The sequence below is a fragment of the Melozone crissalis genome, unplaced genomic scaffold (assembly GCF_028551555.1).
Source record: "Melozone crissalis strain CALT ecotype California unplaced genomic scaffold, PUWL_Pcris_2 ptg000068l_1, whole genome shotgun sequence".
Lineage (NCBI taxonomy): Eukaryota > Metazoa > Chordata > Aves > Passeriformes > Passerellidae > Melozone > Melozone crissalis.
Window position 1 is genome coordinate 11,694,784 of NW_026535846.1, and position 125,712 is coordinate 11,820,495.

General features: G+C 41.7%; 4 protein-coding genes across 5 annotated transcripts; 2 read left to right on the forward strand and 2 right to left on the reverse strand.

Moving 5' to 3' along the window:
* The first annotated feature begins 4,082 nt into the window (after nucleotides 1-4,082).
* On the forward strand, nucleotides 4,083-73,757 carry COL4A6 (collagen type IV alpha 6 chain). Its single transcript, XM_054289548.1, has 43 exons — nucleotides 4,083-4,152; nucleotides 34,552-34,686; nucleotides 35,847-35,891; nucleotides 41,452-41,568; nucleotides 42,327-42,395; nucleotides 43,262-43,297; nucleotides 43,714-43,776; nucleotides 44,408-44,443; nucleotides 44,580-44,621; nucleotides 45,477-45,569; nucleotides 46,596-46,649; nucleotides 48,021-48,080; nucleotides 48,549-48,593; nucleotides 49,175-49,228; nucleotides 50,529-50,598; nucleotides 51,322-51,432; nucleotides 52,237-52,386; nucleotides 53,723-53,827; nucleotides 54,676-54,836; nucleotides 55,764-55,943; nucleotides 56,525-56,708; nucleotides 58,700-58,771; nucleotides 59,158-59,265; nucleotides 60,012-60,233; nucleotides 60,471-60,632; nucleotides 62,589-62,759; nucleotides 63,439-63,582; nucleotides 63,804-63,929; nucleotides 64,244-64,425; nucleotides 64,697-64,760; nucleotides 65,244-65,318; nucleotides 65,671-65,778; nucleotides 66,505-66,612; nucleotides 66,942-67,013; nucleotides 68,286-68,411; nucleotides 68,761-68,877; nucleotides 69,054-69,215; nucleotides 70,078-70,176; nucleotides 70,446-70,592; nucleotides 70,956-71,072; nucleotides 71,725-71,916; nucleotides 72,141-72,427; nucleotides 73,017-73,757. The coding sequence occupies exons 3-43, from the start codon at nucleotides 35,853-35,855 to the stop codon at nucleotides 73,275-73,277; spliced, it is 4,791 nt and encodes a 1,596-aa protein (XP_054145523.1). The 5' UTR covers nucleotides 4,083-4,152; nucleotides 34,552-34,686; nucleotides 35,847-35,852; the 3' UTR covers nucleotides 73,278-73,757.
* A 3,166-nt stretch (nucleotides 73,758-76,923) lies between these two features.
* Nucleotides 76,924-87,364, reverse strand: ATG4A (autophagy related 4A cysteine peptidase). Its single transcript, XM_054289682.1, has 13 exons — nucleotides 87,320-87,364; nucleotides 85,827-85,937; nucleotides 84,606-84,677; nucleotides 83,984-84,082; nucleotides 82,695-82,796; nucleotides 82,142-82,214; nucleotides 81,211-81,290; nucleotides 80,064-80,251; nucleotides 79,883-79,961; nucleotides 78,868-79,013; nucleotides 78,229-78,285; nucleotides 77,310-77,421; nucleotides 76,924-77,006 (listed from the first exon to the last, which is right to left on the reverse strand). The coding sequence occupies exons 1-13, from the start codon at nucleotides 87,327-87,329 to the stop codon at nucleotides 76,942-76,944; spliced, it is 1,194 nt and encodes a 397-aa protein (XP_054145657.1). The 5' UTR covers nucleotides 87,330-87,364; the 3' UTR covers nucleotides 76,924-76,941.
* A 221-nt stretch (nucleotides 87,365-87,585) lies between these two features.
* On the forward strand, nucleotides 87,586-90,507 carry PSMD10 (proteasome 26S subunit, non-ATPase 10). 2 transcript variants are annotated; one of them, XM_054289680.1, is made up of 5 exons: nucleotides 87,586-87,716; nucleotides 87,805-87,903; nucleotides 88,827-88,973; nucleotides 89,081-89,247; nucleotides 90,258-90,507. In XM_054289680.1, the coding sequence occupies exons 1-5, from the start codon at nucleotides 87,603-87,605 to the stop codon at nucleotides 90,409-90,411; spliced, it is 681 nt and encodes a 226-aa protein (XP_054145655.1). In that variant the 5' UTR covers nucleotides 87,586-87,602; the 3' UTR covers nucleotides 90,412-90,507. The 2 variants fall into 2 exon arrangements, with proteins under 2 accessions (XP_054145655.1, XP_054145656.1); XM_054289681.1 differs by lacking the exon at nucleotides 90,258-90,507 and adding an exon at nucleotides 89,982-90,244.
* Nucleotides 90,508-94,746: 4,239 nt separating this feature from the next.
* On the reverse strand, nucleotides 94,747-115,731 carry VSIG1 (V-set and immunoglobulin domain containing 1). The gene is made up of 8 exons (XM_054289719.1): nucleotides 115,683-115,731; nucleotides 112,159-112,319; nucleotides 105,962-106,069; nucleotides 99,780-99,978; nucleotides 98,184-98,339; nucleotides 97,413-97,532; nucleotides 96,557-96,683; nucleotides 94,747-95,135 (listed from the first exon to the last, which is right to left on the reverse strand). Exons 1-8 carry the CDS (start codon nucleotides 115,729-115,731, stop codon nucleotides 94,952-94,954), a joined length of 1,104 nt encoding a protein of 367 aa, XP_054145694.1. The 3' UTR covers nucleotides 94,747-94,951.
* Between the last annotated feature and the right edge of the window lie 9,981 nt (nucleotides 115,732-125,712).

Consider the following 125,712-nt stretch of genomic DNA (forward strand, 5'->3'; position numbering starts at 1 on the left):
ACTTAATAAAAAAATTAATAGTAATATGGATATGTGTGCCATATGTGCCCAAACAGAGCAGACCTGGGGGGATTTTGGTTATTTTTTTTGACACAAGTTGTTTTACTTTGGAGAGAATTTAATGGAAGAAGCTGGCATAAAAATAATTGAAACCAATGGTATTCCTTTGAGCAGGATTGGTGATGGCTTCAGTGACCTTGGTGGTTCCACAAGTTCTTTTACAATACCTTGAAGGATGCAATCAGAATAGCAAAGGATTAGACTCAAGTGCAGTGAGGGTTGACTGGCTGGAACTCCCAGTTTGCAGCTCCCATCTGTGTTTTGGGCAGTGTTTAATGCTGAGTCAGCTGAGCCTGCAGACCACGTTTTCCATGTGAAGAAATGGCTCAAAAGCCCCTTGGCTCAGAGGCTCTGCTCATGAGCAGTTCCTTGTGCTCATCCTGCTGTCACTGTTACTCCCCAGCAGAAAGATCAAGTCCTTTATTAGATGGTTTACCTGCTCCTACCTACAATTTTTGTATTTGCAGGCAGGTGCTTCCAGGTCACGTACTTTTATTCTGTTGCCTTGTATGTTGCTCTAGAGAAGTTGGAATGAACATTCTGGGACACCTCTTTTGGCATCACAGCTGTGAGGTCTCTTTACTCTTTGGCTCCAGTCCAGAACAAGCTGAAGTCAATGGAAAGATTTGAATGCCACTGCTTCTTCATGAATCAACTGTACATAAATGCTTGATAGAGGTACACCAGGAGCATGAGAGGAAAATTGTCCTTATAATGACTCTTAGCTTTGAATGTCTTTTAATAATAGTTTGTCACTTGTATCAATACTTCTCAAATAGAGTGTTTTGGTTTTTTTCTACATTGAAATCATGGTAGCGATTCTTATGTAAGCCTGAAATAACTCAGTTAAAATCAGGATGTATGTTACTCAGTTGATATTATGGCTGGTTAAATCTCAGAGTATGTGTTTTTGTAACAGTGCTGCTATTTTGTTTTTTCTTTCCAAGATCTTGGTCTGCTTCCATGCAATGAAATGAAAATGGTTTCATTAATTTCTCTTATAGTGCTGGAGCTTACCAGTAAAACTAATAACCTTTTTTTAAGTCTTTATTTTTTTCAAGAGCATATTCATCAATCTGAAAGGTAGAGTAGTAGGAAAAAAATCCCTTACCTGAACATGCACAGAACAAGTGTGACAGGCTCATGTTTATGTGGGTCAGGTTACAATCTGTAAATGTTTGAGTGACCTTACATTCATATATTTGAATGGGAAAATGTATTAACCTTTTCAGAAGAGAACACTGTTGTCTAGAATCTTACATGCAACCTTTAGAGTTGTGTTCACAAATATTATGCACATGGCTGTTTAGGATTTAAATAGCCATGGAGTGTCTGATGTCAGCTACTTCCCCTAAATGAAATACTCAGGACATGTACACCTGGTTTGGAGCCAACTGGCTTTGATTTGCTTCCTTTCCAAATGCCTTCATTCATAAGTGAGCAAAGCGATCCTCATGCTGTGACAAAGAAACCGAGAAGTACATGGTGAACACAATTTTGCACAAAATAGGGACATATCTTCAGTTTTTCACAAAGCTCAGTGAGAGTTTTATCCAGCTTCCTATAAATTAAAGAGAAGCTTCCTATAACTTAAAGAGAAATATTTCTTCTGACTTCAGTGGGATTTTGACTAAAGCCTTATTTACTACACTGCATCAATGATGGGAGCAGCAGGAGCCTGAGGGGTAGAAAAAATCATGGATATTTATCCAGTCCTCGCCTCTGGGAAAGACCTGACTGCCACCAGAGCAGGGGATTAGTGCTTGGAGACAGTGACTGCTGCAAGGCAGTGAGCTCAGAGGGATGCAGAGCTATGGTGAATGGGAACTTCTTTGCCACTGCTCACTCCTGGGAGCCATCAAATGGACAGAAACATGGGCCCCCAGGGCTTGTGAAAGTGACTGCTGGAACAAGGAATAAGCTGGAGAAAAAGTTGATTGGAAGTTTAAATCTCTGAAGAATTCAAGGTTGAATAAGTGTCTGGGGAAGCATAATCTGACTACCTGGAGGCATAAAGCTGTGTGTGAAGAGTTTAAATGTAAGGTTAAGTGTCAGTAATAGAGATATGCATTGCTTAGCAATGGTCCAAATCTCCATTGTGAAATGTGCATATAAGCATGGGAAAATATGTATCTCAGTGCTCTTCACTCTAAAAACAGGTTGACAAAGAAATGACCTCTCAGCAGGGTGTCCATTAAGATAAGGACCAGTTTTTCTGTACTGAGCCCTTGCTGTTGCACATTGCAGACTCAAGTTCATGGTGACCATTCCTTGTCTAAGGAGAAAGCTTGGAGATGCTCTTACAGTCTATTCTATAACCTCTAGATACAGTTTGTCTGCTTCTTTGCTTTTGGGTAGTTTATAGGATGGCTGGTAATTTTTGTTTTCTTAACTGTTTGGTTTTCTTTTTTACCTCTACTTCATTCTTGATTTTCTGCTGCTGGCAGAATTGTCTGTGGTACGTTTCCCATTATGGTGCCTCTCTTTTGGTGCCTTTCTTCAGTTCCAATTTGGTATTAGATCCTACCATAGGATTTTAAGGAGTAGTCCAAAAGCCCCATATCTAATGGGGCTTCATCTGAACAAAACTGCCAAAATGTCTGCACAGTGTTTCATAGGATTTTTTAAAACTTGATACCTCTTAGATTTGCTTGAAGGTTGTTATGACTATTTTACAGCAAGAGATAACACTTCTTTCTGGATAGGGAAGTATGGGAGATTGGATTTAAGGCTTTTTGTTAATATCTGTTAATTGTAAGTCCAAAGGTGTTTAATTTAGCAAAACAGTATAAATATCAGCATGTGTAGAGGTTTTTATTTATCTTCAGCAGAACACTGATCAAGTGGTACCAGACTAGTTACTTTCTTTGAGAAAGCTGATTCAAAGAAGCTCAAAAGTTGAGAAGCTTGCATGAATTGTCTTTCATTTTTCACGTTCCTCACTGTCAGAAAATTTTAGAGGCTTTAAAAATATTTCCTGTGAATGCTTTTAGTAAAGAAATTTTTGGCTCCAGTCTGAACTTGTTTTGGCATTTAGTTTGATCACCTTCCTATAAGTAGCTTAAATGTTTATTCCTTTCAGAATTTCAAACCCAGGCACTGTACCTGAACATGCTGGACAGTGAAAGTTTCCTTTAAGAGGGGTGTTCATAGTGTGTGACAAAACTACATTACTAAAAGGGACCTTTTTTCCAGGACTTACAGTATTGTCAGTAGCATTGCAGGGCTTTGGGAAGCCCAGTCCTTCAAACCTGTTTAGTGTGGAAGCAGGTCAAACTCTATAAACTAAATTCATGTTGTTAACTTTCATGCACTCTATTGGCTGGGAATTAAGCTTGTGATATAGGGACTTCTGATTGACATAAATATTGTAATTATTCTTCAAACAACTAATGCCAGTGCAGAAATTTGGGAATATATTTTCAGTTTAAATCCACATCCACGGTGGTTTCCTACACACTTCCTTGTACATGTGTTCTTAGTTAAAAATGCCATTTTCTCTCATCCAGTAGCTTTTGTTCTTGTGCTTTAGGGATGCAGCTTCTTGTTCTTAGAAACATGGAAGGGTCCCAAAATTAAATTTGTCTTGATAGTTCCTATTGATGTAAAGATACTTGTTTATGCAGGATGGTTGAGGCACAAGTTGCTGTTACCAATTATGATCCTATAATAGTGTATTGAGAATCTCAAAACACCATCTAGTTTCATGGGTTGAGAGCCCTGGGAAGCACTCTGCACCTTGCAGAAGAGCACCAACTTGTGTAAATTCACTTGTCCTCAAAGAATTTCTAGCCCAACTTTTTCTGTTTACTTGGTGATTCTGAAAAGGGCTCAACTGTGGAAAAGTTAAAATGTAACTTTGCCCAATTACTTCCCAGCAAATTCACACAACAAAGGTAATGTAGGTGAAAAGTGTTGACAGAGCAAGTGTTTTAATTAAAGAAGATCTTCTTCAGCTAACAAACAGTTATGAAATTCGATTTTTTCAAAATTTGTCTTTCTTTTTAGGGTGGAAAGAAGTCCTACATTGGGCCATGTGGGGGCCGCAATTGCAGTGCTGGATGCAAATGTTTTCCAGAGAAGGGTGCACGGGTAAGTTTGTTTACACTAATATAACTTGTCCTTGCCTCTTACCAATCTTTTTAGAAATAAATGAATAAATAAACACCATGTTAATATGTGTAATTCTCAATCTAATGACCTCATGAAATGACAAATGATGAAGACCAGCTGCATTTCAAATGTCCCTGGCCAAGATTTCAAAAGCTGTTCTAAAGATTTACAAATGGCTCACTTTGTAATGAGTCTTCAATAGAATCCTATTTCTTTATGGGATCTGAGCCCTAGTTCAAAAGAAGTCAGATGGTTTTTAAGTAGATTACAACAATTAAAATTAGGAAAATCAAAGTAGTGTGGGCTTCTAGTACAGATTTTGCCCAGGCCTTACTGGAATAGCTTCTGTTTATTTGTGGAAGTGTTTTTGATTTGTGTATTTGGTTGTGGAGGAGTAATAACTCAGAATGGATCTAAGCAATTCCCTTTGAGGAAGTTGGTTGTGTAGCTAAAGTCTTTCTCTCCAAAGTCTTCATTTGAAGAAGCCAAATGTTTAAGCAAGATTTCTGTAAAAATCTTTATTTCTTTTGCTTTTATGAGCAGACTACAACTTATCTTAATGCAGCTGCTTATCTCCTCTCTTAGGGGAATGCAGTAATTGATTTCATTCTGCCTTCAATTGCAATGTTAATTTTTGTCCAGACACCATCTACTTAATGTTTTATCTTAAGCTCTAGAGCATTTTAACATGTATGAAAATGAATCTTACAGATTTTGCTTTTGGAGATGAAAGGAGGAAAGAGCACACAGTAGGTACTTGAGGAATTTGAAAGGCTTAAAGAGAAGGGAAATAATACAAGTTGTCTTGTTTAATTAATCAGCTGTACTTCCTGAAATCATATTGAAAACTCATCCTCTGAGCAAAACCAAAAGAAATTAAGTATTATTTAAACACCAGCAATCCTGATTTTTTTCCAGTCTATTTTAGTGACACAGTATGTGTATATGCAAGGCATTACTTTTTGGGTTGAATTTAGGAAAATGTTGCCATTTAAAAATGATTGTTTTAAAAATTATGTTTTTTCTAATTAGAGACAGAGTGTGAATGCTTAATTGATAACTGGTGATGTGTTTGCTCTGGAAATATAAAAATTCTTTTAGTACATCTTGTGGCGGAGGGGAAAGCATGTCTAAACAGATAAGCAGAAAAACTTTGCAAGGAAGTTCTCAATATACCCTAGAATATGAACTAAAGTGAATTGCTCGATACCTTTGTGATTAGATACAGTAAGGGACAGACCTAGTTTGGTTCTGGAACACAATATCCTGTAAATGCTTTGACCTTTAGACAGCAATGAGCATCATTCTTCTGTCTCTCTACATTCCTGGGTCCAACTTGATTGTTTGAAGTGGCCAAAATGCTGTTGACCTTGCAGTTTGAGCTCTTGGCATCTCTTTTGTTAAGATGTCACAAAGATTTTAGGCTGTTTTCATTGCTGACCTGAGAACTCATTTGGCTTTTAGCTTATTTCTTATGTGACCTGTATGGGTTGAGCATTTTCAGTCCTCCAAACACATATTCCATCCTGCTGAGACCTGTCCATGGAGTGGAGCGTCTGCTACAAGTGGTATTCTTTCCCTTTTACAACACTACTTCCATCAAGTGTGCTGAGCCCTCCTGACACCTTCTTGGACATCTGCAGGCAGCTACTGGAGGCCTGCCATGCCTGAGGATATGGAGGTGACTGGCTGAACTGGGAAGGGATGGTGTGATTATGTATCCTGCAGCACAGCTTGTTTCTTGCACTGTACAGCCTGAGGCTAATTCCTTGGCTTCCTGCCTAGCTGCTTCCCCACTGCTGCAAAGCCTTTAAGTTCAGAAGCAGAGACAGGGCTTTGTCAATGCCCTGAATCCTTATTTTGTTCAAAAAATGTTTCAGCTGTCAATTTTCCACAATTAACCAGATCAGAATAAAGCTAAGCTTTCTTTTTGAAAGAAGAAAATAGCTAAAAAGCACAAAAATGACAATAAGCTGACAGCTTAATGAAAATAATATAGACAATGTCCTTAAATGTCCTCCTTGAATGCACTTTTGATCGGATCAAGCTTTAAATTTTTTATTTAGGCAATAAAAATGTCAAAACTGCCCCAGACTACTTGATTAGTAAGAGATGTTTCTAGAAACGGGATGCAGATGTGTGTAATCCACAGGTGCCCACATTCTTGTTTTTGCTATAGACTGCTGCTGTATGTGCAGGATATATTAAAAAACACCACAAACCACAAGGAAACACCAACCAACCAAGAAATCCCACCTCAAAACTCAACAAACCAGTATAATCTCACTATCTGTAAGACTGACCTTGTTAGAAGACTAACCTCTATGCAGTGAGTCAGCAATTTGTGGAATAATTGAGATTCTTTTCTGAAGGAAGGGTGGTAGAGTGCTTCTCCAGCACCCCTTAGGGAGCTCTCCTTGCAGTGTGGTAAGGCACATCTCCTAAAAGCACAAAATTTCCCTTCTGTTGTCTGAATGCTTGCCTTACATTTGAAAAGCAGTAATGTTACCTTGCACCAATTTTAGGCTGTGCATTGAATCTTGATATGATCCAATTTACTGTGAGGCCTCCACAAGGAGAAATCTGTTGTGGAAACATTCTTCATCTTAGCCAGTGATTCAGAATTGGTTCTTTTATCTAATGATGAGTTAATGAAAAGCCTGTCTCTGTGTAATTCAGTGGTCAAACTCCTGGCCATTGCAGCCATTCTCCCCTCCTTATCAGTTTTTATCTTGTAAAGATGTGTGAGTAGCAATCCAGTGATTTGTGCAGAAGTCCAGTTCTTCATGGAGAAGTGTTGTCTTCACTGAAGGGTCCCAGCTAGGACCTTGTCTGGAGGTTTTTACTACTGAAGTGCACAAGAGGATATCTACTCATGGTATGATAGGATAATAGTAAATGTGATAGCAAGTGAAGCTCAGGAAACTGATTTTAAACCTAGAAGTTTTGGATCTGCTTGTTCTGTTCCACTGAACTGCTTTGTTAGAACTTGTACTGATTTTGATATGAAAGCTCATGTAATGCTCTGCAAAGAGCTTCCCAGAGGCTACGTAAGCCCTGCCTAGCTGGAGTCTCTAGGTGAATGTGTGGATCTTCTAAATCTCTGTGTCACTCTTCTCATTTTTTCAGCCAGCTGAGATACCAGTTATCCAGCTAAGGCAATTTGAAAGGGAATTCTGATGTGATGGTACCCAAATGAACCCTGGTACATACAATTTTTTGGGACAGGAGACAGTCTGAACACAAACTTACACTGAACCCACTTTTGCATACAAGACTTACATACAGTCATCTTTAGGAACAACAACTGATGGGCAGAACAAGTGCTTTATATTAAATTATGAAGCACAAGAGGAAAGGTGAAAGAAAATCAACCATATTAAATAAAAAGTTAAATGAGGAGGTGAATGTAAATTCTTATCCTAGTTCCTATCCTAGTGCAAAGATATGTTCAGTTTCAGTGCAGGTGAGTGATCTCCAGCTAGAAGATTTTTGGGACTGTCAGAAGAATTTACTGTGTTTTAAAAAGTGTTTTTCATTCCACTTGCTCACTGTTTGTCCACAGTTTATGGGCAGGGATAATGCTGCTGAGAGTTTCATGCTGTATTGGTGGCTGTCTTGCTAAGAAATGCTCTGCAGATAAGTCAGCAGGGAACAGGAGGCATTTTTCATACTTTCAGAGTATCAAGAAGCACTAAATAGTTGCCTGCCTGCACCATTTCATTTTGCAGCTCATTTTGCATTTGTTTATAATAATGTTGGCTTTTTTGTTTTTATAATGTCATCAACTTTCAAACACTCACGAAGATAAAGTAGCAGTCCCAGTCTTTGTTGCAAGTATACCTTCTACTGATGCCTGTTCACTTATCTTGGAATTTATAACAATACTAGGGTTTGTTTTAAACTTTGCTCAACATGTGCTGGAGCTAATCTTTTGGGTTTTTTCATTCTCCCCCACCAAAAAAGAAATTAAGGAACAAAAATTTTAAAATTGTTTCCAAGGCTTCACAAACTACTCAGGAGAGGCTGTGTCCCAGGCTGCTTTTACAGCTTACAGGTGCTGTAAATTGGGAAAAATTGGTAATGTTAATTATATATTTTTTCCCTGTAATATGTAATCATGTCTATATATATATAATATGTTCTTTAAAACCCATTCAAATTTTATTATATTATCAATTAGAAAATTATTAATGGCACTATAGAACCGCTTTTCTGTCTCAAAAAATATCTCCTCAGAGACTGTTTCTAGCAGCTGGTGTGGCTGGAAGGGGTGTATCTGTAGAATGAGGCAATTGGTTCTGGGGACATGGTGGGCACTTTACACTGGTCCATTAAAGTAAAAGACTTCTGGAGTGCATCAGATGTGCCAGGGAACCCATCCCCTGACCTGGTCCCACTCCAACAAAATCCTCTCTGTCTACTCCTTGACTACACCACAGGCTGCAGCAAAGCACTGTGAATAGGAGGAATTGACTAAGATTGAGAGATTTGCTGAAAAATGTGGTTGCTATCTGAATGAAAGGTTGATGTGCCCAGAGACACATGCAGTTCCCCATGGTTTTTCTGAAGTTAAAATGATGACAGTAAATGTAGTGTAAATTATCTCTGGGCAATCAGTTTTTGATAGAATAACTGTGGCATTCAAAGAAGCAAGAAAAGCTAGACAGATCCTCAACATCCATGCAATGAACAGTGTAACCTGAGGTCAGAACTTTGGATGATTAATCTAATTGTTATCTAACATAAACTAATGTCGCACTGGCAAGAGATCTTAGATTAACTTTTGTCTGGAACTAATCCCCTCAACTTAATGCTGGGTGTACGAAGTGTCTCTCTTGTGATAATTACTTGAAGATTGTTTGACCTTTCTTTGTTATGAGATTGTAATAATTATAAATTGTAGTGTTAATAATGTTTGCTGATTTCTGCTTTGGCTGGTTAATCACTCTCTTTGGAGCAGTCAGAGGTTTCCTGATGAAACACAATTTCTTTGAAAGTGTCGACTCAACAAAATGATTCTTTTTTGCAGAAGAGCTTTACACAAACATATTCGCTGGTGACAAAATTCTTTAATGCTGTTGGTTCAAACTTCTCTGTGTTTCAATTTGGCTTCCTACTCCCTGGCTTGACAAGCACTGTGGGACATAGTGCTGCCATTTGGATACCCATGGCCTGCAGGTTGACCAGTTAAATTCAAAACAGACTGTGGGATGCTGCCATTTCTTTCAAACTGACAATGCCAAGGTGTGAGCAGTGCTAAATGCACTCACCATGGATTCAGGTACACGTAATACCGGGATTGTTATCTGGTTATTTTTGTGAAGATAGACTATATGTAAATAATGTCTAACTCTTGTTCCAGTTCCCTTCTGTTTAAACATATAAAATGCCATCATTTGGTTTGAGAAGAGGATTATCTATAACATTGAAAAATGTTGACCATCTGTTTGCTGTCATTAAGAAGTTCTGGAAATATTTTGGAAGAAAATGAGGTAATAGTTAAGTCAAACAAATTACGTGCCAGCTGCTTTTTTTAACAACTGCCAAGGTTTGTTTTTTTTTAAAGTAATAAAACAAACTTTGCCAAACGTAGCATTAAACAATTATTGTACATGTTGTCCTGACTGAACCTAAATACCCTGAGCTTAGCTTTCTAATGAGAACCATGCCAAATACTAAAGCAGCAGAAATAAAACCAAACTCATTGCATTTGAAAGGGTTCCTTATGCAATGGGTATCAAGACCAAACCTGTTCCTATGTGCTGTCTTGCATCATCTTTTTGGGAAGACTTTTCTAGGAGACAGGCCCCCATCTTTTTGTAGAATTCAGTATTAGTAACAACTGTGTTGAAGCAGGGTGACCATGGAGGCTCTGGCAGCAAACTCTTCTCTGTGATTTGGTTTGCAGTTTTGTCTGAGAGGACATGTGTATTAAGGGAGGCTAAGTATATTCTAGGAAATATATCTTGTTAAGAAGATTTCCACGGCTTTCAAAACTAACCAGGATCCATGGCATTTCTGTGTCACCAGGGTGGGTGAGGTAACTCTGTGACCTGAAACTGTTTTTCACTCTCCCTGAAAGGGCAGCAGATTTTGTAATTGCAGTGGGGACCTTTGAAATCAACCAGAACACAGGTCTTCAAGCTGTGCTCCACAGAGCACTTCCAGATGGCTTAGAAAAACCCAGTGAAGATGTGTCACTGTTCAAGTAATTGTGCTCCATGTGAGCTTTAACCCAGGATTTTTAAGTCTTTACACTGTTTGGGAAGCAAATCGGGCGTTTAAAAAGCTCCTTTTTTCATCCTCCAATACTGTGAGTTGTCTTAGTTTAAGAAGTTGTGTAGTTTCACTCTATCAAGTGAATGTCCTTTTTGTTTGTGTTTTTTAGTCTGAAAGTTTCTCGTTTTCCCAAACTGAGCTTCTCAGAGGTGAGGTGTTACTGATATGGATGGAAGCTGAGATGACTCCTAGAAGTTGTGCTCAGCTGGCACAGAATTGGGCTCCTCTGCTTATCTGATAAATCCTCCCCATCCAAAGATACTCGGTGATTCTCTGCTCTGCTGCTGGCACAGCTGAGGGTGCAGGCGCGTTGCCCTGGGAATGGGAACTGTATCATCCCTTGTTTGTCCCAGCTGCCATGGCTACCCCGGTAACCTGCAGGAGGAACGTGCTGTTCCCCTTGAAGGCAGCGCCATCACTCCCACTGATTTCAATTTAGGTGTGCAGACAGATGGGAAGGCAGAGCCAGACTAGCCTTGTCTCTCCCTCTTTGGAGCCTTGCCACGGCTGGCCTTCTGTTCTAACTTTGTATCTGTGGCACTTTCTCCAAGACCAAAAGTGATAAGCTGTGCTGAGGATTTGCTCCTTATGGACAAAACAGAGAGTTCAGCAAGTGTTTCCTAGTACTGACCTCCTCAGCTTCCTAAGTACTGGAGAATAAAAGGATGTATCCAAATTCTTTCTTTGTAAAAATTGTTGTTGCCTTTCTTGGCTATAGAATGGAGACTTTGAGTCTGTGATGTTTCACTTGCCATGTAACTCCCCAGAACAGGACTAGCATCAACCTTTCAATTTCTCTTGTGTGTTTATTTATTCAATCTATGAGAAGAATTGTAAATTTTCTTAAAATTGTTTTCTGTCAGCCACTTCACCTTGAAACCAGAAAGAAAACTAAGAATTTCTGCAGGAAGATAAACTCTCTAGTGTCCTGCCCAGGACAAGAAAAACAAATGTTATCGTGAGTCTTAGAAACATATAATTGCCTGGTTGGGCTTTTGCCTAACAAAAGCTGTAGAATTTTGTGCAATTAGTCCTGCAATGCTGTTTCAGTTGAAGAGAGATTTTTGGTACCCTCTTACATCTGAGAAATGGCACAAGACTTTCCTCTCTAAGCATTTTATAGACAAGAAGGGGTAACCTATGTCCTGCCTTGAAATTACCAAATTGGCATTTTCTTCCAGCGCATTCTATATTACTTGTGTGCAGTACTCACCACCTAGAGTATATCTTTTTGTCCAGGTTAAATTTTTTGAAATACCTCATGCCTCTTTCCTCTCACCTCACTCCAAAACTTGCTCATCTTCTACGTGTGATTGGCTCAGAGTATTCCTGGTACTAATTATTTTTTAAGCTTCTTAAAATGAGAAGAGGTGCCCTTTGCAGAAACAAGAGTCTTTTTTAAAGAGTTTCCGCTGGCAGCAAGTGAAAGGTGTGACAGCAATTTCCAGTGTGATTCCTTGAGCAAGTCAGCCTTGGAAACAGAAGGATCACAGAACCAATCTGTGAGCAAGGCCCAGTTTGAGGAGATTTGGCTGACAGTCGGGTTAGCCAGTTCATGAGCCAGGAAAACAGCCAACAGCAGGGATTACTACAAAGCAAACTTAATTAGGCAACAGATAGGCAGGAAGTACGCCAGTCATGGAGCCTGCAGCCAGGGAGAGCACACAATGGAGGGGCTAAGCAGGCAAAACTCTGTTTGCAGTGGTAGGAGAGGCTGCAGTGCCAATTAGTTGGAAGTAAAGCTGAATGCATAGGTGTCTCAGGCTACCTGTTTTCTGGGAAATATGTGCAGTATTTTTGGTGTGTGTCGTAGCTTTTCCTGGTAGGAGATGGGAGATTTTAGGAGAGAGGAGAACAGATTATACATTGTCCATCAGTGACAGGCAAGGACAATGGGGAGATGCTGTCTCCTTGTGAATGAAGAGCATGTGAACATGTGTGTTTGCTGGTGTCCAGCAAAGTGCTAGGGCTGACTTTCTGAGCACTTGATGGTGAAGAAAATGAAGAACAGGAATAAAAGGGAATGATGACACTTTAAAAAAAATTTTTTAAACAAATAAAGCAACATCCAAATAACAGAACATAGTGGGAATAAGAGAAGAATTTATAAAATGTAGGATACAGAGTGATCTGGCTGAGAATCTGGGTATAAGTGTAAATTGTATAACTTTTCCCTTGACTTTACTTAGTCAACAAAAATAGGAGGAATGTCCAGGTATTTGCCAGTCTCCTCCTTTAAAGCTATTGATTAGAGAAATTTTAGCTCTTTCTCTCTAATCTGTCATAAATCCATTGATAGAATAAACATTTTTTTGTGGCTGTCCTGATTTGATGATTTGATGGGTGACATGTTAGGGTTACTCTTTGACCTTCTGTGGAATTGCCAAAATAGAAGACAAATTTGGAGGAAAGATGCAACATTAGTAAGAATAGGATACTGTGAATTGTATCAGGTATTGCATCCAGCTACTTGTTTTGGAAATAAAAACAATTTAGTAGTCTGAAAAGTAGCGTAGATGCAAATGTCCTTGTTTGTAATGAGTGATTTTTGGAAAGGTTGTTTTGTGGGTCTTTTTTTAAAAAGCAGTAGAGTGTTGCCAAAACTAATAAGCAGAAAGTTAAAATAATTGCAGAATTTCTGGGTTTGATCCATAATAAAAACAGTACAAATAGTGCACAAGTTTTGAAGGACTATTAAGAAACATCTGGTTGTCAATACTTCTTTTAAATGATCAAAGAAAGCTGTCTGTATAAAATGACTCAGCATGTGCTGAATTCTCAGTATATGGTAAAGGAAGAATTTTTTAGTACCTGGTGTTTAGCTCTAAGGGTGGTGCAATTCTGCACTAAATTCTGTTTTTCAAAGTTCTATAAAGCTGCTATCTCTTTAGACAGATCTCTCAGATTTATGTTCTCATCCATGATATTCTGCTGGAACAGTACAGGAGAGCTTGTTCTGCTTTATACCTGAGCTGTGCTCTGTTCACCTGCTCCTGAAGCTGGGATATATGTTAACAGTGGCAAATCCCTCTGAACACCAAATTTCTTTTGCTTCTATCTCTATTGCCAGACTGGCACCATCTGTCTACTTGTGTGTCTCTATTTCCTATCTGATTCTACAGAGTAAAAATTTCTAAATGAAGAGGGATTAAAAAACAGAACTGCATCAGCCAGAGTATTCTTGCCATAGCTGTTTGCTGCAACTGCTACACTTAGGAATAGATTTTGGTGTAGAGAACTCTAAGCTCCTGGAGTGTGCACATGCAGAGCCTGTGCTCTGGAAGGCAAAATCACTACATACAGCAATTTCAGACTTTACCTCTGTGCTAGTCAGTGTAGGTCATGGAACTAAAGGATTGTTTTGAGTGTGGACATCCTGTCCCCCAGTAGTTGCAAGATACATGAATGATCCCAGCAAAGTGGGATGGTTTTTTTTTGTTTATAGTGATTTTATTGTTTATGACTGGAACTCCTAACTGCACTGCTGGTGGTTTGGATTGGTCAACACTGATGCCACTCTCAAAAGTGCAGAAACTGTAGCCTGAGCTCCTGGACAGAGGCTCTGGGACCTGCCCAGCACAGTGGCTCCCTCTGGTTTGGAGTGGTGCAGGAGAGCTTCACCTCAGCCCTTCCTGGGCTCTCCATGCAGGTTTACCAGCAACCTCACTGGGAACACTGGGTGGTGGTGCTCCCCAAATGTGTGGAGAACTGCTGACCCTGGCATCTCTGATTATCTAGGAACAGCTGGAATCTAAGTCAGGATGTTTTGATATGAGAAATATAGGTGATATGTATTTTCTAGAAAAATTTTAAACAAGTTTTGTTTCTTCTTTGTGTAGCTTCATTTCCCTTGATGCTCAGTGTTGTGTGTTCTGAATACCTACATGATGTTGTTGTCTCATTTCCTTTATTGTGATGACTAATGGCTGAGGATCCAGCTGAGATGGGGAAGTCCTGCAGTGCAGGGCAGTTACAGACATACAGTAGGAGAAAACTCATGCTCCAAAGTGCTTTCAATTATCTGAGAATTACATTTGTTTTATGTTTCTTCAAGTTTTAGTTAAGAAATCTGTTGCTTACTCAACTATATTTTCAGGAAAGTGACTTCACAGAAAATATTTTGATATAAAACTCTAAAAAGTTAGCTTTCTGTACTCCTTAATAAGAGACCTCTGAAAACAGTTAATCACTTCTTCTGGAATACATCTTCTCTCCAATCTTAGAGACATTTCAAAGAGAACAGAGCAGAAGAGGTTTTCTTGTCTCATTTTAATTAGGGCATATCTTCCTAAGAGGACAAAATGTTTTTGGAAGATATCAACCTTTGGAATATCCTTAGCTATGGAAATATAACCCAGCTTGTCTCACAGCAAATTTAAACTGAAGAAGTAAAGTCTGCATGCAAAATCAGGGCAGCAGGTGGTCATTCCCTGTATAACTCCAGCTGTACTTGAGTTGTAAATCCAGAAGCATTACAAAACTAGCAGTGGGACACCCAGTGATTCCTTGCAGGCTTGGACCTGTGTTTCTGGGACCTTAAAGGAAATTTTCCTGAGATGTAATGTTTTCTCTTGAAACACTAAGTGACATAAGTGTTATCTCCAGCGTTTTTTTCCAGAGCTGTGAAATAATTAAACTTCACTTGTTTTTCTAACATCAGGACTAAAACCTGAACTAATCTAGTTTAATCATTCCCTTTTCTTTTATCAGCTGGAATGTGCATTAACTCCTGAGAACATTTGGGTGAATAGAAGTTCTGCTTGCAGTGGCTGGACTGTATACACTGGATAACAAAAAGCAGTCAGGGTTTTCTTCACAGAGTTGATGTAGATGCTGTATTCTGCATTATTTTTTCTTGCAGAATCACATGGCAGATGTTCCACATTTAGATGTCTTAAGGTTTATTTCATCAGTGTCTGCTGTAAGCAGGACTTGGGCTCTGACACACTTTTATTGTGTATCAGTATTATCAGCTCTCCAGTCTGGACTGAAGAGGAAAGCTGGGTTCCATTGGTGTTATTGAGGGGTTTCCCAACATCTGTGAGAAAGACATGATGTTAATTTTTAAACCTTTAAAGCAAATTGCTTTCAGGCTTCTAAGAATGACTGTTCAAATAAGCATTTATGTGAATTTTATGTGAAATTTGTGTTAAGGGAAGCAATTTCAAGGGAAGTACCTCCTGATCTATTTTTCTTTACATTTGTTTAGAAGAGTTGTGTGAGTGCTCCATATAGGGTTGGCAGGATGTTATAGCTGGAGGAAGTGCATTACTTTAAACTGTATCTCCTCTGCAAAATTGAGACTTTATTCTGCAAATGATACTCAGCTGGGACCATGCTGAATCAATGTCACATCTCAGAACTTCATCTTGCTTCACTCAGTTCCATTGCAGAGTTTTACCCTGGGAGGAGGTGTCAGCTCTTTGATCTGGCTGCTAGAAACACACACAAGTTCCTAAGGCTGAGTTTTTGATGAGATCAATTACTCTTAAGAGGTGAAGATTTTCTCTTCAGTACATGGACAAACAGGAATGGGCAGGAAGAAGGGAGGAACACTGGCATTTTTCATGTTTTACAGTATCACAGTTCACTTTGCCATGGAGAAAAAAAACAAGCTGTGTGTCCCTCAAGGATGTGGAAATTGAATGATCCTTCCATCTTTTGCAGCAGTTTTCTTTGGAACCTCCAGATATGCGATCTTTTTCCAGACCTCCTCTTCAAGCAGCACAATTCTGCCATTTTCCAGACTGTCACTTGCAGTGCCTCATGAGAACTGTTTAACTGTTTAACAGGGGTTTGAGATTTTTATTGTTATTTCATAAAATGTCTTATCAACTTGTGAGCAACTTTGATGCTGGTTGTACCCATTTTAATGATGTTTGAATTTTTAGAAACATCATTCTGTTCTTCCATCTTCCACTTTTTCAGTGAATACGTCTCTTGGCATAAGGGAAATTGAAGTGGGAGTGTGTTTCATTAAAAAAATAACATCCCTGTCAAATAAATCTGTACTTAATTAAATTTCCTCTGTTTTAACTGCAAATAGGAACAGATAACTGTGACAAACAAAAATAAAGAATCTTTAGGAATACTGACTTACCTCTGATAAGAACCATCTGGCCTATGCTTATTCTTTTTTTTAGCTTATGCTTTACTAACAAGTCAGCATTTGGTTCACATTTCTTCCTTCTACTTTGGGCTTGCCTAATAGATTAAAGATATGTGACTTGAAGACTAAAGCCCTATTTTAGGATTTTTTCAATTACTTTTTTCTTATATAGTGAAAAGCAGAAGGTACAACTAGCTTTTGCCTAGTAATTACACGAGCACAAACAAATATTTGATTTTTGTAATTTTTAATTTTGTAATTAAAACTAATTTGATAATTTCCCTATTTGATGATTGTTAAGAAACTAAAAAGAAAGGGATAACTCGTTTTCACATTGTTAATAGTACAGCTGTGGTTATTATCTTGATAGCCAGCTATGTTAATTGGGATTGCTTTGAGTGCTTCAGACTGTGGCCATAAAAATCTTAGATGACCTGGCAAAAGGACCTTGGAAAAACAGTTTCATGTTCCTGTGGCTGTTTCCACTTGCATGTACTGCTGGTCTCAGCTGTTTGTCCCAGGGCTGTGTGGATGTCTGCAGAGCACAGGTCAGAGGCTGCCCAAGGCAGGAGTGTGTGACCTGCACATCCCTGCCCAGGTCACCCAGCTCCCTTCACTTTGCATTTCCTGTCTTTAGGAGAGGGCCAGCTGCCTCTTTTCCCACACTGCTCGTGCTGAGGGACTGCAGGGGATGTTGGGTGCTGTGGTTCAGATTGGGAATGTGGAGCTGTCCTTTCCAAGCTGCATGGGAGTGAGTGTGGAGTTCTTCTTTAATGTCTACCCAAACTTTTCCAACTCCTCCAGCTGCACAGACACTGTACCTGCCTGCCAGGTGCCAGCAAAGCACAAGCTTCAACTTGGAGTCTGGTCAATATACAATGTTAATCTGTGTTATAAGTTTGCTGCTCAAAATGGCAGAGCACATGGATGGAGTTTAGCTCAGAGAAGAGCCTGGCACCCTGTTTGAGGATAGAAATTCTCTTAGTAAAAAAGGCAACTTCAGGTCCTGATTACTCTGTAATTTCTGTTTCTGGCCACATTAGAATATTAGTTGAGTCATAGGCACAGGCAATGAAAAATTGGCTTTTTGAATGGCAAGTGATCATATTAAATGTAAGTTGATTCACTTCAACAAAGAGTTTAAATAATTTCTCTTATACTTCTCATTATTTTATGTGTGGAAATTTTGGTCTGAAAATAGATGTGAAGTAAACTGTGAACAGAAGAGTTATGAGGCTTTTGTTTTCATGGGATTTGTAGCTACTTTTCCATTCCCTCAACACATCAGCCATAGAAATATCCCCTGTGAAGAAGCTGCCTCTCTTCAGTCTTTGATTAATTAGGGAGCACTAGGGCCAGTATGGTTTTAATATATTACTGGTTTGGGCATTTGAAAACTTGTATGCAAAAAAGCTCTGACAGAACAACTGTCTTTTGGTCCCATCTCATCACAAGGCCACACAAAAATGGTCTGATTTTACTGCAGAGGAATAGAATTGATACAAGAGATGGGAGAGGAAATGTATTGCCACTCACCTTTTGAGGTCCTTTTCTGAAGGAGAGTAACACAGAAATTAAAGATTAAATAGTACATTTTTAATATCTCAAAAATTTTGGCTGCTCTTGGTCCCATCTGAATTGTCTTTAGCAAATATTTGTGATTCCAGATTTTTCTGTGGGGATATATGAAGCAGAACAGCATCTTCTGTTGGTGGCTGCCATTGATTTTTAACTGGGTGATGTTCCTCTTTGCCAGTAGAAAGGAGAATGATGCACAGGGAGCTTCTCAAGGTACTTCAGGAAAAGGCATCACCAGGTGAGAGGAGCTTGTGAGGTTGGACCTTTTCCACAGCTCTTTGCAGAATAAACCCTTCCTCTGTTCCTATACATTACATTATTGGTGAAATGCATCAGGAAATGTTTATAGTCAAGGGAAGTTTGTACTAACACTGTGTCATGCAGCTAATCTGTTTGCATTCTAAAGAGAGAACATTAAGTTAGCTGCATTTTGCTCCAGACTCAAGTGTCTTATTAAATATTTATACATGGATTAGACTGTTTACTTTCCATCTCATACTATAGTTGTATTGGGAAGATCCAGAACACCTGGGATTTAGTGAAGTCTTAAGGAAAGTTTGCTTCAACTTTCCAAATAAAAGATTAGGAACTCAGTGAATTACTGAGTATATGCAGGAGAGTTTTAAATCAAGAAATATCTGTTCTAGAAACATATTTCTAAAATTGTGTATAACAAAATCTTTGTGAATACCAGATCTTGATTTCACTCTATTCTGCTGCATTTCTACACTTCTCAGAGCAGTGTCAGAAATACCAAAGAAATACCAGTTTCTCCTGGTTTAGCTTTGCTGGAGGTCTGTTCTTTGCATTGGTGAAAACCAGTTGCTAGGATTAAGAAGTCACTTGGCCAACTTTGGTGATGCTACTTTAGCTTTGTGCAAAAAAAAGGTAAATGAATGGGATCCTGGATCACAGTATTTCCAGTATGCTGGCTATGTAAAATATCCTTTTTTTAAGAGTATATCTACTCTTAGTTTTCATATTAAGATGTAACTACATGAGTGTAATTGATATCCAGAGGTAGAGATGAGGTGAGAAGAGTTTGTCTAAACAGAAAGCAGAAAGAATAGCCCAAATTTATTTTGCAGAGGATAATCCAGGCTCTTGGTGTGGAAACACTGATTCCCTGAGTATTTAACAGTTGTATCTCCTGGAAGAAACATTAAAAACTTTAATGTTCTTTAAACTACAGAAGTGCGAGTGAAAAGCTTCACTTGTAGAATGAAAGCTACAGCTAAACAAAATTGAAAGCTGGTTATTGCTGTGTAAGTCATCCTAGGCTGTGCATTTTATTAGAGAAACTGGGGAGCACTACTTTTAAGCCATGGTTTTTGGTGTTCTTTCTCATCTTGCCCAACACTGGGAATGTTGGTGCTGTCCAACCATTTCAAAAATCAGCAAGAACTTTTCTGATCAGCACTCACCTCCAGCAAGTATCTGCTCACTTCACTATGAGATGTGAACATAGAAGACCTTTAGTGTATTGGTGTATTGGGTGTATTGGCCTGGGGTCTTGGGCAGCTTGGAATGCAAATGGCTTCTGAACAAATTTACACATTTGTAGGATCTAGTGCCCTTTGCCTGCTCCTAAATGTCACTGCATATCAGAAACTCCCTCCTAAACACAACTAGCTAGTCAAGTTACACACTTTGGAGAGCTTCCAAAAACCATAGCAAGGACTGCTTGTCAGAACTGGTAGATTTTGCTAATTTTTGCTAAATATATAGGATTTGGTCTCATTTCAGCTTTACAGGAACTAATATTTTAACCACTGTCTTACAAGAGTGAAGGAGCCTTATTCTGGCAAGATGAAGTAGTAATGAAATGTGGCTATGACTAATAATGCACTTTACTTTCTTTCTGCTGATTCTGAGCTAATGCTTCCTATGTTTAAATTATTTTCCAAATATTTTGCGCAAGTTTTGGAAATAAATAAAACCTAAATTTCTAGGTATGTACTCTTATAATCTACTTTGCCCCTGAGTTTGTTTGGATAGGATTTAAGAGTTGTATGTGCTGTGTAAAATTTGTGTTCCAGACTAAACTAAAAATATATTTACAAATTGTCTGCTTAGTTTGATTTTTAATGTTCTTTCCACAGAAGGTACTGTTTGAGATATTATTTTGTTGATATATCAATGAAAAAATATTGAAATATTTTCACATAACTTTTGTTGAAACCTAACAAGTAAAATTAATTGTGGAAGAGATTTTGTTTCAATCAATTAATTTTTCTTTATTTATTACTTGATTACTTTTTCCTTGCATTGGACTTACATGCTACTAGAAGTACTACACAGATTTATTTCACCCTCTTTGTAGAAGAATCAATTTATTCCTGTAAATTAGAAATATTTCTGTCCTGTAACAGCTCTGGTAATGTGGGAGGTAAAAAGCTATTTCCAGTAGAATTGGAAGGCACCATTTGTGCAAAGACTCTAGTTGCTTTGGTCTGGTGATTGTTTTCAATATTTACAGTACAGCAGGGCCTGGGGCCTCAGTTACACATCAGGATCAGTTGTACTTTGTATAAACAATAAAAAAGCCCTGCACCAAATAACTTTTCTTCTAAGCATTAAATGTCCTGATTTTTTAAGGAAAACACACAGCTGGGACCAAACCATGGAATGATCCCAAACCAGCTGGACATAAGGGCAGATCTGGATTTCCTTCCATCTGTGTTCAACTGTGGAGCATTTGGATTTAGTACTCACTGGAGACATAATAGATTAATAGACATTTAAAGATTCATTTAATGCATCCTCAATTTAATTAAAATAAAATATTCCCAATATACACCCAGGCAAAGCTGAAGGATAAGACACTCAATGAAGAAGAGCCTGAGAATATTTTGGTAGAATCTGATTGAAGCAAGCAGGGGAGTTGAGGAGGGCTCTGCCGTGGAGCTGGGGGTGGAGTGGGGCAGCAGCCAGCTGGCCATACCTGACTGGGTGAGGGTGTGCTCAGGTCATGCAGCCTCTCAACAGAGTTAAGGAGCCATAAAAGCATCACATGACTATGTGGAATGTCCTGTTTCTAATCATCACAGTGTGGATCAAGTTTTAGCATTCTTTTATATAATTTACAGAAAGATAGGTCACTAATTTAACCCTTATTGGATGGCTGAGTGTATGTACACCACATAATTTAGATTGACTTACAGTCAGGGGTACAAAGTATCTTCAAGATAGTGTTGTCTTTCTGAGTGCTGGCCTGCTAAATACCAGGGGGGATCTGATTTGTCCTGCTTTCATGGAAGGTTGCTAGATTTGGAGATACTTACAAAAAAAAAGCCTTTGAAGCTGCTGGAAAAGGATGTGCACTTCACTATTTGGAAAAGAGTGTGTACTTCACATATTGCCATAGTGGAGAGTAAAATGAAATAGCTGGTACTGATAGTCAATTATTTGTTTGATAAATACAGTATGAACTCTTAGCACTAGAAAGATGTAGTGATAGAAAAAAATCTATTTGCTGTTTCAGCCAAGCAAAGATGGGCTGTGCTGGCAGGAGCAGTGGCAGTGGAGGAGTGATGCCTGTCCCTGACACAGGGTTGTGCTTCACTGCAGCCATCCTCATGTGTCTGTAGGGATGTCACTGAGAAGATACCACAGTCTTTATGTGATCCAAAGTTCTGTAGAAGTCAATGTGTGTTCATTGAACCAGCTCACTGTTCTGCTGTTCTTGCTGGCTAAAAGGCTGTTATAAATGCCTGTGGGGATTATCAAGAGCTTAGCCTGGTGTGAGAAGGGTGGTATGTATGTGTGGGCTCAGGGCAGTCTGTTGTATGCTAGGCAGCATGGTTTGAAGCTTTAAAAAATATCCTATGGAAAAGCATTGCTGCAGCTAGCTGTGGTTTAACTGAAGTTGGAGTGAGTGCAGGAACAAGGGAAGTACAAAGCCAGTTTACAGCAGTGATCAAGAGAGGATTCTTTTTTTCTCTATTCTTTTAAGTATGCTTTGCTTTTTTTTCTCAAATGGCAGCTGGATAGTTGGTCCTGGCTGATGGCTCCAGGGAAAGGGCTTAGAGTAGTTTGTGTAGCTCTACAGTGGCTGTTCTGGCTGCAAAAGGAGCACTGGCAGCAACTTCCAAAGAGTCCTGCTGAGTCTGTGCAGACCAGATCCACTTCCAGTGCTTGTCATCCCAGGGTTTCTGGGGGGGTGCATTTTTTTATGAGCTGTGGGAAGGCTATTTGCAGATCTGAGACAGTTTTGGTTTCTCTGAAATGACATGTCATCGTGTTGGCATCTAGTGACACTACTCTTTGATGTAATAGGACGATGTTGAACTAAAACATCACTTTATTGTGGTGTACTGGTCCCCATTTGTTATTTTTTAGCAGAGTGCTGTCTGAAACAAATCTGTAGAAGTGGCTGTGCTGTGAACTTTGTATCTTTCAAACCTTAGATAATGCCTGTCATTCACTGTGCTCCAAGTGAGTTCAAAATACATGAGAAATATGATATCAACTTTCAGAGCAATATGGTTACATCAACATAACAAAACCTGTGAGATCTCAGTATTTGCTGTTAGAATAATATGTATGCAAAGAGGAGAAAAGCAAAAAAAAATTTAATATCTACTATTTCTTAAAAAGATAAAAAGGGAAATACCTTGTTTTTGTAAAATGTGGTGTCTCTCTACAGACTTTTCCTGATTTCCATCATTATACTGTCCTGGTAACTTCTGAACTACTAGACAGTCTTAACCAAAGCTTGGAGTTGCCAGTCTGTAAGCTACATTGGGGTAAAGACTGCTTTAATCTCCTCAGTCTCTTCTAGATATCAAGATTAAGGCCTACTAAAAGCTTCTGTTTTTTCAAGTGAAAAGCAGTGGATAAAAGGCATTCAATATCCTTAAGGTTTTTAAATTTATACTGGTACTTCAGGTCTTTTTTCCTTGGTTTTATTTTTAATTCTTTCAGATATGTAACCTTAAAGCATTCTGAAAACAATCAGAAACAGTTGCAGCTTTGATTAGGAGCTAAATTAAAACAACTGATGAGCTACCCTACCTCTCCCTTTGTCTTGTTGGCGTGTTTGCTTAACTGCAGGATGCATTTCTAGCCCTTAGGCTTTTCTGTTCTGCTGGGTGCAGTGAAGGCCATTTTCTGGCTTGCCATCCATCAGAACTGGGAACACTTTCACCTTTTATTTTGAGGAGGAAGAAGCTTCTGAGCTGATATGGAAATAGCAGGCTGGTTATTGTCTGTGAAAAGCTGCTGAGACCTGTGTGCAGGACAGCCCCAGTCAGGCTATCCTGTCATCAAACACAGATCGCTGATTATCACACACCAGTGTTTGTGATCTTCTGCAGTGCTGCTTCCTTCTGTCTCCCATCAAGGCCCAGTGAGCACAGACCGTGACATGTAAAATCTTCTTCCAGACCTCAGATGCTCCCATACAAAGAGCCATGCTTAATCCCTGGCCTAGTGTGTAATTTAGTAATCTGCATGGTCATGAATTCCAGGGATATATGGGCAGGAAGCGCAGAGCAGTGTGGGTAGCAGAGCAGGCCTACAGAGTCATTTAAGTCTTTGTTGTATTGTGTAGTGAGGGATTTTGGGGACAATGAGACCTGTCTGTCAAAGATTAAGCAGACTGGAAGTGTGGTTTATACCAACAAATGAATGAAGCTTTTTGGAGTGTTAATACAGCCACACAGTAAATGTCCAAGGACTTAAACATACAATTTATGTGATGACAAGCAACATTGGAATAGATCATTTATTCTATATACCTTAGCCAGTGGGAATTCAAGTAGGTGAAAAGTTCATTTCCGTCCTTACCTCGATCAGTTTGCAACACTCGTATAGGACAAGTGAAAAATCCTCTATTTTTCTCTCCCAGACTTTGGTTTGAAGTTATTTTGACTAATTGCAGTTTATTCTCTGGCACTGCCCAGTAAACCAGCTGCTGACTGACTGGCACTTATGTTATCAGGTCCTGCAGTGAAATTTTGCTTGGACCTGCTTTGCTTAAGCCCCTAGAGATAACTGGAATCTTGCCAGATGTTATGTTAGTAGATATGCAGACCTCTGCTAGTCTCCACTCCTGCTTTGGCCTGTGTATTTCCAAGCAATGTATGGATGAGAATTCACAGACTCCATTTTTTCCTTTAAAGTGAATTGTTTATGTGTTTGCAAAGCTCCCCTCGGCTCTGCTGTGTAACAGATCTCTGGGAAGAGGTTTTGTTCTAAATCTGCTATCTTGAATAAGCATGAGATGGTTCCCATCTGAGTTTTAAATCTTGACTAATATTATCTATTCCAACAGATACTGTTGGTTTTAGCAGAACCCCGTGCAAGGAAAGCTGCTCAGACCTTTCTGAAGTGCCAGGAACATGCTGGGAAGGCTATGGGAGGCAAAATGTAGGGGAAACTGCTTGCAGAGAATCTATTGTTTGCTGCTGACCCTGTGCTGGCCAGATCTGTGCATGGCCTACTTTCCCTGCCTGCCTTTCTAACTAGAAGCATCCTTTGGGGCTGAATGACCTTAGTGGATAATGAGAAGTTTTGCTGTGTTTCTCCCTTGTAAACAGAATGTTTAGCATGTGGAGCATGGTCTAGTGACTAAGATGGATACTTTTTCTGAAAAATGTGTGGAGGGTCTTTTTTGTTGTTGTTGTTTGTTTTGTATTTTTTTTTCTTTTCTAAAAAAGAGGCTACTTTGTTCACTAGACTGTTAATGTTGTACATGATATGGTAGTTAAGTCTTAGAGGCAGTCATGCTGCATATATCACATGCCAGGCTCAGACTTGCTTTCAGAATTACATTGTACTCAGCACTAATTTGGATGTAATAGCACAAACACTGAGTATCAGACAGGGGAAGGGACATGGTAGTGCATCAGTAAGAACAAAGGGAAAAAGATAAGATTGTTTTTCTGGAACATTGCTTAACTTACAGCAATTTACAGATACACATTTTCTGTGCAACAGTGAAATGCCATAGAATAATTAGATTAGAAAAATAATAGGACAATCCAGTATGATAAAATTGAGCCAAAAAAGCAGTTGTAAGATTGTTGTCCAGAATAGGCTGACTGGGATTTCTAGCTAAAATAGAGGGAAGGTTCAGGTTTTAGATTTAGTTATCTCAGCATTTTACACACTTTCAGGAATTTGAGACAAATAGAGAGAAACTCCTAGAAGCATAAATGGATGCAGACATTTAAATCTGCTTTTAGAATAGCAATGTTGCACTTGGGATCCAAATCTCTATTGTTCATCTTCTAATGATACACTTTGCATTCTGCAGAAACAAAGAACACAATGACAATAATTGAAAAGTTTTATTTAATGATGATATTATTACCAACTGAAAAACCACAGCTGTTTTATTCCAAATATGAAAAGAAATCTGTATGATTTTAGCTAATTCTAAGTAATCTCTGCAAAAAATTCATCTTGATATTTAATTTATTGCAAAAGGCAGTAAGACAAATGTCATTGATATGAGCAGCCACATTACTGACTAGAATATCTGCAGATAGACAAAGAGTAGAAAGCAAAGATTGAGCACCTTTTATGAAGATTCAAAGACAAGCTGTTAAATATAAAGATTGTTATATTAGTTGTTAATTTTGCAGCATTTAAACCAAGATAAGTTGTTCTGGTTTAGCTAGAATACCATGAGATGGTTGACAGCACCACAGGAAACTTCTGTAAGAAGTGTGAAAAATAGGGAATTCCTTCCTCCCTCCCTCCCATACAGAGTGCAGCTCTCATTCTCTCCAGGTGCAGCCAGGGTTCCCCTGGACAGTGCCTGTGTGGGGTGTGTGACACTCAGCAGCTCTGCCCCTCAGTGCTCCAGGGAATCTCAAACCACCATTTTGCTAAGGAATAGCTGTACTTGGAAAACCTGGTACAGGCACTCTCTTCCTGCTACATCTACTCTTAGCCCACATCCCTGTTTGGCCTCTGAGGAAACACTAACTTTTCATAGCCTTTGCTTGCAAAGGGGAATTAGACATTTTTTTAAAAAGTGATTGTTGTAAAGGAAAGAACTGGAGAGGAGCCCAAAGCAAATTAACAGATCTGGACACAGCAGACCCTGAGGAGGTTTGGAGTCTGCTCGGCTTCAGCATGTGGCTGAACCCTCCCTGCCTTTCTAGATACAATGTCCTTTTAATAGTCTTAACAGGCCTGACACTAGCAGGATTTCACTTGCTCAGTACACTACTTAATACAGCTAATTTTCTACTGACAACATTTTTTTGCAACAATGAATCTTCTGTCACTCCAGTCCATGGGGAAGGCAGCTTGGAAATGCCAGCCAGAGTCAGGGGGAGCAAGTTCATTGTAACTGCTCACTTAAACAGTTCTTTAGAAACACACTGAGACTTCTTTTGGTTTGTTCTTTGGGGTGCTCGGGATAAATGGAAGGGAAAATAACACAACACTGTGTGTTCTTCTTTCCTCATGAGCCCACAGCAGATCCCTGAACATTGTAGGGGGTATCTTAAGGAGAGGCAGAAGCTGTGGGTTTGTGGGCAGCAGTCCTGATGTGGCTGCCCACGAACTTACCATGATTCAACATCTGTTTTCCCCAGGAGACTTGTCTAATATCTGTGATTAATGTTGTGTCTTCCTCTGTAATGAGTTAAGTAAAATCCCTTTAAATTGTTTGTGGAAAATAACTTGCTTGATCTTACCAAATGTATGGGAGAGATGATAAATATACACATTCATGTACTGATGGCCATGAGAGCCAGGGGACAGAGGTCTGTGACCCTCATTTGTCATTTTACCATCCCCCTGTGGGGACTGTCTGCAAGGAGCTGCCCCTTGGTCATTGCCATGCTCTCACCAGAGATGAGCTGTGTGCATCCTGGGGAGGAAAACACTTTGCATATGCTACCTTGTCTGCTTTCCTGTACAGCCACCAGGAGAATGGAAAGAAGTTCTACTAGGGAAACCCTGTGTTTTCTTCTGAAATAACTAATTCTTTTGTATTAAAATTCAGCTCAGGACTTACTCTGCTGTCAAGAGATGTACACAATACTCAAATTCTCTTCCTTCAATTAAGGGCAGGAAAATGTTATGACAGCTGCTGTCCTATGTGAACAGGTCGGGGAACTGTAAAGGCTTCTAAAACATTTTTCAGAGATTAGGCACTGAAGGCTTGAGGGAGAGAATATGAACTGAGGTTGCAAAAGACCATAAAATCTCATAAACCATTCAAACCTTTGGCTGTACTGTGTTCTTTTGTTCCTTGAAGTCAGGAATGAAAAATTGAAGTCAGTTAGACCTCACTTGCTTCAGCATTTTTGTTAAGTTTTCATAATTGAATATTTCAATATAAGCCCTATTTTTTTGAATGTTGATGAGTGTAATGTAGTGCCAGAGGTCCATGAGGTGCAGCAGCAGTTCCTGCTTATGCTGCCTCCTCCTTCATGTCTCATTTCCTCAGCTGCCTCCAATTCAGGCTTAAACATCTGCATGATTTTAGAGGAGTGCCTGTTGTCAGTCTCATGTGCTGTCTGCACAAATTGTCTTCATTGACAGTGAATATGTATGAAGCTTGTACTGCTCTGCCAACTGAAAGCACGAAAAGGCCCTAAAGATATCAGTCAAGGTAGCAAAAAGAGCTTTTGCTGCGGCAAATAGCAAAAATTGAATCTCAGATGACCAAATATCACCTGGGGCTCACGGCCAATTGGCTTAAACAAACAGTGGGTAAGCTGAGGATTTGGGGGTGATCACCTCTGCTCTGGTGACACTCTGGGATGCAATTCATTGGGATCTAGTCTCTGCAAATCTTTTCTTTTGCTCAAAAAATGGTATAATTTTGACTGATCATGAAAAAGGCAAGTAAATGTAATTTAAACACATAATACAGCTCCTTAAAAATAAGCTTTAACTCATCATTTTCATACATTGGTTATTTGTTTAATTGAATACAATGTAAGTTATCACTCTGCTTTGTACATCCTGCTGCTTGTTCTTTATTTAAAAAGTCCCCATAACTCAAATCTCTCTGTTGCTGCAGTGCCCATCATTGTGGGTGTTTCCTGTGGCTCCCCTCCTGTCTGGAGCTCAGCAGAGGGGGGCTGTGGCCTCAGTGGTGCTGCTCTCACACAGATGTTACAGCCCACAAGGGCTCTCACAGCCTTTCATGTTATCTGTGCTCTCTGTGGCCTGGAACCCTTCCACAGGAACTTATTTCTTATCTAACTTGGACATTTCACAACATCAAAGCAAAAAAAGCAACCAAAGCTGAAGTAATGCTTTTTCACTTTCGTACATTTTTCATAGTTGCTTCAGAAAGTTGTGAAGTATAAAATGGAATAATTACTCTCAGTTCATATTGAGTCACTCCTGGCATTGTCCATGGTGGGGAAAAAGATGACAGTATGTGGTCTCTTTGTGTGTTTTAAATAGAAATAGCAAATATGTGGAATTGATTGGATCAGGATGTTTCATGAAAGTTTTTAACTGGAAATCAAGCATTCTAAGGAACAAGCTTTTCATGGATTTAAATACCTAATTAAAAATACAGATATTCTTAAAAATTGTCTGGAGTTCATCTATAGTTCTGTATTTGTAATGTGGTAAGCCATCCTTTGCAACTTTGTTACTGAAGTATGGGACTCATCAAATGATTTGTGGAATCAAATTCCAATAATTTTTTAAGCAGTTAAAAAATAGGGTGTAAACCCATATATATAAATATACACACATACATACATATACACACACATTTTTTGTCACCTAGATTTTCTACTTGCAGTCATGTCTAGTCAGGCTTAGTGGAAATAAGAGAAATATTTTTGAAAATGGATTTTATCATATGAATTAAAATTTAAAATTGTTATAAGAACCCAGCCTGCAGTTGCCCATTACTACATTACCAATTTTACTACATTAAAAATTGGTCCTGACATGACCAGAGCAGCCTTGACAGTCAGCAGTATGAGCATGCCAAAGGCTGCTTTGCATAAACAGAAGACTTCTGAAAGGCATTGTGATACTAAAGAATTTCATATGGTACATGAAAAAATTGTCTCTTGTGTTAAAATTAAATGAAAAAAAAAATTCCTTAAACAGAGAAAAAACAGAAAAAAACCCCCAAACAATGGCATTTTTGGGAGGATGCTGAATGAAGCAGGATTGTTGCACAGGATTGATTTCCTGGTCCATTATTTCTGTGTGCACATACAGTTTTTTGTATTCTTCTTGTGCTGTGTAGATAAAAAGCTGTGTAGAGGATTAATGAATCATATGACAGAAATAAAGGAGCCATTTTTGACTTAGGACTTGCCCTAAGTTTTTAGAGGAAAAACTGAAGAGTAATTTTCTTCAAAAGTACAAAGCGTTTTTCAGTAGAGAGAATAATTACTTACTCTGGAATGTCAGCAGGGCACTGGATACCTGACCTGTAATTTAGGAAAATGGTGAAGGGGTTTTCATCAGTAATTATTATTATTACAGTAGAACTGTGGGGCCCCAGCTGAGAGCAGGACTCTGTTGTGCTACTCCCCGTCTGTCTAGCAGGAGAGAACCACTGCTGTAGGAAGCTTGCTGTGGAGGCAGAGCAGACCAGAGAGGAGAAGGGAGGAAGTGGAGGTGGGAAGCTGAAGGGTGGCCCAGGGCTGTGCTGCTCCCAGTGGACACGGCTGCCTTGCACTGGTAAGTCACTGGCAGAGCCCTCATCTGAGTTCAGGGCGATCCCTGGGTCAGCTTTTGTAACATGGTGGCTCTCATCAGGGAAAATGTCCCTGGTTTAAATGGGAAATGCAATCTGTGTGTGTCAAAGAGCATCTTGAGGGACCAGTCCCTTGGACAGGCTGTCCTGTCCGACAGGAATTGGGAACACAGATCTTCCTTAAAAGTTTCAGCCTTAGAGTATGCAGTGTCTGAGAACATGCATTTTTAGGGCCAGAATGTAATGAGTTAATGGTTGGCTGTTTGGTTCACCTTTATGTCATCAAACAAGCATAAGATGCTTCAAACAACAAAGCATTTGCTCATGAAGTAAATGTTTCACTAACAATATTTTGTGTCAATAAAACATGTTTTATGGGGCAAATAATGGTGAAGGAATAGAGAATGTGAATAAGAACCTTTTAAAATTTTTAGTCACTGAATTCTCTTAGAGAAGGAACCACATGTTAGTTTCAGAAGACATGATCATATTTAAATTCAGTTGCTCTTTTCATACACAAAACCTTAATTTTGCTTAGAAAATGAATAGTGCTTTGCTGCTTGAAATATGGCAGTCTACAAATTTACTAACGAAAGTAGGAATCAGTTCTGCCCTTCCTAATCAGTAGTGTTTTCTGCTCAGTTACCAGAGCTGCTAGATTTATCTTAGTGGGTTCCAGTGTTTTTTATGGTGATGAATCACTGAGTTGGCATTTGACAGTGACTTAGGCCAGTTGAATTGTTCCCCAAGTAAGTATGTACTTGTTTTTTTTGTCCCAGAAATAAGGGGCCTATCCAGTGGTTCCATACCACTTCCATGTGTGTTCCTTTACACAGTGACAAATCAAATAGATTCATGCTTCATTCTCCAAGCTCACAGAGGCAATGGGAAATAAAAGAATGTTTGGAATTTGCAGTGCTATGTGTAGCAGCTCTGCTTCAGTGGGCGAAAATTTACGTGGGGTTTTAGAGTTGGAAAAGGGGTAGGGACAATAGAGAAACTGTGATGGGTTGGGTTGGGCAGCAGCAGAGGCCCCATCATTACCCATTGTTCAAGCCTTTCCTCATGACACCCTGGGACACAGGTGAATTTAAAAGGGTGTAAGGAAAAAGGTAAATGTTGCAGAACCTTTTCTGTCTTGAAAGACACTGCCATCTGCCAAAATTACACTTTCAGGCTGTTTGGTTTTACTGCCTTCTGCAATGTGGTGACTCAGAAGCAATGGGAGGTTCCCTTTCCAGGCATTTTTTGCCTTTGCTTACCACACATTGAGAATGAAAAGCTGAATGTCTGAGCCAGCTGTGTATTTGTAACGGTTTGCAATGGATATGTGCAGAACAGAGATGCACATGATTCATGCTGATCTTATGACAACAAACTTGGTCAGAATCCAAAATTATCTATGAAAATGCCCAGGTATATAAAAAAATGATGCTATTTTTACCAGCATCATATTCATTACAGACAGGCATCTTCTCATTTAGAGTGCTGCTACATTGTAAAAGCCTGGTGCACAAATATGTTTGAGAATGCAGGTCATAAATTTCAAATATGAAATTCTAGTGGACATTTGAGAGAACATTCACAAGTATTTTCATTGGCTTTGTTATTGCTTGGTGTTATTAGCATTCTATAATTTTCCACTCTTGAAAAATAATTATCATACATCTGGGAAACCAAAACACTTGCATTAATTGCTAATGGCTTTTCTGTAGGCTACTATGTAATATATGTTGAACATTGAAGATTAAAAATAGGGACCTCTGTTGATTCGTTGTAGTTTTTGTTTGATGTAGTCCACATTTTATATTTCAGCTTGTCCTCACTGCTAGGAGTTGTTTTATCCTTTTTATCCTTTGGATAAAAAGTAAGAGCAATCCTGGTGCTAAAGCACAGTAAAGACTAGGTAAGCACATTGAGGTCAGACAGAAGTTCCACCTGGCGTTGAGCTCTCTAAGTTTACCTTGTGGTAAAACCTGAGCCTTCATTGTGCTGTTATTCCCGAATTGCTCCTGCATGCCACTGTGCCTGCTCTTTATAATGCTCTAATCTTGGAACAGTTCATGGGAGTGCTGCTGAGTGACGAAAAATACTGCTTTTTTAGCAGTGAAGGCAAGTCCTTTGTTTCAGCATAGAAAACATGATTTCCATCCACACGGACTTCAAAAGAAACAGTGGGAATTCTTGAGAGCCTGATTATCATGGCATAATCACATTATCAGAGAGATTAGAAGCACTTTACTGTGTCCTTATGCTTTAGTGACACTCCAAGGCACTGGACAAAATCTTCAAGTGCTGTTAAAATCTTTCTTGTAGGGCACTAAATGGAGAGAGCCCTGAATGGGGCTGTGGGCCCTGAAATCACAGAGAACATACTTAATTCTTCTGTCAGAGACCTGCTCATCCAAACACAAGCAGAAGGTGTAGTTGCTTGTCTTTACTCTCCAGTCTAGGTATATTTCTCAGAGCCACCTGCAGCAGAGCAAAACAAAAGCCTCCTAAAATGTTAATTCCCATCAGTTCCAGTCATTGTGAAACACTGTCATTAACCAGGCAATCAAGCTAATGGAATACAGAAGTATTAGCAATTCAAACAAATGAGGAATTCACAGTGTGTTTTCTCTGCAAACTTGGTGGGCTCTTGGATGCCATTTCTTTTGTGAGAGGTAAGTAAGACTGTGAGTGAAACTGTGCCCATTTTCAGGTTATGCCTCAGCACTGCTGTGATGTCTTGAGGTAAACAGTCCACAATCCAAGCTTTGTAATTGAATTGTTGCCTAAAAGCCTCTGAATTGCTTGTGGTTATGGGAAATTCAGTCTCAGCTTTAACTTTTTTCAGTGAGAGCAAAGCATGTGATTTTTAACGTTTCTTATTGTGTATGGTTGCCAAGGACAGCTGAAGATTTGGGGATTCGTGTTTTGATTATATAGTTTCCAATAGAAAGGATTCCATTGATAATTAGCCCAGAGTGAAGAAAGCTAAAAATAATCAACATAAAAGCCTTTTCAGATGTGAGTCTGTGCCTCTGGAAGCGCACACTATGGACAGTGTCTAGACAGAAAAGGTATGAAATATCAAACATGCACTTGACCTCCGTTAAAAGGCCAGGATGAAACAATCACAACAGAAAGCGCGATATGGGAGAATTGTTGCAGTTAAAAGAAAACCGCAACAACAGTGAAGAAGGACACATGGAATATGGGAAAAAATATTTTAGCCTAAACAGGTACTAAAAGTGATCCTGGAAAAAGAATTTTTAAAATCTTGTACACTTTGTTTCACTTTGCTTGATTTTAAACATGTAACAATGCGTTTTTAAATTAACAGTAAAAGTCTTGTACCTGCCAAGCCATGAGTCAGGGCTTTGTATGTCTCCAGCTGAGACTACTAAAACACTTACAGCAGGGAGCTGCATTCCTTCTGCTGTTTTACGGAGTTAGGGAACAGGGAAACACACTTCCATGGACATGAGAATTAAAGGGAGGGGGGATTATGTGGTGGAATTATTAAGGTGTGGGGATTTTTTAACTTCCTCCTTTATTTTATTTTAGGCAAGTCATGATCTTTTACGCGGGTAACTTTGTGTGATCCACTGATTATCTTGCCGGTGGAAAGCATTGTGATAAACTGCATTTTCTGCTGATAGTGTGGGAGCTTGGCGTGGTGTCTGTGCTGCTCTGGGCACGGCCCCGCAGGGCGCTGTGGGCGCGGTAACGCCGGGCCGGGCCGGGCGCTGAGGGCGCGGTAACGCCGAGCTGAGCCGGGCCGGGCCGGGCGCTGAGGGCGCGGTAACGCCGGCTCCGACCGGGTGCTCCGAGCGCGGTAACGCCGGGCCGGGCGCTGAGGGCGCGGTAACGCCGGCTCCGACCGGGTGCTCCGAGCGCGGTAACGCCGGGCCGGGCCGGGCCGGGCTCTCCCCGGCACCTCCGAGCCGGGCAGCGCCAACCCGCGGGGGCCGCGCCCTCTGCCGGCAGCGCCCGGCACTGCACCCGCGGAGCGCTCCGCTCCCTCCTGCCCTCGGGCTCCTCCGGGCAAGGGGATTCCTGTCAGCAACCCCGCACTCTGAGCGCTGCGGCGAGTCCGGGGAAGGGGCAGCAAAGCCCTTCCTTCCCGTCACACCTGTGCTCCAGATCCAGCTGAAGCGTCTGCAGCACAGGTGTGAGGGGAAGCGCCTGGTGGAGCTGGGCTTATTTAGCTTGGAGCAAAGGAGGCTCAGTAGGGACCCTGTGGCTTTCTGAAAGGAGGCTGTGGTGAGGTGGGCATCGGCCTCTTCTGAGCAACCATAGATCGAGCAAGGGGAAATAGCCTCAAGTGCCAGGCGAGACTCAGGCTGGATAATAGGAGAAGATTATTCACTGCAAAGAGTGGTTAAGAAGTGGAATGTAGTGGAGTCACCATGCCTGGAATTGTTAAGGAAATGAACAAATGTGGCACTTGGCAATATGGTTTAGTGTGTATGGTGGTATTCAGTCAAAGGCTGAACTTGCTCTTGGAGGTTCTTCCCACCTGAATGATTCAGCACATCATTACCGTACAGTTTAGGGAGGTGGTTGTCATTCTCTACTCTGTGTTGGTGAGGCCCCATCTTGAGTCCTGTGTGCAGTTTTGGGCAGTCTTTGTCTGAAAATGGACAGGGAAGACTTTAGGATGTCGTAACTACTCAGAGAGGTATCAAATTGCATTAAAAGTCGAGCTGGAAAGAGTAATTACAAAGGAATTTGTGGACATGATGCATTGACTTGTTTTTGATGATATTAGGGTCGACCAGGACCAATTGGGCTTCAAGGACCAATAGGAGCACCTGGATTTACTGGCCCAGAAGGTTTGCCTGGAGCCAAAGGTGAGAGAGGAGCAGTGGGCCCTCCTGGACCAGCTGGACAGAAAGGTGACAAGGTAGGCTCAGCAGTGACTCTTCTGTCCCTCCAATAGTTCTATAGCCTTGTGTATATTTTTGAATGAATAACAATAGTCTTGGGGTATATATCCAGGGATAAAAACTACAGTGGCATTTCAACAGTATCTTTAGAGAATTGTCTGCATTTATTTTTGAATGAGAATACACATGCTAACGCTACTCAACAGTGTAGCCATCCTGGTAGGTGAGCTACAGCCAAATGAGTATTGCTGTTGCAAGTAGTCTGTCACTTCACATGCCCAGGGGTAGATGGTTGTTATTCACACTCTGTTCCGGGAGACATGGAGACGGTTCCTGTGTAGAAGATCCTGAGCTGGCGTCTAGAAAAGCAAAAAGAATGGGTACTAAACAAAATTTGCAATTCGGTTTTGCAGGTGCAAAGTTATTTCTAACTTTGTGTTCTAAAAAGAATACAATAAGCTACATCATAATAAATATAGTAGCCCATGAGGTATAGGTGTCAATGAATGCAGTGTGCAAGATTGGAAACAATTTCTTTGCACTGAAAAAAATCCATTTACTCCAGAACTGTTTCTATCCCTTGAAATGATACATATGCAATACCAGCATGCCATAAGATTCTCTCTCTTCATCCCGTGAGGGAGAAATACATTTTACCTTTCCAAAGCAGGAACATTTTAGGGAATTCTGCTTGCACAGTCTGTTTTGCTACTATTCAGAGCAGAGCAACAAGTTGTGGCAATTACTTGCAGCTTGGGCAGTCTGTAGTTAATGCAGTGGTCTGCTTATCTCTGAGGGTCCTATCCAACTGTAGACAGAAAATTATGTAAATTTTGTTGAAACTCTTGGAAAGCCAAGGGTTAAATTTATAGCAGATTGTTTATTTTCCTGGCATCTTGTTTTCTCCAGATGTGCAGTAGGAGATTATATTTTTACTTTTAATTGCCTGATTAAAACATTCCTGAAGCACTCATGAGGTATCCAGTCAAGCTCAGATGCTCATTTCCTGTCTTCACTGACCCCTGTGTTCAGAGGGAATCTTCCTGAGATAGTTTGCTACTTTTGGTTTTGAAAGCAGAAATCCAAGACGGAGAGTGTTGGAGTGAAAAATATCTCAGAGGTGACTGAAATCTACAGACCAATGAAGTGAAATATAATGTGTACTCTTTTTCTTCAGGGTCCAATGGGAGTTCCAGGATTCCAGGGCATCAACGGGATCCCAGTAAGTTTGCATATGTAAATAGAAATCACCAGAATGGTAATCACAAAGAAAAGCACCTGAATGTGATTAGATTGTCCCAGCACATGCATGGTGTACCTTGCAATTGCTTGCCTCTATCTGGGTGTTAATCCACCTGGTGATTCTGTGCTGGTTTGTAAGACAATAGGAAGCTGATACATATCAGAAAGTGACCCTGAGTTACATGGGGATCATTTGCATGATTAATTAGCTTTTCTTTCAGCACCACTGCCTAAAAACCCCTGTATCATAAAATCATAGACTTTCAGAGTTGAAAGGGACCTCAGGGAGTCAAACAGGCATGGTCAGCTGTGCTTCAGGCCATTTTTAGCATGTGTTTCCTAACCAGTTCTTAAAACCTTGTGATGATGGAGACTAAGTTCTCTATTAGAAAAGCTTTGCTAACTTCAGTCTTTCTTTTTGCAGTTTAAAGCTCTTAGTTCTCATGTTACTGGTCAGGGACACAAAGAGAAGTTTGTTCACTTTTGCTTTGTAGTAGCCTTCTTGTATGTGATAGCTGTTACCAGGTCTCCCTCAATTTTTGCTATGACATGAATGAAAATGGTGATGAGAGCTGAGGCCCTCCAGATTACCCTTAATTCTCTTCTAGGTTCTAGTCCTGGTTCAGATCAGGTGACAGGTAGGTAACCACTTTCCCTGACCATCAGGAGCATTTTGTTTCCTTCATTCTTTAGAACTTTACATTATAGAGACAGTTTATAAAAAATTATGTGGTTAGAGTGTTTTTGCCAGCTTTCTTTTGCTTGGTCTCTCCAGTGATTTTTGCAGAGGTATCTTGCTGTATCTCAGGGGAACTTTAATTGGATCAGCTTTAGAAGTTGCCCCAATTTTCCTTACTCTTTCTACTCTTTTTGGTTCATCCTGCTTTCTCCTTCTGATATTAGAATGATTTTTATTTTCTTGATGGCATTTTTCCATCCTGTGTGTCATTGTGCCTTCAGACTCTGCTCATACTCTTTCTCATCTTTCCTGCTTTCTCAGATGGCCAGGAGTTCCAACAATTGAGCTGTGTTTTCTTACTTCATATCAAAAACAGAATAGTTGTGATAGATTGGCTGAAAAGGCACAGTTGGCCTTGTAAATGAACTTGTTTGATTTCAGTTCCTTCCTGGCCCTTGTCCTTTAGTCCCCCTCTGCTCATCCTTGCCTGTTTTTTCTCCTGCTCTACTCCCTTGCTGCTATTTTTTTTCTTTTACCACCAGCCAACTGTCTAGGTCTGAAGAGAACAAGCTGTTCCCATAATACTTAATTTAATTGAACACACTGTGGGAACATGCTGTTCTCAGGGTGTTTTTTCAGATGAGGCTCTGGAGAAAGGGGATTCCCAACAGTGAGGGGAGGCAGAGATAGAGCAGCAGCCATTGCCAGGTAGTTGGCAGGGACAGGCATTCCAAGGAGAGAGCAGGGAGGCAGATGAGAGGATTCAAAGCCTCCAGCATATGCAGATCTACTCTGCTTTGCAACATTCTGCAGGTGACTGAATGGGAAAGAGGCAGATTTTGCTGGTCAGGAGTAGCAAAGTGCTCAGCACTGTGGCTCTTCTGTGCCACAACTGCAGGGCAGAAAAAGGGGAAAGGGAAACTTGTTCATACTGCTTACATTATAACCACTAAGATAAATGCTTCCATTGTAGGGTGAAAATAGCAACCACCACTGCTTGAGTAAATATTTTTACTTATGTCATTACATTTCAGGATACGGAGCAGCTTAGATTTTTTGTGAAGTGTATACCAGTATAGGCACTTTATATGGATGTGTGGAATGTAGAGCAAAGGAGAGAATGTGTGTGTGTGAGAAAGATGGGAGAAGTAAAAAGATTTTGCTGTCTCTGTGCATCCAAATATCAAGAGAGATTCTTTGTAGTTTGCAGGTGGGTTAGTGTGGGCAGGTGTAGTTTAGTCATGGCCATGGACAAGGCTCTTTTTCAGAGGGGATTCCCACTGCTGACCTTAAGGGAAGGTATTCCACAGAGTTCCCTTGGGGAGTGCTGGTGGCAAGTAAATCATGTTGTTGCAGCTGGCCTGACTAATCCCTTTAACCTAGTAAATACAGAAGCTACATGTGTTTATTGCTGGACTTTCATGTCATGCTGTAGGAGAAGCCCTCAAATCCTTAGCCCTACTTGGGAAGTTTATTTTTTCTTATAAGACAGGATTCAAGGACGCTTCTGGCAAAGGCTGGAACTGAAGCTGGGAGATGTATATAGCTTTTCATGAACTGTCCAAGGAGTTCTAGAAGGAGAAACTTTTATGATAAGTGAGCCCTTGTCTGTGCCATGAAAGCCAAAGCTGTATGAAGAGGCGGTTTTGTGACCTTCCTAGAGTAAAAGCAAGCACTTGGCAGTAGTTGTAGAAAGGCCACTTGCCTTAGCAACCCATGAAACTGTTTATTCAATTAGTTTTGTATTCATCCCTAATTGCATTTGTTTCTCTGTTTTAATTATTCATCAAGCTCTCCTGTTGGGATTGCCTTTTCCCTGTTTGATTTACAAAAGAGGCCCCTTGGGATCACAGTGTCACTGTACAGCAAGAGTCAGATAAAGGAGGGCCCAGATAACCAGTTCAAATTTCCTTATCTGCCTCACACCAAATGCCTCCTTTTGTGAGTACAGGGAGCACAAGCATCTCTCCAGCCTGTGTTTTAACTCAGATCTGTAAACGAATCACCCTGACATGTATGAGTAAAGTCTGTGAAAGTCTTGTGCCTTAGTCAGTTGAGGTGCTTGTGTTCAATTGGCACATCTGCCAAAACAGGAATTAGAGAAGGTGAGAGCAGTGAAACTATTAACCACCACTTTTTCAGGTCAAACCAGCTCTTTAAATCAGTATTTTAAACCCCTGGGAAAAAGCTTCTTTTAAGGCAGGACTTAGCAACTCTGAAGGAAGTCAGTTGTGGGTGTTCAATATCTCCTCAGATAAGGGTCTTAAAACAAAATATTATGAACTCTGATTGCAGATTAGCTTTAAAGTAGGAAATCCTGTGGATTGTTTTCCTAAAGCAAAAGACACAGAATGTGTGTGTGTGCTTGTGTGTCAGCCTGTGTCATGCTTTGGCACAGAACCACAGACACGGATGCCATGGGATTAAGTGACAGGGGCACAGATTTATTTAGCACACATAAGAAATCACTGAGATCAGCATATTTTATGTCCTCTCTCTTAAGCCCTACTCACATTTTAGGAGGATACCAAAGTCCTTTGGGCCTCTTACAGGTTGTCTTGGTCTGAGGGTTAGGAGATCTCACCCCAAGCATTCCCAGGACGTGCTCACCCGGCAGCTGTGTGCCACAGGCTGGCTCTGGGCCAGCAGGAAAGCTGGAGCAGCTTGGCTCCCTTCTGTCTCCCTCTGAGGGGCAGATGTTGGCCCTTTCAGCTTCACTAAACCTTGCAGCTGGTCACCTTGTGCTGTAACCAGATATGTGTGCACCCACATAACTCCTGATCTTGTTTATGCTGTAAACAAAGTGAAAGACCTGATAGACACTGACAGCTCTGGCCTCTGACTCTGTAGCACTGCCTGTCCTGTCAGAGACTTGATGCTCTTGGCTGTGACATCCTGCACGGATCAAATTAGTTAAGTAGTTTCTAAGAGAAAAATCTAGATGGCAATACATTGATGCTTCAGCCTACTCCAGTTGCTTTACCAGGGCCTGGCAAGTTCCTGCTTGCACACCACATGTGGTTATTTTGACAAGCAGACTAATCATCAGAGCAACTGGTACTGTTAATGCAGTGATCTCTGATGGTAATGCTTTAGGATGACTTCATTCCATTCCTTGTTAAATCTCAAATTTATTCTTGTCTGGGTGAACTGCCTTAATTGTGCAGTTGAGACACACCTGACATTGATCAGTTTGTACCTTGTTGACTGGCAGAAAGCAGATAAGGTCCCTTTCGATCTTGTTGGCACAAATCTCAATGCAGTTGCCAAATGGACTTCATCTGGACCAAGGACTTCATCTGACTGGAAATTAACCCCATTAAGAAATAGAACAGTTATTTCTCTGCTGTGTTTGTTTCCAGCACAGGGAGTAGGTATGTGTGAATAAGCAGCCATATGGAATAGCTGTCCTGGCAGCAGCGGAGGCCAGTGATCAGCTGGAGTAATTACATAAATATGGCCCAAGTAGTTCTGCATCCTTGAGAAAATCACCCTGCTACTGAGCTTTCCATCTTGAGCTTTCCATCTATAAAATTAGATTATAGCGTTCCCACATTTTTTCAAGGTATTTAAAGATCCTTAGATAAAAAGCTTTACATTACTGCAAAGTTCTCATTGAGTTTCATCACAGTATATGCTATTGGCTTGGTCTGGGAAGACTTTTAGTGTTGCAAATGTGCTTTATTTTAAATGTCAGGCATGAAGAATTGTTAATGTTCTGCTTTATCTCCATTTTATCCATGTTTGGTTTTTTTTACTTTCCTAATGTGAGTCATAACTTGCTTAGTGCCATATCTTAAGGACAAATCTTTGGGATCAAACAAAAGTACTTTTGGGATGAGTCAAGATCACTGTGTACAGAGAGGGGAGAGAACTGTCAAGTTACTGATACTATCTCCATAAGTTTAATTTTTCTTCTTGCCTTAAAACAATGCTGTTGAGTGCCACAGGACTCACTTATAGGAAAAGTAGTGCAGAATCAGGAGCTGCCTGACACTTGGGCATTGTGACTGACAGTTCTGCCTTTCTGCCTTCTGCCCTCACATATTCATGTGGCACTGAAGAAAAACTGCCTGAAGTCCCAAACTTTGATCTCCTTTGCATTAGTACCATCCTGAGTAAACTCCAGTCAAATTAGTCAAGCTACACCAGGGCAAAAGACTTGTGAAATCAGAATAAGGCACAATTATATTTTGCTTTGCCTGATTAATAATTGGCCATTGCAAATACTTTTAAAAAAATGTTGTTAGTTTAATTGGATCTTTCTCCCAATTGCTTTGCCTAAGGTCTTATGTTTAATTTAACAAATAAAGCTGTTGTGCTTGAATGGCCTGATACTGGAGCTTTAACATCTGTTCATCTATTAAAAGAAGGAATTCACACTGGAGAGGAAGAGAAGTCACTGAAACTCCAAGCAGATTTGGATGATAAATGCTCAGTATTGTTGAGTCTGCCTCTGCCCCTTCTTTCACATGAGCAGCTTCCATTGCTGGTGTCAGGTGCACCCTTGCGTGCTGTTTGACACTGTTACATTCCATATGGTCCACACTGCTGTGGGATGGTCCCTTTTGGGACCTACTCATGCACAAGTTATGTTCTTCAGAAAACTGTCCCTTGGAGAAAAAGGTAATCAGATGAATGCAGCCAGTGTTCTAGGATTTAACCTTTAGGGAGGGTGAACAAATCTGGCTGAAGAAGCTTGTTCTGTTGCACTCTGCCGTACACTGAACTTGGTTGGGAGTTGTGCAATTCTTTTGGTTTGTGTTGCCATTTGGAAGGAAGATATTAGTTTTCTGGGGACAGCAGTATTACTGGCAATAACAGATCCTGTTGGTCATTCTCTGTCTTTCCTTTCACACAGGGTCACCCTGGGCAGTCGGGACCCAGAGGCCCTCCTGGCCTCGATGGCTGCAATGGCACCACTGGGAGTCCTGGCATTTCTGGACCTGATGGGTTTCCTGGCCTACCTGGACTGCCTGTATGTCCCAACTCAAATGTGTTCTGTTGTCACTAAAACAGGATTTGCTTTTTGTGATATTGTTGGAGAACTAACTGCCAAGTACTTATGAAGAACACAAAACCCCCTAAGTTTATTAGAGTTGTTAGAGCTCAGTTTTCTTATCCACTTTGAGGATAAAATTAGGATCCTGTGGATAAAATCCCCTCCCTCACCTGCTGCCATCACTGCTTTGGATGCAGCCCAGGATATGGGTGGCTGGCTGGGCAAGCTCACACTGACAGTTTTTCATCCACAAGTGCCCCCAAGTCCTTCTCCAGGGCTGCTTTCAATCCAGTCATTGCCCAGCCTGAATCTGTGCTTGGGATTGCCCCAACTCAGTTGCAGGATCTTGCACTTGCTGAGGTTTACGTGGCCCCATCCCTCAAGCCTGCCAAGGTCCCTCTAAATAGCATTGATGTGTGTATGAACAGGGGAGTTCTACCATGTCAAACAGGTTCAAATAGGATCTAAGGTTGTCAAAGGCCTAAAATGAAAAGGAAATCCTATATAAACAGGAAAATACCAGAGAAAATGCTTGCAGAACCTTGTTTTTCTAAAGCTGCAGGAAGTCTTTAGTTCTCATAATAGCACAGCTTCTCTGGCAAAGCAGCAGTGGTACTTTTACACTTAACTGAGCCAGGAGTTTGCCTTGTTCATTATGCTAATCAGAGAGTCTTTCAAAACTAAAGCAGTATTTTTTCAAGAAATTTATTTTTTACTATTTTTTCTTAAATCAGGGTCGTCCTGGCCCAAAAGGCCTCAAAGGAGAACCTGTTTTTGCTCAAGGCAGTCTTAAAGGAATGAAGGTAAGACTTGTCATCACACAGGAGAAAATGCAGTGCAAGAAACTCTTTGATGTCCCACAGGTTACAGGGCTGATACTGCAGCTTTGATTGCTCGTGGTGTCAGTCCTGGGTGTCTGAGTGCAGAGCTGTGCAAAAGGCCTTGTAATAACTTCATTAATGACACAGAATACTCTCAGAACCTGGAATTGCTTGGTTTTTAAAGAGATCTTATTCATCCCATACTGGGATGCTGAGACACTGCTCATCCTGTTACTGTTCAGTGCATGTTACAGCTTCTACTGTGAGATTCCAGCTGCCTCTCAGTGTTGCTGGTACTGGAAGGTACTAGAAGTTTATCACTCACATTCTCAGTTTACATACGTGCTTCATTAAATAGTGAAAATATTAAAAAATTCATTCTGCGATATAGGACCTCTCACACTGACTTTGTTGGTCAAAATTAGGAACTTTTCTAAAATTCTATCCACATTATGTACACTCATAAGTTTGTAAAATAAGTCTTTATTAATTGACTTCTGTATTTATGGGAAATGAAGATAATTTCTTATTATGATAATGTGCTTTTGCATATTTTATAGCAGTAATGTAATAAGTTTTTATAGTGTATTTTCAGTGGTTTTGTAATTAATATTTTTAATGCCACTTTATTTTCTCTTGTTATGCATAAATAAAATGGTTCCAATTTCTCTAGAGGTCTCCATTACCCAATTCAAATATGGAAGCACAGATTTCAAGATATTTTCCCATTTACACTTGATCTAATATTAACTAACAGCAAATATTTCTATTTATACAAAGCTTGATGTTCCTTATAGTTTGCTGCAATAATGCTGTGTAATTTTTACATATGCATTTATGATTTTTAGGGTGAAAATGGTCTTCCTGGACTGGATGGAGTTCCTGTAAGTTGTTTAATATGGGGCATAATGATTTTAAACAGTACTAAGTAGGTACATTATCAGGTATGGAATCTCAAAGACCGTTTTCAAATTAGTGTGAGGTGTGTTTACATGTGTTATACCAGTAGTGTAAGCAATTCTGGATTTGTAAGGTTATGAGTAGAGGAAGGGTATGGTAGGGGAAGTCCAATTTTTCTTATTACCTCATTATTCCTTTTTCAAATCAAACTCCCTTCTACCATCGAAGTCTGTAACTTTGATTTTCATAGTACATCTAATCATATGAAATAAATTGCTTTAATATTTAAATTGGCTTACTTAACTAGGGGATATTACTTAATGTTTCCTGAGACTCACTTGGGTGGGTTAGATGGAGTAAATTCTACACATCCTCTATTTGTTCTCTGTTCTTTTTATAGGGCCCAAAGGGTTTTCCAGGTCCAATAGGTCCTGCAGGCCCTATAGGATTACCAGGTTTGCAGGTAAGGGACCTCAGCTGTTGCACTTGTTGATGGAACAGTTCCAACTGTTGGCAGTTTCCCTTTCCCCTGTCTCTGTTTGTGTCATGGCAATGAACAAGAGTGCCTGTGCAGCTGAAAATCCTGAGCACAGCTGACTTCCAGCACAGGATGCTCAGTCTTGGGAAGTTTAATCTGATCACAAGAGCAGAGGCTCCTCTCTGGGCATCCAGAGCAGCAAACGAGGACTCCAGCAGAGCTCTGCCATGCTCCCTGCAAACACCAACACCTTGTTACACTGCTCTGAGCACTGCCTCATCCCAGGGCTGGGGAATGGGCTGATCTCTGATGCTTGGAGCCTTTGTTGCCATGAGATGTGTTAGAGTTGCTTTTTCAAGATCCTACAAGAGAATCTCTATTGGGCAAAGGTAAAACCAAACTACATTTTTGTTGGGTTTAAGTTGAAGTTTTCTCTTAATTAATGATGTTGCCAAAGAGCTGTGCTGTTAGAGATGTGAAGACTTGAGAGCATGTTTGTTGCTTTTGGTTTGGAGGCAAGAAAGTTCAGGTACCACTGCAGATCCCTGCATTGCTCCAGTTGTTTGCATCCTAATTAAGTCAAAAGGAATAAAATCTTGATCTTGTTTACTTTTAGGGTCCAGTGGGTCTCCCTGGGCCACCAGGTCCAAAAGTAAGTAGTTACCTTTCCTGTTCTCTTTTTACACCTAATTTTTGGGGTTTAACAGTGCAGTGGGCTTAAATAATAAAACAACAGCAACAACACCACTCCTTATTATTCATTCATCCATGTTTTTTTTCCCTCCTAGGGTAACATGGGATTAGGCTTTCAAGGAGAGAAAGGAGAAAAGGTAAGTGAAACTTGTTTTATTATGGAAAGAGCATGAAATAATATTCTAGAGTTCCATCACATCTTGGTCCTCTAGAAAGTGTCTAGATTCTAGCATTTTCTTCTTTTCCGTTTTCTTTTCTTCTCTTGGAATGACTGGCAGTTCAAATGCTAAAGAATCTTTCTGCTTCCTTATTTGTTGGTACACTAAAAAGGATGGGAGCCTTTTCTGGGTGAAGAAGAAGGGGAAATCTCAAGTCAGTGCAGTATTTTTGTGGTTATCAAGACTGGAGGTCATTAGACATCTTTTGAATCTCCACTTCTCAGTTTCTTTGCATCATCACCTGTTGTGTTGAGTTATTGGAACTCATTCTTTCTTCCTGACTTTCATTACATTCTTTGAGTAAACTGGTGTGTAATTGATAATCTCACTACCCTAAAGGAGTGTCTTGCAGTCAAAATTCACACAGGCAAAATGAGGCTTCTTCAGGTTCTCAGTCTGGAACTTGATTCTGCTGATGTTAAAATTGGTTCTCCACCTTCCACAATTCTAATTGTTCCTTCTCTTCTTTTTTTTCATATTTCTCCCCAAAATTTTTCTGCAATGTTTTCCTGTTGGTTCAATAGCTGAGCTTTTTCTTTTTTTTTCTCTTGGCATGTTTTATATCCACAAGGCTTTGGAAACAGATGCATTTTGTTCATCCTGATTTTCCATCTGATCTTTTGATTCCCATGAACAAAGTCCCATGCCAGCATTCAGGCACACAGATTTATATACATGAGATATAATTGAAGTGGTTTTTCTTCTGATTTGAAGGCCATTTCCATAGAAAATCAAACATGGTCTGTTATGTTAATATCTTCCTCTTGTTTACAGGGTGATGTGGGGCTGCCTGGGCTTCCAGGTCCCCCACCATCCACTGGAATTCTGGAATTCATGGGATTTCCAAAGGGGAAGCAAGGAGAAAAGGTCTGTAAATTCAGTTTACAAACCCTCTCCTTCTCCATGTTCTTTCATTCAAGAATGAACAAAATTACTGAACAGTGAGAGCTGTAATATTTCCAAATCAAAATAATTTTTTGTACCAGTTTATTCTGCCAAATGTTATTGAATAAAAGTATTCATAGCTCAGAGCATTGTGGACCACTAGAGAATACATACCTCTCAGAAGAAGAAATCTGGAAGCTATTTAAAGGTTTTTGTCATTAATCCTAAAAATAAGTGAACTGTAGCTTGTTTTTGTTGAACCTGTGAAATTGTGTCAGCTGAAGCAAAAAAATCAATTTAGAAAAAATAAATGGAAACTCCAGCTCTTTTGCCTTAGTGCACACTACTCTGGTATAATCGGATTTTTTCACCTTTGCATTGTTATTACTGAGATGTGAATTTAGGTCATCAGTGTTTTTATGAAAGCTGTGTGGTTTGAGTTAAAGATTGAGTTAAAGATTCTCTAGACATTTGAAATTTAGGCATACTGAGTTTATCTGGGATTTATACAGGCTGGTTTGGGAGCCCATTCTGAGCTTTCCTGAGCCCCTGTGTAAAGTTATGAGAGATTGTTGTACTTGGTCAATTGACATTAGTGTGAGCTGAGGCTCAGACAAACCCCATTCCTTTGGGCTCACTCTGGAGTTTGTAAGCAGAGTAGTGAAAACGTTGCTGTCCCACCAGGAGCTGTTTTGCTGCTCTCACCAGGCACTGTGCATGCTGCAGTTTCCCAGCTGATGGTGTGACGTGGCCCTGCTTTGGCTTGTGGCAGTTGTGGCAGCAGAGCAGCAGCTGCCAGGCAGCGGCCAGAGGAAGCACCAGCTCTGTGCTGGGAGCCTCTGATGCAGGGTTTGGTGACACAAACCCTGGTGACACAAACCTGGGGCACTCCTTGGCAAACAAAGGACAGAGCTTTGCTTTAGGTGCCAGGAGCACAGTGGGTGGACAGGAAGGTCTTGCTTTCACAGGCACAGTGATTTATTGTGTTTGTCTCTTCCCCCCTGCCAGGGAGAGCCAGGTCCTCGAGGATTCCCTGGAGACCAAGGATTGCCTGGCATCCCGGTAAGGACAGAGGAGTGTTTTTAACATGTGCCCAGTTGGGGTTAGATGGTTCAGCAACCTCTGAATAGCTCACAAGGCTTCTACAGGAGTTTCTAGGCACCAGAGAACTTTGAAAATCTGATAAAAGTGTTCACAAGACTTTTTGAAGAGTGTAACTGTAATCTGATCATGTTTTGTCCTGTAGATACAAAGAATAAAATGCTGTCCTACTATAGACTTGCAAAGCTGCCCAGATTTCAGTACCTGCAGACCTGCTCAGAGCTCTACCTGTGGCATGGCCACTTGATGGCAGTGTTCCTTGTCCCACAGACATAGGAAAAAAATCCTATTTTTTTTCCCTTTTATTATACCTAAACATATATTTTGTTATTTTACCTTAAAGCTGTAAAGCACATGCAGATCTTTCTTTCTATCCAAATACACCCAGTTAAAATGGGCTGTTGAGTATTAGTGCTAATCAACTCAGCATGGTGTTGCATCTCCTCTATATGAATTAAGAAAAACAATTTAGCCCTGAATTCCAGAGAGCTATTTCCCAGCTTAAAACATTTTGTAAACAGAGGTTGTTTCAATAAGTTTAGGGAATAAATATTTCTGGGAATTTGTGACTAATAAGATAAATTGTTTGCCAGTTTCTTCAGTTACAGATGTTCTTAGGAGAAATACGTGCAAGGAAAACCTGTACATGAGGCACAGTTTGTTATTAGCCTTCCTGGATATGTTCCATGCTTAGCTTTATGCAGCACAAGAGGCCCATTGAAGCTGGTGAAATTGAACATATGTACAAACTTAACCACAACTGTAAGATATTTTAAGATTGAAGCCTGGAAATTGCTTAACTACTGTAACTCTTGCTGAAATTAAATCCTGGTGTTCTGTCTCTGGATTTGATATTTCTTGCTGACTGGGAAAGCCACCAAACATTTCCACATGTTGAGCGTGAAAATGCTAGTTTTGTGTCATTCATGGGCTTTGGAAGGGAAAAGCATGCCCTGAGCATTCCCTGAGGCTTCTGTTAAGAAATGAGACTTGAAAGAGTTTCTCAATATGGAATAGAATACAGAGTAGCATTGGCAGGTCTTTGCTGTCTGTAACATGGGGTCACTTGCAGTTGCTACTGAAATATATGCCATGGTTTAAATGGATAGAAGTCCTGGGGAATAAAGCAGGTCCTGTGCTACACACAGTGCCAAGTCTGATTGATTGGAGCTTTTCTTTCTGGGACAAAGTAGTCCCAGCAGAAACAGCCAGCTCCCTTTGTCTCACTATTGTACTGTTTGTATACATAAATGGGTTTGTGTTCCCTTTACTTAGGGATGTGCTATTCAGTTCCAAACAGATCACAGAGATTTAATGTTGATTTTTCCTCAGGGCTTTGGAGGTGTTGGAGAAAAAGGAGAAAAAGGTGTGCCTGGCTTACCAGGTGGCAGGGTAGGTAACTTCACCAAGTCTTTAAATGTCTGTTCTCAAACACATGTAGTGGGCCTTTCATCAACAGACTCATTCCCTGCCATGATGTGCTCCTGTGCAACAGGAAGACCAAGACATTCTGTTCTGTGTGTGCAGAATAAACTGTCTGATAGAAAGTCTTCACCACACTACAATTTATTGGTTTTGTGATTACAAAGTAACACCTAAGTTCCTTATAAATTGAAACACCATGACTTCCTTAACTTGAACTGCCAATTAGAAAACCAGTGGTTAAATGAGATAAGCCTGCTTTTATCAGTTATTTTGTTAAATTCTTTACGTTGTTATTGTTAATAGTTGAGAGATAAGAAAAGCAGTGGTAGCTTCTCTTTTTGAAAATTTTAACTTTTAATTCTTTGATGCTGAGATATTTGAAGCCTGATCAAGCTGGGATGGAGCCTCTAAAAGTTAATGTCTTTGCTGTTCTAGGGTCTTCTGGGATTGGATGGATCTGAAGGAATTCCAGGGAGAAAGGTGAAATTTCTTCTATTTTTTACTGTTCTTAAGAGTCACAGAAACCCTCTCATTGCTTAAGGTCTACCAACTTCCTTATATTGTGCCTTCAAGTTCTCTGGTGGATAAATATACCTGCCTTAGTGAAATAGTTAAGCTAAGCAGAAAGTTCAAAATCAGTAGATCCTGTGTCTCCCAGTGTTACTTTAAATGTTTTGGTGCCAATAGTTTTTTAGATAGGGAAAACAGTGGAGGAAAAATGTGTGGGACAAGGAAAAGAATGTTTTAGATTCTTCATTTTGCAAGCATTTCTACAGTTCTGTGAGAACTCCTTAGTGTTCTCCTGATTTGCACACCTTCAGCCTGCTCATGAGTTCTCACCATCTTCACAGCGCAAGGAGGCCTGAAGGAGCTCTGGTATTTTGTGAGTGCTGAGAAATTGATGCCATCAGTTTTCTCTTTCTTTAACTCTTCCTCAGGTGTTTGGTGGGACAAAGAATTTGGTTTGTGATTTGAGTCCAGGCTCTGCAGATGTCTCAGCTAAAAAGTAATACCACTTACTGTCTCACTGTGTATCATTGTTCCCCTGTGGGGTTTTGCAGGGCCACCCAGGTGTTCCAGGCTATCCAGGACTGGATGGAGTTGAAGGCATGAAGGTAACTTCTCACTAAAGCATTGGTTTTTAAAAGTATTTGCATGAATAAATAACTATCATTCCTCCAATCAAACCTCCTGTTTGCCCATACATCACTGTAATTTTCACTAAGTTTCAGTTCCTCGTTCACTTTATTGTTAAGCACAAAAATTAGTGATTGCTGAGCCATGAATACTCAGGTATTTTAATAATTTTTCAATGTTAATCATTGAATTCATGACTTAGAATTGTAGGTGTAGCCTTTCTGGTCTCCTTTATCCTTACAGCCATATTTATTGGACCATTGAGGCAAGATTAGGTGGAAGTGAGTTGATGTTAAGATAGTTGCCAAGTCTGTCTGAAGTCTTGGATCACAGTTCTACAAGTATGGACAAGCCTGAGAACATGTTCAGTTTCTTGTACTAAATATAGGTGATGCATAGCAGACATTTTCTGGGTATCTTACAATTTGGGCAGTCAGACAGCTGGAAACAGAGTGGAAAATGATTAGCTAGGAATTTGCTGTGAAAACACTGATCTGCCACCAAGATTGCAGACTTGTAAAATGCAAGTACAGAAGGGATGTTTTGTGCAGAGTACATGGAAGAAGTAGTATTAGATGTTTCTGTACAGAAAAGTATTACTGGAAGAAGCAACAAAGTGTGCACTGCCTTGGCTCACTGCATGGTGTTTATATGATAAATATGATGGCAATTTGGATGACAGTCAAATTTTGTGCTTGTGATTTCAAAGAGGATCTGATACTCTTTGAGAGTGTCAGTGAGAGGAAGGAATGACACTGCAGTTTGTCACAACTTGCCTGTTCTACCTGGATGACTTTATGAAGGAATCCACCTTTCTGTAAGCTTCTATTATTGAAATTCAGTGTTGCAAGGCAACAGATAGCTGAAGTGATGAAAGCTTTTAAAAATGAGATAGCTCATAGCAGCTTTCACCACAAAGTGAACAGATATTATCTACCTGATGCTGGTCAATGTGCTGACATAACTGGTCTCCAGTACACATTGTATATACATGTCTGTGCTTCCTACTGAGGTAATTGGAGACCTTCAGAGGATGGCTGGACAGCAGCAGCCATCTTATCTGAAGTAGCCATCAGCTTCATCAGACAGGAACGATGTAAGTCAGGACAGCAGATGATTATGAATAGCAGAACAAAGTGAATTCTTCAGCAAGAGAAAGAATGATGGTTACTCAGTGTATGCCTGCAGACACTGGTACGATAATACAGTCTGCTTCCTGACCAGCAGTGTCCTCTCCATCCCCCATCTGAGTGTGGTATGAATCTGTTTTCTTTACAGGGTGAATTAGGTGACATCGGTCCCCCAGGTCCTCCTGTCATTATTGACAGGGAAGGTGTAGTCATTTCAGGTACACATTTCCATTTTCTTTTGGAACTCATCTAAAGCACTTTTTCTGATCCAGCTTTCTTCCTTACTGTATTTTAACACTTTCCCACATTGTATACTGGCTCTAATTTATCCCTTGTTATTTTTTCTTTATTTCTGTATTTTTTGGCTACACATATTTAGTTCTTTGTTAATAACTTCAGAATTTATAGAAAACCATTTGAATGATGTGTCCCAAGGCAGAATGAAATGTCTTGCCTGGGATAGACAGACTGTGTGTGAGCATGGGCAAGTGCTGTGTCTGCTCTGTAGACACACTTCAATCTCTCTTCATTGTCCCAAGGAAGAAGGGCTTCCTGGTGCTGCATGGTAAAGGGTGATCTAAATGTCATTCTGCTGTTATTTGTTGTCCAATGAGGTAAGAATATTGTTGAGAAAAATGAGCTTAATTAATGCCACAGCTGATTGAGGCCTACATGGGAACAGTCTCTGAAGCCATAAAGGTAAGGAGACATGGCATGGTCTCTCCTTTTCTTTCTCCTTCGGTCAAGTTTGAAACAACTTCTGTAACAGCTCAGGAGGAATTTTTCCCAATATTATTAACTTTGACTAACAGACTTCCTGCTCACAGCTTGGCAGCCTTTGCTATCTGAGAGATCAATGGCCACTACAGTAATTGACTGAACAGTATTTCAGCAGAAATTCTGATGAGATTTTCTTTCTTGCTTTCCTCTTTCTCTAATAGGTGCCCCAGGTGACCCTGGAAACCCAGGAATACCTGGTCCTCCAGGAGATGAAGGGATTGTTGGCTTACCAGGCCTTCCAGGGGCTCCAGGGTTTCCAGGCCTGGAGAGAGGTAAAGCAGCTGGGACAGTGCTCTTGGCAGGCTGTTTGCTCTGGGTTTGTGGAGAAGTTTCTGGGTAGTGGCCTGGAGATGGTTAAAGGTATTGGAGCAAGCCTCTCCCTGCTCCTGCAGCTGATTTGCAGGCTGCTGTATGAGAAATAGGAGGCAGGGATGGCGCATAGGGAAGCCAATTGTTGGCTTAGATGTGAGCAGAATTAGTGCCACAATTATTACAGCCCAGTCTTCACATGTGAATATTTGGTGTGGCAGTGTACACAGGAGGCTGTGGTTTGATTTCCATTTTGAATGTGCTGATTGGAAGAACTTTTCCTGCCTTTTAAATTGTAATGAATGTTTTTGACATTTTTAAATGACTTTTTGTATTTCCTATAAAGAGCTAACAGATTGGCTTGATAAACCCACTGGGCGTGCAACCCGTTTGTCCCATCCAAGATCTCACTCAAAAGTTTTTGTTTCACTTGAATGTCATCTGGGAAATTCTGGCCTGCAGTAATCCAGATATTTGGAACTGCCAAGAAAATCAGAAAATAACCCCCCTGCTCACTGTTACATAGTTAATTGTCTGATTGTTCATAGGGACTTAAACAGTGCTGTGAAGTATTTTGGGTTGCCAAAGGAGTGTGTAAATGGGAGCCAGTTGGTCCCTCCAATTAGTACTTTTTCCTTGGTGTAAAATTATGAATTGTTCTGTCCTAACATGATTGCAGTTCAGGGTACAATGGCAATTATCTTAACATTAAAAATACTTAATGTGTTTGCTGCTGGAGAGCTGCTCATTGTGTTGTTGTTTTCTAGATGGAATGGGCCCTGGAGGGTCTCCAGGTATTCCAGGAGTGAAGGGTGAAGCTGGAGAACCAGGAAGAGCAACAATTGGAATACCAGGCCCTCCTGGCAGAGGTGGTTTGCCAGGTCTGCCAGGGGCACCAGGATTGCCTGGTTCACCACGTATGTAGAATTTTTATATTTATTTTTGTATTAGATTCAGAGTGAAATAGGATAAATAATCATTTATATATTTAGTTCTTTGCCAGCAAGGATTATTCATCTGTAAACTGTAAATGTTTGACTGACACCTCATTGTGATTGTAGCTCACAGACTTAAATATATGAGTTGACACTCTTTTAAAGTAAGACAAACTTAATTATTGTTGAGCTGGTAGCCTGAGAGACTGAAGCACAAAGTTGTGTACACACAGTTTATGACACCAAGGGCTTTGAAGGTCTAGGCTAGTCTCCTGTTGGCTTTGGTAAAGAACAGACTTTATGAACACCTGAGGTAAATGTCTGTCTTGTGAGCAGGTAGTTTGGGTACCAGGAGTCAGATAGGATTCCAGACCTAAGGAAATAGGATTTTGTTTTTGCATGTTCATTTGCATGAATGTCTGTATTAAATTAGTTGTGCATTGTTTTGTTTTCCTCAGAAATTGAGTATTACAGGATCAGGGTTGAGTTTACAAAACTGTGTTTTACCATCCTGCCATAAGCTGGGTTTTTTTTGAGAGCCAACCCTTCAGAACAGGGGACATTCCAGTGATGGAGCCAGTGAGCATGGTCTGATAAACTGATTTTCTGAGGAGAAGAAATAAGTGTTCTCTTAACTTTTTGCTAGTCCAGTCTGGCTCAGTTTTCTGCAGAGTCTGTAAAGCTCCTGTGGCTGTGTTTAGCTGATGGCTGCAGTTTGTCTCCATGGAGCATCAGACTGTGCTGGTCAGCAATCCATGTTACTGTTGTCACAGAGGGAAAGGCTTTGCAGACAGTGTAATTTTAGATTATGTTTGATTGCTTTCTGCTGCTGTTTCCATCAACTTATGTTTCATTCAATTCAGCATATAAAGAGATGTAGACAACAGTCCTGCAGTCATGAAATGAGGGACATGGAAAGTCCCCTTAACCCCTTTTGCCCTTTAGTGTCTTTCCTGAGCTGCAACCACTGAATGAAAGTAATTTGCCCTTCTTTACACTACCTGTCCACAGTTTGGTGAGTTCTTTGATCAGCTGGTAAATCTGTGAAAAAGTGCAGTGGCAGAGTAGAGGAATTAAACTCTGTTGGATGCACACTGTGAGAACTTTTGCTTTGCTTTCCAGCTCTGAGGAGCTGGAAGCAAATGTGGCAGAGAACTGTAGAACTACTGTGCGTGATACCAACCAAGACCCATCTCCTTGTGCTACATCCACAGTTGCAGTTTTGTCTGGTGCCAGTTGCATCACTGATTTTGTAAGTCAGTAATGAGCTGGAGATCAGCCTTCTCATGGCTTTTCCTTGCCTTCTTTCTGCATATAGGCCCTTCATTCTCCCCAGGGATAATCCTGAGTGGAAGAACTGGCGTTCCAGGGGAGCCTGGGCCAAGAGGGCTGCCAGGAGCTTTGGGTCCAAAGGGCTACAAAGGTAACTGACTCTTGTTTTGATAGACCTTTTCAGCTGTCATCAGGCTGAAAGGTGTTTACATGTGGTTAATATCCTAAGGGATGAGTTGTAAGTGTCTCTATGACAAATCACAGGAGGGGTTGAAGGAGCCAACAGCCTTTGCAATTTAGAGAGAGTTGTGCCCAGCACTGTCAGTAAAATCCTATTTCTTCTTCTTATTCTGCTTGGGCAAATAAGCTGATAAACATATCATGCACAGAAAATTGCCTAAGTAAGTTATACTTTAAAGCCATGAAATTAGAAATAAAATCTTATTCACTGCTTTTTGCAATGGAGGCTGTAAATGACAGAAAAACTTAATTTTATTCTCGCCTGTGCTAAAAATCATGATAATTTGGGTCTTAGTGTGTGACAGAAGCAGCATCAAAAGCCATGATGACACAGATATCACTGTGCTTGCTGATTGTTTGGGTCCATGACCAGTAACAATTCAGGGGGTCATTGTAACCTTCTGGGAGGGGGAGTATGGATTTTTTTTCTCTGATAACTATGTCTTAAAAAATGCACAAGACCTCCCTAAAACTCCCCTAAACCCATCTGTTTAGGAACATTTAAACCTTTGGGAAGAAGTCTAGAAGTGCTGAGGTTTGTGCCATACATGGTTATTTGGTGATGGGCATTGCATGGAAATTAATCTGGAGAAAACCTGAGCTCCACTTGCTTGGCACTCACATCCCCTGAGTAGAGGAGAATGAGAATATGAGAATGGCTTTGTCTTAATTGAATCAAATACTGTTTTTGGAGCTTTTGCAGGTGAAAAGGGTCTTTATCCAAATGAAACTCAGTTCGGAGTGTTGACTATTTTCCAGGAGAGGCAGGTGATTGTGCTTGTGATGGAGGAGTTACAAGAGCTGGCCTAAAAGGCATCTCAGGCCCACCAGGTCCATCAGGAAGCCCTGGTGTGCCTGGTGCCAAGGGCATTGGTGGGGACCCAGGCTCTGTGGGAGCACCAGGACTGCGAGGCCCTCCGGTAAGGCAGCAACAGTTTGTGTTGGTTACTCTGAATTGTGACCATGAATTGCTGGTCTTGAATGTAATGAAAGAACTTTTTTTTTTTTTTCATAGTTGCTTCTATTTGTTTGGATTTTAAAAAAAATCAACCTAGAAACTGATCTGTGTAAAGAAACTGAAAGTAGAGATACTATCAGCTGTAAAAATGGGAGAACAAATGGTTCTTAAATTCTGAGAACTGCACATTCATCAGTCAAGAGAAAAGTAGTAAGAGTTATTCATCCCAGGACTTCTTGGAAGTAGACATACATTGGCTTAGACCCAGGGCTCTTCCTAAGTGAGGGCTGGCTGGGGAAGCAGTTGTACATGTGCATGGAGAGAAGATCTGAAAAATCAAACAGGGAGATCTTTCCACATCATTGCTCATAGCTGTAAAAACTGTGCTCCACAGATGGAGTCTGCTTCCTAACTGCTGTATGCTAAATACATCAATGGGAGTGGAGCTCTGGTTTTTATCAAACAGCTACCATAACAAATAAGATTTTCCAAAGTGCTGAGCATTGCTCTTTGCAAGTATTTACTTTTGAAAATCGTAGTCCATAAGGATACAGATAATTTATCTTCAGAGGATCTTTATCAGTGTCAGTAAGTGCAACACACCAAGCAAGAGGGAAGAAGTTTCATTACTTGGGTCTCATTATATCGTGAGTGATGTCATGTTCCCAGATGCCATGCAAAATTGCTGTCACTGGTACCAAGGTTTGGCTTGCCACTGCAGAGCTGTAGTGACAGTAGAAACAGCTGAAAACAAACCAACCCCTCCCAAGTTAATGTACACAATAGGAAACCTTCTGGAGATTCTTTCTGATCTGGTCATTGTGTCCTGCCCTTGTATGACATTTTTAAGAAGCAGAACCTTCTCTTTTCTTTATGTTTTGGTCTGCAGGCTTCAGCTGGTCAGCAAGGACTTCCAGGCATTAAGGGAGAAAAAGGGGATCCATCCTATGCAACAGTCAAAGGTGCTCGTGGGGATCGCGGTGCGACAGCACCCCCAGGACCTTCAGGCATCCCAGGAGCTCCGGGCAGGGATGGACTTCCAGGCCTGCCAGGCCCACCAGGCCCTCCAGTAAGTCCAGATTAACCCAGCAGCAGTGCTTAAGAACTGGAATAAGGAGCAGAGAAAACAGCCAGGCCTGGCAAACTAGTCCTGATTAGCCCTGTGGTAAAGCTTCGAATACATCAAAAGCTCACAGTCCCTGAGCACAAATTTGTCTTGGTCAGGAATAATAATTGGCATTCCAAATGCCTCTATCAAAAGACAAACTTCACTAGACCCTAATGCTGTTCTATGTTGAGTCCTAAAAGACATAAGCATTGTAGGCATAATTATAAGTAAAATCTTGAAATAGAAAAAAAGAAATCACAGCAGAATCTTATCAATTAAAAAGAAAGTAAATATCTTTCAGAATCTGGAGTATTTGCATTTTGGCAAATACAACATAAAATATTCTTTGTTATAGTCACCTAATTTTGCTGCATTTTAAAGTAAGGATGGATAATTTACAGTGGTTTCTATATATATTTTCAGGCTCACATGAACTTTGCACAGACCCAACCGAACTCTTACACACTTTTTAAAATGATAGTGGTGGATATTCTTTCTGCATCCCTTTGACTTTGAGCTGTAATTGTCTTTGCTGTGCACAGGGTGATGGTGGGCTGGGTTTCCCAGGTGAAAAGGGTCTGCCAGGATTACCTGGCTCCAAGGGCCATCGAGGAGAGCCTGGTTCTCCTGGTGTTGGATACCCAGGCCCTAGTGGAGTTCGTGGACCACCAGGTGACAGTGGAATGGATGGGTTTCCAGGACAAGCAGGTCTTCCAGGTCCTCCAGGTAGGTATTACTGGGTCTGCTCCTACTTTGAAAAGGTTAAACTTGCAAGTGAAATGGTACTCAATTTACTGCTGTGCCTGTGGCCAGGCCAGAAGATTGCATTAGGCTGAAGACTGCTCTTCAAGTTAATTAAAACTTATTTGTGGGCTCACATGGCCTCACATGGCAGTCACAGATTTCTCGAGTTGTCATGTTCAGGAGGACACAGATAATGAGTAATAAATACTCAAGCAGTGCTGAAATAATGAGTATTAGATGGACCTACTCCCTGGCTATTGTTGGAGAGCCATTTTATGCCAAAAGTGGTTATGAAGAGTGATAAAATGAGGTTTTTGAAAACACCTAAATCATTGTCCAAATTAAAGTAGTAATTCACTGATATCTGAAGTGTCTGATTCAGTTTTCAGAACTATTACTATTGTTGAAATAAGAGCTCCAGATTTTTTTAACAGAAGAAATGGTAATGCATTGTATGAATGAACAGGTATTGATGAATAAGAGGTTGTCAAGACAGTCAGGTAGGGAGTTCAGTTAAGACTTGTGCAACCAGCTCTGGGCTCTGTTTGCTTCCTGAGGTACTGTGGTTTGACTCAGTTGGTGTGTCATTATATGCACCTAAAGCATACCATAATGACAGTGATTAAAGTAGGTAAATGTGGGTTTGGTAATACTTCATATATGATGTTGTATGCTCATTCTCAAATTTAGTTATGTGGAAATTCATGTCTAAACATTTATGGGAAATGTTTTCATTACAAAATTACTGCAGAAAGCTGGTCCCAGTGTTTTGATTCCATGTCAGCCATTTAAATATTACTTAAAGTAAACAGTATTTTTTATTTTCAATGCTGATTTTCAGTGTATTTTAGAAGGTGTGTATACTTGGGCTTCTAGGTTTGTAATTCTGTCTGTGTCAATAATGCAGAGCCAGTAAAGTATTTGCAGGCATAATATAGTAGCATAGATTTCTGGCCTGATAAAGTGATGCTCTGAGCTCAAAACCCTTGGTGGTAAGACCTCCACAGTGAGAAGAGTTGGCAGAGGAGTCTCAGAGCCAGAGGGAGGTGAGAGCAAGGCCAGGGCAGCCCCAGGAGGTTGCCAGATGTGCTGGATGGGGATAGTACCTCACACCAGTGTCATGCTGCCTTCTTGTCATGGGAGATGTCCATTGTATTGATGTAGCATTAATCTCCCCCAGGGATAGTCTGCATAAGCTTTTTTTCAAGTCACTTGCTAAATGCTAAAAGCTTACTAATTCCTGGTTGTGAAAGCTTACATATTTGTTCAGTAAATTTTCTCCTACAGAATCTGCTAAATTAAAGTTGCATTTTGAGATAAGTAAAAGTAAAATGCTCTGTGCATGATGTGAACTCCATTTATTCTGCAGAGTACTTCAGAAGCCAGCTTTTTATGAGTGCTACATGAAAGCTTTGGGAACGATGAACAGTCCTTTGTGTAGGAGAGTATTTATAGTCAGAACATGTGGGAAAGGGAGTAAGTCATTAGCCAGTTCAGTTTGCACCTCCACAGAGATGTGTAAGAAAACTTGTGAGTACCATTCCTCCCATACTAGGAAATAAAATGCATACATAAAAATACATAACATCCTTTGATAACATCCACACTTTGTAGGATGTTATGTATTTTAATGCATACATTATAATACATAACATCCTACAAAGTGTGTTGGTAGAAGAAATAATAATTCTAATATTAAAGAAATTTCTAATATTCATTCATTTCTAATATTAAAGAAAAGTGTGTAAGTAGAAGAAACAGTCATTCCTTATTTGTCCAGATTGAAAGACCTTATTGTGAAAATGATATCATTTAAAGAGTCTGTGACTTTGTACCAGTTTGAAAGCAAACCAGTGAGAGATCCCAAGTCAGAACTACAATTTAATAAGAAAATTAAGATAAAGGCAATAATACAGTATCACTGGTTTAAACTGTCAGAGTCAGGCTACAACCTTGGTGTTTCTTTGTTGTAGGTATCACCTTGCCCTGCATAGTTCCTGGAGCTTATGGGCCCCCAGGGACTCCCGGCTTTCCAGGACTGCCAGGTGGGGACACAGGATGATGTAATGCACTGACTGACTGCCAACCAGCTCTCAGTTGTCAAAGAAGATAATACCTCCCAATTAGTCCTCCTCCAAGGGATAGTTATTCCAGAGGGTTAACCGGCAGAACAATGTCCTTTTTTTCCCAAAGTGACGAGGCCTAAATCCCATGGAGGATCATATTAACTGCACCATTTTTTAGCCTTCATGTAGCCTTGAACACAAACCTTCTGCTTATATGTGGCCATAGCTTTTAGACTTTATTTAGCTTAAATTTTGTATCCAGCACCAGCTTTGCAGAAAAGATTTGATCCTGTTTTCCTGTGCTGTGTTTTTGTCTTCTGCTATTTGTTTGTTGATATTATTAATTAATTTCTTTTTATCCTTAGGTCCCAAAGGCAGCAAAGGCTTTTCTGGCATTCCAGGCCAACCTGGATTACATGGGTCTAAAGGGCAGCCAGGGTCTCCAGGAATAATAGGCTTGCAAGGGGAACCTGGTAAGAGGGAAGTTGCTGGAGGTCTTTTTGTTGTCTGATCAATGTGTACAGTACTTTATCAGAAGAGTTATCTGACCTTCTTGGCCACTTCTGCCTCGCACATTCATAAAGCTCCATTGAATGTTCCATTGCTCTCCTTGCAAATGCAGACAAGTGATTGCAGCTTGGGAGAAAACAAAAGAAATATTCAGGATGTTTATCACCTGCCTGTAACACTGTAGCACTGCTGGGAGAAAGAACAGTCAGCAGTTTGTTTCTCTAGAGTCCATTGTCACCGACTTGGTTCCAGTTTAGGTTAAACACTAATTTAGTGTAACATTTATTTTAAGCCCCGTGGTACTCTGGTCAAGGCACACTGTACACAGTGCTTGGACTCATTTTAGCCATAGGAAGTTCTGATGGTTGTGTAAAGACCAAGAAGCAAAGATGATGAGGGTTAGGGGTTTTGTCCTTTTGCTTAACCTACCATCTAGCAAAAGCAAGCTTGGAATGCTTTATATAGCTGCAGCTGCACACTTCTACAGTATTCTTTTCTTGAAAAAAAAGTCCAAAAAACCTAAATCTTTCAACAGCTTCATCTTTCCATCACCAATTATTGTTTTTAATTCAGTACTGAAATATTTTGCAGCTTTTCAAGCAACTTTTTCTTTAATAGAATTTTTTTAAATGTGTATTTTATTTGAGATGCTATTGGAAGCAGTATTCTGCACTTCTGTTGAGTGACTTTTATGGATCTTCTCTTTGAGGCTTCCCTGGACCTCGAGGAGAGCAAGGCTCACATGGACTTCCAGGATTGGATGGAACTGATGGTTTGCCTGGGAAAATGGGTGCTCCAGGCTTAGCTGGAATAAAAGGAGCTCTTGGAGATGTATTTGGTGCTGAGAGTGGAGCTGTGGGAGAGCGTGGCCGACCTGGACTTCCAGGTGATAAAGGGCTTACAGGTGATATTGGATTTCCAGGACCAAAAGGTAAGCACTGATATTGCTTGTATCTGAGAATACCAAACTGTTTCTTTTTTCAAAGACCCTTCCTATTTCCAATCACTTTAAGATAATGCAGCTCCTCTGAGCTGCTCATAGATGGTGATTTGCTGGTTTTCCATTAGAATCTAATGCAACTCAAAGGCTTTCATTAAAACTCATTTTAAATTTAAAGTGTGAATTTTGCTTTATTTGTTCTGTAACCTCCCATCTCTCTGTTTCCAGGGCTGGATGGAAGACCAGGCCTCCTGGGTGTTAAAGGTGCACAGGGTCAGCCAGGATATTCTGGTGTCCCTGGACTGCGGGGTCCTCCTGGCCCTGGAGGCCCTTTTGGCATTAAGGGAAAACCAGGACCTTTGGGGTCAGCTGGCCTGGCAGGAGCACCAGGTATGTGGTGTTTTCAAATGAAAACAAGGAGCTGAGCTCTGGGGTGTTGAAGTGTGGGAGAAGTTTGGCATTGCTCAGAGTGAGCTCCTGCCTCTGGTTAGGGATAACAGTGCAAAATTTGAGCCTGTTGACTCTGACTGCTGGGCAGTTCCTGCTGGGAAATGTTATCCCAATACTGTAGGAAGTACAGTAGAAAGATAGAAGAAAGCATCTTAAATGTCATGAAGTTTTTAACATCTTTGCTCTTACGTGTTGGCTGTATCATTGACTAATCTTCATTTCCCATTTTCGTGACAATTAATTTCTGTTGTGTAGGGTTACTTGAAATGTGATTTAGATTGAAAAATTGATGACTTTCTCAGAACAAGCACTTGTCTTCTCTGTCTTTCTCTTTGCTGGAGCAGAAGAGAGCTTTATTTTCCTTCACTTCAGAGGAAAAAATCCCCTATACATATGTACCACTGGAGTATAGTGGTATCTGTAAAGCTGCACTGACTGAAGTGTTTCATAGCAGTATATGAAAGATTTGAGAACCAAGCAAAGAGAGACCTGGGAATTGGTAGATGATGGTCTGGGACATAAAAGTGCTCTTCTGACATGTAGAATGTCAGTGCTGAAGCACAGTGGCAATGAATGAATGAAAGCAGTAACATCACTTGACATAAAAATTATAGAGATTTAATTTTTAAAAATTTTAATATTAGCATTCCTTCTGCCTCTCTGTTGTTTCATGTTTATGGTCTGTATGCCATATTTGACTTTCCCTTGACTGTTTTTAAAAATCTCCTATTGCTAAGATGATAAGCTCCAAATAACTAAGTTTTTTTGCAGCTGTTGTCTCCCTGAATCATGAATTTCTTTTGTAGCCTTATTCTTCCTGTTTACATATTTTGTCTGTTTTTTCCTTCACCATGTTTCTATTCCATTTATCATCAACTCTCCATTTCTGATGTCACACTGTTTGGTTATGGTTCTTCACATAGGCTGTCAAGGTGAGAAAATGCAGTGTAGCATAAAAGCTCATGGACTAACAACCCAGCTTTTAATGCTACAAGAATTGCATTGACCATAGGTGATACCCCTTATCATTGCTAATCAAAGCAGAAGGCAAGGAACCATTATAATGAGAATGCTCAGACAGTAACAAAGTCTCAAGCCTATAAGGAAATTATTAATATGCAGAGATTTTAAGTGTTTGTGTTTTCCTTGTCTTCTAAAATAAGGCAGCTCTTTCATCTGCTTAAAAATTTCTGGGTTGTAGCACAAAGCCCTGAGTGTAACAGTGCTTGAATATTGACTGCAGCTGCAACAAATGTAACTTTTCAGAAGCCACCTGAGTTTTCCTTCTCTTCATTCCTTTGCTCTGAGCATTCTGTTTTCAATGGTTTGAGCCTTTGTTTAAAATTGTAAACCATTACAAAGCTTCAGCTAGAAACATATAGAGGCAAAATAGTGTGTATGGTATTGGTTTTGTGAGAGCACAATCAGCATATTCCTGTAGTGAGCAATTGGCTCTTGAGAAGTACAGCTCAACTCCCAAGGTGAAAAAAGAACTTGTGAAAATAAGCCTGTCTAGCTGATTGATCTCTGGTTCACCCAGATGATGGGGTAGGGAGCAGAAGCTGGCATTAATGATGCTCCCCATTCTGTCTTGGCTGCCCTGATGATGAAGGTAAGACTGTGCATTGCAGGTCAGTGTCTGGTGGTCACAATAAGGGGTTTCACTCTTGCCAGTTGTGTAGTGGTGTAGGCAGTAACCCTCCTTGTAGATATTTCATGATTAGATGACTAATGCTTCTGCAGTTCTAAGCTTTATGCCTTCTAGTAGGCTGCATGTGCCATGAGGTCCATTTGTCATTAAAAACAGTGCTGTGTTTAAAGAGCTTGGGAAGCTGCCACAGGCTGTCCTAGTTCTGTGCAATATCCTGGATTGAGTTCTTTCTTGTATTGATTCAGGACCTCCTGGAGTCAAAGGTGTGGCTGGGGATGTAGGACCACAAGGCCCTGCTGGCATGAAAGGTTTCCCAGGTCTTGATGGTGCTCCAGGATCTCCTGGGGAAAGAGGATTTGTAGGGCCACCTGGGCCCTTTGGTCAGGATGGACATCCAGGTTTCTCTGGGCCAAAAGGTAGGTGTTTCAGTCCTGAGATTGCTGTGTCCACAAAAAAAAATAATTTTGTAATAATTGTAAAATAATTTTGTGCTGTGTCCACAAAAAATTGCTGGTGCTGATTTTAGGCCCAACTTGGCTAGTGTTGGGGTGCATTTGTTTTGCTGCTGAGTTACAAATTATGGACTTAATTATCAATAATATTCCTAAGAAAATCTATCTTAAAGGTCTTAGGTCCTTGTGGACAAAGGATTGTGTAAATCAAGACAAGAAAATTGAAGAAATGAACAGTGAATGAAATTTATAGAAAGAAGGGAGAGAATCAAGAACAAATCAAATGGGAAGGAAAAATTTACAAACTGTATGATCTTTACGCACCAGTACAGTAGTTGGTTACCTGGAGAATAACACAAAGCAATAGAGCTGTGGAACTACATGTTGTTTTCTTGCAAATTGATTGTGTTTGATCTGCACTGGAAGCAGGCCCAGGCTCTCAAAGGTGAACTGAGAAGTGCTGGTTGAAAGTACTGTGTGTAGAGACAGTGACAGTGCTGTGCCTGTGCCATGTGCTTGTTTAAGTACCCAGATTTGGGAGATTGGCCAGCCCCAGGCAGCCTCTCCCTGCTGCAGGGTGGGTGTACAGGGTGTACCAGGAGAGACTGATATTCCCTTTTTAATTCTCAACATTTCTGTGCAGGTGAGAAGGGCTCTTCTGGCCTGCTTGGTTTCCCTGGCATGCCAGGACTACCTGGTGTCCCTGGAGTGAATGGGTTTAAAGGAGCTCCTGGCATAGCTGGAGGAAAAGGAGGTCCAGGAGCTGTGGGACTTCAAGGTCAAAAAGGTGAGAAACATCTGAATGGCTTTTGCAGCAGAGGGACTTAGGAGGCAATTCTGAGATGTCCGTGTCTGTTTATTCTTCTAAATATTGTAATCTTCTATTTTTCAATATTTTGGCCTGTTTACCAAAGAATACTAATGAATTTGTATCAGGAGACATGGAAGTTCTGTTTTTCTCTGCTAGATTATTTTGCAAGAAGATTTCCTGACTTTTTATTTCTTCAGGTGACAGAGGTGATATAGGTCCACCAGGTGTTCCTGTTCTTGGGACTTCAGAACAGGCACTGCAAATCAAAGGAGACAAAGGAGATCCTGGATTAGCTGGACTGGGAGGATTCCCAGGACCTAGAGGTATTCCACAACATTGCAGTTAGTTGCCAGTATCAGTTGTTCAGTATCTGGGCTTGTTATCAGTGGAGCATGGTCTGTCCTTTTGGCAGTGCCCACAGTGTTACTTTTTTCAGTTCTGCCATTCCCATTCTAGCAAGGCTTCCATATGGCAGTTCTGGATTTTGAGAAAACAGTTTTCCTTTGGAGTTCTGTTCTGTAGACCTAATGCCACTCTTTCTTCCTCTTTAGGGGAGTTTATGGTAACAGGTCAACTGACCCAAATGAGCTGGATGTCTGTACTATTGAATGAAATTCCACTCTTCTGTATTACCCAGGTGATAAAGGAATGCCAGGAAGCCGTGGGCAGCCTGGTCTCCCTGGTCCAGTTGGGTCACCAAGCAAAGAGAGAGGTCCTCATGGTGACCCAGGCTTCCCTGGCCCTCCTGGACAACCTGGCCTGCCAGGACAGAAGGGTGCACATGGTATCATGGGATTTCCAGGAATGCCAGGAGAGAGGGTAAATACCTTCTTAAGTGTCATCATCTTCTCCGGGTGCTCTTTGCAAAACTCTGTGTTCTAATTGGTACTTCTGTAGCACAGCAGCAGAACCTGGCAGGATTTTTCATTACAAAACTTCCAGGTTGTTTTTGGTTGGCTCATACCATTAAATGGCATTTTACACAGTATTTCTTCCTACACCTTTGTGTTCTGTTATTCCACATGACCCAAGCTTGGAACAGCAAGAATAAAAAGCACAGTTTAATTGTGGTTGGGTTGGTTTCTTTCAGGGTTCAGATGGCATCACAGGAACACTTGGATTCCCAGGACCTATTGGCCTTCCTGGTCCAAAGGGTAAAAAAGCCTTTCACAGTGTATTTGGTCTTTCATTGTGCACTGTCCTAATATTAATGACACAAAGGAATCAGCAGTGTTCTGGAAGTGCCCATTGCTCTCCAGTGACTGGCTCCAAGTACAAATCCCCTTGTAAGAGGCTTCATGCAGACAAGACCCATACCAAGCATAAATACTTTATGGTCCTCTAAAAGTTTGGCCACAGCACTGTGTGAAGCCTGCTGGACAGTGCAAGAAGCCCCCTTTTCTCTCATCTCCTCATGTCAAAAGTGCAGGGTGTTGTGGAATTATCTGTAAATGTCTCTTGTGCATTTGCATGAGTGGATTTGCATCCACTGGTGGTTATAAGACCTGGGTGCATCATTTCCTATTGTCTTTGTTGGCACCATAAATTTGAAATATAGCAAGATTTATTTTCTTAAACAAGCCCTGGAAACTGATGTCCACAGTCAATGACAGAATGGCCTTTCCTTCCTTTTCCAGGTGAACAGGGAGAGTCTGTTGGTGTTCCTGGCATTGCTGGTCCAAAAGGAGAGAGAGGAGACCCAGGGTTGCCAGGTAAAGTAGGCCTTGGCTGCTCACTTCAAGAATACAAAATTCTAGAGACCAAACAGGCTGGCATTGCCAAATTTGGATATTTTTGTAATCCCAAAAGTGAGATTTGAGGAGTCTGCAATCCAGGTGGGCACAAATCTGGGTGATAATGAACATGTGAGACCAGCCCAGTTCTAATGCTGGGTTCCCTTCACTTCTTGAGGAGTGAACTTGCACTGGCATTGGCACCCTGGGAGTCCAGCCCAGGGCCCAGGTGCTGGCTGAGCAAACACCAGTGCTGCAACCTCAGCATGCCATGCGTCTCACCCTCTTCATGCCTTCCTCCAGTTTGACTTGTTTGTTTATATCTTTGTAGGAGAGAGAGGGAGAGAAGGACTCAAGGGTGAACCAGGCTCTCCAGGAAACACTGGGGTGAATGGACCCAAAGGCAGCCCAGGGGATCTTGGCCAGGAAGGACCAGCAGGTACTGGACTGAGCACCCAAGTTCTGCAGCTCCTGTTGTGACTATGACAACCTCACCTTGATGCTTCCTGAGCCCTGTTTGGCCTGTCTCAGCTGAGGCTTAAACAAGAAGTTTGGCAAGAAAATGGGAATTTTCTTGGACAGTAATGTAAGGTGTCACCTTGTCCTGCTGGTCAAATATGGTGAATCCTGCAATACTGAAACCCAAAGGAATCCCATCAACAAATAGAGAAGATCTCAGTTAGATACAAGCAGTAGCGGCTTCTTCCCAGCTCTTTCATTGCAGTGTTTTTGTCTGTTCCCTCTCTAGAGCCAAACCTACCCAGATGAATGGCTACAAGTGTCTTTGGGTTGTGGGGTAATTAGCAGGTAGATTCCCAAATGATTATCAAGATCAAAGGTTGGAGAACAGTGAAGGTTGTTATTGAAATGTTTTATTTGAAAAAACAATTTAATGAGTTATTTGTGTGTGACCTGTTCATGTGTTACTTAGTGGATGATGAAGAATGTCACTGCTATGATTAACAAAATCAAAAATAGTTTGATAAATGCAATGCTGATGGTGGCATAAGAAGAGATTTGGATCTGATTTTGCTTTGTTTAGATAGTTATTTATTCACCTATCTTATGAGTTAAGTGCAGGAACAGAAGCTGTAAAATGGAGCTGTGAGCTGTTTCAGCCTGGACATGATATGTAGTACAGGAATATTTTTCTGCTTGCTTTTAGGAATCTCTGGAAATGCTGGGCTGAGAGGAGCCCCAGGCCCACCAGGACCCCCAGGACAGCCAGGATCTGTCGGATTCCCTGGAGCTCGTGGAACAATGGGACCTAAAGGTAGATGTGCAGTCTGCAGATGGAAGGAGGATTTGGGTCAGAAAAGCAGAGTTTTGGCCAAGTGTCTCGGGCAGGCAGCATGTGATGGGCCAGCTGTGGGAAAGGGCTCCCTCTTGGCAGCCTTGTGCAGGCACCAGCTGCTAGGAATGAGCAGAGGAAGGGCTGGAAAGGCGGGGGGGGCTTTCCCTTGGTTTGAATCTCTAATGGGTGTTCATGAGGGTAAAACTGGGGGGAGCAGTGGGAAGAGTTTCTGTAAAGGGAATTTGTGTGAAGGAAGCTTTACAGCTTTATGTACTGTGCTCACTTTTGTGTTCCCAATGTCTCCTCAGGCTTTCATGGATTTCCAGGTTTAAATGGTCTGAATGGCTTGCCAGGCACAAAAGGCTCTCCTGGAACACCAGGTAAAGGAAATGTGTGGTGGAAGTGTGATAGCTAGGGAGATTTGTAATTGTTCCTCCATAAGAGTAATGTTTCCCACAAAATTCCCCTATTTCACCCAGTTCTGGCTTTAATTATGACCTAAAGAAAAACCTCAGGTTACTGAATGTGCATTAACTAACTCTCCTTCAATGCCAGTAAGAACAGGATGCAGCCTGTGGAGTTAAAAAGACTTTCTGGTGATGGTTCTCCTTGAATTCCTGAAGGGTTGTGTCACTTCTGGAAAACTAATAGAATGAAATCATAAAACTCTTTCTAATGGATGTTTGATTTGAGCAAGGCAGCACCAAATGCTTGCTTTGAATTGGACTTAGCAATGAAATGTTTCTGTACTGCTTTTCAGAGCCCTCCATTATATGGAGCTCAGGGAAGGCATCAATAAAATCAGAAGCTGATTTCTTTGATTTGTTTCCAGATTCTGCTTTTAGGGAGCTTTTGCTGGACTTTCTCATATTTGAATCATATGAAATGGAATGCAGTTCTGTGTTGCAAACAGGGTTTTACTAAAGGAAAGAAGTGAAGAAAGATCTTACCAAAAAGACTTGTTTAGTTACAATCATGTTGTAAAGTAGCAGCTAAAATTTGTGGCAGCTGTTTTATGGATGAAAATGGATAGACTTCATGTGTACAACTCAAACAATACCTGTGTTTTCTTTGTTTAAAACATTATCAGAAGGCAATGATTTGCAGCATATAGATCCTCCACAATTTTCCTGAGAGAGCTGCTTTTAGTGTATCCTATTTCTAGAGTGGCATTCTGAGCATCTCCCTGCAGCTTTTCAGGGAGTTTCTGTCCTGCACCACTTGTGCCTGTGTGCATTTTGCTGCAGTCTGTGCACACTGAGCTCCCTCCCTGTGCTGCAGCCTGAAGCCCACAAGGTTATTTAAAGACCAGAACCCTGAGTCTGGTGTGTCCCAGTGAGAGACAAGCATACAGGCTGGCAGCAGATCCTGTCACAGGACTGCTGTGTTCCCATTCTTGTGCAAGAGCTTATGGGGAGACCAGAACAGTCATGTGCTCTTCTCCCAGCATCTCAAAGATTGTTTAAATTCACTCTGCACAACCAGAGTAACACGTGAGGCACCAAATCACCAATTCCAGCTGCTCTACTGAAAGCAGCAGAGACAGTAGGAAAGGGCTGGATTTTAAATCACCACTCATTTTGTGTCATAATTTGGCTGCTATTAGGCAATTTGAATGGGCTCTTTTACCTTTGTTAACCATGTTTAATTAGGTCTGAGTGAAGCTGGACTGAAAGGACCTGCAGGTCTCCCAGGTCCAAAGGGTGAAGAAGGCTCTCCAGGCTTGGGAAGAGGAGCTGCAGGATTCCCTGGACCAAAAGGCTCAGCAGGAGACGTGGGTAAATACTGATGTTGGGAAAGCAGGATGTATTGCAGCTGAGGTTAATGGGTGGCATGGTCAGCAGAGCTACCAAAGACAGTTCCTGAAGCCACAAAGGTGGTTAGAAGCTTGACAGGCAAATGTTAAATCTGTGATGTTGCTCTATACTTTGAGAAACAGTTGGTTGCACAGTTCTGAAGGTATCTGTATCTCTCCTGAAGAGCACAATATGTGTTGTTTCTCCTCCTGTAGTGAGATGTCTCTTTGTTCTCCTCAATAGAAATGCTCCCCAGCCACTGTTTCTGTCAATGTCTGTGAAGATCCATGAAGACCTTTGGTTGTCCCTCATTTTGTGTTTCTTATTCCAGGTCTCCCTGGTCCTATGGGACTGCCTGGCCTGCCAGGAACACCTGGAGTTTCTTTTCCATCTGATATAAGGGGCAGACCTGGAGATGCCGGTGTTCCAGGCATTGATGGCAGTTCAGGTGTGTGTGGTTTGGAAGCTCTGTCATGGTGGCACTGGTACCATTCAGTACCTCACAGCCTTGTTGGAGAGGCTGAGACTCCAGCCTTTCCCCACACAGAAGGAAATGCTGGGGATAGCCCCAGAATTCACTTTGCCACAGAAACAGATTTTGCCAGTGAACTCTGTTGTCTCTAGGTTTTCCAGGTGCTCCAGGACCACGAGGGCCCCCTGGCCCAGCTTCTGACCAAGGGGACACAGGCACTCCAGGTTTCCCTGGTGTTCTTGGCTTGAGAGGCATTAAAGGTGATGTGGGACCCACTGGTCCAATTGGACTCCCTGGAGCATCTGGATTGAAAGGTAAGCTTGCCTTGAAAGGACCTGGGAGTGCTTTGGCAGCTGTCATGTGGCAGTAGGAATGGCTGTTGGGTGGTTGGTGTGGCCTCCTCCTTCAGGTGTAACAGCTCAATGTGATGGCTCAGTCTTTCCTTTTGGCTCCTGCAGCTTTTACCTACTGACTCCAAAAGCAGCAGTAGGGGCCAGCTCCAGATGTTCTCAATGCGTCCCTAATTATCTTTTTCCTCTTATCTTTGTTTTTTTCTGAGTAGAAGGTGTCCACCTGCAATGTTGCTGTGCTTGTGCTCTCTGTGCAAGGGCTGGAGTTGCTGTTTCATCCCACCTGTCCTGTATGCTCAGAGGCATTAGTGTGGTGGATTTAGGTCTCAACAAGAGGCTAAGAGGATTGTAGGAGTTCAGAGATGTTGTTCTGGGCTAAGGCAGGGAGCTTGTTGATCTCTCTTTGGTCTGTAGAAAGGAGGTCAAAGAGAGCTGCACACAGGGACCCCAGGAGCAAGGTTTGAGAGACACCACACAACTCAAAAGACAGGGCAGGATGGAGAACCTGGAGAACCACTGCCAGATGAACAGCTGTGCTGTCTTTGTAGGCTGGCAGATCCCATCCCTTTGTGCTGTGCACAGACATGGATTTAATAGTAAAGATGTGTACTCTCCAAAGCCTGTCCCTGAGCTACCCAAGGAAGGGGTACTTTCAATAAAGTACAGTTAGGTAGCAGTGGAAATTCTTGTCTTGAGGCTCTCCAGCCATTGTGGATGTGAAATTGGGCACAGACTGCCTTGAGGGTTGTGGTCCCCTCCACCTTGGAGCCACAGCTGTGTGTCAGAATCAGTGCTTAGGCCCAGTCTCAGCTGTGTGTCTTTGCAGGTGCAAGAGGTGAGCCTGGCCTGATGGGGATGCCAGGTAAAGATGGGCCTCCAGGGGATCCTGGTTATGCTGGCCTGAAAGGTGAAATGGGCCCTCAAGGTGAGTGCTGGAGGATTAAAAAGCTGTTATTTATTGCTCCTGGTTTGGGCTGGGGATGAATTCAGAGCTCCCTTATGGGCTTATTTGGGAGAGTCTTGATTTCTTTTAGACTGAAACAAGTAAGAAAGAGCTTGACATACTTTTTACAAGACACTCAGTGCTGATGTACAAAGGTGGTTCTAATTTCACATTTTTCTCCTTTGCGTCAGGATTAGCATCAAATCTGTAGGTTTTTGTGAGGTACTTACACATCCTTTGCCCATGTGCAGGTCTCCCTGGCAGACCAGGGGCTCCAGGAATAACCCCACAGCCAGAAGAAGTCACAGCCCCTCCTGGATTACCTGGTCTGCCAGGAATTGATGGTGTTCCTGGCTTTGAGGGAGACCCTGGATTCCATGGCCCAGCTGGAAAACCAGGTAAAAAGTACACTCAGATCACCAAAGTGCTGTTCTTCTGGAAGAAAAACACTACTTTATGAAATGCATCAGGAATGTTTACAGGGTTTTTTAATTAAGGAAAGAATTCCATCAAAAAATATATGTAAATATAATGCTGCATTTTTAACCATATGTGATACCCAGCTGCACCTCTCAATCCTTTTACAGACAACCAGGTCAGGTGGAGCCTCTTTTGGAGGTGGCTGTTTATAACCACAGCTGGTGAAGAGTGAGCTCTTGGCATGGCTGCTGACATCTTATTTCCCTTCTGGAATAAGATTACAGGAGTCAAAGCCAATAGTGTGAGGAAATAATGATAGTAATAATTGTATTTTATTTCAGGCCCAAAAGGTTTGCCAGGAAGATCTGGTTTGAAAGGACGTGATGGCTTACCTGGAACCCCTGGCATAGCTGGGGACCCAGGACCTTCAGGTGCCCCAGGACTACAGGGATTTCAAGGTAATTTTATGATTTGGGGAGCACAGATAAAAAGAAGCAAACAGTAGAATTGTGTTTGCTTACATCCAATTAGTTTAGGAAAACCAAGGGATATCTATGGTATTGTGTTTTGTATCTGCAATGCAGGAAATTTATTCTTCAGTGAGGAAAGTTCTGTCACATGTCCTTGTTGATGCTACAGCTGGTGTTTCTGTAGGTGCATTTCTAAACATCTTTTGGTTTTAATGTTTTGTGGATGTGGGAGTGATCTTGAAGATCTAGAGGGGTGATATGGTATTCACAGTAACCATAGCTGTGAGACTTGGACAGGAGAGGAAAGGCACAGTGACAAAGAAGAGAAAAATTATCAAGTGCTATAGCAGAAATGAATGAATTAGGTTTTGGTTGGTGCTTTGAGATCCTCAGAACTACTGTACTGTGATAGACTGGCACCAGAGTTGTTGGACAAAGAAGGAGAACTAAAAGAGGAAGGGAATGTGTGAGTGGTGCTGTGAAATGGCTGCATTTGGAGCTGTTCAGTCTAGTATTTCATATAACAGCCATATAGCTTGGGCTCCTCGTTGTACAGAGTGCCATAAGCAATGCCAGGCGGGGTACAGAGGCAGGGATGCCCCCCTGTGCCCTGGCAGTGGTGATGTTCCTGTGTCCCCAGGTGCTGTTGGGAAGCCGGGGCCCCCTGGGCTGCCGGGCATGCCGGGCCGCAGCGTGGGCGTTGGCTACACCCTGGTGAAGCACAGCCAGTCCGAGCAGATCCCGCCCTGCCCCATCGGCATGAACAAGCTCTGGGATGGATACAGCCTCTTGTATGTGGAGGGGCAGGAGAAGGCCCACAACCAGGACCTCGGTGAGTTGACAGAATTCTCTCAAGAGTGAACAACACAAAATAACATTTTAAAAGCCATCCTCCCTGGCAGTGCAGAGGGCTGTGGTGGGGCTGGTGGCAGGTGGCTTGGCCAGATCCACACTGGGAGCGGTGTCACTGGTGCCATCCTCACCACTAAATGTTGGTGTGAATGGCTTGGAGTCTTTGGCAGATGCTTGATATGACTGCTGCTCTGCTTCTTCCAGGCTTTGCTGGCTCATGTTTGCCTCGCTTCAGCACCATGCCTTTCATTTACTGCAACATCAATGAGGTGTGCTACTACGCCAGCCGAAACGACAAGTCCTACTGGCTCTCCACCACTGCTCCCATCCCCATGATGCCCGTGGACAGCGTCCAGATCCCACAGTACATCAGCAGGTGCTCTGTGTGTGAGGCACCTTCCCAGGCTGTGGCTGTGCACAGCCAGGACATCACCATCCCACAGTGTCCCCTGGGCTGGCGCAGCCTGTGGATAGGATACTCTTTCCTTATGGTAAGGACACTGCTGCTGGTGCAAAGGCAGCTTCAAACATTTCCATCCCTCCTCTCTAATGAGGTCACTGAGACTGTGTTCTGTGAGTTGCTAACAGGAACCTGGAACCCTGTCTCTTCTTACCTCAGTGCATTTCTTCATCAGCTGAGTTGCAGTAGCTCTGAGTTTGCTCTGTGTAGCACCTGCCCTGCTCAGTTTTGGTGGTAACACTGCTGCCTAAGTTCTGTATCACTACAGATGTTAGTTCTTAAAACCTTTAAATGTGGAAACAGTAATTCAGCTACAGTATTGACTTAATCCTCTTTCTCAGTGGAAAAAATTTTCCATTGCACTTCCCTAGAAGCTTATTAGTGTAAGATTGTTAGAAAAACATGATGCCAGCATCATTGTTTCCAAATTTTCCCATCTTTCAAGTGAAAAGCTGGTTTTCCATTATTCCAGGCCTGCATATTCAGCCTAAGTATGCTCCTTTGCTCTTTACCTTCTAGCCCTGACTCAAGAGACAGATACACATAGCCAGGGTATAATTTGATTGCCCGTGTACCTCTTTCTGTTCCTTGGAGCTCACTGAATTCCATCTTTATTTCAGCACACTGCAGCAGGGGCAGAGGGCGGAGGCCAGTCCCTGGTCTCACCTGGTTCCTGCCTGGAGGATTTCCGAGCCACTCCTTTCATCGAGTGCAACGGTGCTCGGGGCACGTGCCACTACTTTGCCAACAAGTACAGCTTCTGGCTGACCACGGTGGAGCAGGAGCAGCAGTTTGTCAGCGCTCCCCCCTCAGAGACTCTCAAGGCGGGGCAGCTTCGGACTCGCGTCAGCCGCTGCCAGGTGTGCATGAAGAACTTGTAACAGAATTGCAGTTATGGGAACAGTCTTTGTTACCCCTCGTTAGACATTGCTGCCTGGAGAAGGGTAAATTCACAAACCTGTTTTGTGTGTGTTTGATGGGTGAATCAAGACAGCCAGAACTCTACAGAAATCAAGTTTCAAGTCCAGGAATTTGTGCGCAGAGGAGGGAAAGACCAGTGTTCTGAAGCCATTTTTTAATGGAACATGGTGCTATGTTTTTACTTTGATGTTTTTTTCCCCTCTTTTATGGCTACCTCAGAAAGTCTCAGTGAGTTCCTTACTCAGACTGAAGAGCAGCTGACACCTTGTACCACTCCTCTGTCCAAGGCACATCCAGTCATCACCCAGAGACACTTTGCCAAAGCTAGGCTGAATTAGTGCCTTTGCACACAGTATTTGGTCTAGTGTAAAGGAGTGGAGACTCATTCTCCTGTGAAACACAGAACCAGCTAAAATTTATCAGGATATGCTGGGCGACTTGGAAACACTATGCACTATTGGTTGATAATGGATTTTCTTAGAAAAATTGAAAAATGAATTATTTGCTTTGCTTATTACACAGATGGAACATTCTTTCCTCCAGTGAGAGGTAACCAGTTCTAATCCAGCCTGCTATCCACAGCCTACCTTAATGCAATTTTTCATGTGAAGATAAATCCAAAACACTCTACCATTTTTCATTGCTTTCTGTTGAAATATATTCCAGGTCTGTTGGCTTCAAGGTCTGTGCTTATCTCCTTGCAGCCTCTGATATACAGCCATACTTTATTAGCCAACATTTATTACTATGAACATAAATTTCCTTTCTGAGGCAGCTTTGGCACACTTATTTTCAAGCTTATTATTTAAGCTGTGTGTGTTTGAAAAGTAGAACCTTCACTAGATGGCATGCAAGCTTATGCAGATACAGGAGTAAGCAGCTATGGGATGTACGTTTTTTACTCCTGCAGTCACCATGTGTTGTATCCTGCTTCCTCTGGGCTTTATTGCTGTAAGTTTAAAAAATTGTATCTCTACTGTCTGCACTGTTAACTTTCCTTCAGGGCGTAATTAAAGAGAAGTGCCACTAATTGGATTTTCCTTGTATATTTTAGGGGAAAGCCATGACAAAGGTATGGTTGTACCTATAATGAATTCATTCAGTAGGACTAAAGTTATTACCTTTAACCTCTCTGGAGTGAAGGGTGTGAAATCCTTGTCTATTGACATCCCAGGACATTTCAAAGGAGTGCCTTGCAAATACATTGTCACCTTGGCTTAAAAATCTTTAGGATAAAGTTATTCAGAAAATTCTTATTAATGCATGACTAAGACATTATTTTAAGCAGATAATAATCAGTAAAGATGAAAGTATTACTTGCATAACACATTATCATCTTCACAGATGGAGGTCAGAGCTCTCCAAGTCCTGGAGTTAAACCACACTAGAGATGAACAGGGAAGTTGAGGAACAATGTTGTCTTTCACTTATTCCTAATTGTGAAAGATCAGCAACTGCTCTGGATGTATTTTGCAAGTATCTTTAAGGCATTTTAACACTCCTGAGCAGCAGTCCTTTCCTCCACTCTAGTTCCCAGCTGTCCTGGCACAGAGCATGTGGGATTTACATCCTGGGTTATGCACATGCACTTGTGTGCACAGAGCAAAGCTCAAGACTTCTGAAAAATAACACAGATAACTGACAAAGTACAAGGAAATTTTCATCCACTGGCTTCCCATGGTGCTACAAAGAGTCTGGTTGGTCAGGTCTTTTATCTGCGGGGACTTGGCTTTATTTTTGGACATGACACATGCAAACACAATTAATTTATTCCCCAGGATCAGAGCTTTATGCATTTTTAGCAGCACTGCCTTTAGAGAGCTGCTTCTCTCAAAGTAACCAGCAGCTCCACTCCTGTCTCTGTCCAAGCTTCCATCCAGTTCCACCTGGCAGGTGCAGGGAGCAGGAATTCCAGTCACCTGCTCTGCCATCAGCCCCATTTCCATCCATCTGTTCACCCCCACCCAGAATCCTTCAAGAGCTCTGCAAGGCTCAGGCTTCTCTCTGAAGAGGCTGAGGGTGGCTTGGGGAATGAGCACCTGGTACTCCACTGAGGGTCTTTTAATTATTTTTAGCAGGTACTGCTCGAGACTGAGCATTTCAGAGCAAGGGCTCATTTTAATTTTTTGTCTGTGGGGAGGAGAGGGCTGCAACTGATGTCATAAGCACAGTAACTTCATGTATTAATGAAAAAGAAGTACTTTGTTTAAAAAAACCCCACAAAACCTGTGCAGCTACTCCATGGAGAGGGGAAGAAAATGGTATTTTTTCTATATGTATAGTTTCCAAACCATGGCTAATAAACATTGAAGGCAAACAAGATGAACTGTGCCCAGGTCATGACTATTTTCTTGGAAATCACACTGGCCCTGACCCAGAAGTGCAAGTGAGAGGAGACAGCATTCAGGATTTCTCTACATGGTCGTTTATTACTGAAGATGAAAATGTGTGACTCACGTGCATTACACTATGGTGACAAAGTGATCAGAATGGGGACTGTGATAGTAAAAAGGAACTGTAGAATGAATTAAAAGATCTTTGCCTTTATTCTGAGCTGGTTTTCTCAGAGCTGCTACAGAGATACTCTTTCTAAAAAGAAACAAAACTGCACCGGCTCTGCTGATGAAACTGGAGAATTAAGGCACTTTTACCAAAACAGATTTCAAAAGGCAACAAGTCAAAACCCAACAATTAAGTAATTTGCATATGCCTATATATTAAGTTTTAAGATAACCTGGGTTATATTTAGTTCACACAAACAAATTAACAAAATATAGCAGCATACAACCTATGAAAAGCTTAAGAAATTTATTAGATGCACAGATAAAGTGCAGTAACAGAGATACTTGTGTAAATCTTTTTTAAAATAAATAAAGTACAGTTAAACCACCTTTGACTCTCTTTAGCTCTGGAAGAAAAGTCAGCCTAAGTTTTAATGATTGAACTTTAAGGTCAAGGTGAAATATATCAACTATAACAGTGGTTGTGATCTGTATCAACTCTTTGAGGCTCCTGTTCCTCTTGAGGTCTCCCAGAAACAGGAAGGCTATTGCAAAATGGATACGTTAGACATAGTTCCTTTCACAGAAACATTCTTGTCATAAAGTGTGGTTGCTCAAATACATGTTAAAATATTTAACAAGGAAACAATTTTCTCCTGATCCAGTTGATCTTTTAAACAAGACAATGCATTTTTTCTATGATGCAGCCCACAGGAAGGAACAGAAGTAGACATCCTCCTCAACTGAAGACTCTTGCTTTAAGAACTAAACTATTGCATTATATGAGAGCAAGAAATACCCATTTTGTGTTATCCTTTTCTCCAAACATACAGCCCACTGACAGACTTATTTTTGCCTTAATCTCAGAGGTCCATTTGTCTTCCAGAAAGACATACATTAAAAAGAGGTTCCCTTTCAGGGTCTTATAATAAAATCTTTCAGTGCCTTTCCATCTGGGGAAGCTCTTTGACAGAAGGAACTGTCCCTGTAGGAGTTTTGGATGATACCAGATGTTTGTGCTCTGTTATCCATGATTTCAGGCACTTTTGGGCTAACATGGCTGTGTAATTTATGTCAATGCAATAATATTAGCAATATGTCAGAAGAGTCACCACAGTTTCCTTCATACACTCAAGATTTCAAATTCTTCTTCCAATTCAAATAGCTTGTCAGTAGATTCAATAAGTTCTGAAAAATAAATTAAACAATTTAGAATGTGAAGACGTGCCTGATTTTGTTTACTAAAAAAACCCTCAAACCTCCCCCCCCCATCCTTCTGAAATGCTGCCTTTGAAATATTTTCAAAGATTTAAAAATATCTTGTGCTAACACATGTAAACTGGACACGGCCTGTTTGGATAACTGATACTCTGTAAGAGCAAGGCATTCAATCATGCAGTGATTGCCTGATCCTCAGGAAAGCCCAGTTATTCCACCTGTGGTGGTTCTGTGCTGGCTGAGGAGCCTCACTCTGCTTTCAGGGTACCACACCTGCTCCTGTGGTTGTCACTTCTGGCTTGCTTGGAGGTATGAAAGGAGGCCAGTGGGGTGGGTGCTTCTGCACCAGCTCAAACATCCGCAGGCTCTGCTGCTTTAGAATCTCCTGAGGACAGAATACGAACCAAAAACCATTTTTAGTATTGTGTATCTATCAAAGAACAAAGGCTGTAAATTCCTGTTAGGTCAGGTACCTGCCATCATGAATCACAGCTTCACACATTTCTAGTATTGTCCTACTTGAAAACACACCTGGAAGAGGGATCTCTTAAACTCCTACAAGTTACCAGTGCATTATAACGAGCTTTTATACATCTATAGTTTTGATTACACGGAGCAAACACATACCAAGAACATACTTCTGCCTTTTAAGTTACTTGCTTGGACCTCTCTGTTTTCTGTTAATCAATGGGAACAAAAAACAGATCTATCTACTCAAAAAAATCCAAGAGATTTTGGAAGATAGGTTTTGATCAGGAGAAACAAGTTATTGAAGCAAAATTTCACTGCTATCAGATGAGCTCCAGCATATCCTCTACTTCAGTTATTTGCAAACTGTTTCCTGTAGCCTTTTTCTAAATAAATGCTTTTGGTTGGTGGTACTTTATATTCACATTCCTGTTGCTTAATATTCCAGCTGCTTGCTGTTTGTCAGTAAATGACTTAGGTATGAGCCACTAACACAGTACTGCTAACAGAAGACAAACTCAGAAGGGGTGGATGCACTTCTTCTCCCAGTGCCAGGGCTCAGGGTTACAAAATGCTGAACAAGCTCCATCAGCAGTGTCATCTCCCCCTGATCATTAGTGCCACCTTCACTGGGGATCATTTGATTTGCAGGCCAGGAATTTCCATCAACCAAAAAAAGAACAGTATCCATGATTTCATACAGATGAAAAGATAGTAGTATTACCTTTTGTACAAGACTACACCAGTTATCAAAATCACATTCTTCTTTGCAAAAGAAGCCCTAAGGAGAGAATACACAGAGTAATATTAAATACAGTATGTCAGTGAGCAAAGATACTGTGGTATCTATGTATGGGTTATATCTCAAGTGACAATCACCCATAACCCAACCAAAGGAAACTAGCACGAGATCAGACTGAATTTCTTCAACTACCACAGTATTTTTGTGGTCTATACTGGATTACTTCTACAAGTAATTCCACTTGAAGATTTGTAGATTAAATAAAACAAGTTCAGGTGAGTATCTTCTTGATGGCAACCAATGCACAGATGATAGTGATGGAATAAAATAAGGAAACATGATTCAGTTCCTTGCTTTGACTTTCAAACTACTTCTTGGAAAAGGTCTGTGTTGCCCAGGAAGGAAATTTAATTGGCTCCCCAGGATACAAACAGTTGGTTCCCTGCTTGAGCTAAAACTAATGTATCCTATGCAGTTCAAGTACTGTGTGTTGAATTTTAGATTGCACAGGAGTGCCCCGAGATCTTGACTGTGACCAAGGAAACATGTTGCTGCCCTTATCAATACACAGAGGTATTGCTCTGAACAAAGTACACACATTTATCATTTTCTAACACCTACTAAAGCTACTGAAGGGTCCAAATTCATGATCTTCATTCTGTGAGGGGCTTGCTGGCAGTGGAAGCTCTTGTCATCAACTGTGCCATTTTCTTCTGAATCTACAAAACTCTGAGTGGTGTGAGGGTCCAAGTAGATCAGCTCATTGCCTGGAGGGGTAAAATCCACACGGTGATAACAAGCAAGAAGCAGTAATAAACATTTATTCCATCCAGACTTGTAAAACATAAAGAGAACTGGAAAGCCAGGCACAACAGTATCCCACAGGGCATTTAGCATAATTTTCCACTGTTACCTTTTAGGGTAGATTTTTCAGATTTTTTTTCTACCTTTGTCACATACTTTCCTTTATCTACATGAAGTCCAGTACATTTTTTAAAAATCTCAACTGCAGTAATCCCTAACATTCCTCAGATCAAAGATACAGGATGACCACAAATCCAATCTGTAATCCCATTAGGCATTCACCCAGAAATTGAACAAGTAAGTCTGACTAAAACAGCTCAGGTTTTACAAAAGAAAGAACAAAATATCCAAGGAGCTACGGATCAAACCAGGGTAAAATATCAAAGGCTGAATCTAGGATCAACTGTTGCATTAATTAATAAAGACATGGAAGAAGGTGAAAGACATACTGCTTTGAGAAAAAATTGAAAAATGAGACAATAATTTAGGAAAGCCAGGAAGCAAAAGAATAAAACAAGACACTCTTCACTGGAAAGTATTAATGATTAGAAAAAATACAGTATTTAAGTAGCAGTGACATTTCACATTTTTTGAATGCTATCAACTTTCCTTAGTGTCTTGTTTTGCTTGTATCATTCCATATTTTTATATCAAGCTTTGCTGCTTCTTTTCTGTTCCTATAAGGATGGTCTCATACTATTCCTGAAGTGTCTGACGTATGTTTCTTCTTCTCCATTCTCATGCTTAAAATGCTTACTACAGCCCCTTCCCAAAGAAAATCCTTTCTCTTTCAGTCATACGGATATTTGGAGTAAGTTTCTTTCTTCCTTACCTAAAAATCCTATAAAATAATAGGCATTATTGGGTTTCCCTCCTAATGCTCCCAAAGACTGTGGCATCTTAAAGCATTCCTAGGAGTCCAAAGAGAGAGAAATTAAATTGATTTGTTTATTGATGTACAAGATACCTGCACTTTTTCACATAGACAAAGAAGTGACTGAAGAATGCCTTACTTTAAAGGCATCAATATACACTGGGTTGATGTGATTGATCCCCAGGCGCAGAGGGATAATGAGCAGGAGGGGCTTCCAGCCTGGGCACAATCCTGCTGTGTTCTTGTTTGGGCCAAGAGCACTCCTGTGCAAATGTGCACTGCTGTGGGCAACACTGCTGCTCTGGGCAGGGCACCAGCACATCTTCTCTGGGGGAATGAAAAGAGACATCAGTGAATGCACACAGCAACACAGAGCACGTCTTTCAATCATGAATTAAATTGCTTTTCCAGACAGAGCTCCTGTTTTAAGAAAAAAGGAGCAGGGCATGGAAATCCTGACTATTTAGTAGAAGTAATTCTGGCAGTCAGAGTATGTGCTGGCACATTAGTGAGACATGGGAAAAATGAGGGGATGAATGTTTAAGACTGAAGTTGCATTTACTACTCGCAGTATTAAAGCTGTCAAGCTTTGCCTGGGAGATGATACAGCAGGGAGGAAGCATTAGAAACTCTTCAGGGAACTCTTCCCTTCCAGTGATGTAGACATAAAATAAGCAGAAGTAGGGACTAAGGTAGAACCAGGCTGTGGCTAAATAGCACTTGTAAACCTTACAGTTTATAAGTTGAAAATGGGCCACACATTTCTGAAGGATCTGCCCTTCATTTCCCTTTTGCCTGACAAAAGCAAATTTCTGCCAAATTTCTATTACAAGCAATTCTCTGTATTTTTACATATTGCAACTTCATTCCATTGGTGGAGTAGGAGTTAAGGAAGAACAGACCAAACTCCACTTTCTCATCCACATGGTATGTGAGCTGGTCACCAAAAATCCTCACTGTTCTGTGCTAACTTTACTTTTGGAAACCCCAAACCTGAGTATCCATTTCCTTTATTCCTTTTCTTACCCTGGGAACACGTAGGGATAGTGCCAAGATTTTGCTCATACTTGGATACATTCAAATCAAAAACTGTCACCAAGAAATAATCACAGAATCATCAAATTATTAAGGCCAGGAAAGACCTTTAACGTTATCAAATCCAACCACTACCCTAATGCTCCCAGAGCATAATTGTCCAAACAATTAAATTTGCCATGAGCTTGAGCTTCCCTTTGGTATCTGCTGAGACACTAGAGCAGTCCTGCAGAAACTCCTGCTTCACTTACTGATGTCCTCGATGACCACAGTATTGTCCATAGATACATAAACTGCTAATGAATTCCATTCATCAAATAAAGCAAGCTTCCTAGAAAACACAGAGGCAATAATTAATAAAAGCTTATTAGGACCATGAGGATAGCTTTTGACTCAGGACAGTTAAATAGTTCTTGAGTAAAAAAGTTACTTATTTGGAAGAAAAAATTGTTGGTTTTTTTAAGTGTCCATGCAATAAAAAGAAAACTTTCAGTGTTTAACATATTTACAAAAAAATAATAATGAGTGGTTCCAGGAAAAGCACACACACTGTATCATGTGAAAGCTGTTTTGTCCTTTTGCCAAATGCAGGGATAGCAACAGCTCAACCACATCATCAGGTTTATTACTTTTTATTGCAATTAACAGATTCCACTGTGGGATTCTGCCCATGGTGCCTAACATCATGTAGAGAAGAAAAAAATTCCTATGCCAGTTTTTCCACATTATTCTGTGCTTAAGAAGTTCAGTGGAACTATTTCAGGTTGTTAAAAGCCAGAGCAGTTCAAGATTTTGGCACCCAAAATTTAGGAGGGTGGCATAATAGCACACAGGTTTCTGTCCACTTGGTGTGACATCCAGAACTCTGGGGAAGGGAGCTCTCAGGCTGCACAGGCAGTGCTGGGTGTCTAAAATAAGCCTGAAAAACTGGTATGTGAGTCAAGAAGAATTTGTAAGGGAAAGGAGCTGGAGGCCAGGACATCCTTGAGCTCCTTTTTCTCTCCAGAACATGTCTGTGCCAGGGCTGCAGCAAATGGCACCCAGGAGCCGCAGGATGGGATATTCCCTATCCCTCAAAGTCAGCTCTAGTGAGGCCTCCAGGCCAGGAGGAGTTCCCATGTTCTCCCCAGCAGCCTCAGGCAGCCCCAGGAGCACATCCCAGGAGCCCCTGCCATGACTTACTTCAGCACTTGAGCAACTGTGTTTGGTCCAAACCACTCCCCAATGGACTTCCCCTCTCCAACACCCATCTGTGCTGTTGTGGAAAGGGAAAACAAACCACAGAGAGGCTGGTCACAGTCTGTGTCACGCATGGCCTACCAATACCTTCACAAACACTCCAGAGCAAGCTGTATTTGGCAACAATTATTTTCTCAACCTATACTCTTTTCAACACTTAATGACTGCTAGTTCCCTTGGAAGTTGACAACTACAAATATGTCCTTACTTACAAATTACAGCAATAACTTCTATGACTGTCCATTTGAACACTATCAACTCTCCTACCCAAAACCTGCACACTCTATTCTAGAATACAGATTTATTTAGGTCTAAGTATAATATTTCTGAATTATTATACTTTGTACCCACTTGCATACATTTTTATTTATATGTAAAAATACACATTGTCTTCATAATCACCGTTTAAAAATGTTTCATTAACTTACTTCAAAAAAGAAAGTTTCAACAGCATAGGAATTTCAGCAGACAAAAGGAAGTTGATGTGTGCTCTTACCCATTTGGTGGATGGAATAACAGCAATCTTTTCTATCCAGAAAGCACCGTAAGATTCTATGATATTCTTCTGGTTGCTTTTTGTGTTTTTCCCATTGCCAATCTTTCAGGAAAAAAGTTATACAGATTAAAAAATAATATTTTCATTGTACTGATCAAATTTCTAAATGGCAGAAAGCCATACAATGAGATTTTAAGAGACAATCCATCTCTAATATTTACATTTTATTTAGAAGTCACACCTTGTCATTTATTACCAAGCTGCCCTTTATCTATTGTGTGAAAATTGGGAAACTAAAATAATAATGCCAACTGCAAGTATATCCCAAATGATCACTGCTGAGAATTGATAGCTATTGCTCTATGTGAGCTTCCAAGACTATATAAAACTACCTGTTCTGTTCAGACTTTATCAGATTTGCAAACATTTGTAGGATTTGTGTACTCATAAAGCAAAATCCAAACACAATGCTGGCCCTCTCCCACAGCAAAATCCAAACCACGGCTTTGCCACACCAGCTTCTGACATAAGGTAATTACCTCACATTTACTAACAGAGAAACACATACACAGGGCTGGTGCTCTTTAGATCCATACTGCAAGTTAAAGATTAGTTTTTCTCAGGTAATTATGTTTGTTTGCCAACTCTTTCAGTTAAATCTTTGCACTACCATTTTGTGTATTCAGTTATTAAAGTGGTAAATCCACACATTGTGCTGCCATAGAAACCATGACAAAAGAGCACAAGGATCACAGACCCAGCCACAGCAAGGTAAGTGACAGGAGAGTGTCACACAGAGCACACCTATGACACTCACCTGCGGCTCTGGGATATGGGGTGTCAGTACAGAATTACAGGCCCTGGTGGGGTCTGCTGTGGGGTCTGATGATGGCTGAGTGGTTTGTGAAGTACTTTTGTGTGGTGTCTATCACTGTCACTACAGACACCCTCACCCTGGGCTAGTATTTTGGTGGCTATGTAATGAAATGTAGCAAGTTTTCCCTTAGCTTCAACTTGGGTATTCCTCAAAAAGATTTATTTTATTTATTTATTTATTTTAAAAAATAACAACAGTGGGATTCCCTATCTGTCCTTCCTCTGTTTTTGTTTCTCTGCCTAAGACTGACATGATTTTGCCTCATCAGACAAAAATAGTTCACTAATAACTTTATCAGGGCATCAAAGAGAGTTTCATTAATAAATTTAGGTTTCACGCTTTTATGGAAAATGACAACAAAAATGAAACAGCCTCCAAATAACTCAAAAGTTGCCTCAGCAACAGTACTCACCTCTTCCTAAATGTCTGCAGATCAGTGCCTGGGCCAACATCATCTGCCCACACCTCAGCATGCATCCCCAGCCCGCGTCAGACGAGGGACCGGTGCCTCCTGCCAACAGAGGGGCTCAAATCAGCACGGGCTGTGCATGGAGCCAGCTCTGAGGGAACCCACAGAAAAACCTCTGAGAGCTGAGACCCACAGGCAAACCCCTAATAACTGAAACCCACAGAAAAACCTCTGAGAGCTGAGACCCACAGTCAAACCTCTGACAACTGAAATCCACAGTCAAACTCTAACAACTGAAACCCACAGTCAAACTCTGACAACTGAAACCCACAGTCAAGCCTGTGACAGCTGCCCCACAGCTGAGGGGGAGCCAGCCTGCCCCACTGAGCCAGCTCCTTTCTCCCACAGTGCTGCTGTCACTTCACTGCTTGCCCCACAAACATGAAGACCTGATTATGTACAGGTACAAGCAAACACTGATTTTAATGGCTTTAATCTTTTGTTTGCACACACAGTTAAATTATGATCAAAATGTTCTAGTAGTGTAAAAATGACTTTTCAGTCCCCAACATCATCACTAATCCTGCTAATCCATAACCAGGCTGCTGGAGTGCTGCATACTCACCAATAGGTGAAAACTTTCTTCTGTAAGTGAACCAGAGACGAGCACTTATATCCAACAATAATTTAGATTTGTCTGGAATAATTTTAAGATGAAATAAATTATTAAAACAGACTTAAAACTGAAAAATTCAAAGTATCCCTGTACAATTACTATATAGAGTGCATGGAAGGCTCCTATAGCTTTTACATACAAGACTCTTAGTACTTAAAACATTTTTTTAGCAATTCAAACACAGAGAGCTTTTGCAGACTGCTAATTAAAGTTAACTTATTATGGATGAAATAATTACTAGCCAATGAAATTTTACAAGGTGCTTGGAATGACTATGCCCAGCCTGAATAAAACAACTCTGGAGAACTGTCCTCAGGAAAGAACTGGTAAAGCAGGTTAAGAAGTTCTACGTGCAAATCAACATGGAACTATACATTACCTCCAAACCCAACAGAAAGTAATCTTAAGAAAAGGTTAATAATGTTAAATTGAATGAAACCTCTCTTTTTTCTGTTCGTTTAACCACATGCACTTACAGAATCCTCCAAAGGCTCTGAAGAATGCTTAAGAATCCTGTTTGCTGCATTTTCCCTTGGCTGTGGCTCAGACTGCCTGGCTTTTCCAAAGGATTCTCCAGCTGATCAAGGCTGCCTGCAGCACCCTGGGCTGTCCTGCACTGGTGGCCACTGCCTTTGCCATGTAACACAGGAGGATGGCCCTGTCTTCTCCCCAGGGAGCAAAACTCATTTCTGAAACCTTATTTTTATGTAAACACATTACTCTGCTCTAACTTTTAGGCCATGTACTTATTTTCACTAAAATGCAGTACGTGCCATAGACTAACTTATTGTTGTTATTTGAAATATCATTTCAGTTGCAAGTAACAGGCTGTGGACAGCATCCCTCATAGGAAAATGACATCAGTAATGCTGAACATTTCCCAAAAGTAATTTATATATTCATTTCTGAGGCCCTGTGTTGTGGAGACTCACATCTGACAGCCTCTGCTGTGAATGTGATCATATTGCATGGATTATAGTGGGAGCACACTGGCCTTGGTTCTGGTTTCTGGACAGGAGGAATTCCACTGCTTACACCTGGTGTCTCACTGATGGAGAGCCAACTTCCCTCATGAGACATTCAGGGAACACAAGGAAATCAGGAGCTGTTGCTGCATGTGAATCTATGAATATTCTACAGATGTTACAGATAATTTAATTCTACATATACCTGTGTTTAGGTGGTGTTGCCTTCCTAAAATCCACACTGGCTCATCAGTTTCTGGAAATTCTTCTAAGTAGTCTGACAAAAGAGTGATCTGGTTTTCATACCTAGACAAAACTGAACAGGAATAGACAAAATTCAAACTCCATTTTATCCCCTTGCTCCTTTATACCCAACCTGGAGCTCTCAAACTGAACTAGTTTGTAGTAAGTCTTTACAGCCTTTGGGGCTTCTGAGCAGTGCTGCCAGCTGCTTTTAATTTTCTCATTTAAAAGCTGTTCTGACTGAAAGAACCAATGCCTTGGTTTTTATTTAGATCCTTAGTGAGTGCAGGAATAACACCTTTATAAGCTATCTCACTGAAGCCAGTGACAGAAGTTCAGGGTGACTGCAGTGAGGATGAGATTTGATTCAAGATAATGAGGAAAGGGAAAAAAAAAAAGGCACCACAGCTTGATCTGGAACATAGAAAAAATACAAATCAGAGTGATTATGGCCTCATGCTTAATGGAAAGCATGTGAAAAGTGTTAGCAAGACTGGGCTTTACTTTCCCAACTGGAGATTTGAAACACTTCAGAAAAAAAACAGATGTATTAATGTTATTATTCAACACCATATCTATTTAGTGAAAAATAACAAATGATAATTATTACTACCAAAAGAAGACAGTCCAACTATTTTCTAGATCATTAAAATGGTGCTTTTTGGAAGAGTGCAAAAACCCTTCAAGTATAAAAATTAATGTAAAATCATACATACAAAGAAATAGTTCATTTAAAAATAATACACATTCCAGCGATCAGAAGGGAGCTGCACCACCGTCTGGCTGGAGCCCGGGGCCAGCAGCGCCGAGCCCCGACACGGAGCGTGCCCGCAGGCAGGGGTGAAACACCGCGCCAGGCTCCTCCAGGGCCGGCGGCTCAGCTAAACAGCTCCTCGCCCCGCGCTCTGCATTCCCCGGCAGAAAAGCCGCCGCTCACTGCACTTCCAGAGCAGATTACCTGGTTTTTACTCCAAAGACTTAAGACACTCTGGACCCCCGAAATCCAACCGGAGGCACCTGCCCCCCTTTCGCGGCCGCCTCTCCCGCCCCCGCTGCCGTCCGACACCCCGAGCACTGGCGAAGGCACCGCCGGGGTTTCTTTTCCCTTGCCGGGATCCCCTTCCCGGCGCTCCCCCACAGCGCTCCCCCCGAGCTGCGGCGCCTCACGGAGCGGGGCTGCCAGACCGAGCTCCGGCCCCCCGGCTGAGGCCGCTCCGCGCCCCGGCCGAGCCCCCTCACGCCCGAGCCCCCTCCCGAGCCCCCAGCCCCGGCCCCGGCAGAGGCCGCGGGAGCCCAAGCGCCAGGCGACCCCTCAGGGTGGATCGCACCGCGCCGGCCCCCGTCCCTCAGCCCGCGGGCATCTCCCGCCGCCGGGAGCCCCACTGGATCCCCGGAGCCCCGGCCTGGCCCCTCAGCGCCGCCCCGCCAGCCGTGCCCGCGCCCCGCGCCCCTCACCGGCCTCCATCCTCCCGCTGTCACCATCCTCCTCCCCTTCGCCCCGACACGGAGGCACAACACGGCCGCGCCGCGGGGCGCCCTGGGAGCTGCAGTCCCGCCGCCAGCCAGGAGCGCACGGCCCCCGCGTGCAAGGGACTACAAACCCCAGCAGCCCCCGCGGCCCGGGCGGTGAGAGGAGCAGGCGGGCAGGGGCGATTGGCTGGACTGGGCGCCGGCCCCCTCCTGATTGGCGGTTCGCGGGCTTGGCCCCGCCCCGCGGGTGGGCAGGCGCGGGGGCAGCATGGAGGGCGCGGTGTCGGACGTGGCCGTGTGTAACCTGGCGTTCGCGGGGCGCCTCGAGGAGCTGCGGGCGCTGCTGCTCCGCGACCGGGCCCAGGCCACGCGGGCCGACCAGGTCAGCCGGCTGCGGCCCCGAGCGGGCTGGGGGCGGCTCCTGCCGGCCGCTGCCCTTCCTTGCCCCGCTGACCGCTTCCCTCCCGCAGGATCACCGCACCGCGCTGCACTGGGCCTGCTCGGCGGGACACACGGACGTGGCGGAGCTCCTGCTCGGGCTCGGCGTGCCTGTCAACGACAAGGACGATGTGAGTCTGAGGGACCGCGGGGCGCTCCGGGTGTGCGGGTGCTGCCGGGCCCGCTGCTGTCACGGTTTCAGCCGCGGAGGGGCTCTGACAGCGGCCGGAGCCCTCCCGGAGCCGCTTGCGCCGCTCCCTCCTCGCCCTCGCCCCCTCCTGCCGCCGGCCGCGGCCCCCAGGCGGTGTCTGGCACTTGGGCAGGTCCCGGCTGCTCTGTGGGAAGTATTCCACGTTTGGAAATAGGCGTGAGGAGGAGATTTCAGACCTGCTTATTGTCCCGGAATTTTAAAAGAGCTGTATTTATGAGGGAAGTTGCAAAATCAGGGGTACTTGGGTGGTTCTTGGGGTTTTCACATTGCCTTTATCTCCGTGTGAGCTCTCAAATATGTTGTGCCAAATCATGAGGCAGCCTGAAGATCTCTCACACTGGGGAAGGCATAAATAAAGCAGGTGCAGGTTCAGTGGTTTCACAGTTGGAAAGGAGATGGCCTGCTCCTGTTCTAGAGGAAGAGTTTAAATATTTGTATCCGTTACAAAGCATCCTAAATGTCATCCATAAAGAAGTAAATGTCTCATCCGTTTAGAGAGTAGGACATAGGAAAAGTTGTTAACACTCTTTTCTACTACTGCTGTTCTTAAAAAGGCATTAGTGTAAATTCTGCAGGGACAAAGTGTTCTGCAAAGATACCATGCATTACTGCATAGCAGAAGTTATTTCTGTCATTTAACTGACAGCTTTTTCCAGGTACTGAATGCAGGGGTGTAAGAAGGCATGAGCCTTGCATCTAGTGAAAATCAGTAATATTTTAGCTTTACATTGGTAAGAATATGAGCAGTGTGAGTAGTTCAGGTTTGTCTGGGTTATACATTATCATATTTTTCTGCCTGAAACTCATGGTTTGAATAATGTGGATTTCTTCTTGCCTCTGTAGGCTGGTTGGACTCCCCTGCACATTGCTGCTTCAGCAGGCCGTGATGAAATTGTGAAAGCCCTCATTGCTAAGGGTGCTCATGTAAATGCTGTCAATCAGAATGGCTGCACACCCCTGCATTATGCAGCCTCCAAAAATAAGCAGGAGGTATGTTTACCTAAGCTACTGGAGCTGGTGGTGTTCTTGGAAGAAGGATTTAGGTGTGTTAAACCCACATCCTCCTCCCCTGCTCCTTTCTCTTTCAACATGCTCAGATTGCAATCATGCTTTTGGAGAATGGAGCAGATCCAGATGCAACAGATCATTTTGAATCCACCCCGTTACACAGAGCAGCAGCCAAAGGAAACCTAAAAATGGTACAGATCCTTGTGCAGCACAATGCAACTTTGGATATCCGGGACTCTGAAGGGAATACTCCTCTGTAAGTAATTTTTTATTTTTATTTTGCTTAATATAGAGTAATTTCTGTGAAATTCAACTCCATTACTTCAATGTCTTTTTCTTTCTTTAATTTTTTGTTGCTTCAAAATACACTCTTGCTTCACATCCCTGTGCAATTAAAAAGTATTTCAGAAAGTCATACGTAGTATTTTACCATAGTGGTCTGTGCATGCATACTTTACCTTGTGTTACTGCATCCACTTAAAGAGTGTAGAACACATTTTGTATTAATCTGAAATATATTGGTTGTTGCTGTGGGGTAGAAAGTGAGCTAATGGCATCAGAGTCAGAGGAAACTGGTCTTGCAGGCTGGTCTACTCTGTCTTGCAAAGCAAGAACTCATTTCAGAAGCTTTTCTTCACCTCTCTAAAGAAAATCAGCAATTGAAATACGATCAGCCCAATGCTTATTGTTACCTGAGAGATCAATTTGAATCTGTAAGGGTTACAGCTACTTTGAAGTTGGTGTCAAAACCACAGTGGAATCCAGATTTTGCTGTGAATAAAATCAAGCAGTAAGTTTTAGCTGTACATAAATCCCAGTATGGACTTGGAATGCGCACAGTTCTTCCTAGGACACTGTGCCAAATGGAGAAAAGTATTTGCTGCATTTGCAGTAACTCATTATTTTTTAGCACCAGACAATTTATTTCTCACCTTCAATTTAATAGAGATTGCCATTTTCCATTCTCATCATGGATTATGTTCTCTTTAGCTTTGCTGACTGCAGAGCCAAATCCTAACCCAAAGAACTGTCTTAACATTGCAAGGAGAGCAGCAGGAGGAATGTTCTTGAGTTGCTTAATGACAGCAGAGGGACTGGACAGCAAGCTTTGGAATCTGTCTAGGTAGTTGGCTGCTTGTGGATTTGTTGTTCTCAGATGTATCTCCCCCCCAACATTGACACTGTCATTTTGACAAGGTGTAATTGTTGCTCTGTACAAGCTTGGACAGTTTAACAGTGGCTGTGGGTTTCTTGTTCTCACTGCAGCCATTTAGCCTGCGATGAAGAGAGAGTGGAGGAGGCAAAGCTGCTGGTGTCCCATGGTGCAAGTATTCACATTGAGAATAAAGAAGAGCTGACCCCTCTGAAAGTGGCCAAGGGTGGCCTGGGAGCCATCCTTAAAAGAATGGTGGAAGGCTAGAGGGGGCTTCACTTGAGTCTGTCTCCTGTTGCACTTCTGCTTAGGATTGCAAACTTCATATTTTGATAGTTCACCTGGGATGTCATGTATGGTATCAGCATGTTTTTATTGAGGCTGTCTTTCAAGTGCAGTGCCAAAACAACTCTTTGTACTTCCTGTTAATTAAATTGTTCACTGACTTTAAAGTATTTTTCAATATCTTGCAGTTTTCTTTCAGTTTACAGTGTGATGTGTATAAATGTGGTATTCCTTCTACTTCAGATCCCAGTTTAGAATTATTTCTTTCAAGAAACAGGACCAAAAATGTTTTCGCCGTTTAAATCCAAATTTGTTTTCTTCTAGAATCTTTGTTTTTTCTCTTAGCTTTTGTGATTTGTGTGTGGGGTTTTGTCTGTGTTTTGTGGGTACTGATTGTCTTTCTCCAGATGATTCTAAGCTACACTGTATTTCTCTTTGTGGAATGCAGTTTGCTTAGTTACTTAGATAATTGTATCCATTTTTGCTACTCTTGGTGTATTAAGTTTAAAGCTTTTCTGTTGTTACTGGTTGTTATCCTGTTTTTCTCTGAGGCTTTAATACATGTATTTGATGAAGTGCACTGGACTGCTTGCAGAATGCAGGCACAGTTTCAGGGTTACCTCTGCAAATACACTGTTTTATAATGGATGGCTCTGGATAGTCCTCTGGGACGTACTTCAACTTTAATTTTTTTCTTCTTGTTCCTTTTGAAGGTTTCTTTTTCTGTTCTCTTTGACTCCCATATGCAGCACTGACACTTGCAGTTTACCATCTTATTTTATAACAGAAGCCTGGTTTAAGCTTTATTTACTCATAGCAAATCCTGATATTAAGTTATTACAAGGCAGAGCTAACAAAGTAGAGCCTGAAAAGTGACCTCCTGTCCTGATGTTGTTAAGATAATTTTTGACACTGGTGGATAGAGTTCCACTTGAACAAAGAGTGAAATTCTGTGAAATAAAGAACTTTCCTAAACAACAGTCTTTTGTATTATAAAACTTTATTAAACTGACATGTAAGAAAACCAGTATTTTCTAAATAGCTTGTGTGTTTGGGATGTGAGCAACAAGATGAAACCCTGCCATCCGTTACACAGAATGGAAATGCAACATGTTTGCTCTTCAGCCTCAAGGAAAGGGTGAAATGCAAGCTGGCGGTTTCTACAGTTTGACTTGTAGGGATTAAGGTAATGCACTTTATTTTGATAAGCAAGACAGAAACTTACAACCATACAAATACCTTCACCAAGGACTTTAAATGCATCTTAGAACACAAAATGCAGGTTAAATTTCATTGAGGGGACTCATTAAGAGCAGGAGGGATAACTTGTGTAGTAAACTCTGCCCATGCAGACCTTAATTGAAGGAGGAACCTGGCTGAGTAAATGTTTCTTATATATTGCACAGGCATGGCTGAAAATTTAATTGGAGGGCAGCTGAAGCTAAGAGTTCTGTGTTCATTCTTGGTGTTTGCATAGCAAAACCCCTGCTCTGTAGCTTTTTGTAAATCTGCTTCCTTAGGAGATGGTAGCTTGAATGTTGGCTTAGTTTCTGATGCCCATATAAATGATCCCTACTCCCTATGGCAAGATAAATGGGCCATGCAGCACAGACTGTTGGAGTATCTAAAGCTTATTCTGAAAAATGTTTGTGCATCCTGCATAGCTCTGCAGGGTGTTAGAGCTGCACACCGTGGATCAGTACCTAATTGGACCTGTGCTTTGCCAAGAGTATCAGTGAGGAGCTGGGAATGGTGCCCCATCCTTCTTAATAAATTTCAGATAAACACCAAAATGAGAACAAACGTCTGACAGAAGGCTTACAGAAAACACCACACTATGGTAAGAAACTCCAAATACATGTTATTTTCCAATACATGTTATTTTCCTTATCTCTTTACTCCCAGCAGCCTGTTTTGAGTCTTATTTTGCCTTTTTGTTACCATCTATTACTCACTGGTGGTTGGAAGTATGAGAGGAGTCATTAGTCAAGAATGTGGTGAATTGTTCCTTTCTTTTATATAAAAACTTAAACACAACTTGAGCAATTTCTACTTTTTGAACAAATATAAAAGCTGTGGTGTTCTAGGAAGGCTGTACTATCTACAGAAGTTAGTGACAACTTCACCAGCATAAGCTCCTATCTTACTGTAGCAAGTTAGGTAAGGAATACCAGCAGATAAATGTGGGAAGTGAGATGGAGGAAAGATTAAAAGAAATATGACCACATGATAGAGTCCCCTCTTGAATCCCAATAGTGCTGTGCAGAGGTGTGGAAGCTGGAAAGGTGTAGCAGTAAGAACAATGTGACAAGAACATACATGCAGGAAATGGCTTTAGAAGAGCTAAAGCAGCTATAGCAGTGACAAGAAGCCATTAATCTTTTCCTATGAAGGGCAAGAATAAAAGAATGCTTAGGAATGTCACATAAAGTATTTTAAATTATTGCTGTCAGCCAAGCCTTTGGACCAATAATTGACTTGAATTATATCATCAGGAAACACCTTCAGTAAGAAATAGCACCCAAAGAGCAGCAGGTGGTACTGACTGTTCCTTTGCTGCTTCTGAGTGTGTTTAATGTCATCATCCTGCAGGTTTGCACAAATTGGCTGTCAATATCAGATATTTTCAGTAAGCTGCTTAACCTGGGTGGCAGGATGTGAGGGAGGAATTTGGCCTGGCACAGAGTCAATAAGAGCTGCCTGGTTAAGGAGATTTCTGTATAGATCCCAATTTGAGATTTACCCTGGATATTCTGGGGAGAGAGGAGTCTGAGGATCCACTGCTACAACGTGGCAATATTGGTATTAGCAAGGGTGTGACCCTCACAGACTGGCACAAACAGTTTTTGGCTGAAATAGTGTTAGAAGAATACCATTAATTCTATTTTAGTCTGGAATGAAGCTAACACTTTGATGGGATGCACCTATCAAACAAAAATATTTGGAAGTCAGAAAACTGAGGAAAGAGCAATGAATACAATTATGCTTGAAGATCCAAAATAAATATTAACTAGGATCTCATGCCTTACATCCTTAAATATTGCCACTATTTTTTTTCCTTTTATATATATTTTTTAAAGTCACTATTTTGAAAAACATACTTAGAGCTGTAGGAACTGAAGCTGAAAATTTTAGCCCAGAAATCTTAAAGATAAATGTTGCATATAACTAATGCTTATAGTCTAGGAACAGTCACCAAAGGATTTATGAATATTAGATCCTATGAAAGACTTAAGTGCCAAAAAACTTGAGATCCCTGAGCCAGATATGTTTTGCTGCAGTGCATGAGACTGAAAGCAGTGTCTGCCTGTATCAGCAAGGCTGTGGGTCTGCATTTGCCTGAGCAAATGGTCCTTGAGCTTTTCTGGAAGGGTTATCTTTGCCTTTATGAAAAACTGAGTTTGTGTAACCTTAGAAATGAGGCCCAGGGAGAAGGATTGTCTGGTGACCCAGATGTGTATGGTTTAATTCCCTTTTCTTCTTCCAAGGGGGCACTCATGGCTCAACTGCTGCTCTCAGTGTCATTGCTGGTGTGCTGTGCACCACTTACCTCCCTCTTGATGCTTTCACGTGCAGAAGATAGATTGGTACACTGGGATAAGAGAACAGAAGAAAAGTAGCCTGAGTATATTGCTTAGTGGGTAGGACTAGCCTGGAAAGAGATTTGCATCATCTCAGACAGAGGAAGCAATCAAGATTCGTGTGCTGTATAGAAGGCAGTGTCACTTCTAAGTTTTGAAAGCAGCTCTATCTGTGTGTCATGAGGAATGTGCTGCTGAGTACCCAAATGCCAGTTCCATTAAACTGAAAATCAGAATTGCTGAAACAGACAGCTCTGGAACACTGGCACCCTTGGGAGCTTTAGACCAAGGAGGTCACTGTTGACAGAATGTTTTCCATGTCAGGCAGCAACGGGGTAAAATTTTCCAGGGTTTTTTTTTTTTAGCTTAGGTGGAATTCAGACACGCAAGATTACCTTGACTCAGGTCTTAACATCTGTTAAGATGTTGACAGATGTTTCAGCATTCTGATGACAATAATGTAACCTGCTTTTAATTCTGATGTGCAAAATCAGTTCCTTGAAACACTGCAATGTACTGGCCATGATTACTTGGTGCATATGAAGCAGGCTGGCTAACACTGTTTCTGGACAAGGCTGCTGTGCTTCTGAACTCTGTGCACACACAGCATTACTGGGAGTTCACTGGAAAGCTCTTTACAAATGTTTCAGCCCATTTCCTAATTAGTTTTGCAAAATAGGTTGATGTTGATGATACTCTTTTTATACGTAAATTTTTGTACAGTATAACTAGATAATAAAAGAAATTTAATTCACTTTAAAGGCCCAAATCTTCTGGTATTTACAAAGTGCCTGTGTAACAGACTCTTTTTGATCCACCCCAGTGGGTCACAATACAAATGCCTTGAATACAAGTTTTAGTCATGCTTCTATGTTAATTCAATGACAACAATTTTTGTACAAAGGGGTCCAAAGGTGACAAAGAAAACTCTATTATAAACTCTAGGCTGTTTCTTCTTTTCCTGCTTCTTGCTTCTCTTCATTTTCAGGTGTTGCAGGAGCTGCTGTTTCATCAACACTTGGGTATTCATTTGTTGCATTGCTTGATGGAACTGTGGTCATAGGAATGTTTTCTTCATTGGGTACCTGAACATAGTCTGCATTGGATTGTTTCTGAACCATTTCTCTGCAGAAAGACAGGATTAGGATTGTGATCTCACATGCTGAAATCTCATGTATACTGGAGTCTTTCAAAATAATGAATCTTTGTATTTGCTATCTGAACAGTGACTCAGATGTTAGGATGACTGTTTCAAGATTGTGTGAAAAGGTTACAACACCACTGGTCTGAGACAGAGAGACTGACAGCATATTAGCTAGAAAGACATCTGCATTGCTTGTTTAAGTGATCCCTTTTGAATAAAATAGATTTTAGTATGTTTAAATGTTGTGCCAGGGAAGTGGAAAGGGAAACTGAGTGCTGGCAGCATCTGAGGTGTGATAGCAAAACCTGCTGCTTCATGTGAGCTTTCTGGGAAATTCCATGTACATCTGGGGTCCCATTGAAGTGCATGAAAAATAGAGTTCAGTCAGAAAAGAATTATGAAAAGACTGAAATCTGGAAAAGTCATATAAAACATATTTAGTATTTTAGAAAATATGGAAATCTAGAAAAATATTTTTAATAACATTTAGTAAAAATATTTTTATCTTATCAAAACGATAATCAACCCACTCCCAATACTGAAGCACTTTCACATGGTAAAAAATATCAGATGCTAGTGGATTCATTCAATGCAGTAAGATTTATTAGGATCCAAGTACAAAACTAGGTGTTAATGCTGCATCAATTGAAAGCTGAAATCAGGGGCATGAGTGACTGATCACTGGTCTGGGTTAGCAGAATTCCGTATTAGGAAGTCTTAAACCTGTGCTACAGGGAAGTCAGTTTTTTTCTGGCCTCAACTGTATGTAGTTATTTAGTATTTTACATCAATGGGCTGAGTACAGTCTACATAGTGCATGAGATTATCCCTATTCTGAAGATTTGGCAATTACAGGGAAAAATGAGCAACCAAAGCACAGAGAAGAAAACATCTCCAGGACAGTATCAAAATGGACATTCTGAGCTCCATTCTGTTGTCTAAACCTTGTGTTTCCTGCAATCTGAGATGCCTGGGAGTATCCTAAGTGTGTGTCCTGTAATTTCAGATAGCACTGACCTGAGCCCTATGTGTTTAAATATTAGTAAATTTCCTGAGGTGACCCTTAGCTGCTCTTTCTTTTTTTACTTTCTCCACCTGCTTTTAACAGACCCCATTAACTTTAACTCTAAAGAGCTGTTTTTATAACTTGCCACTTTAGTTTGTGTTGTTTAAAAACATTTACTTCGCTGTTTCAGATGCTGCTAAGTGGAAGCTGCCTGTTAAAATAGGGAAGAGGGCAATGGCACCTTCTGTTAAAAGAGCAACAGGTAAAAATCCCCCAAAAGCAGATGTTCACGCTGGAAGTTTTCTCAAAACTTGTATTATGCATTTCACTTTAGTTCTTTACAGCAGCGCTTTACAAAAATAATTGTCTTAAAATGAAGTAAACAGAAATTCTTACTGCATCTCATTATTTGATGATTTCCTATTTTTTGCCTTCTTGGTTAAGACCCAGACAATAATGCAGATTATAGCAGCTGCCAGAATTGCTCCAATCAGTGCTCCAGCAACAATACCACCATCTGAATCTGCAAAGAAAAAAAAATTACTTTTTATAAAGTAGTAGTATAGCAAAATCCCATGGAAATTTAGTGCAGGAGCCTTTAGCAGAAAGAAGGGATTGGATTCAAAGAACTCTTTGCAGGAGGGTGGCCAAGGATGCTCCAGGAAAGTGAGAGCCCTGTGCTTGGGTGGTTTTTTACTGCCTCCTCTCTCACTGGGTTGCTCCCAATCCCAACAAACTCCCTGTTTGTGCCTGGCTAAGGGAATCATTGGGCTGTAATACTGACAACTGGTAAAAGCCTTTGCTTTTCAATCATTGCAAACACATCCTGAAATCCAGGCTGCCTTTAGTTCTGTCTTTCAGCTAGTGGTCACATCTCCAGTGCCCCGGTGCTTGTACTGCCACATTTCACTGATGGTTGTAATTTCTGGGGTGGGGAGACCTCAGTGGGGCTGTTGGCTGGAAGAAACTGCTCAAAACTCCTTGTCTGTCTGTTCTCAGCAAAGACTCTGCAGTCAGAACCAGGTCCAGCTCCTGCTCCTTGCAGGAAATTAAGGTGAGGATGTTGAATCAGTTTTCTAGGTCATCATAAAGCCTGGGCAGGCCTGGATGAAAAGTCCAGAGCTCTCCAAATCCTGTTCTGTTCTTACTTGAAAAAAAAAAAAATCCAAGCTTCAAAGTTGTTGAAGAATTTTCCTGCAAGCTGTGCATGTTCTCCCTCAAAGGTGTGATTGCTTTGGTGTGTTTTACTCACGTTTTGCTGTTAGGTCCAGCTCACAGGTGCTGTTCCCCAGCTGGTTGCTGGCTATGCACCGATAGTAGCCAGTTTCAAAGGTGGTGAGGTTGCCAATGTAAAGGATGCCAGAGTTTGGATCTGTGACAGATGGGGAGCAGGTACACATTACTGTTTGTATTCTGTAGAGGCAAACAGTTCTCTGTAGTGGGTAACACAGAGCTATTCAGATATTAGAAAAAGGATTCACCAATTATTGATTTATTCATGCGGTTTTTTTAATTCTTTAAAATAAAACATTTACCTTCCTTAAAAATTGCTCCAGTGGATTCTTTAGGGGTGTATTAGAAGCCCCTAGTCTGCCAACCAGTCTGGCTGATGTTTTACCCACACTGATTCTGTGGTTGTCTCTATTACTCCACAAATGAAAATGTAACAGGTCCAGAAAATTTCTGGGAGGGAAGGATGTGCTAGTACTTGAATAACAAATTGATTCAACTTCACTCAAAATTTCAAGGGAAGAGATATGTAAAGACATACATATTTCTCTCATTTTAGCAACTTAAAGGCATGGACAGGACTTCAACTTTTTAAAATATATATATGTTAAATAGAAAAAGCATCCTGTGGTTTTGACAGCTGTCAGTTGATTTGAATAAGTAAAAATATGATCCTGTGACATTGACTATTGGAAGAGGAGGATTAATTTTAATTAGCCTGGGTGATACACAGCATTTGGAATGCTGGAATTTCAGATTCTGAATATGGTGTGTTAGTCCTGTGGTTACATACCAATTTGTTCTCCCACAGGCTTGAGGGTGTTCTCATCAACCTTGTACCAGCGGTAGGTGGGGCGAGGCAACCCCTCTTCACAATTGCATAGGAGGTAGATCAGATGGCCTTTCTCAGGGGTTCCTTCTACTTTGCAGAAAGGTTTTGATGGTTTGACTGCAAAATAAGAACAGACACATCAGGAGTGAACATCTGGGCTGCAAACTTCCACCTCAAGTTCTGGTACCAAGCTGCTGTGAGCAAAGAGCTGAACCCCATCTACAGGTTTCCATCCAAGAGCAGAGTCTCAGTTATGGAACTGACCAAAGCCTCTCCCATTAAAAAAATTGAGTAATATTAAATATATGTACATGGCCTAGGATACAGTTTTATTTTCTTTCATTTGCATATTAACTGTTAGGAAGGTGTTGAGAATACAACTATCAATTATTTTCACTCACTACTACTCACTATTCACCGTACACTATTCTGCTACATAGCAACATCATTTTATTTAGAGACATGGCAGGAGCTTTTCCACAGAGAGGGAAAGAATCAAGGCCTGACAGTTTCAGTATTTTAACAGTTGTGAAGGAAATAAATCAGCTATAGTTCTGTTAAAAAATGTATCCATTTTTATATAATGTCCTCATTTTGCACAAAAGGGAAGATTCTGTCTTCACTTACACCAATTGTTTTTCATTTACTACTCCAGAAATGCTTTTGTGGCTCTTTAGAGTGCTGTCAAGGGAAACCACCAGCAATGAAAGTAAAAAGTGTAATCTTTTATTCAACTGGTCCAAGATTTACCATTTGTTTTGGGAATTTTAGATGAGAATTATCAGTAGTACTTTGGTTTTTCAGGAAATCAGTTTACATATATCTTTTGCTTATCCCTGGAAGATAGGCAAATGATGCCAAGTTCATCTGCTTTTTCATCCTTTCTATTCTGCCTGTTCATTGTTGAATTATTGCTTTCTTTCACACAAAAAAACCCTTTGTACTACTTTAATCCAACAAATACTAAATTTCTAGAGGTTTTGGGAATTGATGTGAGTCAGAACTCTTGGGCTGTGCTGCTGCCTCTCCCTACATTTATGCAAGTCACCATGATCAACATTAGATACAATTAGCAAAGTTTTGGACCCTGCTGGGGCTGCATGAAGTGGTTTCAGTGAGAAGTTGTCACTCCCAGCTAAAATGGTGTTTTATTTTCACCAAAACTAGTATCACTTTGATTTCCAGTATGAAAAATGGAGCAAAGCTGGGTAGTTCTAGCCACCCTCTTACCTGCTTACAGAAGGGAACTTTTTGAGAGCACAAAGTGACTCTGAAGGGCAGTGTTGGGAGAGTGAGGTTTGCTGCAGCTGAGGCAGAGCAGCTGTGGAGTGGGAGCAGGTGAGCTGTGGCTGGAAGCTAGAGGGCAGCCAGGCTCTGCTGCCTCCAGAGCCCTTGGAAACTGCGGCAGTGACTCAGGGAGCTCCCCCTCTGCATCATGGGCCTTGTTTACCACAGCCTGTTATTCCCTCTGGCCCTACGTACTTGGAGCTGTGAATTCAGTGTTTCATAATATGGGATGGAAAAGACAATACAGCAATAGAGAGGGGAGGCACTTACCCAGCACATTGACAACCACAGATTTTTGACTCTGCCCAGCATCACCCTGAGGGCTGAAAACTTCACAGGTGTAGGAGCCAGTGTCTGAGGGCTGCATGTTGGAAATTGTTATTGATGCATTCCCTGGACTTGTTGAAGCTGTTATCCTGTTCTTAAATGCTCCATAGGAGTAAGACTGGCCTCCTGAATAATAATAGATCTGTGATAAAGAAACAATTGTTAGTTTAATAACAAAAGATCTTCTTGCTGCTTTGTTTGGTACTCAGAATATATTTGATTTCTGATTAAAGCCAAGCAATATCCCCCCTTCTCTTGCCTCCTCCCCCAAGAAAGCAGAAATGAAAACATATTACATTTGAATACATACTTCTAAAGGTCTTTAAAAAACAAGCTTTTCAGAAATGGTATTTTTAATTGTGTAATTGACAGTGGCTAAATCTTTATGCATACTCCAAGCACAGACTGATGCAATTGCAAAAACAAAAGTGAGACCGTTGACCATCAAATTACAATTTTGTGAAAAAATGCTAAGTCATGCACAGTGAATAATGGTATTAGTGAAGCACTGATAATTTGTAATAGCATTAATAAGAGGCTGAGTAGAAGATTATGACAAGATTATATGGATCTGTCATTGGAAAAAGTGGGGGACTCCAGAACTTTCCAGATACAGAATCTGGAAAGGATTCTGTAAAATTCCACAAACAGAGAACTGAAATGAATTCACAAGACAAAGGTCTAAGCAAACAAGGCACCTGATCTTTTGGCAGTAAATTTGAAAGCCATGAGGATGCAGTACAAGAACAGAGCAGAGTCATCACACATGCAATTATAGCAGCCATGCTATTCTTGTTTGTGTCATCAGCTTTGGAGGCAGTGTCATGGACTATCTTTGCTTTTAGAATTTATATCAGGAAGGAAGTAAAGAACACCTGCTGGCCTCAGTGCTTGGGGAGTTCCTATTTGGGATCAGTAAGTTCCCCTTTTACTAAATAGTAAAAAAATGGTTTGCCAAATGATAGGCATAGTAAGGATAAATGTTTCTAAGGAATGCAGCATTTCCTCCCAAATAAAAATTGCTGATTTAACATTGACTGATTTCACTGACTTCAGTAGCATCAACTGCTCTTAGCGGCATTGTGGAGTAGAAGTGGCCTCATAAGTCCAAACTTGTTGTCTGCTGAGGGAGAGGAGAGGTAGAATTGTGCTCACTGCAGAGCCTGGATGGCAGTCTGGGCCTCGGCCTGAGTCTGTTTAGGAACTGCAATATCTCATCTGCCCTGGGGTAAGTGTAGTAGTTCTCAAGGAGTACCTGCCCTCTGTCCAAGCTAACTCTGCTCTGAAACCAAGATCTGAAAGAACAAAGATGTGGAAAACTACAATTCATTAATTGTTTTCTGAGGTGTTAATGATAGTGTTGTATGAAAGTGACAGTATTTGGGTAGGCAATATGTTCCCCTGTGTCTACATACACACCCTAGGCAGAGTGAACGCTTCCAGCACACTCAGTCACTTCTCTAAACTTGTGAGAGGTGTCCATATAGAATTATAGGTTGTGACCCAAATAGATCTAACATTGTTCCTACTGGCAGTATTTCAGAATCATCACTGAAGTTGAAGTAACAGCATGTTTTTAATGGAAATAGTGGGAAAATGCTTGTAGGAAAAAGTTTCACAGACTCCTCTTCACAGGCCATTCTCACTTGACTGGTATCAAAATTTCCTTTTGGTCAAAGTTCCCTGCCTTTTAGGGATACTGCAGATTCCTGGTGAGAAGTACAATTTGCTTTACTTCACAGATCAACTGATTGCATTTTGAATTAAGAATATTAATTCTTAATTCTGTTTATCCTCCCTGATACGGTGTTGACTGAAGTCTTTAAGAAATGTTATCTAAAAGCCTTTATTAGCTTAAAGCAAGGTACACTCCAAAACTGTCAGAGCACAGCTGGTTTATGCAAAGATTTGGCTTTGGAATGAAGGTCAGAATCAGCTTGCACAGCACCAGCAGCTCCAGGGCTGCAGCTTGGCCCTCTCTCAAGAGCAGCTTTGCATACTCCTCAGCCAGACTTTATCTTTCCCTGCCCCAGGATTACAAACACCAGGTACAATTGAGGCAGGGCTCTGAACACCAAAGCATTCCCGAGGTGTGGAACACTGCTGGCACACTGGGGAAGTGTAAGAGGTCCAGGGTCAGCTCGATTACAGACTTGGTTAGAAAGTGCTGAAGCTGGATACTGCTCCCAGTTTCCATTGTGTGCATGCAATACCATCAGTTTTAAAACAGATTTTGTGCTTTGCAAATGTCTAGAGATGGAACTCTACTGCCAAACCAGAGTCTGGATGGACAAACTGTATTCCCTGGGTTAGGAGAGTGTTCAAAATGGGGAGTTTGGTTTAAACAAATCACTCATCAAAAAAGTTGTCTACCTGGAATCAAAAAACACACTGTGCCACATTAGTCTCATTCTACATTTATCTGAGTGTGAGCAATAGCTGAGTATTATTTATCACTGTTCTTGCAAGAGTCTGAAGTTACAAGAACTGTGACTTCTGACTTCAGCCTCTTCTGAGGCTGATGTTCCTGGATAGCTCTCAAAGTGATGGGCTGGATTTCCATCTCCTCTCCAGCTGCACTCTTGGAGTAGGGCAGTGAAAGGGGTTCCATCAGCTCCTTACACTAATGTGACATTAAGCTCTACAACAATCTAAATGAGGTAATGTGTGTCTTGCTGCAGCATGAGAGGAGTGTCAGGCCCATCACACCCTATTAAAGGCTTGGTTGTTGGACAAAGGGGCTAAATTCTACTCAATCTATCTCAGAGTGATCTGGAATTATGTGAGAGTAAAGAGTAGCAGAAGAGGTCCATGGAATGCTCATCTAGACACAACTCATCTTCCTGGGAATAAGACTGGCACTGCAAGTTGTAAATGCAGTCAGGGCATGCCATCCTGCAGAGGAGCAAGCGCTCCTTGGTGTATTTGACCTGCAGTCAGGGTGAGTTACATGCTCAAGTCCTCATACAATGCACTGAAAAACTAATCCTGTGTTCTCTTCTTCTGAGTCAATGAATGCAGAGAAAATATTTTGTGTATGCTGTTCAATCTGAGGCAGGTGTCAACACAGCAGAGATATTTCTTCTCTTCATAGATTCAAACAGAATTTCTTACTGGGTCACTTTCTGTCAGCCATGAACACAAAGCAGTGAAACATTCTCAGGCAATGTGTTCAGCTCCTCTGCAGGCTCCTGCCTGTTCTCTGTTCTCTCCTGTTCCCTGCTTATCTCCCTGGCTCTGGAGTTCATTGCCTGAAGGAAGGTGGTAAACACCAAAAAGGCTGAATAATGTTCTGATTAATTGCTGAGTGTATCTCTTGTCCCAGAGGTATGATTGGACTGTGTACACAGGAAATTTCATTTAAGAGGAATATGTTTCAGTTAATTGGCAGTGAATTCATAGTCCATTTTAAACAATACACTCAAAATGGATATTTTAAACCCTGGTTCAAAGTGGTTTTATGCTGTCCTTGAAAAGCTGGTTTGTGGCTTTCAGAAAACTGAAATGAAAATCTTTGCAAAAGTGTTTCTGTTTTGATTCAAAAGTAAAAAAATTGTTTCCTCTTGAAGTTATGGAAAACATTCTGGTTTTGGGCAACTGCCAGCTAATGTTTTCTCCTACAGACACACATCATTGACTTTTCTTTCCATATTACCTAAAAGAGAGAAAACTGTGCATTTAGTCAATGGAAATCTTTTTAATCTTGTGTGATAAATATATATCAAGTACACCATCTTGAATGCAAAAAAAAAATACAAAAGAAATCTGCTATGCTTCCCTTCAAACAAGCTTTTCATGTCCTCAAGCAAATCATGAGCAGCTGTGGTGAAGTTGATGATTTACCAGAGCAGAAACAATATTGAGGGTGCATTAATGGCTGTTGCTTCTCCTTACCAGCTAGTTTGTTCAGGCAAGTTATCATAAAATGGTGCCTTTTCACATTTCCTGGAAGCAGCTGCCTGGATGACTTATCAAACAACTGACAGAAGAAGGAGTGGAGATTATCACTTCTAAAACTGTTGTCCCTAATAACTTCACAATCTGAGACTCTAGTTCCTGCTGAACAGCAGAGTTGCCCAGGAGACATTTGTGACCTTAGAAAGGGCTGCAGTTTAGTTGGTTGTTCAACCTGTGGCCAGGCAGTGCCCAGAGCTGCTGCCCAGCCATCCTAACCAGGGCTCTGGTTACCCTTCATGTCCACAGGCAGTTTCTCCCAGTGATGGTGTGGAATATATTTGCCTGCAGAGGAAGCAGTCACCAGAGCTGAGGCTGAGCTGAGGACTTTGAAAAGCTGCCAGATGTTCAGCAGAGTGTGAGGAACCCACCTACAGGTTTTTGTTGTACAACTTCCGTAGAAAAATCTTCCTTAGGGTGTGAAGGGGGTGTGTGAAGAAGCAGGCAGGAAATTAGAAGAAACATGCCTCTCTCTGCTTCTCTTTTTCTTTTGGCAGGACAAATATATACTAGAATTTGTGTAAATGTGTGTCTTTCAGATGACTTTTGATGGACTCCTTCATAATTTCCAGGTCAATACTCCTCCCATCCCCATCTCCTGGAGTCTCTGCATCACAATGCTCTACATGCCCATTATCCAGTACTTATGGATATCAGAGTGATGAGATGCACTTGGAGAGGCATTGAAAGTGTCCTGCTAATCTCCACAGAATCCTGATTTCCTGACTGGAAGACACTTTCAGGACATGACCTCTTTTCCAGTACCTGTCTTTCCTCCCCCAGCCTCTTCTCCCTTTCCAGCACATGTGAAGCTCTAGGATCCTGTTGGATGATGTTTTTCTGATGGATTCAGTGTGTGACTCAGTCTTTGTCTGGAGAGCTGGAAAGCTCCAGCATCCAGAGGGCCCTGTCATTGGGCTGCTTGTCATTTTCTGTTTGACATTTTCTCAAGCTACTAGAAAATGGAGGATATTAAGAACTTCACTTGTTTGAGATTGTGATCTCTTTTTGAATTTTGAGGACAGACAGAATTTATAAAATAACAAGGGGGAAAATGTTCATCACTTCCTTAAGCATCTTACCATCTAATGAGAGAACAAATGCCACACAGTCAGAGTGTTAATGAAGGCCCAAAGCTCAGATTCTGAGCTCAGCTAGCTAAGAAAGCAAATGTTCACACATGTGTTGGTTTCTTTGACACATCACATGACTGAGTCTGGGCCCAAATCTCTTCTTTCATCCACAGCTTCTTTTCACACATTTTTGTCAAAACTCTGATCTGCCAGAAGGTAGTAGGGATATCACAGGGATATCCCTTACTGGGCTTTTTGCACAGGGAATTGGAGGTATTAATAATGACAAGTGTCTTGTCACAATAGTGCACTGGTAGAAGAAGAAAGGGAGTCAGAAGCCTTTAGAGGATTAATCATTCAGCAGCTTTAACTGATGCAAATATATTGAAGGAGCAGCTCTTTCATGTTCTCACAGTATCATTCTTGAGCCTGAACTTTTAGTGAATAATTCCCACCAAGAACAAATGTGTTTTCTCAGTGCATTTGGTGTAACTGCCCTTCAGCAGTTATTATTAGATGCCAGTTCACATTAGGCTGTACCCTGTACCCCATGGTGAGATGGGAACCCTGCTGCAGTCAGAGAGTTTGGAATGGATTAGGGCTGGAACACTGAGCTGACAGCTGAGAGGAAGCTGGTTCAGCTCAGCGTCCTTGGTATCCACCACATCTCAAAATGGTTTTATATTCTAGAAAGAAGATCCAGGATGATTTTTTTTTCTATGCAAATATGTAGCCCCAAGTTTGGGCTGCCCAGTCTGGCTCACATTCAGCCCAGAGGATCCTTGTGGGTGCACACACCCTACAGATACCCTTTGGGTAGAATATTCCTGAAGGTGCCAGTTCAGTCACCTAGAATAGGTGGGGAGGAAAAACCCCAACACAAAAGCTACATCCAAAATAATTTTGACAGAAAAAATGCAATAAAAAATAGGGTGAGTTAAAAATTCTGGATCATGCATCCAATTCAACTTATTTCAGTCATGTGCGGCTTTTCAGATTTCAATACAGAATATGAATACAGGTTTCACAGTAGCACACATCTAGTAGAAGCTATTTAGCTCTCTTTCCCCCTTAAGATTATGGGGATTGTTTTCTTACCTTGTATCTCCAGCTACATCTTCCCCGTGCATCTGTCACATACACCGTCTTTTGACAAAGACTGACTGACTTTTCATCCATACTCAGAATACCATGGCATGGGGAATGCTGCATTTGAGTAAAAATGTGCTGATCTGAGAGTTAAATGAGACTTTAAATGTTCCCCCAAAATCAAAGAGCCATTTCTCACACAGCTCCCCACCTACCATCCATGCTGATCATGAGGGCAGGTGCCTCATGTTCAGTGCTTGTGCAGAAATTACCTCAGGCCTTGTCAGCCACAAGGTGAAATCAGCTTATTCCTAAATTCTACCTAAAATTAGGAACACGAAGATTAAAGTCTAATGTTTGCTACAAACACCCCAGTTACAGCCTGATTATTTTCTTCTTGTCTGCACTTTGTGATAGCCACAGGCAGTGCCCATGGTCCCAGTGACACCCAGAGTCACTCCAATGGCAGTGACACATGTCCCATGGTCCCAGTGACACCCAGAGTCACTCCAATGGCAGTGACACGTGTTCCATGGTCCCATTGACACCCAGAGTCACTCCAATGGCAGTGACAAACACCAGCAGCTCCATCCCTCTGCTCTGCAGGTGCTGCCTCTGCTCCCCATGGAGCTGTTCCTTACAGTGCCTGCTCAGCCATCCAAGTGCTAGATACAACTCAGTTCTAAACAATCAGCTCTAGGCAAAAGGAGATGCTTATGGATGAGAGAGGCCCTTTCTTTCCAGGAAGTTTTCCTGCACTGTCTCAGGAGGTGCTTCCCACAGGCTCATCTTTCTCATGGGCTGGGATGGACTGCTCTGCTCCCAAGCTGGTGTCCCCTGCAGCACTGACAGCTCTGCGGGAGCATCTCAGGTGTCTTGTGGCTCAAAGTGTGTGAAGGTGTCCCCTGAACTGCTCAGACTACATGGAGGGGAATTTGTTCTTTCAGAGGCTTTGATGGAAACCCCCACATACAGGGCTGGCCCTTCTCTGCCTCTCACCTGGGGTGGCCCAGTGCCCATGGCTGTGCCTTGCCTTGTGCTGGGCAGCAGAGCTGTGCTGCTATTGGGACTACTGATAATCTGAATTTGGGGTGTCAGGGTGGAAGGAGCTGACACATCTGTGCTCAGGTCACTTTTCTTGCCTCTTTCCTCCTTTGGGCTTTCCCTCCTTGTCCCCTGTTGCTGACCAATGTGCCACAAGTTCACGTTGTTTGGAGAAGATTTTCATAAGAAGTCTCTCAATAATTCTGTTTTGCCTAAAAGTAACAGGCATCCATGACCTTTACTCATATAGTGAATTTAAAATTTCAATCAAGAATCCTGCCCTGGGCACATCTTGGTTGGCCAGGCAGTGTCCCTGAGCATTTCAGTGACTTCAGCTGTGGGTGGCCTGGACTGAGGCTCAAGGTGTGGCCCAGGCTGGGTTCAGGAGTTGGATTTGGCTTTGCAAGGCTGCAGCCTCACCTGTGAAGAGTCAACAGAGGCTTCAGATTGCAAACATTTACTTAGGTGCTTTACACTGGGGCCAGCCAGGTGACTCAGAGCATGAAATGAAGCACAGATGTAGGTCTGAGCAGGAGCTGGGCTTTGCCTTATGAACCAGGCCAGGCTGTGCTGGACCCTGGGTGAGCAGAGCTGCGTTAGCCTCAGTTTGTGGAGATGTGAAATAGAGATCACTCAGTGCTGGAAAGTTCTCAAGATCCTTGGCTGGAAATTTTATTTCAAACTTAAATGCAGCATTAAAGGGCATATTGCTAAGGGCTAAATGGGAAAAATAAAAAGTTAAAAATATGTATGGCATCCTATTTTCCATAATTTTATACTTACATTATTAAGTTCAAGTGAGGGAAATTACTTCTGCTAGAGAAACTTCTCAGGAAAAGAGCAGTGTTAGGCTCAATTAGAAAAAAATTTTGTATTCACTCACTAAAGCTGTGCTGTCTTCAAAAGAGCACTGTGAACACCTGGCTCTGTTTGCTTGCCCCCTTTTCACTGTGCTGCTGTGAGCAGCCTGGCTGTGGTGGCTCCTCCCTGCCCCTGGTGTAACTGCCAGGGCTGGAGCTGTGACACCTGTGGCAGCCCTGGGGAGAGGGGACAGGGCAGGACAGGGCAGGAAAACACCCCAAGATGGGAAATACCACAGCAAGAACGGCAGGGAAACAACACAGCAAACAGGGGATGGAAAAAAACGCGACAACATGCAGGGCATGGAAACACCACAGCCAACAGGGCAGGGAAATACCACCACAAGCAGCAAAAGACAAAACCAACCTCACCAAGGCTGTGCTGGGAGGCAGATCTGCATCAGTAGCAGGAGTGTAAAGTAAAGAAAAGCACAGCCTGCCCTTGTGGCAAGGTAAAACCTGCTGCTGAGTACTTAGGGACATTAAATTAACACTGGCACTAGTCCTGCTCCTGGCATTGCTGATTTCGCTCCAGGACTGTATCTGAGTTTATAGATCTCAAAACGTAAATCTGGACTGTAAGTGGCAGTGTAAAGTAAAGGGGTACCTATGGCCTCTGCTTTTTATATGATATGTCCTAAAATCTAGTAATTTAACACTCCCATTCATTAATGCTTAAAGCCAAAAGCTCCTTAATGGTATAAATTTGCCTTAATTATATATAATGTTTATAAATGTATATAATATTTACAGCTTGCTCTGTTACTTGTTGCCACTGTAGAGAGAAAGGGCCATGTTCTCAGTTGTTTAAATAAACACTATTTATTAAAAGCAATTATTTTTTCCACACATATTTGTTATAGAGAATATCTCCTCTGCTTAATCTTACTATTTTGAGTACAGTGCCCGTGTGAATAACATGGTCATCAAGACATCTAGCATTTAGTAAGAGGTCAGAAATATTTTAAAATTTAGTAGGTGGGAAAAGATGTATTTTCTGTAATTTTTTACAAAACTTCCTAGTCTCCTCTCTTCAAAATATTTGGCAGAATTTTCCAATTTTCAAAAATGGAATTTGAAAATGTTATCCAATTAATTGCTGAAAAAAAAGGGCAAATTTTTTAGTAGAGCCAGAATTTTCAACAAATTTTTCAGGGCAAATATATGCTATTTACAAGGAAGTTGTTATGGATCTGTTAGAAGAATCTAAATATCTCATAAAATTAAATAATTTTATTCCAGTTAAAATTCAACCATAATTTTATTCCAGTTAAAATTCAAACCATACTATTGTTCTGGTATTCAGTAAGATATGGTGCCTGTCTTTCCAATATAGTTTTGTTTGTCATTTTACCATATTAAATATATTTTTGCATTGCATATTAGTATTGTTTTACCTAAACAATGAAAGCCGAAGCTGGCAACCTCCTCCATTTTCATGCATAGGTTTCCTACTTGGAACAAAATGTGAAACTCAATTCAGCAATGTGCCAAGCCACCAGGGCAGAGCCAGGTTTGTAGACAGATTATCTTTTTGTTTAAACTTGTGAGAGGAAAACATGCAGGCTTTCAGGCTCCCAGTCCTTTCTGAAACTCAGCCTGAAATAAAAATACCAGCCTCATTCAGAGGGAGGGTGAAAATCCAACTTTATGTTCAGCTGTGTGGTGTGATTTCTTAAACCATATTTTCCACAAGCAGTCACAAGCCTTTCTCCCCAGTGTTTGCCTTAACACCATTACTTTTATTGTGAATAGGTTCAAAATGGGAAGGAATTTCCAGGTGGTGGTGAAAGGATACAGGGTCAATTAATCCAAGACTGAATGGGTTGCTGAAAGTGTTTTAAAAAGAGCAGTGCCCAGTCCTGCACAGTCCAGGGACAGCAGCAGGACCCAGGGAGCAAAGGAGCCCTCTGAGCCTCCCTGCCAGCCCAGGAGAGCTGCAGGGACAGGGGATTGTGCCTTGCTGTTCAAGGAGAGGGGGATTAGCACTAACCCAGGCCTTTCCACACTGAACTGACTTCATGGAATGAAAATGCAAATCACCCATCACAAGCACAGCCATCCAAATGTGTGAAAAAATGAGTTTCAGATGGGGGAATCCTGCTGCAATTTTCCCAGCAGTGTTTCCCATGGACCTCATGGGCACAGCTTTCCCTGTGCCTGCAGTGAGAGCTGCAGGAGCCAGGAGGGAGCACTGGGGGGATTGATCCATGGGGTTTCCCTGACATCTGATAGTCTTGTATTGGGTAGTTCTTGTTGAGTGTATTCTCAACCACCCACAGTATTTTATGATTGTAGTTTTCAGGGGGTACTTTTCTCATCATTAGCCACAGTTTACAAATGATTTTCCCCTCCTGGATCTCTTGAAGGTGTGTGATTCTCCCTCTAAAATACTTATAACTGCAATCTGCTTATTTCTCTTGATTGTGACCAGAAAAAAATATGGCATTTAGTGTGCTGCAATATGGAAAATTTGCTGCCAGTAAATGGATGAGATGAGCTTGATTCTATGTCAGTGCTATACTTCCCACCTGAACAAGCAATTATAATTTAAGACGTAACATACTGGATCAAAATTGTAATACATTGTATTATATGCAACTTAGGAAACCTGTAGCTACCACCCTTTCAGGAATAATTCTTCATTTAATAAAATAGTTTTAACTTGAGGAAAGCAAACAATGAGTAACAACTACTCAGCTACGCAATCAGCCAAGGTGTGCCTACGTGAGTCTGGCATTCAGCTGGAGTCAGAATTTGGGATGGGCCCAGATTTTGTGCTTAGCACTGATACAAGTTTTATCTGTGGCTGTGATATACTGCAGGTGAGTGAGCAGCTCTGTCTTGGGTTAAATCTCTATTTCTTCCATTTTGACTATTGCTGTTCAATGCCAAATACATTACAACCTGCACATTCTGCAAATTGCAGGCTAATTCTGCTGTAATTGACAAACCAAATGGAAGGTACAGCCGTATCAGCAATGGCAAGCCTCCTACTGAAATATTGCTAGGAAATAATAATGAACAGGACAAAAATATCCTGAGTGTGGACTGTGACACTCCTCTGAGTCAAATCTCTTTACATCAACTCTCAGCTGTAACACCAGGCAGGAGGATTGAACTACCAGAAAAAAAAATGTGTTGGCAACAGGATAAAAACAATGGGAAATGATTGTTCCACAAGCACAAGCCAGGGCATGGAAAAGGAATCCAAATAATCTTCAAGGATTCAGCAACACTTCTAATCAGGATTTCTTCTTCTAAAAGAATGTGTTGCTGACTGCTCACCACCTGTCAGGCCTGAGCTGATGGGAGCTCATACCCTGTGTTATGCTGGGAATGAAATTCATGGGTTCATTTCCCCACCAAAACATAAGATTAACAAATAGTTCTTGAGGTTTGGGCAGCAGTGTGAGTACATATAAGCAGATCCCATCCCTGACCCCTTTGGGGCAGACCAGGCTGCTCTGCAAGCTCCTTACAGCCACACGAGAGGCTCAGGCTCAGACCAAGTCACTGCTGGTATTGGTGTCCTTCCCAATCCTCTCCATGCTGATCCTCCAGCCTACACTACAGTCTCATTATCCCCTAGAGTGTGATATTGTTTGGCTGTGCAGCCTTTTGGGGTCTCAGGAAGGGCAGGGCCCATTTGCCCTTGACCTGTAATTGTTCTGTTCCCACAGTGACAGCAATGGGATGCTGGGAAATACCAATGCAAGTCTGAGTGGCAAATTTCCTGCTATGACAACTTTCTGCAGAGTGCTGCCAGCACTTGCTGCTCAATTTATTCACAGCCCACCATCATGCACAGCTCCTCTCACTGAGCTGCCAAAAGGCAGGGCCTGATCAAGGAGCTCTCATTTGACCCTTAAATGGGGAACAACACATTGTCATAGGCAAGGGCGTCTCACCAGGAAAGCAGTTTTCACAATGGCAGGAAATATCTGCCAGACAAGAGAAAAGGGAGCTGGTGCAGAAGCTGCAGCCCTTGTGTGATTTTTGGACACCTGGTCTTTGCTTCACACTTCCTGTGTGACTTGGAGCAAGTTGTTTGAGCATCTGAATCGCTTTTGTACTTTCTCATCACTTTGTGAAGGCAGTCAGGCATGTCAGTGGGAGTAGGAGCCTAGATAGTTCATCTGCCCCTAAATTTCACTCCACCCCAGTCCTTAATCTCTAGGGTAGGAACCCCAACATTACCTGGTCTATAGTAAGGATAACCCCATCAAACATAACAAGACCTTTTAAGGACTTAAGTATATCTCAAATAAAATTTATAGTAATAACAAACAAATGTCTTACGGTGTGCAGCTGGCTCTCTTTGGCACTGTAAAAACTCCACTGAATAAAGAAATTTCCCAGGGTTCCAGGACTGGTGTATGTGCAGAGGAGGGTTGCATTTCCACCTGTCGTGACATTCACTGTCTTCTCAGGGACTGTCACCACGACCCCGCTGGTGTGGCCTGTGGGCAGGAGAATGGACAGATCAGCTGGGGCTGCCTGGGACCCATGCAGCAATTATTGCTCCTGTGTTATTGAACAAAATCTAGCATGGATCTGGCTGTTCTCCTTTTCAGTACAGCTTCCCTTGTGCTTTGTGTGGAAATTTCAGAGATAACAAGCTGCGACTGAGTAAAAGCTAGCAAGCAACTTAATCCCCCAGAATGCTCTTGCCCTTACAACAAATAATATTCTTAAAAAGCACAGTTCCTAAACCCCTACTTGTTCTCACTGGCTGATACTCAACTTCTCAGTAAGAGTCTGTGGTTAAACTGAAGATTTTGTCTGTACTCACAGTGCTCTCCTGTGCTTGCACTCGCATTTACAGCTGTGTCTACCCCTTTCACACACCTTTCTTGCCCTTTGCACTCTCATTCACAGCTGTGTCTACCCCTCTATTACACCTTTCTTGCCCTTTTTGATTTTTTTTTTGCAGTTATTTCATTAGATATCTGGTCTCCTCCACTGTGGAGCATCATCACCTCCAGTATTCTCACTCCATACACTCTCTATTCTGACTGGGACTCGGTGGCACTGTTGGATCCCTCAGGCTGGAGCCCAGCAGCTTTTCTCTGCTTTTCTTTGCCAATTACTTTGGTTTTGTCTGGGTTTCTAAGAGTCTACCTCCAGAAGCTGGTTTTTTTTCCCAATGCTATTACATTGGAAAATCAAACTAAACTTTTTGGGAGTGTTTTTACTGTGTGGGTTGTAGGGAGTTCTTTAGTAACTCAATCAACCCTTTCTGTTGAGCTCAGTGCAGAAGGGGAGCAAACACAACTTGTGAGCCCTTCCCCACAGTGCTCTGATCAGCCTTGACTACACAATCACAGTAATGAAAGGAATCCAGCACCACCTCACAGTATTTATCTGTTTCTATCCTCTGTGAATTACGAGCCATGATGACACATGACAGCAAAGCGAGAGCTGTCAAAAAAATAAGCCTGAATTTCAGGTTATTGAGTCCAGTTTGAAAGCTAATGTCTATAGATTCAGACTGAGAATGTTTTTATTTTCAATGGGATGGAAAACATTAAACATTTTTGAGCTTCCTATGCAAAAGAGGCAAGGTGAGAATTTCATGTTATAATAATTTTCTTGTGGGTTTATTGCTTATATTAATGATTGAGACAAAGATGTAAAATATTTTTCTCAATGCAGGATCTGTGCATCTTCTGTTGGGGTGCTGCTTTTGAGGGTTTAAGCAGAATCTGCAGTAATACTAAAGAGTATTTTGCTGAAATTAACAGCCCTGTGTGAGAAAACATTGCTTATAAAAAGAAACAATCTATTTTGTCATTGCAATATTTAATACTTAAAAATTACAAAATAGATTGTTTCTTTTTATAAACAATCTATTTTGTCATTTTATCTATTTAAATATTGCAAATACATGAGTTAATACAGTATGCAAACCTATCTAAACTGGTTTTTTTTGATGGCTTCAGTAGTAAAAGCTCACTGCAAGGAAGAAGGGAATAATATACTTTCTATGTTGATGGTAGCTAGGATGAAAATTAATGGGTTTAAACTACAACAAGATTTATATTATATGTGAAGACATACAATACAGTGTCACAGGAATAGCTGGAGCCTGACCTAAATGTGTCAAAGCTGCCTTGGGGAAAGGGGATCCCAGGACTGGCTGCCAGTTCTGCTTGTCTTGTGAGTTCAGCAGCTTAATCCTTACTGAGATCTAATAGAAAAGCTGTGCCGTCTTATTTTAGGTATCTCAGTTCACTGCTCCCAGCTTTAAGAATTACTGTTGGCCAGAGGATGATTGTTTTCTGCCACAGTTTACATGTATTTATTTTCTGCTCTTTGCAGGATTAAAGGTACTGTCTTTCAACACAGTGTTATTCTGCTGAAAACATCAATTTTCCAGTCATCTGCTCCACATATTTACTTTATCATTCTCTGGTTTTAGAGTCAGGAGTGCCACAGAGTCTGACTGTTAAAAGATTTTCCAGAAGAAATTAATTTTTGCAAAAATTACTCCACAAAGCATTCTAGTTTCCATAAAACTATATCTTGAAGAAATACATTTAATTGAAATAATCTTCCCTCAAGTAAAAAGGCTGCTTAAACCAATGCTAATTGCAACATGGGTCTTTTGACTGACAGCAGAGTGAAACAGAGCCTGTTCTGTTTCCTCACCATGAATGTTAGTGGCAGCTTCACTTTGCATTTATGCCTTCCAACCCCAAATCCCATTTCCTACATACAGACCTTTTGGTTTAAATTTTAAAAAGTGCACAAATAAGAAATAACACACTGAAAACAGCTTGTGTGAACAGGACCATAACTTGTTAAAAAGGGCTGATCCATGTCTTTACTTATCAATATTATAGTGAAACTCTTTCCTTCCCACAGTCACAGTTAATTAGGAATCTCCCACTTTCACTGAGGTCCTTTGCAGTTTTTAACACTCATGAAATAAATCCAAGTTTGCTGATCTCTTCTGAGCCACAACAGGAACCCTCAGTCAGTAGTGTCCACCAATATGGGCACATTGCTAATCTTAAATCCACAACTTTCAAATTAGAGGACATTGCTTTGAAAAGTGCATATGGTACCAATTCAGAACTGCTTTTCATATCTAAGGTAAAAATCTGTTGGGTTTATATGTGTGTGAAAGTTAGAACACTGAAACTCCAGGAGTAGCTACTTAAAATATTTCTATGGCACCCAAATCAGAGAATTCCATCTGGGAAAGAAGATGTGGAAACTAATTTTAATTTTCTGTAGTGGATACGGGGGCTGTTTATCTCCATGGAGTATTAAAATGACTGCTGCTGTATATATTAAACATAAAGCTTAGCACAATGAAATGCCCTTGAAATATGAGTAATACATAGTTTTTACTATACCATAAAATTCCTGGATTTCACAAAGTATTATGCCCTCATTTAATTAAAAGATTCTTTGCATGCTTAAAGTTAAGCATCCTCCAAAATCTTTTGGTGGTTGAGGGATCATTTTCCAGCCCTATTATCAAGGGGAGACAAAAGCCAAATGTGGAAAAACCTGACCTTGAAACACATGAAAGACCTGAACTCTCCACACAGAGCTCTTTGCCACTTCCTGACATCAGAGCAAGGCATTAATATACCAAAGCTAAAATTCTGTTCTTGAGCAAAAAGCTCTTGGCAGGCAGGGGTCAGTTTGTGGATTACCAGAGGATGGTCTGGCAGAATAGCCATGAATTTTATTCCACCCTGAAATCATTAATCTCCAAAGTTCTCCCAGTTTGCTAATCAGGCTCACCTGCTCTCTTACCCCCACAGGCTCCTTTGTTCCAGCACCATCTCAATGTTTGTTATTCTTACCTGCAAGGATGGCTAGAATTGGAAATATCTTCAGCACTGTTGCACACATCTTCTTGATGCTGGGAGAGAAAAGAGACCAGATGCTGCTTCTGGCTTCCACTGAGACTGAACTGGTTTAGTTTTTGAGGTTGGTTTTTTGTTTCCCTTATCAGCTGTGTCTCAACACGTCAGTGAGCTGTTTCATTCTCCTTTATCACATGTGTGCCTTTCTCCAACTGCTGGTGTGACTGTTCACTTGAAACCATTTTGTGGGGTTTGAGCAACCAAGGGTTTTGTTAATAATAAACCTTTGAATCAGAGAAGACCAAATGCTCCCACTTTTGCCAGGCCCTGCAGTATTTGCCTACTTAAGTACTTTCACTGAGTACAAGAAAGGTATTTGTGGACCTATTTGGCAATCAACCTGATTACTAGTGTTGGGGTAAGGCCTAATATGAATAATCTTTATTTCCTGTTAATTCTGTCATTTCCTTTTTAAAATGGGCATGTGTAGATAATACATTGTCAGTACATTTTCAATTCAAAGCATGTGTCTTATACATTTTGTTCAGCTTCCTGCAGGAGCCAGATTTGCTTTTTGTGCTCCATGGTGTTTGACTGAGGGTGACTCAGAGCCCTGAGGTGGTTCTGTACACAGCCATGGACAGTGAGTGCCTGAGGACAGAGCAGAGGGCAGCATTGCCTTGTGCATGTGTGCCTGCACTGGGACCAGGGCAGGGACTTTTCCTGTGCTTGTTGAAAACATGGGACTAATTCATGCCTGAGGATCCCATGGGAAGCCCTTTTGGAAGGTGGGGTTCAGCATCTGGCCATGTGAGGTTGGAGGGGAAGGGTAAAACCAGGCTCTCCCTCACCTCTCATGTGATATGGTGGCAGATTCTTCAGCAAAGAGTCAGGTTGCTGGCAGCATCAGTCACAGTTGGGATCAGGTTTATGGATTATTTTATTCTGCCAGATATTTCTGTGCATGGCAGATGCCTGAATAATCTCTGGGCAGATGGCAGGGTTTGGTGATATTTTCATATCAGCCATCTCCAAAAGTTTTGGAGATGTCTTCTCCTTGGTTCTGACTGTGAGCACCTCACACAGAGTCTCATAGAGTGGGCAGTGCCTGTCTTTAAACTATAGGGTGGGCAAGTCTTGCAACTGCTAAATGTCTTTTCCAAGAATCACAGGGGACCCAGAGTCCAAAAATGAATATGAACATTGAAAAACTGAAATTCAAACTCAGATTTCTTCCAAAAGTTGGAAAGCATTTAGATTCACCTTCACTGAGGAAGTGTGGAGGGATCACAGGCACTCATGGGAAGTTTCACTGGCTTTCCCCAAAGCCCAAAATGGGAGCTGCTGCTGATTTCCAGTTATTTAACCAAGGATGAGTGCAAATGATCTGAACATGAGATCCAGACACATTCAGTGACTGCCTGTGGCAGCTCCATGGTACCCAGGAGCCTGACTGGGAGCTCACAGAGCCCTGATCCTTTGCATAAGGCAGCAATTTCCAAGAAGATGCAAAAAACCACTGCCCCCCTGCTGAGTAAGCCAGCACCTGCAAGAGCCTGTGTCTTTACCACAGTATCAGTGTGTCCTCTAATTCCCTCTCATCTGTCAACACCAAAGTCCTTTCCCTGCCATTTAAAGCTCCCTCAGCTAATACGTATTTTTGCTTTGTTACATTCACTTTTTGCCAATTTAAAAAATGACAGAACTACATTCCTGGAGGGTGAAATGCTCAGTTTGAGCAGAGAACAGGAGCCAAGAACACAAATTCTGTATCAGCATGTGGCCCTTTAATCTTGGGATGAAGGGCTGAGATTACAAGTTACAAAACGCGTAGAGCTCATAGCAAAGATTACAACCATTACCCTGTTTTAGAGAATTCTGAACAGCAGGAGGAGTGTTTATGTTTGATTGTTACCCACCAGGGGCTCATTCCTCTCAAACCAGAGGTTCCCAGCACTAATCCTGCAGGCCCTCCAGGGTTACTCTCCTGTGAAGGTGATGGATGGCACCTGTCAGCTGCTGACTGTGCTCCTAACTCACTGCTCCTGGAGAACAGCTCTGCCTGTTCTGGGGAACTGAACACAGAAAACAACACCTGCTTTGGTCTGATGTTTTAAATTACAGTGGGAAAAAGAACCCCTCACTTACTGAGCTAAGAGGAGAGAGCAGCCCAGAGTGCAGCAGCACAGCAGTCCCTGTGCTCTGGGTGGAGAAAATGCTCCTATCTCGAGATAAAATGGAAGGGGCCACTACCAGGAGCTGTGTGTTACAGACTTTGTGAGTCAAGCCTGTGTACATTGAAATGTATTCAGAAATGTTCCCTTTTCAAGGAGTTCCCATGTATTCACTCTCTAAATAGAAGTGTCAGTCATTAAAAAATGAAGCCCAGAGGCAAACCCCAAGCAAGGCAGCATCACCCAGACAAAGCAGTGCCAGGATATTCAGGAGTTGCTTCTGTTGGCCTGAAACCTAATTAAAAAACTTCCTGTAGAATTCCATGTTTTACTTGACAAAACTCAGCAGTGTTCCAGCTGCTCCGTCTTCCTGAAATAAGCTAAATCTGTAATTGTGTGGTGACACCAAACCCGGTCTAACCCAGGGATTTACAAAGCTCTCTAGTTCAGCATCACAGCTGATGGCTGAGGATGAAGAGAAGTGTGTAATTAAAGATTCCAACAAGTGCAGTGAAAGAGTTGCTTTAAGCCTCTAAATCCATCCTTGGTTGATTTTCAAATGCACAGTACAGTTTGCTTGCTTATTGCACAGCCTTGTTTGTGGTTTAAAAAACATTTATAAGATTTTGTGGAGTGTTTGCAGCCTAAAAGCTAATTAATGAACTCACTGCTATTTTTAATCTTGTAGAGAGTGAAAGTCTGTAAGGAAACAAAAATATAAACTCTTCTGAGGAGAGCCCCATGGCTTGTCACTTCAAAGTAACTTGGTCAGAAATACACCTAACCCTCTGTATTCAATCTCCAGATGAATATTATCAAATATTATCAAATATTAAATTATCAGTTTCTTATCAAAAAGCACAATTATATTTCCTTGTAAAGGGTCTAGAATTGTCCTTTTTTTTTAAATATTGTCCCTTTTCTCAGTAGGAAGAAGGTTTATTTTCCTTTTAGCCATTCAAAAGCCAGAGTTTCCTAGAGCAAAATCCTTGTCCAAGAAGCTTTCCTCTTTCTGAGAGGGAAAAAAAAGAAAAACAAGCACTGGAGTGAGATGAAGCAGCTGCCCAGTGCTCTGGTCCTGGCACAGAGGATGCTCCCAGTGCCTCTGCCTGCCTGTGCTCTGCTCCACACAGGTGGGCAGGGTGGGGAGCAGATCCAGCCTCTCTGACACACACAGGCCGTGCAGGGAGTTTTCTTATCCTGTATCACTTTGGGAAACTGATGCCTGCTGCAGTCAAAAGGATTTGTTTGTGTGCAACACCTTGCAATAGAGCTGTGACTCCTGTACCCACAGCAGTGTGTATTTAGTCACAAATTCCATGGTAAATGGATGGGAATGTCAGCATCTGGGCACATTTGTGGATCTGGCTCAGGCTGTTTGGGTTGACAGGAACACTTCTCTGATCTTCCCTTCCTTCTGACCTGAGGAGAAAATGAAAAGCAGAGGAACAGCTGCTCATGATGCTGCCCAGACCTCCTGGGGGTGCTGGGGGAGCATCCACATGCCCTGGGTTAGGCTGCCTTGGGTTGTGCTGGGCCAGGATGATGGAAGTGCTGGAGAGTTTTGTTGCAGAAGCAGGGGAGGTTACACATGGTAAATTTAAACGCCTTGTGTGCAGGGGAGCTGAGCACCACGAGTGCCCTGATGGATGCAGGACAAAGAATGACTTTCTAACATAAAGTGCCACCATCAGAGAATCCATTTCTGCTCTGTGGCTCAAGTGTCAAAGCCAAAGCAAGCTCTCCCCTGTGTGGTAAATCACAGTAAAATGGTTCTGCCTTTGTACCATTACTGTTCCCTTGGATTTTCATTGACTGCATAACCTTTTCCCTGCATATGATTACCTCTCCTTATGTCTTTTTTCTTTTGACTTTTCTCTTTTTCATGTAGTTTCACAATTGAAGCTAATCAAATAAAAAAACAAAACAAAACAAACCCCAAAAGGAAAACAACAAGCAAACGAACACAACAACAAAAACGGAAAATAAGAAAAATTCACACTGAGGATATGAGGATTAAACTGCCTATCAAACCTACCAACTTTATCAGAGGGAAAGGTCTTTTTTTCTAATCATTGTTTGCATTTTCATAGATTAACATTTTTTGAAACTATTAAGTGCTTTTGTTCTTTTGATTTGGAAGCATTTGTTGTCCTTGTCTAAAATGAAAAATGCTTTCAGCTCAAGAGTGCATGGAACTGCATCATTTATATGGGGGCTGCTTGCCTTAACAGGTAATGATAATGTGATTTTAGGGTTACTCTGCCATATTAAAACCTGGCATAAAATTAATGCAATTGGGCTGAACTCTAGGCCTTCCACCTGCTCCTGCTGTCTCTGAGTTGGAGGATTCAGGTGCATTGATGTTAAAGGGATGTGTTTGTGCTTTCAAACACAACAGTTCATGCTGTCTAATGACTACAAGGTGACCTCATTCTTTATTTTTAAAAATAGTCTGTTTCTAAATTCTCACTGTTTCAAGGAAATTCTTGGACTCAGTGCTGACCTCAGCTGCTCCCTACTCCATGTATTGCTACAAATCTCTTTGCTTTTGGCATGCTCCACTTTAGGAGAGAGACTAAAGCAACCTCTGTGTCTGAGCATTGCTTTGCCTGCCTGAGTCTGACCTGGCTGTGAATCCCTTTCATTTTAATTCACACAACTGGCCCCTGGAGGGAACTGAGAAGCTGTTTCTGTATCCAGGCTCTGAAACTCAGCTGCCCTCTGAGGGAGCCTGAATTTAGTGGGACTGTGTGGTCTTTTTCTCAGGGAGGCAGAATAATATTTGTGTATGCCATTAGTTATTAATTAATGCTGTACAGCTGGTTTTGCCCCAGCTGCCCTTCTCCCAGCAGAAATGCCATGGGGTCCCTGGTGGCAGCAGAGCCTGGCTGTGCCTGCTGGCAGCCAGCTTCCTTCCCAGGCTGCTCTGGCACTGCCCCTGGTGTCTGATGGGGCATTTTCCTTGGGAAGCTCTGGGCTCCCAGAAACTGGGCCGTGCTTTGGAAATAGCATGTAAGGTGAACAAGGTAACATGTAGTGAACCAAGAGCAGCTCCTTCCTTGGTGCCTGGCTCCATGAGACTTGTCCTTTTGATTCCCAGGAGTTTTCCAGGAGAAGGCTATTTGTTTACTTGGTTTTAATTCCCAGGAAGGATGATAAGATGCTTCCTTCTTTGCTTTGCTAATAATCTCATTAGACTTGTCTTATTATGTTCATTATACTGAGTATGGCAATACGACGATGTTACAAAGTTGTGGAGCAGAGGATCAGCAATCCTGAATACAAAACAGGGCAGGAGACCAGGAGATAAACTTAAACACTTTTGTCCTGCCTCTGACTTGCTTGTGACAAGTAGCCCAAGTTATTCAGCAGCTGATGGGGGCTCAGATCCTGTAGCCTGCTTTGTTCCAGCTGCTGTTCAAACTCTGGAAGCACTTGTTATCCTTCAGTGATCAAGTGGGCACTGAGTTTGCAAAGTGTAGGGAAGGGATGGAAAATGAAACTCTCAGCAGCCTGTACATCGTGGGAGCAGCTGGGGAAGCAATAGCTCAGATGATTTCAGATGAAGTCATCTGAAAAACAGATGAATCTTAATGGTGTGTAGGGTGTAACCTTTGAAAAACACCCGTCTAATCCAGTTGTACACGGCAATTTGATTCAAACGAGCTACCGAAAGCCGCGGGGCAGCCCAGCCCGGCACAGTTACATCCCTGTCCCGCCTTGCCCCGGGGCTGGCAGCTCCAAACCCGGCCCGGTGCCGGTGCCGGTGGTGGCACCCTGCACACCGGCGTGTCCCGCAGCCCGGCCCGTGTCCTGCACTGCCGCGGGTGCCCGTGTCCCTGTTCCCTGTCACGGCCCAGGTGTGTCCGTGTCACAGCCGGCTGTGCCCGTGTCCCTGCTCCGTGTCACTGCCGGGTGTGCCCGTGTCCCTGTGCCCGTGTCCCCTCTCCGTGTCACAGCCGGCTGTGCCCGTGTCCCTGCTCCGTGTCACTGCCGGGTGTGCCCGTGTCCCTGCTCCGTCTCAGGCCCGGCTGTGCCCATGTCCCTGCTCCATGTCCCTGTGCCCGTGTCCCTGTGCCCGTGTCCCTGCTCTGTGTCACGGCCGGCTGTGCTCGTGTCCCTGCTCCGTGTCACAGCCGCGGGTGGCCGTGTCTCTGCTCCGTGTCACGGCCAGGTGTGTCCGTGTCAGTGCCGGCTGTGCCCGTGTCCCTGTGCCCGTGCCCCCGCTCCGTGCCCCCGCTCCGTGCCCGTGCCAGGCGGGCGGTGCTGCGGAGCCCCGGGCTGTGTCTCTCGATCCCCCCGTGCCCGGGGCACCCCGAGCTGCTGCAGCCTCCCCTCGGCTCCTCCTGCCCGTGCACCTGCAGAGCATCCCCCTGGCTGCACCATCTCGGGCTGTAAACTCCCACTCTCACAAGGGAAAGGCAAAAAGCTTGTACAGCCTTTCCCAAAGGGTGAAATGGTTTTGTAAAATTATCAGAAATGCAGTTGGGATCTTTCTTTGCTCTTTTGCTTCCCAAGCACTGAGTAATGATTCTGTGCCAGAGATGATGTAAAACTCTTACTGGGTGGCCTTTTCTATAATGTTCAATAAGTGGTGTGTTCTCAGAGCCTGTATGAAATACTGAAAAGCTTCCAGTTCTATAAGCAGACAGCCTACAGAAAGAAAGAACAGCTTAAAACCCAGTGCAGGGACTTATCTATCAGCACCACTGATGTGACTGATGTTTAATTAGCATCAGCTTTTCTTTTTGCCCCTTTTCATTCTGCAGGTTAACATCACATATCCAGCTGGGACTGTTCTGGCTGGCATTGTCACGGTCACTGCCTGTGCACAGCTTGACAAAGCTGGCTCTGTTCACTGGGATTTGGGGAGCCAGGCCACACCCCAGATGACAACTGACCTGCAGCAGATAGATTAGAGTGGTTGTACCTTCTAGCAGTAATTACATGCAATTAGAGTGTCTTCCTGGGACAGGAAGCCCCTGACCTTCCAAAGGAGGGTTTGCAGCCTTGATTTGATCCCGTGGTGTCAGTGAGATTCCTGTGCACTGGAGCCATCCATGAGCACAGCTGTGGGAGCAGGGCTGAGCCTGGCCACGAGGATGGCACCACTGGGCACATTGCTGCAGAAAGTTGCTGGTTAGCCTCTGTGTTTAATCCTTAAAATAGGTCATAGATGGGAAATACTGACCTAAGGTGCACCAGGACAGTCAAATTTATCATGACCCATGCAATAATTAATGGTTTCCCCTACCTTTCTACCTCTGGGCATGGTGGTGGTGAATAATGACATGAAAGGTCAGTTTAATTTGCTCTTTCATTAAGGAAATGCTGCTTGTATCCTGTGGATTGCAAGGAAAAAAATTCTTAAAATAGTTCCAAGTATACACTTAAAGAGCAAAAATCAGAAAGCAAATCAATGGCTTACATAATTTTTATTTAAAAAAAAAAAAGTACAACCCTACTGAAGCACACAGTGACCTTGAATATATCACCATTGTAAAGGATTAAAAACTATTAGCAGCTTCTTGCAGTTTGGACTTTTAAGCCAAATAGGGCAATGCCTCTTCCTGATAATTCTACTTCAACATTGTATTAATAATAACATAGTTGACAGTTGCTAAGTTCTAGAAATAAGTTTCTTTGAACAACATAATCTCTTTAGCAGTTCAAATGCCATTCATAGGATGCTTGCATTTTTTGCAAATGTTTCCTGCTTTAGGACATGAACTGAACAAATAGATAATCAAATGGTGTGGGAGTTCAATACAAGGGCTGACTCTTGACAATTAAAAAGGACTTTTTTTTGTTGTGATTGAGCACAAATCCATGTGACAGTTTTTAAATACCTTTTATGTGTTATCCCTCAAGTAGCAGCTTAATTTGTACTTCCAAAGAACATCAGCAAATCTTTCCTGTTTCCTTAGAAAATGCTATTTTTATGATCTTATTCCTGTAAGCCACACTCATCTTGTTCAGTAATCCCTCAGGTCAAATACAGCAAAAGCAATACTTCCTCTAAGTAAATACCAGCATAATGCAGTTAGGCATCTTTTTTCATGTTTTAATAACATAAAAGTCTGGCAGAGTCCTGGTTTAGTCCAGGCATGTTAAGTTAACAGCCTATTTTGATAGCCTTTTTGCAATACAAAAGCTTTATTTACATTAATAGCTTAAAACCTCCTTGGACCCTTTTGAGATGGGAATGAGCTCAGGTGAGTATTTCAGCCTTGCTTGGGTGGATGGGACCAGGGAGGAAAGGAAGGGGACCTGTTCTAAGGGGTCAGGGAAAACATTCTGGTATTGCATAATGAGAAATCATCTTCAAACTAAGGTTCTCTTTTCCTTTTTAAGGAATTATTCTCAAGATTTGTCCTTTCTGCTTTGGCTGCTTATTAAGGCACTGCTTGTTAATGCATAGATACCAAATGCATTTAGTCCTTCAAAATGATGCCTATGTAAGCAGTTTTGAAACCCATTTGAAAAGAGTTCTCACACTGATGTCTGGCAGCTCAGTTCTCTCAAGATGGGTGTTTACTTATAGTACTTCAAAAATAACTGGGAAATGTAGACTTTTAGTTCAGAAAAGAAATTCCAAAGCTGACTATGTGCAGTGTTGATTGTGACAAGTAGACCTGAAATGCTTGTGTGCTGATTCTTGTGCTGGAGCAGAGCATGCGTTCATACTGCTAAATACCATTTCTGTTTAGATTTGCTATTTTACATGACAGATGCATGAACAAATCCAGCCTCTGCTTACCCTGAGGGTTGGAGGGTGGGTTGGATGCTGGTACCCTGCTGGTAGAAGCTTTCTCATCGTGCAGTGCCACAGGCTGTGCAGTGCTGCTGGTGAAACAGCAGCTGAGGGGAAGGTTGTGCCACTGTAGGTAATTTTATCCTTCACTTCTATTCACTGGACTTTGCTCAGTAATCTAACTGCAGATATTCTCATTAAGCAGAGGAAAATCTACTCCTGTTTTTGTGTCTTGCAAGCAGCTTTGCCTCTGTGTTACCTTTCCTTGTGTGGTACTGTGCAGCAGTGTGGTCTTTACTTAGGGCATCCTGTCAGAACCAAAGAGAAATCCATTTCTTAAATGTGATTTGGACTGCAAGAGGGGCAGCAAACTCACTAATATTTCAAAGAAACCTCTCTATGAGAGAAGATTTATTGTTTGCTTGTTTTAAAGGAATGCCAAGATGTCTTCCCAACAGCAGACATTATTATTTCCTCTTACAACACAGGGCAATTTTAAAGCCAGTTAGCAGCAGACTTGTCTCTCTCAGGGCTTCCTGCTGTCAAGGAGGGAGCATGCAGGGCATCCAGAGGGATGGAACAGTGTGGGAAGGGATATCAGGCAGTGTCACTTAATCATCAACAGCATTTGGTATGAAAATAGTAAAGCTTTGCTAATTGTCTGGCTTTGATAAGTCACTTTCTGCTCCATGTTGTTTTCTGCTGTAAGCTGGATTACTGCATTTATTGGAAGCCAGAGAACAGATTTCTCAGGATGCTTTTTGCCATGTGTCTAGCCTAACTCGGCTCAGCACAGCAAACCTGGAGTGACAGTGGTGGTGTGAGTCATTGTGGGATATTTCCTTTTCTGTGCTGGTTTCACCCTGGCAAGAAATAAATATACTGCAACAGAGCAGTATAAAAACAACCCACTGGTTTATCTCATGCATGTGGAAACTGTCCCATTTCCTTTATGAACACTGATCAATATCAGTCTTGAGATATGGCTGGAGTTCTTAGGCCTGCAGGTCTTTTCCTGAAGAATTTTGCTTTCCTGCAGGGAAATCTCACCTTTAGTGACCATCTCTTCTCACTGCAGAGGCGAGCTTGGACCTTG

Coding starts and splice junctions, on each gene's coding strand:
- COL4A6 (XM_054289548.1), top strand. CDS start 35,853: ATGGGAGTTCCAGGATTCCAGGGCATCAACGGGATCCCA. Junction 52,387..53,722: donor AGGATTGCCTGGTTCACCAC/GTATGTAGAATT, acceptor TTCTGCATATAG/GCCCTTCATTCTCCCCAGGG. Junction 71,073..71,724: donor AGGACTACAGGGATTTCAAG/GTAATTTTATGA, acceptor CTGTGTCCCCAG/GTGCTGTTGGGAAGCCGGGG.
- ATG4A (XM_054289682.1), bottom strand. Junction 82,215..82,694: donor TTATTCCATCCACCAAATGG/GTAAGAGCACAC, acceptor TTTCCACAACAG/CACAGATGGGTGTTGGAGAG. Junction 77,422..78,228: donor GGTGTAGTCTTGTACAAAAG/GTAATACTACTA, acceptor TTCTGTCCTCAG/GAGATTCTAAAGCAGCAGAG.
- PSMD10 (XM_054289680.1), top strand. CDS start 87,603: ATGGAGGGCGCGGTGTCGGACGTGGCCGTGTGTAACCTGGCGTTCGCG. Junction 87,717..87,804: donor AGGCCACGCGGGCCGACCAG/GTCAGCCGGCTG, acceptor TCCCTCCCGCAG/GATCACCGCACCGCGCTGCA. Junction 87,904..88,826: donor CTGTCAACGACAAGGACGAT/GTGAGTCTGAGG, acceptor TTGCCTCTGTAG/GCTGGTTGGACTCCCCTGCA.
- VSIG1 (XM_054289719.1), bottom strand. CDS start 115,731: ATGTGTGCAACAGTGCTGAAGATATTTCCAATTCTAGCCATCCTTGCA. Junction 99,979..105,961: donor GATGTAGCTGGAGATACAAG/GTAAGAAAACAA, acceptor TCTTTATCACAG/ATCTATTATTATTCAGGAGG. Junction 98,340..99,779: donor TGTGGTTGTCAATGTGCTGG/GTAAGTGCCTCC, acceptor CTTATTTTGCAG/TCAAACCATCAAAACCTTTC.